Source organism: Dendrobates tinctorius, unplaced genomic scaffold (assembly GCF_039654945.1).
Source record: "Dendrobates tinctorius isolate UK_male_01 unplaced genomic scaffold, ASM3965494v1 ptg000165l, whole genome shotgun sequence".
NCBI lineage: Eukaryota > Metazoa > Chordata > Amphibia > Anura > Dendrobatidae > Dendrobates > Dendrobates tinctorius.
Window position 1 is genome coordinate 16,559,612 of NW_027361832.1, and position 144,179 is coordinate 16,703,790.

The following is a 144,179-nucleotide window of genomic DNA, read 5'->3' on the forward strand; positions in this document are numbered from 1 at the left end:
CCTTTCTTTCAGAGGTGAGCAAAACTGTGGAGGAAAATGCTTTTAAGCACTCTTAAAAAGATGGACACCACTACATCATAAGCCAGACAGTGTCCACCATTCCTCCATCTGCCTCATTATAGGCAATCTTCTGCCAGGGCTTCTCTCTGAATCATGTATTTTAGAGTGTAGCATAAATGTGAGATGAGCTTTAATGCAATCTTTGGAAGGGTAAAAGAACAAATCAACAGAAGGAAAATAATTGATTTTATTTATCTTTTACGATGTTCCTTGAGAGGTATATGTGTAGACGACTTTGTTGAAGTCAGTGCAATTACAGCGATACCAGATTTATAGCATTTTTTCTGTTTGGCTGCTATCAGACACTAAAAGATGCTTTTTTATGGAAAAAATTTTTTGGCATTCCTATATTCTGAGAGGTATAATTTTTCGATATTTCTGACTATAGAGATTTGATGACTTGTTTTTTGCAGGACAAGTTGATATTTTTATTGGTACCATTTTCAGGCACATAGCAGTTTTTGATTGCTTTCTATTCAGTTTTATGGGAGTCAGAATGAACAAAAAACAGCAATTCAGGATTTTTTTTATGCTGTTCACCATATGGTAAAATTGATAAGTCAACTTAGTTCTTCAGGTCAGTCTGATTATAGCAATACCATATCTTTATAATGTTTTGCTGATTTTACACAATAGAAATAATTTTACAGAAAATAAACTGTATTTGCATCACAATATTATGAGAGCTATTACTTTTTAATTCTACACTGAGAAAGCTGTATGGCAGTTATTTTTTTCTGGGACAAGTTGTTTTCAGCTATTCCAGTATGTTTGAACTTTTGATCGCATTTTATTCCACTTTTTTTGTGGTATAATGAAAAAACTTTTTTTTACATCTATTTTATAAAACATTTTTACAGTATTCACTTAAGGGGTTAATCAGTGTGACAGTTTCATAGGTCAGCATGTAGAAGAAAAAAACAGTATATACTCCAGGGTATTCAATTCAAAAATTAGTGTTTATTCCGCCTTCAAATGTACAACATTTTGACCCAATGTAGGTCTTTATCAAGTACTGGGGGAAAGTAAAACAACCACAAACTATTCTTTATATAAACAGTAAAATGATTAAAATTGATGGTGTCGGCCCTTTAAAGAACAATGAGGGTGAAATCATAGAGAGCGATGTGGGAAAAGCAAATGTTTTAAATACTTTTTTCTCAACAGTGTTCACACAGGAAAAGGATTTGCCAGGGGAAATGCAGAGTAATAATGTAAACTCCCCATTAAGTATTACCTGGCTAAGGCTAGCTTCACACTAGCGTTTATACGATGCAGCACACGACGCCGCTAAGTTCCTCCCCCTGCCGGCTCCCTGCCCGCCCCATCCGGTCATCGCCGCCTACTATCGCACATGGACGCTTGCGATCTGCGCACCCTATCTTTAGCATTGAGTAAATTGGAGAATTGGGCTGAAAAATGGCAAATGAGGTTTAACACAGATAAGTGTAAGGTTATGCACATGGGAAGGAGAAACAGATGATACAATTACTTACTAAATGGGAAACTGCTGGGGAAATCAGACATGGAAAAAGACTTAGGCATCTTAGTCAATAAGAAGCTAAATTGGAGTGCCCAGCGTCAGGCAGCTGCCATCAAAGCAAATAGGGTCATGGGATGCATTAGAAGAGGTCTGGGGACACGAGATGAAAATATAATTCTCCCTCTGTACAAATCACTCGTCAGACCACACTTGGAGTATTGTGTGCAATTTTGGATGCTGGTGCTCAAGAAAGACATTACTGAACTTGAAAGGGTTCAAAGGCGGGCTACTAAAATGATAAATGGAGTTGGTTCACTATAATACCCAGAAAGGTTATCAAAATTAGGTCTATTTACTCTAGAAAAGAGAAGACTTAGGGGAGACCTAATATACAGTTGTGGCCAAAAGTATTGACACCCCTGCAATTCTGTCAGATAATACTCAGTTTCTTCCTGAAAATGATTGCAAACACAAATTCTTTGGTATTACCTTCATTTAATTTGTCTTAAATGAAAAAACACAAAAAGAATTGTCCTAAAGCCAAATTGGATATAATTCCACACCAAACATAAAAAAGAGGGTGGACAAAAGTATTGGCACTGTTCGAAAAATCATGTGATGCTTCTCTAATTTGTGTAATTAACAGCATCTGTAACTTACCTGTGGCACCTAACAGGTGTTGGCAATAACTAAATCACACTTGCAGCCAGTTGACATGGATTAAAGTTGACTCAACCTCTGTCCTGTGTCCTTGTGTGTACCACATTGAGCATGGAGAAAAGAAAGAAGACCAAAGAACTGTCTGAGGACTTGAGAAACCAAATTGTGAGGAAGCATGAGCAATCTCAAGGCTACAAGTCCATCTCCAAAGACCTGAATGTTCCTGTGTCTACCGTGCGCAGTGTCATCAAGAAGTTTAAAGCCCATGGCACTGTGGCTAACCTCCCTAGATGTGGACGGAAAAGAAAAATTGACAAGAGATTTCAACGCAAGATTGTGCGGACGTTGGATAAAGAACCTCGACTAACATCCAAATAAGTTCAAGCTGCCCTGCAGTCCGAGGGTACAACAGTGTCAACCTGTAATATCCGTCGGCATCTGAATGAAAAGGGACTGTATGGTAGGAGACCAAGGAAGACCTCACTTCTTACCCCGAGACATAAAAAAGCCAGGCTGGAGTTTGCCAAAACTTACCTGAAAAAGCCTAAAATGTTTTGGAAGAATGTTCTTTGGTCAGATGAGACAAAAGTAGAGCTTTTTGGTCAAAGGCATCAACATAGAATTTACAGGAGAAAAAAAGAGGCATTCAAAGAAAAGAACACGGTCCCTACAGTCAAACATGGTGGAGGTTCCCTGATGTTTTGGGATTGCTTTTTTGCCTCTGGCAGTGGACTGCTTGACCGTGTGCATGGCATTATGAAGTCTGAAGACTACCAACAAATTTTGCAGCATAATGTAGGGCCCAGTGTGAGAAAGCTGGGTCTCCCTCAGAGGTCATGGGTCTTCCAGCAGGAAAATGACCCAAAACACACTTCAAAAAGCACTAGAAAATGGTTTGAGAGAAAGCACTGGAGACTTCTAAGGTGGCCAGCAATGACTCCAGACCTGAATCCCATAGAACACCTGTGGAGAGATCTAAAAATGGCAGTTTGGAGAAGGCACCCTTCAAATATCAGGGACCTGGAGCAGTTTGCCAAAGAAGAATGGTCTAAAGTTCCAGCAGAGCATTGTAAGAAACTCATTGATGGTTACCGGAAGCGGTTGGTCGCAGTTATTTTGGCTAAAGGTTGTGCAACCAAGTATTAGGCTGAGGGTGCCAATACTTTTGTCTGGCCCATTTTTGGAGTTTTGTGTGAAATGATCAATGTTTTGCTTTTTGCTTCATTCTCTTTTGTGTTTTTTCATTTAAGACAAATTAAATGAAGATAATAATACCAAAGAATTTGTGTTTGCAATCATTTTCAGGAAGAAACTGAGTATTATCTGACAGAATTGAAGGGGTGTCAATACTTTTGGCCACAACTGTATATGTACAAGTATATCAGAGGGCAATACAGAGATCTCTCCAATGAACTGTTTGTACCAAGGACTGTGACAAGAACAAGGGGGCATTCTCTTCGTTTGGAGGAAAGACAATTTCTGCACCAGCATAGAAGAGGGTTCTTCACGGTAAGAGCAGTGAGGCTCTGGAATTCTCTTCCTGAGGAAGTGGTGATGGCCAACTCACTGAATGAATTTAGGAAAGGAATGAATGCTTTTCTTGTGAGTAACAGTATAGAAGGTTACGAATAACATAATATTATAAGTAGATGGCTGACCCAGCTTAGGGGAAGGAATTTTTTTCCCTATGGAGAAAATTGGCTTCTTGGGTTTTTTGCCTTCCCCAGGATCAACAATGCAGAACAGCTGCACTAAAAATAGGCTGAACTAGATGGACATAAGGTCTTCCTTCAGCCTTCAAAACTATGTTACTATGTTACTTGGGAAGAGCGAGGCTGAATGCCATATTTGTTGCATCTTATGGATGTGCCATTTCTGGGGTGGCTGAGAGATGATGTTTTTAGTCTGCAAGAGGGCAAAATTCATGGGCCCTTCCTAGGTGGCTATTAATATCAGCCCACAGCTGTCTGCCTAGCCTTTGCTGGTTATTAAATATAGGGGGACCCTATGTCATTTATTGCGGGTCCCACATTTTAATAACCAGGAAAATCTACGTATACAGCTGTGAACTGATATTAGTAGCCTGGTAATCTATATGAATATTGTCTCTTTCTCAGAATATTAACATCAGCCCCCAGCCGTCGGCTTTCCCTCAGCTGTTTATGAAAATTACGGGTGATCCCACTATGGTTTTTTTTTGTTTTTTTATTTATTTATTAACAAGTACAGTAAAATAAACATTCAGGGTATCTTAGTTTACAGCCTTCAGGTGTTCCAGCAGCTGGAAACTTTAGTAACCTTAAAATGTCCCTCAAAGTTTCATACGAGGTTTCCAGGCCTTGCAGCTGTCGTGCCAGACTGTTGAATACGGAGTCCCGAGTGTCAGATTCGCAGCTGTTCATCTGTTGGGCACTGGCCTTGCAAAGCAAGCTGGTATGAACTCAGGTGACCATACTGTTCTTGTTGACAATTAAAAAAGTAATTCAAAAGAAAACGTGTGGGGGTCCCCAGTAATTTTTATAATCAGCGGAGGGAAAACCGATGGCTGGGGATGATGTTAATATTCTGGGAAAGAGACAATATTCATAAAGGTTTCCAGCCTTTTAAGTTCACCTCACAGCTGTAAACTTAGCCTTTCCTTGTATTTTTGATAACCAGCAAGGCAAAACTGACAGCTGCGGGCTGCAGCTGTCAGCTTCAGCACGTCTAGTTAGCAAGAATAGAGGGGTCCCCATGCTGTATTTTTTAATTATTTAAATAAATAAAAAAACGGCCTAGGGTCCCCTGCATTTTTGACAACCAACCTTGCTAAAGCAGACAGCTGGGGGCTGGTATTCTAAGGCTGGTAAGGGGCCATGGATATTGGCCTCCCAGCCTAAAAATTGCAGCCCGCAGCCTCCCCAGAAATGGATAGGTGCTCTCCATTACTAAGTCATGGGCTTGATATCACCGGACAATTTAAAGGTGACATCAACCAAATACGAACCCCACTTGCCACCGCTACAAGGCAAGTGAGAAGCTGGGCAAAGCACCAGAATTGGCGCATGTAATAGTGGGTTGCTGTTTTTAAATTGGGGGGCCAATATCCATGGCCCCTCACCAGCCTGAGAATACCAGCCCCCAGCTGTCAGCTTTACCTTGGCTGTTGTCAAAAATGGGGAGGACCCCATGCCATTTTTTTAAATTACAGTGTGGGGACCCCTGTATTTTTGATAAAACCAACGGTACTAATACTGACAGCTGAGGGTTCCAGCTTGCAGCTGAGTTTTGCCTGGATGGTTATCAAAACTACAGTAGAACCCACCTCAATTTTTTAATATTATTTATAGCACAACTAGCTGAAGAGCCCGGCGCTTCCCGGGCATAGGAAGTAACTGTGGTTAATTATAACAAATTATAATTATCCTCCATCCCATAGTCCCATGCCCATATACCCATCATACATATTCTCCATCCCATAGTCCCATGCCAATATACCCATTATACATATTCACCATCCCATAGTCGAGTGCCCATATACCCATCACACATCCTCCATCTCATAGTCCCATGCCCATATACCCATCATACATATCTTCCATCCCATAGTCCCGTGCCCATATACCTATCACACATATCCACCATTCCATGGTCCAGTACACATATACCCATCATGCATATCCACCATCCCATAGTCGAGGGCCCATATACCCATCACACATCCTCTATCCCATAGTCCCATGCCCATATACCCATCATACATATCTTCCATCCCATAGTCCCGTGCCCATATACCTATCATACATATCCACCATCCCATAGTCCCATGCCCATATACCGTTCATACATATCCTCCATCACATAGTCCAGTGCCCATATACCCATCACACATCCTCCATCCCATAGTCAACCATTATGACATCATAATGAGCAGCGGGGCTTGCAACCTATGATGACATCGGCGTCGCCATGGCAACCATTATGACATCATAATGAGGGGCGGGGCTTGATACACACACACACTTTTTCCCCCTTATGTAGATAGGGGCAAAATTGTTTGGTGAATTGGAATGCGCGGGGTTAAAATTTCGCCTCACAACATAGCCTAGGACACTCTCGTGGTCCAGACGTGTGACTGTGCCAAATTTTGTGGCTGTAGCTGTGACGGTGCGGATGCCAATCCCAGACATGCACACATACATACATACATACACACACCTGAGCTTTATATATTAGATTGATGGGTCAATTAATTCAATTTTGCCTAGTGTCTGCCCCTAATTTTAGCTGTTTTGGCAGCTTTTTGGCCCCCTAAAGATCCTTTCTATATGTTTGGTTTTACCTCTCATTGAAGTCAATGGGGTTTTTGTATGTTTGGAATGATCTGGGTCTGCTGGCACAGGAAAGAGACAGAGAAAGGAAGCTTGATTCTCCATTGGAAAGAAGGATTAGCACGGAACGGGAGGAGAATAAGAGAACAAGGACCAGGGTTAGAGGAGAACCCTTTTCAAGTTCTAAGCACAAGGCTGGGGTTTAGTCTCCAATGTTGTACGGGATACTAATGGTCCTGCAGCAGACACCGGAGGAATAGAAGTAGTGACCACTTTAGTCCCACACAAGACTTGGGGGCACAACAGCAACTGGATAGTGAGCCGGGACTTAGTAGCAAGGAGTCCCCGAAGCAGGCTACAGCTGTCTGCCGTACAAGTAGAGGTCATAGGAACATCTGAGAGGAGGAACTCCAGTGTAACTCAGTACTGAGAGTACTTCACTCAAAGGCGCTATAAGAGGAGACGTTCAGGAAAGGCACATATGTTGGCGGAGTGTTGGAAAGGAGTACTTCATCTTGTCTGGAAGTTGGCTGAGCTCCTGACCCTGAGGACACGGCACGGATGCGGGCACCTGTACCTGCAACAGACTGAGTAAAGCTTTGGAACTACATGCCGTGGTGTCCTCCACTTATTCCTGCGCCAACCTGCCCAGCACTGCTACATCCCTTGCACCTGATACTACACCAACTATGTGTCACTTTACCTACACTGCCCTGGGACTACAGCCCTGCCTGTGGAGGGCTATAATATCACTGCTGCACCACACCATCTGGCCCAGAAGATCTGTCTGCAGCGTTGGCTTACATCTCTATTGCCGAACACCACAGGTGGCGTCACGAATCACTTATAAACTTTTCACCACCATAAGCACACTGAAACACCCCCCCCCCTTTGAAATGGAGCCCCAGGGCCACGGACCGGGTCACCGCTGCCGTGACGACCCCCAGTTGAGAAGATCTACCGGCCCAGTACCGAGTACCCCACGGCCCTGGTGAGTGAGGGCGCTCAACTTTAACACCAGCAAGAACCCAATAACAATGGTAGTAACCATGATATAACCCATTTTCTCCACTATGCTAAGTTAAGCAGACCATTGAGAAAATAAAGCAGCATTAACCATAAAATACCCAAGGTGATCCAAACAAAAGAGTGCATTTTCTCAGTCCGCACCCTGTCTTATATCTGGCTACTAAAACTTCAAATATACCAGCTTTGACCCAAGTCATTGCCACCGGCTTAGAGACATCAAGAACCCTGTTGAATGAGCCACAGCATTCACCAAACCAACCAAATTGTTCTCCATAAAATGAGAGGACCATATCCTTGAACGATCGCCAGACAATAATTTTTCTACCAACCGCAAGGTCCCAAAAACAATCACGGAAACCAAGATATATAACCAATTTTCCTTACTGGGTTAAGCCAAGCAGACCATTGAGAAAAGAAATACCCAAGGAAACTGAAACAAAAGTGGGCATTTTTCCTATTCTGCACCTTATCTGATATTCACCCCCCCCCCAATCTTGCCTCTCCTTTTCTACTTCTCTCCCTACCCTACTCATGTGGATCTGCTTTCATGACTTTCAGGCTGGACTACGGTCTTTATGTAGGAAAAGATGACTCTGTTATGTTTAAAGCAGGGCGTCCGGGGCAGTACCTGACACAGAGATTCAAAGACCACCACAGGCAGAAATCATGTATCTCATCCTTCAGACCTAGCACTAGGCATAACATATCACAGTTACTAATTTTGCCTGGAGTATTCCTATTAGGAACATGCACAATATTCCGTTTCTGTATCACCCATTCATTTAAATGGGGAGCGATCATACACTACTCACCACACATAAAGAATGGACTCTGGTCTTCAGTAGGACAACCTCTTTGACATTCAATAATGACTTTGCTTGTAATTTAATAGCTCGCATCATATACAGTACTATGAAAAAGTTTTAGACAGAAGTCGAAAAATATTGCAAAGAATTAATTCCTGGAGCACTTCGCAAAGAGAACACATGAGTGTAGGAAGGTGGGACCCTCCAATCCTGGAGTTTTAGTATCTATATTTATATTGATTGTATTAGATAAGACTGGGTGTTTCCCTTTTTAGAAACAGGAGTCCTTTTGACACAAAAAAATAAGGTGTGTACTTTATTTTATTGGGCTATGTTGCTTAGGTTATGTGCTAATAAATAAGGGTGTATCCAATACCCAAAAGTCATGATTTTTAAAATAGAAGTGTTAATAGCTTATTTTTATTAATTAAAAAAATGCAAAGTGTTGGAAGGTGACTGTATGGAACATTCTGGCCTTACACTGCGATATTATAAGTTTGTAACCTTATCGTGTGGAATCTTTCAATAAAAAGAGTTTAAAAAAAATGCAAAGTGAATGAAGAAAAGTGAAACCTAAATCAGATCAATATTTGGTGTGATCGCCTCTTTGCCTTCAAAACAGCATCAATTCTTCATCATTATCACCTGTATTATAATCGGTTACTCATACATATGATTAGAATCCTACAAAATCCCTCATTTTCCGCAAGTGTACCTAGAAGAAGAATTGATGCTGTTTTGAAGACAAAGGGCGGTCACACCAAATAATATGATTTAGATTTCCATTTTTTTCATTCACTTTGAATTTTGCTAATTGACAAAAATGAACAATTAATACTTCTAGTTTTAAATGCGTTCTTACTTTACAGAATTTTTTTCCACACCTCTTTAAACCTTGTGCACAGTTTGCATATTTACAGGTCATTTAAATACACAAATCTTAACATGAGAATTTCCTCAAATTTCTGGAAATGGACAAAGATCGCTGTGCCTATTTTCTTTCAGTTTTTGCACAATAATCCTGGCAAACGATTCTCCTTGCAAGTCACAGGTGTCGATAAGTTTCCTGACTTTTCCACTTCTTGTACTCTTCGATTTTATCAGTTCGTAATCTTCCGTGAAAATAATCGAATGTGAAATGAGAGCGTCCAGGCACTGGTTCAGACAGGCGTCCGTCATTTGTTTTACGATTTGATCTCGCTTCTGTTGGACCCACACTAATGCTGCTGACTCCTGTTCAGGATCTATTAGGACACATTATTACAAGGATGAGGGCATAAAAATCTGTCTATATACTATATAATGTAAAAAAAAACCGAACAAACAAACAAAAAAAACACATTATAGACTGTGACTCTTGTGGAGGGACAAACCATCAGGCCAAACTTATTTCTGCTTATTACTGTTCTTGTTTTATATTCATTTTTAGCACTTAATATTGAGCAGAATTACCAGTATAATTCCTAGCTCCTACTGTTAATACATGTTGCAACAGGGTTAAATCAAAGCCAAATAATTTGATTTTTTTCGAAAGATTATAAAAAATTAAATCATACTTCTCCTGTTATTCAGCCCTTATTCGTTGATCAATAGCTCCAAACACAATATGATGTCCCCCAAAGTCCCCTACACAGTGCAATTTCCCTACACGGCACCTCACACAGTATGATTTTGCCCCAAAACTCCTCACACAGTATGGTGTGCCCACAAAACTTATCACACAAAATGATATCCCCTAACACAGTATGATATCCGCACAAAGCCCTCTCACATAGTCTGACATCACTCTAAGCTTTATGATGTCCACACAAAACCTCTATCGATATCATGTCTCCCCACATAACCCCCCACGCAGTATGATGTCCGAAAGCAATGATGTCTCTACAAAGCTCCCTCTCCATATTAATGGCCCCACAAACCCCTCACAGTATGATGTTCCCAAGCAATGATGTCTCTACAAAGCTCCCTCACCATATTAATGGCCCCACAAACCCCTCACAGTATGATGTTCCCAAGCAATGATGTCTCTACAAAGCTCCCTCTCCATATTAATGGCCCCACAAACCCCTCACAGTATGATGTTTCCAAGCAATGATGTCTCTACAAAGCTCCCTCTCCATATTAATGGCCCCACAAACCCCTCACAGTATGATGTTCCCAAGCAATGATGTCTCTACAAAGCTCCCTCTCCATATTAATGGCCCCACAAACCCCTCACAGAATGATGTTCCCAAGCAATGATGTCTCTACAAAACTCCCTATGCATTTTGATGTCCCCACAAATCTCCTCACAGTATGATGTCCCCAAACAGTCGCCTAAGCAGTATGATGTCTTTACAAAGTCTCCCATGCAGTATGATGTTTCAAGACAGCGCCCAAGCAATATGATGCCTTTGTAAAGCCTCCCACATAGCATGGTATCCCAACACAACCAACCATGCAGTATGATGTCCCCACACAGTACTATAACGTTCCCACACAGCCCCCCACAAAGTATGATGTCCCACAGTTTCCTCACAAGTACTGATTATTATGTTAAATTAACAAAATTACTAAACTAACACCCTTTCCAAGCTGCTTTGATCTGCACTATGTACTGAGGCTCCACATACCAGTCGCAATGTAGTGATGTCATTGTGCCTGCTGCACTCTCAGGAGCACAAGTTCAATGGTGGAAGAAGAATCTGACAACTCTCGATTCCATCATTGTATCATTGGTATCTGCATCCTGAGGTTAATTAAAATAATAGATCAGTTTCTGAGAATAGCTTGAATTCAAAGCAGCTGTCTGTAGATAGATCTGGTTAGGTTAAATATACTAAGCTTTGATGCAGTGCTGTGTGTAAGGGTCATACATTGACTTATAGGGTAGACGGCATTAGACAGATAGGGTTATTCCTCATAGAGGACAGCTAGTTTATATGCAAAAAATACTATGGGCAGTTCATGAATCTACAGGGGTGTGTGAGTATAAAAGTTGAACGTTACAGTCCCATGTCTTATGTCTACCCACTAACTATATGATCTTTCTAGTGACTAAGAGATGATCATTTTTTGCCTTGTGTAGTTGCAGTGGTTGCTGTTAACCCAGTTGGATAAAGATCGGGCAACACTCTGATTCCAATAGACAGTGAACACATTTTTTTTCTGATACCCCACTACTTAAATAAATAAATCTTTATTAAAAATTATAAAAATATCGCTGAAAGGAACCATACTGTAAACCTGGTAAAGTACAGTCTGCAGCAAACATCCAACTCTTTTACTGTCCTGAGGACCTTTATAGAGCATAGACCTGGACCTTAGATGGAGGTCAGGTGCACATGCTACCCTGAACACGCCTGTCTTCTGCCCCTCGCCATGCCGCCTCAGTAAAAAGTAGTTTAGCTCCCCGCCATGCACCTGTGAATAAAGTTTGTACATCTCAGTGCTCACAGAGTGCAGTTGTATCCTTACGTTTGTCTATTGTGTAGTCATGGCAGTTTGCACCTCTTCACACTTGCTTTATTATGTTACAAGGTCCTGGTCAGCTTTTTGTTTTTCTTGTAGTATTCTATGGAAGGTGTGACTGCCTTCATGTTTGACTGAGCTCCTCTTCCCATGAGCCTAAGGCCCCCTTCACACATCTATTTTTCATGTAGTCTGTTTTTTAAGGACCGCAAATACGGACACGAACACACCCATTGTATTCAATAATGGTGCGCATGTTAGGCGTCGGATTCCTGAGACTGCACAACAGGAATCCAGAGCTGTACATCCAGCGGTCTCCCATTCCCCTCCCACCGCTCAGGAACCTGCTCAGCAATCTCAGCGATCCAGGCGTTCTGCTCAGACCCGCTCTCTGAGTTGGATGTTGCTGCCACCTCTGGTCCAGCAATGGTAGCGCAACCTGCTTTGCAGGGAACCGCTCCAGAGGCTAAGCCCTCTCGCCGTGCTACTGGGCATGCCCGCAAGACGACCTCTCAGTGGAGAGCAGGGGTCACATGCTCAGGTCCTGCTTCGGATCTGATTGGTCCTTCTCAGAAGACTGGAAGGTCCCTGAAGCGCATGGCTATAAAAAGCCCGCATGGCAGCTCGGCCATGCGCTAGTGTAGACCTTATTTGCTATGTGTGTATGGTGACGGATGCATGTGTCTGGTGACTGACTCATTGGAAACCCCTACCCTCTGATATTACGAATGTGGACAGAGTGTATGTTTTAGTCAGTGCCAGGTAGTGGCAAGCTATCACCACTGTGCTTACCGCACCTTACATTAGCGTCCGACGCTGTCCGGTTCCCCGGCACTGTCGTTAAGCGGCTGTACCTTCCGCCGCGCTGCACTCTGCAGCACCTCTTGGCGTTCGCGGCTGCGACGCCACACGCCGGCTGGCCCTGTGAAGTAACAGATCCGGCGTCTACGCCTTATTTTACTCTAGGGCGTCTCTGTCCCTAAAACAGAGTCTGTCCTAGCACCTCGGGTGACGTCAACCCGAGCGCAGTACTCCGCCTCCTAGCGAGTCTGACATTATCCTGCAGCGGTCTTTACATCTACCGCACGGTGGACCCCGGGCGGCGAACGCACCTCCTATTATTTATATTTGGTGCGTTCCGCCGTCCCTAACAGCGCACATCTCAGTTTTTTTACTTGGACCATGTGTCCATGTGAAACACCCTCAGACAAACATGTCCATTTTTAACCGGCATCACGGACGAAATGCGTGCCACACACGTGTACACTGATGAAACACGGATGACATCAGTGTGTCATCAATGTGCCATGTACCGGCGCCTGGGAAAAGCCGAACATTTTGCGTTGTTACCAGGGTGCTGAAGGCAACTCTTATCATTGTCGCCTGCTCTCCCTGCGATCAGCGAGAGCAGGCAACTCTGATGATAGTTGTAGTCAGTGGCTGGCGTATGTGTGTATCGCTAGCTACAACTGTCATCATTGTTGCCTGGTCTCCCTGCGATCAGAGAGAGCAGGCAATGCTGAATGAAGTGGAGTACTATACAATTTATAAAAATTGTATATCAAAGTTTATTTATTAAATACACAATATTATAAAATTATTTTTTAAAGTTTACAACAAGGACAGACAACCTAGTAACAAGGACAGACAACCTAGTATAGAAACCTAGGTCATGGGTCTAACAAGCAACTTATGTATAGTCACAGTGGATAGCAGTTAATCAAACTCAACATAGATGTAAAAAAGTCATAATCTATTTGATTTACGACCTATACTCCAAACATATTCAATGTTCTTATAACTGCCATCCCATAGAAATTTCAGGCTAATAATAAGTATTTGGTATATTATTTATCCCATTTTCCAATAAAAAAATCCACTGACAAGACAGTTTTTTCACCATTACAAGTAGTGGAAATAAACAGGGTACAAATAATCATTTAGGGTGCTGCTTACTCATATTATGAGTTGATGTCCCCAGGACCTGGCTCAATCCCAGATGCGCGTTTCGCGGTAGCTTTTTCAACAGGGACCCAGGTTTTTATACTAGGTTGTCTGTCCGGAGAGGGAGAGGGACGAAGGAGCTTACCACGCTGAAGATATGTAGCTGGAAATTTGGCCCGGAGTTCCTCCTGAGGGTGCCATTTCCCCTGGTGATCACAGGAAGGAAGACGAAAAAATGGGGAAAGATTCTGTCACAACCATCCAGGGATAAAACTGATTTTTTATTCCAACGTGGGTAAACCATTAAAAGGTACGAGGCCTCTCCTTTTAATGTTTTAACCACGTTTGAATAAAGAATCCGTTTTATCCCTGGATGATTGTGCCAGAATCTTTCCCCATTTTTTCGTCTAGCTTGTCTGTCCTTGTTGTAAAGATTTAAAAATAATTTTACAATATTGTGTATTAATTAAATAAACTTTGATATATACAGTAATTATTATAAATTGCATAGTACTCCATTTTTTCTTGGGTATAATATAGGAGTTTACACTCGCTATATATCCATTGAAAACTATATGGGGGCACATAAATTGGCTTCAATAAAAATATGTTCCCAGCCATTTGGTATAAAATAATTTTCTGTGAGTTTAATATTGCCAATGCTAATGATAGTTGTAAGCAGTGGCTGGCGTGTCTATCGGTAATTAAATAAATTTTTTAAAAAATGTGGGCTTCCACATATTTTTCATAACAAGGAGAGGGACAGCTGGGAGCTGGTATTAATAATCTGGGAAAGGGTCTATTAGCCCTAAAAGTTCCCAGGCTATTAATAACAGCTCACAGCTGTTTGCTTAGCCTTTACTGGTTAGTTTACCTGGCACAACCTCATTTTTGCATCATGATGCAAATCAATTACATAATCATAATGTCTAAACCTACCCTTAAAGTGGTTTTCACAATTATTTTTTTCTGTTCGTTGGCTCGTGCAGCATTAAATCTAGAAAATGAGCAGTTCCTCACCTCCGCTGCAACGGTGTTAGACTAAACCATAAAATGAATTGCTTTTAATTTTTTAGCAAAATTAAGTTCAGCTGATTGGTTCGGTTCTCCTCACAGTCCCAGTTTCCAATGTGGCCAATAAATAAAATGATTTATTGTGTAGTTTAACATCTACTTACACATAGGATGAGGAAACTCTGTTTCATCTCTTGGTTTACTTTCATAACTTGGATTCAATTTCATTCTTTCTTTTTCTACAAAATAAAGCAGTAAAAACTTTTCTCATCTTAATATATATATACACATAATGTGTGTATATATTTTTTCTTTTTCCTGTTTTTTTCCTACTTATAGGATCATATTAGCATTTTAATAACAGTGGAAGTCCTATTTTGGAGCTTTCATGTTACACAACGGTTCCGTAATGATATATGTTCCTCACTTTAACCTGTTAAGCAAGCAGTTATTTTAATCCAAGAGGGGCTTTCTGATTTTGGAAACCCCCTGTCCCGGACACGAGAATGAGAAAGGACAACAAAGACCAGGGGCGAGAAGGAAGTGTGTATATATATATATATATATATATATATATATACATATACATACACACACAGCCCTGGCAAACATTAAGGCTTATTTAACAAATGAAAGTATAAAAAACCCTGCTAAGGGGTTCACAATCCTCTTGCAATAGGACAAGCTGGATGGCAAAACAAGTGCTAGTAATATCCCAAAAGTAATAGAAATGAAAAAATAACTTTTAACCATGCCAAAGGAGTTGAAAAGAAAAGTCTTGAGTGAGGAAAAGAAGGGCTCAATTCTGGCTTTACCAGCAGAGGGATACTGCAAGCTTCATGTTGCCTCCATCCTCAAAATTTCTAAGACGGAAGTCCATTACAACAGGGTCAAGCAGCAGACATTGGGGACAACAAAGCTACAGACCGGCAGAGGGCGAAAACGACTCTCCACTAACCGAGATGACCATCATCTTATTCGAATGTAACTCAGCAACAGCAGGATGACATCAAGTGACCTACAAAAGGAATGGCAAATGGCAGCTGGGGTGAAGTGCATGGCAAGAACAGTTTGTAACAGGCTCCTAGAGGCAGGGTTCAAGTCATGTAACGGTAGAAATTAGCCTTTCATCAATGAGAAGCAAATGAGAGCCAGGCTGAAGCTCGTTAAAGACCATAAGGATTGGACCATAGAGGACTGGAGTAAGGTAATCTTCTCTGTTGAGTCTAGTTTTCAGCTTTTACCAACACCTGGTTGTCTAATGGTTAGACGGAGACCTGGAGAGGCGTACAAGGCACAGTGTCTTGCACCCACTGTGAAATTTGGTGGAGGATCGGTGATGATCTGAGGATGCTTCAGCAAGGCTGGAATTGGGCAGGTCAATCTTTGCGAACGATATATGAATCAAGCCGCATACAAGGTTATCCTGGAAAAACAGTTAATTCCTTCTGCGCAGACAATGTTCCCCAACTCTGAGGACCGTTTTTTCCAGCAGGACAATGCGCCATGCCATACAGTTAGGTCAATCAATGTGTGGATGAAGGACCACCACATCAAATCCCTGTCATGGCCAGCCCAATCTCCAGACCTGAACCCCATTGAAAACCTCTGGAATGTAATCAAGAGGAAGATGGATAGTATAGTCACAAGCCATCAAACAAAGAACTGCTTAAATTTTTGTACCAGGAGTGGCATAAGGTCACCCAAAAGCAGTGTGAGAGACTGGTGGAAAGCATGCCAAGACACATGAAAGCTGTGATTAAAAATCAAGGTTATTCCACAAAATATTGATTTCTGAACTCTTCCTGAGGTAAAACATCAGTATTGTTGTTTCTAAATGATTATGAAATTGTTTTCTTAGCATTGTTTGAGGTCTGCAAGCACTGCATTTTTTTGTTCGAAGACATATTGTCGGTAGTTTATAGAATAAAAGAGCAATTTACATTTTGCTCAAAAATATACCTATAAGGAGAAAAATTAGACAAACTGAAAATGTTGCAGTGGTCTCTTAATTTTTGCCAGAGCTGTATATGTATATATATATATATATATATATATATATATATATATATATATATATATATATATATATACACATACACACAGTATATACACACAGTATATAGTCAGGACAGTGGAAAAGCTGCCAGTGTCCCGCCTTGTCGACTAGTCTCTCATGCGGCCTGGTCCCCGGAGGCTATTAAACTATGTTATTCTCTGAAACATTGCAGCGTTTCAGAGTTGAATGTACAGTATATTGCTAAAATCATACAGCCATTGTCTGATCGATGCCGCCAGTGGATCGGGAAGCATGTATCAGCAGTCAAGTTCCCTTTAAAAGACACTGCATCTGATGGAGGAGGGTTTCTGAAACTGGAAAACCCCTTTAAGCACACAAACGATTTTATTGTCTATTCTTAGTCATATCTGTATATTTTTTCCCTTTAATGAGTTTATTCTCTCTGACTAATCACTTAGATTCCTTAGTCTATAGCGACCATGGCTTTTAAGGGATACACTGCAGGGATTGGAGTACTCCTTGATTACTGCAAACATGCGCTCCGTTACACACCATATAACAGAGCTATTCTTCTCATGAACCACTGTGGGACGATATCTCCCACTTACAGCAGCAAATTGTCAACTGTGCCTCTTTGAGTAGGCATAGATAAGCGCCAAGGTTTCCACCATTTTCTTGGCCTGACCGAGCGATATGGTTCAAACCTTACTGTTAACTACCAATGAATTTGTTTGAACCCTTGTACTAAAAGTTAATAATGTAATGACATCGCTGATATTACTGGTGCACAATGATACCTGTAGTGACCCACGGCAGGTGACCCTCATCCAGGAAGGGGTGCGAGCCACGTCTGATTCCAGAGTCTGAGATTGGGGAACACTGTATAGGTACTTAAAAAAAAACAATAAAAAAATGGTTGTAAATGTCTATGGTACATTGGACCTTGATTTAAAAAAGGATTTTCTATTACATACTTACTATCTAAATTTGAGGAGTTTGAGGATAAGGAATTAAAGCCAGGATAAACCGGGCTGGGCGTCTAATGGAATGAAAAGACAAAAGTAAACTTATGTGAAAAACAGTCTGCATTGTAAAAGATCAAGGATTTTTTAACAGTTTTTGACATATGATAGAACATAATAATACAGTTGAGTGTGATTGCGTGGCACAGGCTCAGGAGTTGTGCTTGCTTCACGCACTGCTGGTGCCATCCATTACACATTCAGCATTTTTCGATCACTGCTGTTTAGCCTATGAAATACCGCTGTCAATTTCTGACAGTGGCAACTAAACGCTGGAAACCTGCCCAGGCTCCTATCAGCCCACCACAACTGATTAGTAGGTGCTGATCCATTGCCAAGGCAGTTGTGGGCCTGCTGAAGGCATCCATGTCTGCCATTTTGGTACTCTTTTGAAGCTCATCCAAAGGCTGGGCTTCATACTGCTGCAATATAGAACAAGCAAGCAAATAATCGAAGGGTCAAGTCTCCTCTGGGAACTAAAAATAGGCCATAAAATGAAAAAAAAAGTTTTTAAAATACTTTGAATGAAAAAAACATAACAATCAATTGCTTCCTACTTTAAAAATAAAGATATTAAAAAAATAAAAGAACACGTAGTATTTCAGCACACGCAAAATTCTGACCTACCAAGTCATAAAATAATGTAACTCGTGAACAACGTAAAGCAAAAAAAGATTGAAACTCCATAACTTTTTTTTTTGGCCACACACCTCCTGTAAAAAAAGCAATTAAAGGGTTTTAAAACATTGTATTTATCCAAAAATTATATCAATAATGATGTCAGCTTGCTGCTTAAAAAAACAAAACCTCATGCCCATCCATTGACCAAAAAATGAAAGTTAAAGATCTCGACATCAATTTTTTTTTTTTTTAAACAAATTTCTGAATTTTTTTGCTACACTTAAAAATTAAACAAACAGCATAAGCTTTGATATCATCAAGATCACAATGACCTGAGGATTGATGTTGCCAGGTCAATTTTACTGTAGAAGTGAAACCCAAAAATCTGTAATGGAATTCACCTTTGTTTCACCATTTCTCCAACCTCATTCCGCAAGAAACAAGCCCTCATACGGTTGTGTTGAATGACAAGTAAATAGTTTACAACTCTTAGAAACAAAAGCGCAAAAAAGAAAAATTGCCGTGGAGGGAAGGGGTTAAATTGTAGCATAAATCTATGCACCAAGTTTATTGAAAGGTATATGGTTTTTCATATATTTAACATGTTATACTCTATTATTTTAGGACAGACGTAAATAGAAATAACAGTTTAAATAAATCTGAGCCCATTGTACTATCCTTATGTTTTCGACTAAGTTTAGAAGACTGTATTTTTGGTCCGAGACTGAGTGCTGCTCATGAAAAAAACTGATATCGCACAAACATCACTAGGATCAATGTCCTTTAATTGGGCTGTTCGGGTAATTTTCTTAGGCCGGGGTCACACTAACCGACGCAAAATACAGTCAGTATTTTACATGCGTAATACGGATGAATGGCCCCTAAACAGTGCTCCGTATGTCATCCGTAATCAAGGTGTGGTCGCGTATTTTGCGCATGTAAGCATCCGTATGTAATCCGTATGGCATCCGTATGGCGAGATTTTCTCGCAGGCTGGCAAAATGGACATATAATGGAGCCTTATGACAGGTTTTATACCAGAAACCAAAGAATAGATATAGACACATAGAATGCGTGTATATATATATATATATATATATATATATATATGTATTCTATGTGTCTAGATCTATTCTTTCGTTTCTTTATTAAACCTGTCAGTGTGAGTTTACTGTATAGCGCACTGAATTGCCGGCTTTGCTAAAAGACACCGGGTGCGTATTTCTCGCAAGTCACATGCGTGGTCCGTGTGTAATCCGTATTTTTTGCGCACCCATAGACTTGCATTGGCGTACTACGGGCGTAGTACGCTGACAATCGCAGCATGCTGCGATTGGCACGGACCGTAGAATACACCCAAGAAATATACGGCTGTTGGGAGCTGCCCCATAGAGAATCATTGGTCCGTGTGTAATGCGTGCTTTCAGCGCCTCTCACTCGGCCGTATTCCTCGCCAGTGTGACCCCGGCCTTACAGACCGAATCTGCGTCTAAAAAATGTCAGCATGCATTCGTTTCTCCATGTGAGTGCACAAAAAAATCTCGAAGCCCCCACTTATCCTCCGATATTTACAGATACCACCATGCAGGTCTTAACAGAGGAAACTATATTTATTTTTGTAAATATTAAAAGGGTATTCCCAACTCCAAGATCATATCCCAATATGTAGTAGGTGTAATGATAACCCATCTCTTCAAGAAAGTTTACAGCTTGCAATGACCCCGCTGCCTCCTCACCACTACCGGAGCTAGCGCCTCTCCAACACCGGAGCTGCTGCAACCCCCCAACCTACTGTCTCCTTCCTCAGCATCCTGTAGAATGTAAGCCCAAAAGGGTAGGGTCCGCTCCCCACTGTATCAGTCTGTTATTGTTATTATTGTTAGTTTGTTTACTGTAAGTGATACCTGTAATTTGTATGCAACCCCTTCTCATGTACAGCACCATGGAATCAATGGTGCTATATAAATAAATAATAAGAAGAACAACAAATACTTCAAACTAGAAATGCAGTATAGTTCTTATGATTACCCATGTTGCTTACCCCATGTGCAGGGCATTACAGTAGCTTAGGTACTAATAAATAACTGTCACTATATGAGCAGTTGTAACCATGGATACCTAAGCTACTGCAATGCACTATCCATGGAGTAAGCAACATGGCAATTCAGAAGAACTATACTACATTTTTAATTGGAAGTATTTGCTAATATTCTTATTACACCTACTACATATTGGGATAGGACCTTGGAGATGGGAATACCGCTTTAATAGCCGCAGATGTAAAATATAGATGCCACAGATAAGGATGGCATATGGATCACCATACAGTTAAAAAAAAGTCCAATTTTTTTTCTTTTTACTGGTTGAAACTTGATCAATTTTTGATATATGCTGGCGCGAACTTAGCCTCACTGTGATTACACTTTCCTCCATCCAGACTGTCATTCGCTCTATAAGGCTACTTTCACACATCCGTCTTTTTTAATCCGGCATGATGCGGCGAAAAGTGTGAAAACCGGATCCGGAACTGGATCCGGTTTTGTCACATAGAAAGTAATGATCGCCGCATCGTGCCAGATGTACATGCGGCCCCGGTTCTTTCCGGATACGGCAAAAATGCGCAGTCCGGCTTCTGCAAAAAACGTTCCCTGCAACGTTTTTTGGCAGCGCCGGAACGGCTTTTTAAAGTGCGCATGCCCGGACACTGTGTGATTTAACCCCACAGGTGCCCGGCAAGAGCAAGACTCTCTCTCTCTCCATACCTTTCTTTGTCTGACTACTCATTCCCCTGCTCTCTCCAGATGGCTCTCATCGCTGCGGCTCCCGTCTCTACAGCGTGGCTCCCGTATCTACAGCGCGGCTCTCGTCGCCCGATGCTGCGGCTCCTTTAAATTTTATCCAGGCCGCATCCGGCGACGCATCCACATCCGGTGTCACCGCTACAGGCCGGTTCCGGCGGCACGGCTTTTCGCCGCACGCCGCCGAAACCCTATACCGGATGTGTGAAAGAGGCCTTAGTCTGCCAAAACTTGACTTTCATTGTGTCGTGTGATTTTGTAAAAAAAAAAATTATATTTAGTTTATTGTGTTGAAAGAAAGTGCTTTCCAGGAAGTAATAAAAATGAAGAAGTACATCTCTGAAAGTGAAGCAAAATACATAGAGGAATATTAAATATACATTTGTGGTTTTCTTTGCGTTCATTGCACCGCAGTACGGACGACTCCTTCATTTGTGTTTGGAGTCCCAAAATAGTGCAATCTTTTTAAGGGTGTCATTGACTGTTTTGGGGTGTTTCCAGTGTTCTTTATTTCCAGTGTGTTTATTAGTATTTCTACTTCAAAATCTACACATTATATACAAAAGGACCCGATTTATCAGTTCAAATTCTTTAAAGTCACGTTTCCTTTTGTGTCTTCTGGTATTCATTGACAATTATTGAGCCAAATTCTTCAAAAAGGCGGACATGGGTCATGAAATTTGAGAAAAATAAAAAAAAGCTTTTTTTTTGTCTTTTTTTTCCACCTTTTTCAAGCAAAAGGTTAAGTTAAAATCTTGAAAAATTTGCACACAAAAATCACTTTAGGGGGACAAGAATTTTTGCTACTTCTTAAAAAGTCACAAGCAATTAATTGGCTGCAAACATCTTGAAAACAAAAAACATTCCCATATTGGAAAAAAAAAAGGCACAAATTAAAAAAAGAAGAATTTGACACAAATCAAAATAGGCAAAAATGACCAAAAACTACACAAAAAAACCCCCACACAACTTCAATGAATTGGATCCAAAGTGTTTTATGGGGAGTAATTTCTATGTTTAATTTTTAGTCATTTTTTAGATATGGTGCTTTCTTTCTCATATTTTTCTTTTCCTCACGGGCTTCTCTATAGGACTTAATATACACACGTGTTCAAAATTGTTGGCACCCCTCGTTTAATGACAGAAAAACCCACAATGGTCGCAGAAATAACTTACATACATACATAGTAAGGGCAGTTTCACACGTCAGTGTCTCCGGTAGGTGTAGTGACAGTTTTCTCACGTACCGGAGACACTGACACACGTAGACACATTCTAATGAATGTGTCTATGCACATATCAGCGTGTTTTCACGGACCGTGTGTCCGTGTGCAAAACACGCTGACATGTCCGTTTTTATGCAACAGCACGGGTCACACGGACCCATACAAGTCAATGGGTCCGTGTAAACACGTACCGCACACGGATGCTGTCCGTGTGCGATCCGTGTGCGCTTTTAAAAGTCAAAGGGATAACATTAAAAATAATTTTTCAAAAACACTGACACGGACAGCATACGGACAAACGGACAGCACACGGATGGTACACACGGACATACGGATAGCACATGGATGTCACACGGATGACCTCCGTATGCACACAGACACACGGATAGCTCCGGTACCGGTTTTTCCGGCACCGGAATTATCTGGACGTGTGAAACTGCCCTCACATAGTAACATAGAATCTGACAAAAGTAATAATAAATCAAAAATCTATGAAAATGAACAAATGAAAGTCAGACATTGCTTGTCTACCATGCTTCCATGGAATTAAAAAAAAAAATAAAACTCATGAAATAGGCCTGGACAGAAATGATGGTACCCCTGAAAATAATGTGACAAAAGGAACATGATAAATCAAGGTGTGTCCACTAATTAGCATCACAGGTGTCTACAATCTTGGAATCAGTGATTGGCCTGTATAGAGGCTACAGATACTCACTGTGCTGTTTGGTGACATGGTGTGTATCACACTCAACATGGACCAGAGGAAGCGAAGGAAAGAGTTGTCTCAGGAGATCAGAGAGAACATTATAGTCAAACATGTTAAGGCTGTGTACCCACGTAAGCGGGTTTTTTTTCGCGTTTTGAAGCATTTTTCCCAGTAAAAACACTTCAAAATCGCATGCAAGAAGCATCCCATTCATTTTAAAGAATTCCGCACTTTTTCTGCACATTGATACGTTTTTTACCGCGAAAAAAAACGCATCGAGGTAAAAAAACGCAGCATACTCATTAATCTTGCGGAAAAATCCGCATTTCTAGCTATTTTCTATGAGACTGGGGACGCTCGTAAAAAAATGCATAAAAAACGTGCGGGAAAATGCGCAAAAAATGCGCAGAAAAAAAGCGTGCGTTTTCTGGGAAGGAGTCCGGTTTTCATGCAGAAATTTTCTGCATACGTGGGTACATAGCCTAAAGGTAAAAGTTATAAGACCATCTCCAAGCAGCTTGATGTTCCTGTGACTACAGTTGCACATATTATTCAGAAATGTACGCTCCATTGGACTGTAGCCAACCTCCCTGGACGTGGCCGCAGGAGGAAAATTGATAACAAATCAAAGAGACGGATACTACGAATGGTAACAAAAGAGCCCAGAAAAACGTCTAAACAGATTAGAGGTGAACTTCAAGCTCAAGGAACACCAGTGTCAGATCGCACCATCTGTCATTTTATGAGCCAAAGCGGACTTCATGGGAGACAACCAAGGAGGACACCATCGTTGAAAAAAAATCATAAAAAAGCCAGACTGGAATTTGCCAAACTACATGTTGACAAGCCACAAAGCCTTTGGGAGAATGTCCAATGGACAGATGAGACAAAAATTGAACTTTTTGGCAAGGCACATCAGCTCTATGGTCACAGATGGAAAAATGAAGCATATCAAGAAAAGAGCACTGTCCCTACTGTGAAACATGGAGGAGGCTCTGTTATGTTCTGGGGCTGCTTTGCTGCATCTAGCACAGGGAGTCTAGAATCTGTACAATGAAATCTCAAGGCTATCAAGGGATTCTAGAGAGAAATGTGCTGCCCAGTGTCAGAAAGCTTAGTCTCAGTCAAAGGTCATGGGTCTTGCAACAGGATAATGACCCCAAACACGCAGCTAAAAACATCCAAGAATGGCTAAGAGGAAAACAGATTGGACTATTCTGAAGTGGCCTTCTATGAGCCCTGACCTTAGTCCTATTGAGTATCTTTGGAAAGAGCAGAAAAGGCAACCTTCAAACACGAGACAGTTACAGGAATCGTTTGATTGCAGTGATTGCCTCAAAAGCTTGTGCAACAAAATATTAAGATATGGTACCATCAATTCTGTCCAGGCCTATTTCATGAGTTAAACCACCATATTTTTGTACATTCTGATGTTTTTTTTGGGGTGCAAAAAACAAATTGAAGCGACCATCAAAAAGGTTTATATTAAAACATTGAAATTTTTTATTAATTCATTCAAAAATTTAAATTTCAGGAACAAAGGTGACTGGAAAAGTGGAGGCTGTTCACAAAAGGTCCTCATCGTAATATCTATGTGGAAAAACACATTAAATACTACCACCGGTTCATCACAACATATCTCTGCTTGAATTGATGATTTCCATAAATTATCGAAAAAAACAGTGATGTAAACCATAACAATATAAAGTGCCAAGAATATGTGCAAAAAATCCTCCAGAGAATAAAGCCACCGTAAATTATCAAATTAACCACAAGGTGGTGCTGTTGCTTACTCACATCAAGCTGATATTGAAAAAAATTTTTGAAAAGATTTTTTGTACGTTTTTAAATTCCTAAAAAGAAAAGAAGAAAGCACTACTCCAAGTAACATCTGAATAATCACCTTTTCTATCCACCACTAATGATATATAATAGAGCTGTGCCTAAAACTTATGGCATATATATGAGTGCCAACATATTGCACAGCTAAAATGAAAGAAATGACCTCAGGATACAATAAGGCTAATAATACATTAGTAAACAATCCAAACATGGAATGAACTTTACCCAGATGTTGCAATATTCTAAAGAGTGCTGCTGACCGGACCTGGAGACCTCCTGCCCCGACGCACGCTTTTCGTCCAGCTTCTTCGGGGCAGGAGGTCTCCATGTCCGGTCAGCGGCACTCTTTAGAGGTAACATCTAGGTAAAGTTCATTCCACGTTTGGATTGTTTACTAACCAATTTGTACTCACCAATTTGAGCCGAAAGACAAGATTATAGAAATATCCGCTGCTGCAGATCCACCGGTCCACTCGTGACCAACCAGAGATAAAAAAGTGGGTAAATGTGGATTAAATCTGCGCTGCTGAATGATTCAGGATCCAGACCATGTAGCCATTAAATTGTGGATTTATTCTCAACGCGTTTCAAAGTACAAGACTTCTTCATCAGGCGCACCACAATCCTGAGAATAATTCCACAATTTAATGGCTTCATGGTCTGGATCCTGAATCATTCAGCAGCACAGATTTAATTCTCATTTACCCACTTTTTTTAGGATAAAAACCAACACATTTTAATGCTGGATCTCACACTATGGCCGAGGTCAGACTTGCGAGAGCTATGCGTGATACTCGCGTATCAATACCCGGCACTGCCACCGGCACTCAGGACTGGAGTGTGCGGCTGCATAGAAATATATGCAGCCCCACACTCCGGTCCCGAGTGTCGGCGGCAGTGCCGGGTATGGATGCGAGAGACTCGTGCGAGTTTCTCATATAGCTCACGCAAGTCTGACCCCGACCCATAAGGCATAATTGCGACTGTTAAAGGAGTTTTCCCCCAAAGTTCATTTTAATTAATAGATCTTGGAATAAAAATAATTTCCACAAATGGATGTGCTAAGAAAAAAATGTTCCTAGTCCAAGATAATCTTATAAATGTAGCCCTGTTGTAAACTGTGTAATGGCTGTGTCTGACCCTGCAGGAGCATGGTCTGATCATATACATACATACAAAGAGTGAGGAAAATAGGTAAGTATTTGATACACTGCCAATTTCGCAGGTTTTTCCACCTACAAAGAATGGAGAGGTCTACAATTTTTATTGTAGGTGCACTTCAACTGTGAGAGACAGAATTTAAAAATAAAAAACAGAAAATCACATTGTATGAGTGTTAACATAATTAAATTGCATTTTATTGCATGAAATAAGTATTTGATCATCAACCAGCCAGCAAGAATTCTGTCTCTCACAGACCTTTTTAGTTTTTCTTTATGAAGCCCTCCTACTCTGCACTCATTACCTGTATTAATTGTGCCTGTTTGAACTCGCTACTTGTATAAAAGACACCTGCCCACGCACTCAATCACACTCCAACCTTTCCACCATGGCCAAGACCAAAGAGCTGTCTAAGGACACCAGGGACAAAATTGTAGACCTGCACAAGGCTGGGATGGGCTACAGGACAATAGGCAAGCAGCTTGGTTAGAAAGCAACAACTGTTGGCACGATTATTAGAAAATGGAAGAAACACAAAATGACTGTAAATCTTCCTTGGTCTGGGCTCCATAGAATGTCTCACCTTGTGGGGTAAGGATAATTCTGAGAAAGGTCAAGAATCAGCCCAAAATTATACGGGAGGACCTGGTCAATGACCTGAAGAGAACTGGAACCACAGTCCCAAACATTACCATTAATAACACACTACGCTGTCATGAATAAAAATCCTGCAGGTCCTGCAGATTTTGGCCAACAACCTCCTACCCTCAGTAAAAGCATTGAAGATGGGTTGTGACTGGGTCCTCCATCATGACAATACCCAAAACACACTGCCAGGGCAACTAAGCAGTGGCTCTTTATGAAGCATTTCAAGGTCCTGGAGTGGCTTATCCAGTCTCCAGACCTGAACCCAATAGAACATCTTTGGAGGGAGCTGAAACTCAATGTTGACCTGAAAGCTAAAAGATCTGGAGAAGATCTCTGTGGAGGAGTGGGCCAAAATCCCTGCTGCAGTGTGTGCAAATTTGGTCAAGAACTACAGGTAATGTCTGACCTTTGTAACTGCAAAACAAATGTTTCTGTACCAAATATTAAGTTCTGTTTTTCTACTGTATCAAATATTTATTTCATACAATAAAATTAAAATGAATTATGTAAAAATCATACAATGTGATTTTCTGTTTTTTATTTTTACATTCTGTCTCTCATAGTTGAAGTGTACCTACGATAAAAATTACAGACCTCTCCATTCTTTGTAGGTGGGAGAATTTGCAAAATCAGCAGTGTGTCAAATACTTATTTTCCCCACTGTACATACAAAATCACATTATTGTCAGGACATTGTCTGTTTACACAGGACGTTGTGCTCCCAATAACAAGTGAATTTTAAGCTTGCTTAACCCCTTTCTGACTGCTGACGGGATAGTACGTCAGCGGTCAGACTCCCCTGCTTTGAGGTGGGCTCCGGCGGTGAGCCCACCTCAAAGCCGCGACATGTCAGCTGTTATAAACAGCTGACATGTGTCCGCAATAGACGCGAGCAGAATCGCCGTCAGCCCACGCCTTTTAATTAGTTAAATCCCGCTGACAGCGGGTATTTAACTAGAGCTTCCGGCCGCCGGGCCGGAAGTGAGCTCATCATCGACCCCCGTCACGTGATCGGGGGTCGGCAACGTATTGCCTGGAAAACCAGAGGTCTCATAGAGACCGCTATGGTTGTTGTAGGTAGATCGCTTTGAGTGCCGCCCAGTGGCCGTGCTCAAAGCACAGCAGGAAATCTGCTACATTTGGACGATCTGCTCATCGCCCATATGTAGCAGAGCCGATCGGGTTGTGTATGCTGCCAAAAGTAAAAAAAAAATTTTTAAAAATAAAAAACCTAAAAGTTCAAATCACCCCCTTTTCACCCCAATCAAAATAAAACTATTAAAAAAAATCCCACATACACATATTAGGTATCGCCGGGTTCAGAATTGCCCAATCTATCAATAAAAAAAGCATTAACCTGATCGCTAAACGGCGTAGCGAGAAAAAAATTAGAAACGCCAGAATTAGTTTTTTTTGGTCGCCCCGACATTGCATTAACATGCAGTAACGGGCGATAAAAAGAACGTATCTCCACATAAGTGATATAATTAAAAATTTCACCTCGGCCCGCAAAAAATAAGCCCTCACCCAACCCCAGATCACGAAAACTGGAGACGCTACGGGTCTCGGAAAATTGCGCAATTTTTTTTTTTTTAGCAAACGTTGGAATTTTTTTTCACCGCTTAGATAAAAGAGAACATACACATGTGTGGTGTCTATGAACTCGTAATGACCTGGAGAATTATAATGGCAGGTCAGTTCTAGCATTTAGTAAACCTAGTAAAAAAGCCAAACAAAAAACAAGTGTGGGATTGCACTTTTTTTTGCAATTTCACCGCACTTGGAATTTTTTTTCCCGTTTTCAAGTACACGACATGCTAAAACCAATGATGTCGTTCAAAAGTACAACTCGTCCCGCAAAAAAATAAGCCCTCACATGGCCATATTGACGGAAAAATAAAAAAGTTATTGCTCTGGGAAGGAGGGGAATGAAAAACGAAAACTGGGAAAAAAGTTCCGGTCATTAAGGGGTTAAAAAAAATCATCGCACCTACCGGACTAGCATCTTACTCATTCTTTGAGTGTTTGCCGATCTGTGGAGATTACAGTTAGTAAAGAATGAGAATCTATAGGCACATACATTCCCTGATTATTAGCCCCTCTAAATGGGCCTTACTGGGGTGTTCCCATCTTCAAGATTCTATCCCGTTATGTAGTAGGCGCAATAATAATTATATTAACAAATACCTCCAAATAAAAATCTAGAATAGTTCTGATTCGTCATGTCACTTACCCATGTACAGGGCATTGCAGCAGGTATCCTTAGTTACAACCACTATCAATTACCGGATTTTGTCGAGATCTCAATCTGCGCATGCGCAGCCTCTGGCGGCCATTTTCCCAGAGTCCACCTGACTGAAAACAATAGCAAGTGGACTCACCTTCTAGCTCCTGCCGCCGCCAGCTTCCTGCAGCAGCAACCAGGCCTCTTGCGACCCTGCTCCACTGCAGCTGTCACCCCCGGTAAGCTACATTTGGATTATAAGATGCACCCCCATTTTCTCCAAAAATTTTCTGGAAAAAAGTACCTTTTATGATCTGAAAAATGCGGTAACTAACTGTCACTATATGAGTGGGTGTAGCCATGGATGCCTGAGCTACTGCAATGCCCTGCATATGGGGTAAGCAACCTAGCTAAGTAAAGTAAATATTTTAGATTTATATTTGGAGGTAATTGCTAAAATAATTGTGGTTTGTCCTGAGGAAGAATTTTCTTACACTTTGAAACACATTGACAATAAACCACATTCATTTATCCTGGTTCTTGATTCCGTCTCTGGAATTCCTATTGGCATTCTTGGCAGCGCAGAACAAAATCCCGTTTTTCCTTCCTATTGTATCGTGGACAGCCTTGAGTATGTTGTGGTTTCACAACCCAACCAGGTGGGCAATTCCCTGTACGGTGGCATCCTTGTCACTCGGATAAGACACTATTGTGCCATTGTTTTTGTCAGCTCCTCCACATTTCATTACACATGATCGTAAAAAGATGCATGCTATCACTTACCATACAACTGCCCTGTGAGAAGATTACTGGAGGTATATATTCGTCCATGGGCTGTCTTGATGTTGAGCTACAGGAGATATTGTTTCTTGACTGGAAAGACAGATATCACCATGTTGACATAAAATAGTAATTTGCATTTATTGAACTCAGAATCTTAGTATCAGTAGAAAAATCTATGATAAGTTATTCCAGTCAAGGTGATACATGAACAATATGATAGTTTGGATCCATCAGCTGAGACCTTGATGATCAAGAAAAATTATGACTGAAAATGTATAGTGCACAGGCGAGACCACCACTCTATTCATTTTCATGGGTCCATCGGAGATTGAGTGAACATGACAGTGAATGGAGTGGTGGTCTCGCATGCCCACTACCATTCTATTCAGAGAGGAACCAGGAACACTCATTGGGGGTCCCAGTGATCAGACCCCACCAATTAATTTCCAAGAACTGTAAACTGTTTAAAATAACAATAATCACGGCTCTTTGATCCCCTCTTGATCGAGAGTAGATGCTGCAGCCTATCCATCATTGGCATTTGTAAGCAGCAACAATGATGTTCTGTTGTTCCACGTGACCACTGTCGCGGATCAGTGGCCTCAGCAGTCACATGTAACATATAGAATGAAACCTGCTTGCTGAGACCATTAATGGTGGCAGCTGTCATGTATGTCCATCATTGCTGATGGCTGGTAACAAAGACTGGACGGGGAACCCTGAGAACATCTGTGCTGGAACATCAGAGCCTTGGAGAGGTGACAACCCCATCAATACTGTAAGCTAACAAACTTTGTGTATAGGATGATTTTGACAGAAGTACTAGAGCCATTCTGGACCACAAGACAAAAACCATATACTAAACACAATGCACATGGCTGGAGCTGGAGAGGTGGTGTAGGACTATGTCAGTGTATTACATCATCTAGCGGTAGACAGTGGTAACTTGCTTTTTTTATTTGCAGTATCCCCTCCAGCATCGAAATGTCATCATATTTTCTAATCACTGGCTCAAGATCCAGTAGACATTCTGAAAGCAAGTCAAACAAGAAAAAGTGTTAATAATAATAATAATAATAATAAAATGGTAGCTAGAAATGACTTATGTCAAAGTAAAAATGACCCCAGTCTTTCCTTAACTTCTAAAACGCTTCCTTATTTGCCAATAGTCCTGATTAATCCTTACAGCAAATTTTGCCAATTTGCTTTATGACAGCCTACATAAAAGCTGAGGCTGTGCAAAGCAGATCTATGGGGGCCAGTCCTTATCATAGGTCACTCTGCTGAGTATACACCCTATAATTTGATCAATACTTACATCAGTGTCCGTTAACCAGTGGCTAAGAGCTATATGTGACTTTCTACACCCCCATGTGCAACAAGCTTTTGGCAGTGGTGGGCGATGCATTAGCTTCATTGAGGATATAGTATTCTTGGTTAAAATCCTATCTCATGTCAGTTAACACTAGGGTAAGGCTAGTTTCATACAAGCGTATGGCCGATGTGCGGAGGGCTGCGGGCTTCCTCCGTGAAGCTCTGACTCCTGCCACGCCTCCTCCGGTCAGCTCCACCTCTGTCGGCATGCGGCCTGCGTATTCTATCTTTGGCATTAGGTACGCAGGCCGTGCCGATGTATGCGGATGCCTCCGCATGTATCTTTTTGACGGTGCGGAAAGCGCACCAAAATGCAACATGCTGCGTTTGGCACAGGTCGCCGCACCGTCAAAAAGTCGCATGCGAAGGCATCTGCATTAATCGGCATGGCCTGCGTACCTAATGATAAAGATAGGGTACGCAGGCCGCATGCCGACAGAGGCAAGGCAGAACAGAGTAGGCGCGGCTGGGGGTGGAGCTTCACGGAGGAAGCCCGCAGCCCTCCGCACCTCGGCCATACACTAGTATGAAACTAGCCTTAGAGACATCTTTCTGGGTTTGAGAACTTGTAAACCCTTGTTTTACAAAAAAAAAATACCATTTATTTTTACAATAATCTCTGAAGGCAGATTCACAGGGAGATCTATGTCCCGCCCAGAGATCTTAACAACTAATTTAGATAATAAGAAAAACATGGAAATATATAGAAGGACACTGTGCTGAAGCTATAATAGACAAAATGGAATGCGTTCCCACAATCATCAAAATACGATATGTGGTAGCATGCAGTGAATGAAAGTGCTAAGTAATCTAAATGTATATGCTATAGAGTGCACTAAGGAACCGTTGCTGTTATGCAGTAATAACCAGATGGCTGTATGCTACCCTTTTATAAAAATTACAGACAATGCTGTGAGAAAGTTCTAGGGGGTTGACTGGTTAATAACCATGGTGCAGACCATAGAACTGAAAATGTATACTGGTAAATGCACTGAGAAAATAGTTGATAGTATACTGCTAAGAGGGTGCGTGGAATGCAGGGGAAGGGAGTGGACCTGTTTTTCAGGAGCTCCTGCATCTCCCCTAATTTAAGCTACTTAAAACTGCTAAATCGTTGGAATTTGGATTAAGAAAGAAGAAGAACATGCCCAGGAAAAGATATAAGAAGAAAAAAACAGCTCCATCTGAGGAAAATCCACGGACTAGTCGAGGAAGCACCGGGAAGGCCTCTCACATAGGCCTTCACCATGTCGGAAGTAAACAAGGCAAGTCTCCACTTCAAGCGGCTGATCCACGCGGCATGGGAGCGGAGGTGGGTCCATCTGGGGTCCAGCTGACCTCTCGGACATCAGCGGTGAGGTCCCCTGGGTTGAGCGCGGTCCCGGCTTCAGCTATTATTGATCTGAAGAGAAGCCGGGAGTTCGAGGCGGGAGCCGCGGCTGCGGAGGAGTGACGGTGATGCATCTCTGAATCCGACGCTGCATAAGCCCGCCGGACCGTCTTCCTTCAGCAAGTACAGCAAAGACTCTCTTCTGCACATCATGGGGAGGAATCTGGCCTTATCTGGAGTACAGCCAGCCTGTCAGACATCGGCGGGGGTATCCTCTGGGTTCAGCGCGGCTTCGGCTTCAACTGATGAAGATCAGAAGATATGTCGGGAGAATGCAGTGGGTGCCGCGGCCGCGTGGATGCGGGGGAAGACTAGCAGGGAGGCTCCTGATGTGCTGCCTTATGGATCTTTAGGACTGCCATCCTCCAGCCAGTACTCTAATAGCAATTTAAGATATGATGTGGCTGAGTTTGTGCCACCACAGCGGGCATAGATGTCAGCCAACAGTTGATGAAAGAACCGATGGTGGAGGAGAAATCTCTGCAGCGGCATGGCAGGACAGGAGGATTTCTTGATAGTAATGAGGAGATATTACAACCTCAAGCTCATCTGAGCCCTGGAGTGCTGGAGGAGAAATTTCTTACTACTTTCAATCCCGTTAAGGAGGAAAACGATCTGAGAGTCATTTCTTCTCAACAGCCAGATGGAGCGGTAAGTAAAAAACCGCTATCAGACTATAGTGGGGTGCAGCCCTCTACCGAATCTTGTTTATCCTTAGATCAACAAAATAATGAAAGGGACATTTCACTTGCAGACTCTACTATCAGCACTAATGAAGGACTGCAAACAAATAGGTCCACAACTTTATCTGATGTAACACAGGAGGGACTAGCATTAGTTCCATCAAATAAGGAGGAAGCTTTCAGTCATTCTATAGATGACAGCTCCTTTAATTCAAAGGCTGGTACTCCTGAGCCTATTTCAGAAACCTATAATTATTTACAAAAGAGCTACTGGAATGAGATGGAGGAAAATGAGCGACTGATTACTGTTAATTTGAAAATTCAACTCTACTATTATTATAATGCTGTAAAAACATTACTGTTATGTCGAAAATTTTTTAATAAAGTTTGTTTGAAAATGGAAATTTACATCAAAACCCTTCTTCTACTCACATCGCTAAAGGGGTCATAGAACAAACCGACCAATCAGTTGCACCAGATGCACTTTTTGAAATTGGGGAGGAATTGGAAAGTTCATCCCTGGAAGAATCTATTGAAGGGTCAGTCTCTGTTAATAATTCAGCAAGTGACATTTCTGATTATGTGGACTCCGATGAAATTTCTTCTCTTTACTCCTTTTCTTCAGAGAATTCTATTTGCAAGGCCCAAACTGATGGACCTAGTATGGTTCAAGACAAAGCTGGTGTGGGTTTCGGAGTACCTATTGTTAATACGTTGTCACTGGATAATATCCCAGCTTCAGACGATTATCCTACTGAAAGTTTTCTGATCAATATATGTAAAGTTTTTTTGAAATCGTTGGACACTTGGGGTAAATCTACCAATGATGAGGGTAATGCAGGACTATTGCTTGAATTTAAGCATAAAAGAAAAGTCCCTCAATTAGCAGACAAAGTCAAAGCTTCAGAGAGCTTGATCAAGAAGCTCTTTAAAGACATATTATCATCAATGACCGGTGATAATCACATAAACTCTGATAATATACCCAACAGTTCTTTTCAAGAATCGAAATCTGTATCCGGAAATCAGGAAATCTCATGCTCTAAGGATGCTTTAGATCTACAGGAACTCTCAAATTCTCTGAGAAATATTCAGAAAGATATTATCTCTTTCAGATACTCTGTCCAACTATGAAGATTTAAAAAGGAAAAACAATGTGAAGGTCAGAGGTGTCCCTGAAACAATCCTTTCATCTTAACTGAAAGACTATATCTCTTCAATGGTGTGCTATCTATTTCTGGAAACTAAAGGGAAGAATTTAATTGAAAAAGCATTCAGGATCAGAAGACCCTCCTCCTTGCCGACTAATTTAACTAATGACGTAATTGTTTCATTCTACCCTAATTGGGGAAGAAATGCTCTTCTTGGTGTTTCTAACGAGTCAGCTTTCCTCTCGTCACCATACAAGAACTTAGTGTTCTTTAAGGATTTATCCAGAGAAACAATGCAAAAACGCAGGTCATTCTACCAGACTACAAAAGAACGTCAACGTGCTGGTATTAAATATAATTGGTCACAGTCTTCCACCTTGCTCGTTAAATTTGCCTCCAAATTGACTGTTATTCCATCTCTGGTGGAGGGTATGGACTTTTTAAAAAAGGCTGGTATAGTTCCTCACTTGTCTCCTCCTGACGCTTCACCTCCACCTGCACAGGATCCTCGTCCTGCTCACACTAGGAGGCTATGGACTACAGATGATACCCGTTCTCTACATAATCGTGGATTCTCAAAGTCGATTAATACTAGTAACTGGAAAAGCGATTATAATAAGTAATTGATCTATATTCCACTAGTATAGTTTGAGGAAAAAAACAAACTTTCCCTCCATTTGGTCTTTGGTGTAATCGGACCGATTGCGACAAGTCTACATATAATTTATATTTTGAGTATACTTTTGGCTTTTTATATAAACATTTGTCAGTAAAGCAATGTATTAAGCAATAGTAATACCTTTTTTTGCAGGTGTTGTATTAATATATGTATGCTTGTCTTTATTTCTCATAGGGGTTTAATTAACTCCTAAACATACTGATGAGAAACAATACTGTTAGTTTCTATAATTTATATTGTAATGTAACCTCTACTTTATCATATTACTGTAGAATCAATACTGTTAAATTTGAAAATTTTAATAAAGTTATTTGGAAAATGGTATGCTGCTAGATGCACTGATATAATAGTTGACATATAGCAATATCCAGATAGTTGTATACTATAAGACCAGCCGGCACCTGTATAACAATGGCAAACAATGCTGTAGAAGGTAAAAATCTTACTGGTGGTATGCCGTAGTGCAGGAAGCATAAATGCACACGTGGATACACTGCTCTGTAGGTCCCGCTGCAAGAATTTGACGTGGAAGAGGGAGGATGAGGTCCGGGGAGCATCCCGCCTTTAGAAAAAACACCTCCACAACCTCTAGAAGTCAAGGCAGGTGGCGTGCTTCGGCCATGAGGCGCCGCCGGGCAGTAGCGGTGTTTGCAGCAGGCGTGGTCTGGGTGACGTCACTGAGAGCTGGGAGATGGAAGCTGAAAGGGGCCAATCGCCAACGTGTTTCTAAGGTACTCGGACCTTCTTCATCAGGGCTGTTGACCCTAGCTACACCCAGCACATTATATAGAGAGATCTGAGCCCTCCCACTATAGCCCGCCATTGACTGTGCATTAGACCAAGAATATGCAGTGGTAGAGATGTAAATGAATGAAAAACTGTCCCTAAAATGCCGGATGGAGAACTGTGAATATAATTTATGAATTTTTAACATATATTAAATGACATCATGAAAAGGCATATAGCTCTAACTCATGATTAAGGCTCCAGGGGGCTAGGCAGTCCACGGTGAAAATTCACTTGGATTCGACCCGCGACATTTATTTTAGGTAGTCGCCGCCACTGATGTTTTTACGGACGATCTGGACTCCGCAAAAGTATACCTCTTTCCCTGATTTGTTGTGGTAATCCCTAAAGTGCCTAGAAAGAGGGCGCCCAATGAAACCCTTCTCAATGTTATTGAGGTGTTCCTTGACCCAGTCCATAAGTCTGCGTTTAGTGCGACCTATGTAGATTTTATTGCATGGACATTTGATTAAGTAGATTATCCCTGTTGAAAAATAGGACATGTGGTCCTTGATCCAAAATTGCTGAGTGCTATCGGAATCATGAATTTTGTCTTGTTTTTTTAAAAGTTGTGCGAATGCAGCAGGAGCATGTACCAGATGGTGTGAAGCCAGAGATTATGTGGGGTGGAAACTTTGGCTTCTGTCTTTTTAGTTGTAGGTGCTATCAGATTACCGTACCTATTGTTTGAGCCTTTCTGAAAAACAAATTTCGGGTGCACGGGTAAGTATTCGGCTATCACTTTTTCTGATTGGAGGGTGGCCCAGTGTTTCTGAACAATTTTTATAAATTGTTTGCAACCATAATGGTACTGGGTAATGATGGGTAAACTGTAAATTTGTTCCGGCAGGTTGTTTCAATCCGATGAGTCAGATTGGATTTCTCTGGAATAAGACATTGGATTGTAGATATCAAGGTATCATTTTATTCAGCTTCCTATGACCTGCATGCCATATACAGATGGCTTAGGGGGGTGGATCCCACTGACAGATTCCCTTTACATACTCTATAATGGTTATGAGAGATTTTGAGAAACTGTTATCTTTTCATTGATTTTGTTTCCTCAATGTTCTCTAAAAGTGTTAATATAAGCAGCACATCTTCTCCAAAAAAGACATTCATGTGATTATTTTACTCACTTAGAAAAGCAGGTCTATCATTGGGATCATTGGCCCATCCGGACTCCATTAATGACACAAATACGTCCCTGTCGGGAATATCAAAGGGTAGATATTCCTCACTAATGTCTGGTCTACTTCCTTTTGACACACTGAACATTATCTGCATTGGATTTATAGCACCTGTTAAAATAAATCAAAGTTGTATTTTTTTAATCCCATAATCTAATCATCAGTCATATAAAACAGAACAACAGTAACAATAAAAACACCATAATGTATGCAGCAGCAATATCCATAGCTATTACAGTGGGGAAAAAAGCATTTAGCAAGCCACCAATTGTGCAAGTTCTCTCACTTAAAAAGATGAGAGAGTCTGTAATTGACATCATAGGTAGACCTTTACAACTATGAGAGTCAAAATGAGAAAACAAATCCAGACAATCATCTTCTCTGATTCAGCAAGATTTATTTTTCAAATTAAGGTGGAAAATAAGCATTTGGTCACCTAAAAACATGCAAGATTTCTGGCTCTCACAGACCTGTAACTTCTTCTTTAAAGAGGCTCCTCTGTCCTTTTTTCCCTACTGTGTATATCATATGGTGAGTATATTTCTATATATATGATGCAAAATTACAGTCTTAAAGGGGTTGTCTGGAGTTAATCTGTGTGACTGCAGACTCTTGAATACCCCAGCTCACACATTTTTGAGCCGAGAATGCCGGTGATGTATGAGACATGCTTATTCCAGAAGCCATCTAGTGGGCATGGCCTCGCTCTATACAAGTGTATTGAGCGAGGCCGTGCCCACAGAGCAGCCGTGTCCACGAGACAGTCGCACCCATGGGCACTCACCCATCACCTTTCAAGGAAATCTGACACTAGGTTTTTGCCACCCTAATTTGAGAGCAACATAATGTAGAGACAGAAACCCTGATTCCAGCGATGTGTCTGGGCTGCTTACTATCTTTTGATAACAGCACAGTTTTATCAGCAGGAAATTATCACTAGAGGACTAGTAAAGACCCGCTGCCATATCGGTCAACCCCGCCTCCACTACAGATTGCTCGGGTTATGCACATGTACACACAAAGCTTCTAATCAGTGGTGTGTGCAGGTTTTAGGGTCTGTGCACACGTTGCGGATTTGTGTGCGGATCCGCGGCGTATTTGGCCCTGCGGATCCGCTGCAGATTCTCATGCAGTGTACAGTACCATTGTCATGATCCATGCTGGATCATGACAGATAAAATGCACTAGTAACATTTTTTTTTTCTTGCACTGTGGTGGTTTCAGTTCTAGTTTTGCCCCCGGTGGCCGTTAGGGTCATTGCACTTGATGTTTTCTTTGCTTTGCCTTTTGCCCCCGGTGGTCACTGGGATTATAGCAGCCCTTAGCCCCTGATCATTTGACCATTCCCTTTTCCTATATAGGGTCACATGGTCTATGAGCAGGTGTTGGTGATAGCGTCTTTTTGAGATTCCAACCACGGTGAAGGGAGCAGCTGGCTGAGGTGTTAAGCCACTGCAGAAACCTGGTGAAGTTAGCAGCTGGCTTGAAGGTTGGAGCCACTGCTGAAACTGTGTTGAACTCTGGCTGTCCGGTGTCCACAGCAGAGTGAGATGGTGAAGGTGGCAGCTGGCTCTGAGGTGTCGAGCCACTGCGAAATGTTAATCCGGTCATGCACTCTGTTGCCTGGTGCTGCAGCAGAGCAAGATAAGTCTTTTTGGTGTTTCCCCTGTTTGTATTTTTCCCTGGTGTGTATTAGTACATCGGTGGGGCCAGTGCCTGCACCACCCAGCTCCCTAGCAAGGGATAGGTGTAGGGTGTGCTAGGGTGACAGGTATCCTGATCGGCGCCCGGTGCGGATCTGGCCTAGGGAACGTTAGGAGTGTGAGGGACACTGACTCAGGGGAGTGCAGGAGGTCTCCACGTCCCTGTTCCCTATCGCAAGGTCCACCGTTGTAACTGTTTCCCCTTCCCCCGTGTCTTGTTGTTTTAGTTACCGGCCTGGGGGCCGTGTCACACAGGACAGTTTCACGTGCCGTGTCTTGTTGTTTCAGTTACCGGCCTGCTGGTCGCATCACACAGGACGGGTCCACGTGACAACCATTTTAGGCTATGGAAAATAAAAACCGCTGTCAATTCTTTGTGCGGATTCTGCAGCGTTTTTACACCCATTCCATTATAGGAATCCGCAGGTGTAAAAATGAAGGGCAAATCCGCAGAAAATCCGCAGTGAGTACACAGGTAAAACGCAAGTCATTTGACCTGCGGATTCTGCGTAAAAATCTGCACACAAATCCGCAACGTGTGCACATGCCCTTAGAGATCTCAGCATTTAGAGAACTGGTAGATCGTTGATTTTTTTCAATACTGCAGCAAGCAGCCCAGTTAGTCACACATTGCTATAATCAGGGTTTCTGCCCCTATAACATCTTCTCAGATGCGGTAGCAAAACCTGTTGACAGATTGCCTTCAATGAATCGGAACTATTAAGAACATACTGAATACTATCAAGTAGCTGTGCATTAATGTTACAAAGCAAGGTGTGCAGTTCTCTTTGGTCGTTACCTTCATACGGTTGTCTTCTGGAGAGAACTTCCCACATAATAATGGCATAGCTAAAATATAAAGCAGACGAGGCGCTCAGTTATTTCTAGTCATCACATTCGAACACATCAAAGCATTGCACATTTCTAAGGCCAGATGTTTAGAAACATAACATGTGACTTATATGACAGACACAACATGGCAGGTAACTTGATTGCAGCCATTTTTTAATGTTTTACTGTATGTATCTGCCAATTAAATGACATCAATTTATGTCTCTCAGATCTGAGAGTCATGTCTCCTAACAGATCCCACCATGGCGCTCATAGACAATAATGCAGTAAGCAGTGGGAGGTGAGCATGGAAGGATAACTCAACCCATTAAGGAAAAATTTGTTCTGAACAGGGTGCAGCTATAAGTGATGCCCAAAGGTCCTTATTCCAGGTAGGAAGATATCAGTGTTATGATAATGGCAGGTTGCGGCCATCTTACAGATTTTATATTAGTGTCCAGGATCTTTAAAGTGGATCTGTCATTACATTTCACAATACAAACCACATACTAAATCAATCTTAGACCTGATGAAGCTGCTGTATTTACTTTGATAATCCATGTTAGACTGGCTGTAAAATCCTTTATGAAAGTCAATCTCTGCCCACTTAGCCTGATTTTCAGCTTCTCAGTGTCCTTCCTTACTGCTGCTGGAGGATACTGGACGGTGATGTGTGGTGTAACTCTGCCCATAGCCTAGTCAATCAGAGGGGGGCCTGCAACTGGGTCACGTCTCGGTGATGCAAAAGATTCTGAAATTTGACGTGATATCAGCAGATGTTAGCGGCAGCAGCAGCCGAGGTCACGTGATGTGGACTGAGCGGTATGGCAGCGGTATGCATTTACAAAAAGACTTATTTACAAAGTTTAAATCGTCAGGAGGCATTATAAAATGTAGTGGACAACCCCCTAGCGCAATGGTTATCGATAATGGCTTCCATACTTGGGATAAGGTGGTGGGATGCAAAGAATGGTATTGCACATAAGTAGGAAAGAAAAATGGCCGCGTAGGGCCATGTTATATATATATACTGCTCTGCCAAAAAGTAAGAGACCACTTTCAAATGTTCACTTTGTCTGATTTTTCTCTTTATAGGTATTTTTGAGTAAAATGTAAATTGCTCTTTTAGGCTGTGTGCCCACGATGCGATTTTTAAGCGTTTCTGCCGCGATTTTCGGCGCGAAAATGCTGCAGAAACGTTTAAAAATCATGTACAGAACGCCCCCCATGCATTCCTATGGCATTCCGCACATGCTGTGCTAATGCTGCGCTTTTTTCCGCGGCGGGATCGCATCGCGGAAAAAATCGCAGCATGATCATTCTTTTGTGCTGAATCGCAAAGAATTGCCGCGATTCCGCACCCATAGGAATGCATGAGAATCGCTTACTTCCCGCATGTGGCTATTCCCACCATGCGGGAAGTTAAGCGTCTCATGTGCGGTTGGTACCCACGGTGTGGAGGAGAGGAGACTGTCCTCCAGGCCCTGGGTACCATACCCCTGTAAAAAAAAGAATAAAAAATAAAAAATCGGGGTATATTTACCTTTCGATGTCCAGCGCTGCATTCCCGGGCCTCAGCGTTCCCAGTAATGCCTTGTGGCACGGTCCTGTGATGACGTGGTCTCGCGAGATCGCTATAGTAACGCGAGACTACGTCATCACAGGTCTCGCAAGGCATTACTGGGAACGCTGTGGCCCGGGATGGCAGCGCGGGACGTCGGAAGGTAAATATACCCCGATTTTTTATTTTTTTATCATTTTTAACATTTTATCTTTTACTATTGATGCCGCATAGGCGGCCTCAATAGTAAAAAGCTGCTCACACTCGTCAAACACTATGTTTGACGAGTGTGACCAACCTGTCAATCACTTTCCAAGTGATGCTTCAAATCGCTTGGAAAGTGCTTGAGAAAATTGCGGCAAAATCGCGAACAGAATCGCGGTGAAATCGTGCGGAAAAAAATGCGCGATTTCTGGGAAGGAGTCCGGTTTTTAGTGTGCGTTTTAACACGCAATGTGGGCACATAGCCTTAGTCTATAAACTTCTGACCACATGTCTCTGAATTTCTAAGCAATAAATTTTGTGTTTTTTTCTGACAAAGAAAAATGTTCAAATTTAAAAAAAAAACAAAAAAAAACGTGCTTTCAGACCTCAAATAATGCTAAGAAAACAAGTTCATAATCATTTAGAAACAACAATACTAATGTTTTAACTCAGGAAGAGTTCAGAAATCAATATTTTGTGGAATAACCATGATTTTTAGTCACAGCTTTCATGTGTCTTGGCATGCTTTCCACCAGTCTTTCACACTGCTTTTGGTGCAAATATTTAAGCAGTTCGTCTTTGTTTGATGGCTTGTGACTATCATCTTCCTCTTGATTCCATTCCAGAGGTTTTCAAGGGGGGTCAGGTCTGGAGAATGGGCTGCCCATGACAGGGATTTGATGTGGTGGTCTCTTAATTTTTGCCAGAGCTGTATATATTGTTGTGCAGCCAGATTGGTGCAGTGCGACAGATAGGCAGGGACCACAGAAAAGTTCAAAGGAAATGTCTTTTATTGTCCAAAAACTCACACATAGGAGTACTGTCCTCTGGACTGCAGCCAGGTTTCCGCAAACACAGTCCAGAACACAAAACCCGTTGCCATGGACAATGCCACCGCCATGTCTTTTGGGTGCTTAGGTGAGGCCTGGAAATCCCTGGCTCTGTGTTAGCATCACAATGTCCTGGGTTGCACAGAGACACCTGCTCTGCAGCCTGCAAACTCCAAACTGACCCACCCAAGGCAAAACTTACAGAATTAAATGGAATCGTGGCCATAGAGCCACTTTTAAAACCCGGGCTGGAGAGAGGGATTCGCCCCACTACCAAACCAGCAAATCCCTCTAAAAATAAAAGCCCTTAACTGGTTTTCCTTAAAATCTGACTGAGTCAATGCTTGGACCCAACCCACTGTGATTCACGGGCATCCTGCTTTGAACACATGGCGCTGCAGCGGATTTAACAGGTCTCCATCTGCATCCTGAGTGATACATATTGACCCTCACATATGATCTCCCTCACTGCCTCACAATATATACACACTGTATATATAACTCCTTTGCCCCAAAGCCTCTTTTCACTTTCCTGACCAGGCCAAAGTTTCCAATTCTGACCAGTGTCACTATATATGGTAATAACTCTGGAACGCTTCAATGTATCCCAGTGATTCTGAGAATGTTCTTTCAAGACATATTGTACTTTATGTTAGGGGTATATTTTATTCAATATGTTTTGCGTTTATTTGTGAAAATCTTAGAATTTTGTTGAAAAGTTTGAATATTTAGCAATTTTAAAATTTTCAATTTTTATCCCCTGAAATCAGATAGCTATATCACACAAAATACTTAATAAAAAACATTTACCACATGTCTACTTTCCATCAGCATCATTTTTTTGAAAACATAGTTTTATTTTGTCACCAAGTTAGAAGGGTTAAATCTTTAAAAGCAGTTTTTCATTTTTCCAACAAAATTTACAAAACCAATTTTTTAGAGACAGCATCACATTTTAATTGTTTCTGCGGGGCATACGTGACAGAAAATACCAAAAAGGGACACCATATTAAAAACTGCACCCATTCAAGAATTTTATTAACCCAGTAAATGCTTCATCGGGACTTAAAGCAATGTGCAAGGAAGAAAAATTAAAATTTTAATTTTCCCCACAAAATGTTCCTTTGGCCCCTAATTTTTCATTTTTACAAGGGTAACAGGAGAGATGCACCATATAATTTTTTGTGCTTTTTAATCCTGAGTACACCGATACTCCATATGTGGTGGAAAACTATTGTTTGGGCACAGGGCAGGGCTCGGAAAGGAAGAAACGCCATTTGAATTTTGGAGCACAAAATTGTCCGGAATAGATAGCAGACATCATGTTGAATTTGCAGAGCCCCTGATGTGCCTAAACAGTGGAAAACCCCACAAGTGACCCCATTTTGGAAACTTCTCCCCTCAAGGAGTTTATCTAGAGGTGTGTAGTGCACCCTAAATCTGCAGGTGCTTCACAGAATTTTCTAACATTGAGCCGTGAGAATAAACAAAATGATTTTTTTCCCTCAAAAATACTGCTTTAGCCCGAAATTTTTCATTTTCACAAGGGTAACAGTAAAAAAAGAACTGTACAATTTGTTACACAATTCCTCCTGTGTACGGCAATACCACACCTGTGGTCAAAAACTACTTTAGAGGCACAGTACAAAGCTCTGAAGGGAAGGAGGGTCATTTTATAGTGCACATTTTGTTACTATGGTTTCCGGGTGCTGTGTCACATTGGCAAAGCCCCTGAGGTGCCAGAATAGCAGAACCCTCCCATAAGTGACCCATTTTACAAACTAAACCCCTCATTGAATTCATCTATGGGTGCAGTGATCATATTGATGTGGGGAGGAGGACCCCCATACAGTGATTGGGCTGGAACCAGGGGGACCGCCATCAGGGTTGTTGAAGAAACCACATCAGGGGGATTACAAAGGGAGACATGCGACTGAAGTTGTCAGGGCAACAGGGGGCGGGGCGAGGGTAAAAGGAGCAGGGGACGCGCTGAGGTGGCAGTTGGAAGAGAGCCTGACAGGAGAGAGAGAGCCGTGTGGCAGGGGGAGGACTGTGGCAACTGACGGTGTGGGGAAGAGAGACAGGCAGGAGACTGTCAAAGGAAAATTTGAGACTGTCCGAAGAGCGGCGCATAAGAGACTCTTCCCGGGAGTCCCTCCCCGGATACATACAGATAAATTGATGCCCGCTGATTCCCTCCGTGCTGTGACAGGACCGGGATCTCAGGCAACCGCTGCGACGAGACAGCAATCCGGTATAGTGGCCAGGACACTGCCCCCCTGTCTTCTCCCACAGCTGCGACCCCGTCATTACCGACATCAGGGGACGCCACCTCGCTATAGGCGGCCGCAGAGCCCCTGTCCCGCTTACTGAGGGGACACTGAGCAGAGTTTGTTAAGATTTTATGTTTTTGGACTGCGTCATGACCTGGCTGGGGGACGAGCGCCTTTAAACGGACGCCTGGGAGATTTATCCCCCCGAACAGTTTCTTCAGGGCCTATTGCGCCCCACCATTCCAGCTTCTTCAGGGCCCATTGCGCCCCACCGTTCAGTTTCTTCAGGGCCTGTTGCGCCCCAACGTTCCGGTTTCTTCAGGGCCCGTTGCGCCCCACCGTCCAGTCTCTTCAGGGCCTGCTGCGCCCCATCGTTCCGGTTCCTTCAGGGCCTGCTGCGCCCCACCGTTTTGGTTTCTTCAGGGCCGGACGAGCCCAAGTCCTTCCGTGAAATCTTGGATTACAAGGCAGCCACATCTGCAATCCCTGAGTGTTCGTGGACTCGAGCGACGCCCGGGAGGCTAAGTGTATTATAGAGTATAAGGACCCTTTTTGTTTTGAATGTTTGTTTTACGAGTCCCTGCGAGGACAAATAGGTGTTTCCCCTTTTGTTTCATCGAAGCAGTTTAGCCCTTGCGGCTTTAAACTTATAAAAGTATATTTCACCCCACATTCAGTCTCGTGTCTCGTCACTGCATCCTGTGAGCCTGCTCGAACCCTACATTGACACCATGGGTTTGGTCACAGAACCTTTTACCATTGTGAGGTGAAGAAAAAATAGTTACAGCTTGACTACAAAAATTATATTTTGTCCCAGATTTTACATTTTCACATGGGGGAATGGGTAAAAATGGCTCAAAAATTTGATACACAATTTCTGCTGAATGTGGCAATAACCCATATGTGGCTGTGCTGTACTGTACTGCTTAACCACTCGGCGAGATACGGGAGCGAAGAGGTGATATTTGACTCTTGGAGCACAGATTTTCCTAGAATAGTTTGTAGACTCCATATACAGAGCCCCTAAGTTCCAGAACAGCAGAATCACCCGTAAAGAAGTGAACCCATTTTGAAAGCTATACCCCTCTGAGAATTTATCTACAGGTGTAGTGAAGATTTTGACTCCATGGGTGTTTTCCAGAAACAAACAGCAATAGATACTGCTGAATGAATATTGCAAAACTGCCATTGTAGTGCCCAGTACATTGTAGTGGCCATAAATTGTGCCCAGCTCATGCTTCTGGAGACATGCACCCAGTAAATTAACCAGGTTCTCATCGTTTCAGGAATAACAAACATTTGGATGCTGTATGTGGTTTAGGCATGTTGTGTAGCTTAGAAGAATGGGGGTATTTGTGTATGGGAGCGCAGAATTTGCTGGAATTCTTTTGGGGGGGCGAGGAGCCATTTTGTTTTCCCAGAGACTTTGTGCTGCCAGTAAAGTGAAAGGCCCCTATATTATATATATATAAATTTATATTTAACAGATGACAGCCATGAGTGGCGACTTTCGTTTTTTGTGAATTGATATGTGTTGCATTGGTGACCTAACACCTTCATTGTTCAAGCCTCTGTGATGGGAGCAAGGCTGAACTTTGGGATCCTGAAAAACGCATCAAAAAAGGAGCAAAACCTGCTTTTTGTAAGCAGCTTCTTTACTGCCAAGAGAGCAGGGTTTGCCTGCAGAAAAAATGTAGCAAAAACGCAACGTGTGAACATAGCCTAATTCTTGGTGTCAGTATGATTAGGCTTGAGCCATACTAGCAATTTTAAAATTAGTCTGATTTTTGCAATGTTAGAGGAGTGCAGCGCAAGTGTCATGTGTTTTTCATGTGAGTACAATCCGATTTCTCTCGCTTAGAATCCAATTTACATCCGAATTCCGCTGCTATTGCTATCTGATTGCAATGAGATTTTAACATGCACTCTTATATAGAGCAATTCTCTATGTCATCTATGTCATTTACACACCATTTTCAAAGGAAATATTCTTCAAAACACACACTATATATATATATATATATATATATATATATACCGTATGTTCAATAAGTGCACTCAATACTTGGTCGGGGCTCCTTTTGCATGAATTACTGCATCAATGCAGCGTGGCATGGAGGCGATCAGCCTGTGACACTGCTGAGGTGTTATGGAAGCCCAGGTTGCCTTGACAGCAGCCTTCAGCTCGTCTGCATTGTTGGGTCTGGTGTCTCTCATCTTCCTCTTGACAAAATCGTCTATGGGGTTAAGGTCAGGTGAGTTTGCTGGCCAATCAAGCACAGTGATACTGTTGTTTGTAAACCAGGTATTGGTACTTTTGGCAGTGTGGACAAGTGCCAAGTCCTGTTGGACAATGAACTTTCCATTTCCAAAAAGCTTGTCGGCAGAAGGAAGCATGAAGTGCTCTAAAATTTCCTGGTAGATGGCTGCGCTGACTTTGGTCTTGATAAAACACAGTGGACCTACACCAGCAGATGACATGGCTCCCCAAACCATCACTGATTGTGGAAACTTCACACTAGACCTCATGCAGCTTGGATTGTCTGTCTCTCCACTCTTCCTCCAGACTCTGATTTCCATTTCCAAATGAAATGCAAAACTTACTTTCATATGAAAACAACACCTTGGACCACTGGGCAACAGTCCAGTTCTTTTTCTCCTTGGCCCAGGTAAGATGCTTCTGGCATTGTCTATTGGTCATGAGTGGCTTGACACAAGGAATGCGACACTTGTAGTCCATGTCCTGGATACGTCTGTGTGTGATGGTTCTTGAAGCAATGACTCCAGCAGCAGTCCACTCCTTGTGAATCTCCCCAAAATTTTTGAATGGCCTTTTTTTAACAATCCTTTCAAGGCTGCGGTTATCATGGTTGATTGTGCACCATTTTCTGCCACATTTTTTCATTCCACTTAACTTTCCATGAATATGCTTGGATACAGCACCCTGTGAACAGCCAGCTTCTATAGCAATGTCCTTTTGTGGCTTACCCTCCTTGTGGAGTGTGTCAATGACTACCTTCCGGACATCTGTCAAGTCAACAGTCTTCTGCATGATTGTGGAGTCTACTGAAACAGACTAATGGACCTTTTTAAATGCTTAGGAAGCCTTTGCAGGTCATTTTGTTGATTATTCTAATTTAATTAGATAATTACTTTTGGGTTTTCTTTGACTGTAAGCCATAATCATCAACATTAACAGAAATACACATGAAATAGATCACTCTGTTTGTAATGACTATATAATATGAGTTTCACTTTTTGTATTGAAGAACTGAAATAAATTTTTTGATGATATTCTAATTTTGTGAGAAGCACCTGTATGTGGCTACTTGCAGGCTGCTGTGAATTTTTTCTCATCAAGATTCCTTCATAGCCTTCGAAACGCACGTTGGGGTGGACGCAGGTGCTGCAGTGTCCATTGATTAACTCTCTGCATTAGCTAAGGTATTGTTGAATTTATTATTTATTCATCTGTATCAGTATGCCCTTTAGGTAATGTTGTTACTATGATTTTACACATTTATTAATACTTCCAACTGGTGGATATAAGAGCTATGTAGATGAGAATATATATTTTTTTGGTCAACATTTTTACCTAGTATATATACAGTGGGGAAAAAAAGTATTTAGTCAGTCAGCAATAGTGCAAGTTCCACCACTTAAAAAGATGAGAGGCGTCTGTAATTTACATCATAGGTAGACCTCAACTATGGGAGACAAACTGAGAAAAAAAAATCCAGAAAATCACATTGTCTGTTTTTTTTTCATTTTATTTGCATATTATGGTGGAAAATAAGTATTTGGTCAGAAACAAGCAATCAAGATTTCTGGCTCTCACAGACCTGTAACTTCTTCTTTAAGAGTCTCCTCTTTCCTCCACTCATTACCTGTAGTAATGGCACCTGTTTAAACTTGTTATCAGTATAAAAAGACACCTGTGCACACCCTCAAACAGTCTGACTCCAAACTCCACTATGGTGAAGACCAAAGAGCTGTCAAAGGACACCAGAAACAAAATTGTAGCCCTGCACCAGGCTGGGAAGACTGAATCTGCAATAGCCAACCAGCTTGGAGTGAAGAAATCAACTGTGGGAGCAATAATTAGAAAATGGAAGACATACAAGACCACTGATAATCTCCCTCGATCTGGTGCTCCACGCAAAATCCCACCCCGTGGGGTCAGAATGATCACAAGAACAGCGAGCAAAAATCCCAGAACCACGCGGGGGGACCTAGTGAATGAACTGCAGAGAGCTGGGACCAATGTAACAAGGCCTACCATAAGTAACACACTACGCCACCATGGACTCAGATCCTGCAGTGCCAGACGTGTCCCACTGCTTAAGCCTGTACATGTCCGGGCCCGTCTGAAGTTTGCTAGAGAGCATTTGGATGATCCAGAGGAGTTTTGGGAGAATGTCCTATGGTTTGATGAAACCAAACTGGAACTGTTTGGTAGAAACACAACTTGTCGTGTTTGGAGGAAAAAGAATACTGAGTTGCATCCATCAAACACCATACCTACTGTAAAGCATGGTGGTGGAAACATCATGCTTTGGGGCTGTTTCTCTGCAAAGGGGCCAGGACGACTGATCCGGGTACATGAAAGAATGAATGGGGCCATGTATCGTGAGATTTTGAGTGCAAACCTCCTTCCATCAGCAAGGGCATTGAAGATGAAACGTGGCTGGGTCTTTCAACATGACAATGATCCAAAGCACACCGCCAGGGCAATGAAGGAGTGGCTTCGTAAGAAGCATTTCAAGGTCCTGGAGTGGCCTAGCCAGTCTCCAGATCTCAACCCTATAGAAAACCTTTGGAGGGAGTTGAAAGTCCGTGTTGCCAAGCGAAAAGCCAAAAACATCACTGCTCTAGAGGAGATCTGCATGGAGGAATGGGCCAACATACCAACAACAGTGTGTGGCAACCTTGTGAAGACTTACAGAAAACGTTTGACCTCTGTCATTGCCAACAAAGGATATATCACAAAGTATTGAGATGAAATTTTGTTTCTGACCAAATACTTATTTTCCAACATAATATGCAAATAAAATGAAAAAAAGAACAGACAATGTGATTTTCTGGATTTTTTTTCTCACTTTGTCTCCCATAGTTGAGGTCTACCTATGATGTAAATTACAGACGCCTCTCATCTTTTTAAGTGGTGGAACTTGCACTATTGCTGACTGACTAAATACTTTTTTTCCCCACTGTATATGTAGATAGGCATATGGTCTTTATTCTATGTAAGTGATACTGTGTTTTTTCCTGCATATATTATACTAGCTATGAACTCGTTCCACGCCCGGATGGCGGGCATTTTTATTGGTATATGGTCTCCTATCCTGGTATGTGCTGCACCCCTCATCCCTATCCTGGTATGTATGGTACCCTCACCCCCCAATCCTGGTATGCATGGTACCCCCTTATCCATATACTGATTTTCATGGTTCCCTCACCCCCCAATCCTGGTATGCATGGCACCCCCCTCATCCCTATCGTGGTATACATGGCACCCCACTCATCCCTATCGTGGTATGCATGGTACCCCCTCATCCCTATCATGGTATGCATGGTGCCCTCACCCCACAATCCTGGTATGCATGGTCCTCTCACCCCCCAATCCTGGAATGCATGGTCCTCTCACCCCCCAATCCTGGTATGCATGGTCCCCTCACCCCCCTATCCTGGTATGCATGGTCCCCTCACCCCCCAATCCTGGTATGCATGGTCCTCTCACCCCCCAATCCTGGTATGCATGGTCCCCTCACCCCCCTATCCTGGTATGCATGGTCCCCTCACCCCCCCTATCCTGGTATGCATGGTCCTCTCACCCTCCAATCCTGGTATGCATGGTGCCCTCACCCACCTATCCTGGTATGCATGGTCCCCTCACCCAACTATCCTGGTATGCATGGTCCTCACCCCCCAATCCTGGCATGCATGGTCCTCTCACCCCCCTATCCTGGTATGCATGGTCCTCTCACCATCCAATCCTGGAATGCATGGTCCCCTCACCCCCTTATCCTGGTATGCATGGTCCTATCACCCCCAATCCTGGTATGCATGGTCCTATCACCCCCCAATCCTGGTATGCATGGAACTATCACCCCCAATCCTGGTATGTATGGTCCCCTCACCCCTGAATCCTGGTATGCATGGTCCCCTCACCCCCCAATCCTGGTATGCATGGTCCCCTCACCCCCCAATCCTGGTATGCATGGTCCCCTAACTCCCCAATCCTGGTATGCATGGTCCTCTCACCCCCCCAATCCTGGTATGCATGGTCCCCTCACCCCCCAATCCTGGTATACATGGTCCCCTCACCCCCCAATCCTGGTATGCATGGTCCCCTCACCCCCCAATCCTGGTATGCATGGTCCCCTCACCCCCTATCCTGGTATGCATGGTCCCCTTACCCCCCAATCCTGATTTGAATGGTCCCCCTCACCCCTATTAAACTACACACACACATTAAAAAAAAACAACATTTATACTTACCTTTCTTCCCCGTGTCCAGCGCTGTCCTGTTCTGGGCGTGTTGTGGTGCCGGACTGGGCGCCTGCGTAGTCCTCGCTTTCCGCCGCCATGTTCTTGAAGACACACTACAGTGTGTCTTCAAGAACATGGCGGCGGAAAGCGAGGACTGCGCAGGCGCCCAGTCCGGCACCACAACACACCCACTGCAGACATGAATCGGCGCCTGCGCAGTCCTTGCATTCCGTCGCCATGTTCTTGAAGACACACTGCAGTGTGTCTTCAAAATGGCGGCGGTAAGCGCGGACTGCGCAGACGCCGATTCATGTCTGCAGTGGGCTTGTAGTGGTGCCGGACTCGGCGCCTGCGCAGTCCTCACTTTCCGCCGCCATTTTCTTGAAGACACACTGCAATGTGTCTTCTACAAAATGGCGGTGGTACGCGCGGACTGCACAGGCACCGATTCCGGCGCCATAACCTGCCGTCTCCTGACGTCACATGAAGGCGGAAGAACCCGCAGCAACAGCAACATCGGCTCGGTAAGGTGTTGCAGAGATCGCGGTATGCGTTCAGTGCTTATGCATACCGCGATCTCTTGGGGGTCTGCGTCACTCTGTGGGGGGATGCATCACTCTGTCTGGAGCAAGACTGCGCAGGCGCGTCATGCTTGCGCAGTCTATAGAGGCTTCAGACAGAGTGACGCTTAGTTTACGGTACTTATGCACTTTGTTTGCTTCCCCATCCTACCTGTTCCTTGACTGATAATATTTGAATAAAGCATTTAAACATGTTAAAGGGATATTCTCAATTTATTGACTTGCATTCATTAGCTAAGAAGCATGAAAATAAGAAAGTTTGCAATTGACTTGCTTTTTATATACAGTCATATATTAAAGTTTGGGCACCCCTATTAATGTTAACCTTTTTTCTTTATAACAATTTTGGTTTTTGCAACAGCTATTTCAGTTTCATATATCTAATAACTGATGGACTCAGTTATATTTCTGGATTCAAATGAGGTTTATTGTACTAACAGAAAATGTGCAATCTGCATTTAAACAAAATTTGACCAGTGCAAAAGTATGGGCACCTCAAAATAAAAGTGACATTAATATTTCGTAGATCCTCCTTTTGCAAAAATAACAGCCTCTAGTCGCTTCCTGTAGCTATTAATGAGTTCCTGGATCCTGGATGAAGGTATTTGTGACCATTCCTGTTTACAAAACAATTCCAGTTCAGTTAAGTTTGATGGTCGCCGAGCATGGACAGCCCGCTTCAAATCATCCCACAGATGTTCAATGATATTCAGGTCTGGGGACTGGGATGGCCATTCCAGAACATTGTAATTGTTCCTCTGCATGAATGCCTGAGTAGATTTGGAGCGGTGTTTTGGATCATTGTCTTGCTAAAATATCCATCCCCTGCGTAACTTCATCTTCGTCACTGATTCTTGCACATTATTGTCAAGAATCTGCTGATACTGAGTTGAATCCATGCGACCCTCAACTTTAACAAGATTCCCGGTGCCGGCATTGGCCACACAGCCCCAAAGCATGATGGAACCTCCACCAAATTTTACTGTGGGTAGCAAGTGTTTTTCTTGGAATGCTGTGTTTTTTAGCCTCCATGCATAACGCTTTTTGTATGACCAAACAACTCAATCTTTGTTTCATAAGTCCACAGGACCTTCTTCCAAAATGTAACTGGCTTGTCCAAATGTGCTTTTGCATACCTCAGGCGACTCTGTTTGTGGCGTGCTTGCAGAAACGGCTTCTTTCGCATCACTCTCCCATACAGCTTCTCCTTGTGCAAAGTACGCTGTATTGTTGACCGATGCACAGTGACACCATCTGCAGCAAGATGATGCTGCCGGTCTTTGGAGGTGGTCTGTGGATTGTCCTTGACTGTTCTCACCATTCTTCTTCTCTGCCTTTCTGATATTTTTCTTGACCTGCCACTTCTGGGCTTAACAAGAACTTTACCTGTGTTCTTCTATTTCCTTACTATGTTCCTCACAGTGGAAACTGACAAGTTAAATCTCTGAGACAACTTTTTGTATCCTTCCCCTGAAAAGCTATGTTGAATAATCTTTGTTTTCAGATCATTTGAGAGTTGTTTTGAGGAGCCCATGATGCCACTCTTCATAGGAGAATCAAATAGGAGAACTACTTGCAAGTGGCCACCTTAAATACCTTTCCTCATGATTTGATACACCTGGCTATGAAGTTCAAAGCTCAATGAGGTTACAAAACCAATTTAGTGCTTCAGGAAGTCAGTAAAAAGTAGTTAGGAGTGTTCAAATCAAGAAAATGATAAGGGTGCCCATATTTTTGCACCGGTCAAATTTTGTTTAAATGCAGATTGCACATTTTCTGTTAGTACAATAAACCTCATTTGAATCCAGAAATATAACTGAGTCCATCAGTAATTAGATATATGAAACTGAAATAGCTGTTGCAAAAAACAAAATTGTTATAAAGAAAAAAGGTTAACATTAATAGGGGTGCCCAAACTTTAACATATGACTGTATGTTGTTATTCCCTTGCTGTGAAAGCTGTTATATAGCATAGTGTACAGCTGATTTCCATGAAGCTCAGCCACTTGCGCCTGGCCAAAACCTGGCCCAGATCCTGTTCAAAAGTTAGTAACTAAATTTCAGGAGGGATGTTTACTTCTATCATACTAGCCACCTCTCTCCAGCCAATTGATATCTATAAAGCAGTTAGTTTCCCACCTCCCTCTCCCTCTATCTCAGCTCCTGACAAGCTGCTGCTATCAATCTTGCAAAATCGCCCACCTTGCAGCTTTCAGAGCAGGCCTCTTAATCATACGTAGCTCTCCAAAGCTTTGTGCTTGTTCAAATGCCCTGTTCTCTCTAAATGTAAATATAGTGATAACAGTGTAGACAGACCAAACTACTGAATGTGTTACAGCAAACCTTGTGCTGAGCTTTATAGCTCTCCCAATACTACAGCTCTACAGAAGTGTCAGTCGAAGAGGAGAATCACCTTGCAATAAACAAGAAAGTAAGGAGACTGCATTGCTTTAAATTGCCTAAGAGACAACTTGAGAAAACCCCTTTAACTAAGAAAAATAGACTGTACTCCCAGTGTCCCATTGTCTGTTAGGTCGCAATCACACTAGGTATTTCTGTATACATTTTCATGTATTTCCGTCTGCTTTTTTGCTGTCCTCAGTTTCCCCTTAAAATCAATTTAGAAACTGTATCTGTGAGTCCACGAGTTGTTCTCGTTCTTCATTCATACCTGTACATATCGTGTTTAACACTTCCTCTGCTGTTTTTGCTGCTCAGCTCATACATCTCCGGGGGCATATAAATGATCGTTCCTCCTGGTGGATTCTGATCACTATATGATTGCGACAACATGCGCCATTTTGAGAGACCGAAATCAGCAATCTAAAGTCAGAGGAAAGAAAAAGAATATGGCTGGTAAAATGCTTAGCTATAATATTGGCGTGCACTTTATATTGCATAAATTATTTTTAGAATTTGAACGCTACCACAGTTAATACAGGAACGTATATGATGCTCTGTGGGAAGAGAGCCTGCTTTATTATTCCCTCCAGGACAACCATTTTAACTGGTTTCCCAATCTTTCTGAAATGTAAAAGTTTTTTTAAATTAATTTTTTGAAATTCCTTTTTATATGCAGCTCTCATGCAGTCCTGCCTGTCACCATGGTAACAGAGTATAAACAATAATCTGATCCAATCATTATATACTCCCTTTAATTTAATATTACATTATTGCTAACATAGGATGGTGAGTCAAAAAACATCTGCACTCTGGCTGTAGAATTTCTTATAATCAAATTTCAGAAAATACAAAAACATCATTTTTCTGCATAATCTTCATCCTCTTCAATGCACTTTGTCGAAGTGTTAACAAGCTTTCCTATTCCCTCATTAAAAAATATTAAGGGTTGAGTAGGGACTAGGGAGCCATGAATGCTGTCATCACCTCTTCATTAGAAGTGAATCTTTGTCCTCGGAAGGCTTTTTCAGGAGACATAATCCACAATCACTCATCTATCCAGAATCAGCTCACCATTCAGATGGGCGTCCGGCTCCTTCTTCATGGCTGACATTTGTGCAACCTTCCTTAAATTTCTTAATACATTGATATAAATTTCTTTGATACAAAACACTTTCTCCATACTTTGCACAAAGTTTCCAATAAATATCGGCACCAGACACCCTCAGACCACAAAAAAAAAAAAAACTACTGTATGCTGCTCTTCTTTTGTGCAAATCGCAAGTGGAGCAGCCATTGTTTCGTGCCCAGCAGTCACAAATAAACTGATATAACAGATTCAACCATGCACAACAGTGACTGCGGAAACAGTAACTTTGTTTGGAAAGCACTGATAAGACAGTGCAATGTATGGAACTTCTGTCTATAGTTCTACATGAGTTTTTTTTCTGTTTGAAGATGACTTTTATCTCCAGACATCCAAGACTACCAATTTGAGCAAGAATTCATATATACTAGAGATCCATTCATCACACACGCCATATGTTGGCTGAGATATATTGATGATATTTTCTGTATTTGGAAGAGTCCCCCAGATTGTCACCATACCTTCTTTTATTTTCTGAACTTCATTCGATCAGAGTTGCAATTTACAATCAATTTTGACACCAACAAATTTCATTCTTGGACACACTGTTACTCAAAGATGCGGGTGGCCTCCTCACCACGGACCTTTACTCCAAACTTACTGACTGCAACAACTTTCTAAACTATTCTAGCTGCAATCCAAAGTCAACGAAAAATAGCCTACCCCGCTCCTAATTCCATCACATGTCCAGGATAGTCACCAACAACACATGATTACTTACACGTCTCGACAAAATGTCTAAAAATCTGCAGAAAGTAAATACTCTGCACAACTACTAGCACAAGAGAATTCTAGAATTCTCAATGCCGATCAGCCATCTTCTCCCACACCCAAAGCAGAACTTATTCCCATTGTAGACACCCATCATCCTATGATGACCAAGTATAACACCATCAGGAACCACTGGCCCCTCTTGACTAAAGTATACCCACACATTGAGGTCTTTAAAACACCAGCTCTAATGTGTACTAAGAGACCACGCAACATTAGGGACCATCTCATTAAGACTGATATCGGGAGCTTCTCCAAACTATCTGCACATAGATTTCTTTGAGCTAGGAGAACAGGCACATTCCCCTGCTTGTGTTGTGCAGCTTGCTTTAACATCGATCAAGTCTAGTGAGATCATACACCCTCACACAGTTTTTTATATTTGTGACACAAACTTTGCAGTGTACGTCATAAAATGCCCCTGTGGTCTCCTCTACTTGGAGGAAACAACCCAACACGTCAGAGACATAATTACCAGTTATAAATTGACCATGAGGTGCAATAGGATCTGGTTACTCCTTTCTCATCACTTCTCTGCCACTAGACACAGTGTCCCAGCTCAGATTCCAGGCGGTGAAAGAAGTGTCCAGTCCTTGACGTTGTGGCGACCATATAAAGTTGCTTAAAGAAAGAGAATCATACTGGATCCATACTCTACAATCACTAGCCCCAAAGGGTCCGAATAGGGAGCAAGACCTACTTGTCCATTAACATATCGGTATTTTTGTGCAACGTATTCTTTGCGTTTTGTTTAGATACATATGTTGTGGGTAAGTTATTATGTTGACTAACACGTCTTTCAGCAATTGCCCGACCGCCCTCCCCTGATTCTCCACGCTACTGCGGCGCATGCCCAGTTCATCCACGCCTTGCTCTGAGTTAACCTTTACATCTCACTTCTGGTTCCTGAAAATTGGAAGTCCCTTTTAACCTGCCCCGTCCACATCTGGTGTCACACCAATCCTGGAGCATGTGCAGCACTGTTCACCTCTCCCCCTTGACTACAGGACACAGGTAATTGCCTTCAACCAGCACCAGTAGTGATTTCCACATGCACTGTATTCCATCACCTTTTTATTCTTTACTCTCTTTGCAAGTCTGCATCTTCATCCAAAATGTATAAGAACCTCCCAGAATTTTATCTCCTATCTCTACCATCTCAGCTTCCCTCATGATCCCTCTGCATTGTAAATGACTACTCCTATCCACACCCCCATCTCCCTCTGACTATCACACTTACCCTCCTCTACCTTCTGCACTTACTACCAGTACGACCATTCCTTTATTCTCAATACTCTAGCACCTTTCTCTTAATACTATAACGTCTAACATCTAATACCAATACCTCTATATCCCAATATCCCAGTTCTCATACCCTCCTCCCATACGACTGTCATTACTCCTTTTACTACATTATGTCTTCTATCTATTGTACTACTATCCCCCACTTACCCTCCTCGACCCTCTGCACTTACAACCATCACCATATTCTTTACCTTTCCTCCCCTCTTATTCTCATTACCCCAGCAGCCTCCTTTATTTCTTCATTACTATTATCTCTAATATCTAGTGCCAATATCTCTATACCCCACTATCCTAATTATCTATACCCTCCACTCCTTTTCCTTTCATATTTCCTGTCTTTCCATGGTACTTCTACCCCCATTTATAATTTGTTGTACTTCATTACAGTAAATCTGCTACATCGATGAGTACAATTTTATTTGGTCAACTCTATTACCACAAAGACTCGTGTAGTTTTATCTTTATGTGTATTCCACTTTTATATATTATTTTTTTCTTTTTTTCTGAATTTTGTAACTATTTGATCTATTCATTGTATTTACTGTACAGCACTCATTTTATTGTATTTCCACTTTTCCTATAGCAACAATGTCATAAAGACACAGGACGGGTCGACACGTCAAGCACTACCTGTCAAATTCTGTCCCCCAACCCAGCACTATGGTGAAATATTGTGTATCAATAAAAAACAGCGCTAAAAGAATGCAAGACGTAAAATCTTATCTCATTTTTGAAGCCCAGCTGAATGCAGTCTATCATTCTGTATAAGGAGTCATTCCAGTTATTGTTGGGACAGAGCTGCCTGGAGAGTTCTCTGAGGATCATTGAAAGACTAGAAAAATGTCCTCCACTAATCACTACTTTATATCTGTGATGTCTGTAGTTCTTAAAACCTCCAGAAATGTGTGGAATGATCATCATATTTTATTACGGGCCAACACGGTGGCTCAGTGGTTAGCACTGTTTCTTTGCAGCGATGGGGTCTTGGGTTTGAATCCCACCAATGACAACATCTGCAAGGAGTTTGCATGGGTTTCCTGTGTTTTCCTCCGACACAGGACATAATGTTGATTATGAGTCTCAATGGGGACAGTGCCGTTGTTATTTGTAAAGCGCTGTGGAAATTAATGGTGCTATATAAGCGAGGGAAATAAATAAATGATATAAGTAGCTCTTTTTTCCTAAGTGGATCTGTCACTAGATTTCACAATTGCATACAATTGGTGCACTTTCTCCTAAGTCACGCTTCTTATGTTTTAAGCCATGCCCCTTGTTTTCCCCTTGTTTTCTTGTTTTAAAACAGATAATAAATCAGCACAACACATCTGATGCTAGTTTTCGATTTAATAAATGTGAAAGATAAGAAAAATGAGTTATAGTATACTCACCCGGGGGACGGTGCGGTCTTGGTCTGATGGGTGTCGCGGTCCTGTGCCTCCCATCTTGTAGCGGTGACGTTCTCTCCTTTGCTTCCCGTCGCGGCTCCTGCGCAGGCATACTTTATGTGCCGTTGAGGGCAGAGTAAAGTACTGCAGTGCGCAGGTGCCAGACTTCTCTGACCTGGTCCGCGACGGGAAGCAAAGAAGAGGACGTCCTCGCTAGAAGATGGGAGGCGCCGGACCGGGCTGCAACACCCATCAGACCCGAACCGCCCCCGGGTGAGTATAATATAACTCGCTTTTCTTCTCTTTCAGGTTACATCGGGGGCTTATCTACAGCATTACAGAATGCTGTAGATAAGCCCCTGATGGCGGTGGCCTCAGTTGATAGCCGAAAAATGGGGAGACAGATTCCTTTTAAGATACGTTCACACAAGCGCATTCATCAGACAAGTGCTATGTGATGTTTTATCGGATAGCACTCAGACCAATGTTATACTCTGGGGCAGCGCAGATCTGCAACTTTTTTCTCATGATGAAAAATTCATGGCATGCAGGGCAAATCGGGTCATGGGCGCCCATACAAGTCTATTGGTGCTTGAAAAACATCGGACTACACTCGGATGTCTTCCAAGTGCAGTTCAGTTTCCGCAGACTCACACAGATGTTCTCCATCTTCGCCTCACCTGTACTGTAATTCTCTTATGCGAGAGAATCGGATCACACTAAGGAGACACTCAGATCAAACTCTGATCAGAGTTTGATCCGAGTGCCATTAGCATGAGAGAATATATGCTTGTGTGACTCCGGCCTTACACAGTTTATTTTTCTTGGAGTGTTCCTTTAAAATGCTGTTTGCAATTTTTACAGAACATGGAAACAAAAGGGCGATCCATTTAACTGATTCCCTAAAAGAATTAAACAATTAGAAATAGAAGTGCAAGATATATCCAGTAAGTGAACCGCTCAGCTGAGCACCTGCAGCTTCATGAGTAATCATAGATTGGTTGATCTGCTATTATCCATGCTATTCCGGGCCTCAGCTGTCATCATGCTCTGTGTGTGACTATGACTAATATTAAAGATAAAAGCAGTAGTTCCTCTGGTTTTCCAACAAACAGATAAAAATAAAATCTATCACCACTTACTCCTCTATAAGTAAAGGGAACCTGATAAAAACACTTTGTGAAACTGTGGGCATGGTTGGCTCAATGTTTTAACAAGGTTTTGTTGAATGATGAAAGAACATTGAATATAAAAAAAAAACTAACATATCAGAGAAATATATTTTTTCTCCACTAATGAGCCACTTCTCCTACTGCTATCTCCTGAACTCATCATTTAGGCTACAGTCACACTATCAGTATTTAGTCAGTATTTCACATCAGCATTTTTAAGCTAAAACCCGGAGTGGGTCAAACATGCAGAATTGGTGCACTTGTTTCTAGTATACCTTGTCCTCTGATTGTTCCTCACCTGGTTTTGGCTTACAAATGCTGAGAAAAAATACTGAACAAATACTGATAGTGTGGCCATAGCCTTAGGGTCCCGTTACACTAAAAGACGCACCAGCGATCCCGACAACGATACGACCTGGTCATGATCGCTGGTGTGTCGCTACATGATCGCTGGTGAGCTGTCAAACAGGCAGCTCTCACCAGCGATCAGGACAAGCGAGGACGCTGGTATCCAAGGTACACAGCGGGTAACTAAGTGAGCGCGGCGCTTAGTTACCCACTGTTTACCTTGGATACCAGCTCCCAGCATCTGCTTACAGTGCTGGGAGCTTGCTGATTGTTGGTCTCCCGCTGCCACACACAGTGATGCGTGCTGGCCAGCGGGAGACAACCATCAAACAATGGCTCAGGACGTTCCTGCACGATCAGCGATACCCGCGGGTGGGCCGGTCGCTGATGCGTACCACACACAGCGAGGTCGCTGGCGAGATCGCTGATGCGATTTGGTGACTCATCAGCGATCTCGCTAGCAATCTCACTTAGTGTGAAGTACCCCTAACTCTGAAATGCTGCTGAACTCTGTCTTGCTCAAGAGAAGACAGATGGCCTGCTCACTGAGGGATCTGATTACAGTTATCTACTGAAGTCTACAGAGCAGGAGGAGAGACGGAGACGAATGAGAAAGAGGCACATGTACATACAGATTGTGCAGCTTCTTTCTAGTAAGTGCTTTATTTCACACTAGTGCTGGATTCACAACTACACTGCTCAGTACTGCTATATAATATCCTACAAGCTAGAGAAACTAATTATGACTATGTGCTACATAGAGCAGTAGAGCAGAAATCCCTAATAACTCTGCAAACTGTCTATGGTAGATAATATAACTAGCCACTTCCTACTAGCTCAGAGAGAGATGAAAATTAGAAACATAGCCTGCAGGAGAAACACTGGTAAAAAAGCAGGATAACACACACACACATACACGCACCACACACACCGCATATTCTGTAATCGCCCACAATAACAGATAAGATAAGACTGCATATGCTTAGCGAGCATATTTGGAACTTATTTGTAAGTTTAGTGGCTTTTGTTGTCACTTATTCAATCAATAGAAATATGTTAAAAAGGCAGCTGAACTTACCTTCACATGGAATTCACTATCCAGTAAAATATTTGGGGTCTTTAAATCATGGTGCAGCAGCGGTGGAGTCATATTATGCAGAAAATTAACCCCCAATGCAATCTCGTACAGGATGCGGTATCTTAAGGGCCACACAATCTCTGTAGAGAGGTTGTCCTAAAAATAATGCAATTATAAGAAAAATGAGCAAAGGCATGTCAGTGCTTGAACTACTGTAAACTCATACTGTATTCTACGTCTTTACTCTTGGAATTGTTCTCTTACGTGTCAATCAAGAAAAGGCTGGCAACTTTTTCTCCTTCCGCTAGACCTATGGCAAAAATAATCACCACTTCTCATTTACAGGAGTTGTCCAGGACTATGAGATTGATGATCTATCCTGAAGATAGGCTACCAGTGTCAGATTGGTGCAGGTGTGACATTTGGTTCCTCAAACACTCCACTGTTAGCAAGTCCCGCAGCGGCTGGAAGTACACAATGCTTGGAGCTGGAACACAGTCCTGCACGCTGTTTAGTTACCATTCTCAGATACTATACTGAAGGAGTGAGGGTCCTGCTCGCAAGCTTACAATCTAGAAGAAAATAGGGGGACACAATAAGTAGAATGTGCTGTTACGGATGGTCCAGCCATCATTATAATTAATGAGGGGTTTCATATTAAGCTGCATGATCTGGTCTTCAGCCAGGATCTCTCCAACCACCCCCTTCACATGTCTGTTTTTATGTCTGTATGCGGTCCGTTTTTAAAGACCTTGAATACAGACATACACCCATTGTATTCAATGGTGGTGCATTTATGACAGTTTGTGTGAAAAACCTAAAGACGTGCTTTTTTTTGCGCAACACGGACAAAATTAATGTGGCACACGTGCACATGCTTTGTATTGTCAGCTGACATTACCAACCCCATAGTCATATTGCAAAAAAGACATAGCAAGAATAAAGTCCTTTCATTGAAATAAACACACATCACACTAATTTCCCATTTATTAATGTAAGAATGAAAATAATAAAAAAAACATATTCCTCACCTGTCTGACAAGAATCCATTTGTCCTATGCCGTAATCCATCTATACTACATATGAGTTACATGGATAAGCAGTGGCAAAACGCCAGGAGACACTGAGCTGACCTTGGGAATAGAGATGAGTGAACCTTTAAAGGTTCGGCTCGGATCAGCAAACATTCCAATGTTTGCCGAACATGTTCACCAAATGGTTCTGTTAACATACCCGAACTCCACTGAATTCAATGGGAGGTAAAACCAAATGCCAAAACAGCTAAAATTAGGGGCAGTCACCAGGAAAAGTGGCATCAATTGACCGATCAATTGCGCTATAAATAAATAATTTAAAAAAAATTGATGTGGGTTCCCCTGTATTTTTGATAACCAGCAAGGAAAAACTGATAGCTGTGGGCTGCATCCCTCGGCTGTCAGCAGTAGCAAGGCTGGTTATCAAGAATAGAGGGGTATCTATGGTGCTTTTTTAATTATTTAAATAAATCATTTATAAAATGGCATGGGCACTCACCCAGTTTTGACAACCAAGCTGACAGTTGGGGGCTGGTATTCTCAGGCTGGTAATGGGCCATGGATATTGCCCCCCAACCTAAAAATAGCAGCCCGCAGCCATCCCAGGAAAGGCACATCTATTAGATGCGCCAATTCTGGTGCTTTGCCCAGCTCTTCCCACTTGCCCTGTGACGGTGGCAAGTGGGGTTCATATTTGTGTTGTTGATGCCACCTTTCAATTGTCCAGTGACTTCAAGCCCATGGCTTAGTAATGGAGAGGTGTCTATAAGACGCCTACTGATTACTAATAATATCGTTATGTTGTAAATAAAACACTCAGAATAAAGACCTTTAATTGAAAGAATGACCCAGAGTACTTTAATGAATCTAAATTAAACCATACTCACATCATCACCCATTCCACTGAAGCCATGGTCTCATGTAATAAAACAAAAATTAAAGACAACCATATCCCTCACCTGTCCGTCATTCTGTACCATGCCTCTGTGAGATCACCACTGGCACAAAGAAAAAACATCTCACGGTGCAGCGCTGACCTCTCCGAGGTCACCACAGTTCAGGGTCCTGGCTGGAACGCAATCTCAGTGCCTGCAGTAATCTTGATCGTGTCACTGCTAGTCACTGATGCTGCCACCACAGCATCTCATTCCTCAGTGGTTCTCAGCTTGGACGGTCACATCAAGACACTGTCCAGGTAGAAAACTGTTTATTCCCAGACATGGATTACGGTGTGGAACAGAACAACAGACAGGTGAGGGACATGGTTCAACCATCAACCTAACTTTAGCCCCAACCCTAACCCTAACTTTAGCCCCAACCCTAACTATAGCCCTAACCCTAATCCTAACCCTAATGGGAAAATGGAAATAAATACACTTTATTTATTTTATTATTTTTCCCTAACTAAGCGGGTGATAAAGGGGGGTTTGATTTACTATTTATAGCATTTTTTTATAGCGGGCTTTTATGTTTGGCAGCTGTCACACACTAAAAGATGCTTTTTATTGCAAAAAATAGTTTTTGTATCACCACATTTTGAGAGCTATAATTTTTACATATTTTGGCCCATAGAATCATGCGAGGTCTTGTTTTTTGTGGGACGAGTTGACGTTTTTATTGGTACCATTTTTGGGAACATGAAATTTTTTTGAACGATTTTTATTCCGATTTTTGGGGGGCAGAATGAACAAAAACAAGCAATTCATGAACTTCTTTTGGGGGGGGCGTTTATATCGTTCCCTGTGTGGTAAAATTGATAAAGCAGTTTTATTCTTCGGGTCAGCACATTGACAGTGATACCTCATTTATATCTTTTTTATGTTTTGGCGCCTTTATACAATAAAAACTATTTTACAGAAAAATATTATTTTTACATCGCTTTACTCTGAGAGCTATAACTGTTATTTTTCTGGTGATGGAGCTGTATGGTGGCTTGTTTTTTGCGGGAAAAGATGACATTTTCAGCGGTACCACGTTTATTTACATCTGTCTTTTTCATTGCGTGTTATTCCTCTTTTTGTTCAACGGTATGATAAAGCTTTGTTTTTTTGCCTTTTTTAATGGTGTTTATTAAAAGGGTTAACTAGTGGGACAGTTTTTAGGTTGGGTTATTACAGACGCGGCGATACTACATATGTGTACTTTTATTGTTTAGATTTTTTTATTTAAATATTGATGGAATAAAAATAGATTTTTTTTATTTTTTCTTATTTTTTAAATATTTTTACAATTATTTAATTTTTTTTTATTTCATTCTATGTTTTACACTGTGTCTCACTATGGGACACTCATGTCAGCACTGCAGTTTCTGTGCAATGACCTCAGAAACTTCCTGACATGCAGTGCGCATGGCAGGAAGTCTGAGCTCTGGTAACCAGAATGCCCCTCTGCCTGCTCCTGGAATGCTGTGATCATGTTTGATCACAGTGATCTTTGGGCTAAAGTGCCGGGAGAGGTTCGTGACTGCTCCTGGCACTTAGTGCCAGGTGTCAGCTGTGAGAATCAGCTGACACTCGGCCGCGATCAGCCACGCTCCCCCCGTGAGTGCGGCTGATCGCGATGACGTACTATCCCGTCCATGGTCGTATGGGCTCGGGTCACCTGGACGGGATAGTACGTCAGATGCCGGAAAGGGGTTAAGGACCTGTTCAGTTTTGAAGTGACTCTGGCGGTCCTACGTATTGTAAAATCCCCAAAAGTGACACCATTTTAAAAAACGCACCCCACAATGTATCCAACATTGTTTTCGGCTAGTTCTTTAACTCTTCAGGTGCTTTTCAGGAATTAATGCAAAGTAGCATAACAGGAATGAAAATGTTTACTTTTACCACCTAAATTTTGATGACTTCTGAACAGGCCACTATAGCCGGCAATCTCCAAGTTCGTCATTAGGCAGTGAATTGCCACGGCATACATCAGGACCACACGATCATGATCTTAAGGTGCTAATGGGGTTAAAGAGGAAGTCCCCACATTCTGTTAACCATCACTGTGCCGTAGTGACTATTGACAGCAGCATTTAAGGGGTTAATGACCATAGACTGTGCCAACACTGATCGTGGCTGATGCAGCAAGTTGTCAGCTATAGTGTACAGCCAACAGCTGCTGGATTGTCACCCCCTGGGGGATGCTAGTCTCTTATATCGCAGGTCAGTAAAAAGACGTATTGGTTGTCACTAAGGGGTTAAGACACGCTTAAAAACATACAGGCTACATATTTGTCGATCGTTTGGGGTAGTGCTTTCCAGAGAACTGGCGCAACATGACAGATACCTTGGTGACGGAGGTGCGAGATTCGAATTATGGGAGATGTTAGTCTTACATCAGTTGCCGAATAGAGGGCACGGGAAGAATGAAAGACAGAAAAGAGGGATGAGGTATAGGGAAGTGCAGAATTGTGGAGAGCTCTGTAGGTGACAAAGATGAGTTTGTATTGTATTCTGTAGCGAATGGGTAAACAGTGCAATGACTGGCACAGGGAATAGGCATCGGTGAAACGGCCTGATAGCAACTGAGGTCGTATTTCTGCATTCAGGACAGCAGTGGCGTATCTAGGGGAGGGCAGCCGGGGCAGTTGCCCCGGGCGCAGCCAGCAGGGGGGCGCAGTCGGGCCGCCTAATGCAGCGGTCCGCAGTGTCCTCCCTGGCGGCTGCGTTCTGCCGCCCCCCGGCCTGAGAGTCGGCGGTTCTCTGTGTCGGCTGTCAAGCTGACAGCCGGTGCAGAGAAGGAGTGCGTGCTGGCTCCCAGGGAGCAATTGTACTGGCGTCTATACAGACGCCAGTACAAATGAATCTCTGACCGCCGGGCCAGAGCGACGTCAGCAGCGTGATCAGGTCATGTGATCACGCTGCTGACGTCACTCCCCGGTGCCCAGAGCAAACGCTGGTGGTAAGTGTGCTCCACTGTGGAGCTGAAGAACCACCGAAGATGGGAGATGAGGGGGAGTTAATGAGTGGAGATGGGGGGGATTTGTAGAGGGGATGGCGGTTAATGTGTGGTGGTATTTAGAGTGGGGATGGGGGTTAATGTGTGTGGGGGTTAATGAGTGGGGATGCCATTGGGTTAATGTGTGGGGGGGTTATTTAATGTGATGGGGGTTAATGAGTGGGGATTGGGTTAATGTGTGCGGGGGTTAATGAATGGGGATGGGGGTTAATGTGTGTGGGGGTTAATGAATGGGGATGGGGGTTAATGTGTGGGGGTATTTGGAGTGCAGATGGTTATTTAATGTGTGGGGGGATTTGGAGTGCAGATGGTTATTTAATGTGTGGGGGGATTTGTAGAGGGGATGGCGGTTAATGTGTGGGGGTATTTAGAGTGGGGATGGGGGTTAATGAGTGGGGATGGGGGTTAATGTGTGTGGGGGTTAATGAGTGGGGTGCCATGGGGTTAATGTGTGGGGGGATTTGGAGTGGAGATGGGGGTTATTTAATGTGATGGGGTTAATGAATGGGGATGGGGGTTAATGTATGGGGGCGTTAATGAGTGGGGTTGGGGTTAATGTGTGGGGGTATTTGGAGTGCTGATGGGGGTTAATGAGTGGGGATTGGGTTAATGTGTGGGGGGATTTGGAGTGGGGATGGGGGGGTTATTTAATGTGTGGGGGGATTTGGAATGGGGATGGGGTACTTAATGTATGTGGGGGATTGGGGATGGGGGGATTTAGTGTGTGGGGAGATTTGAGGACACAAAATAAAGAGTATGTATGAGGAAACAGTATGGGGGATTGGTGCAGACAGTATGGGGAGCGAATGGGTTAATGTATGTGGATGGACACAGTATGGGGAGTCAGGGATATGTGTGAGCAGACAGTATAGAGAGTGAGGGGGTAAATATATGAGGAGACAGTATGGGGGATTGGTGCAGACAGTATGGGGAGCGAATGGGTTAATGTATGTGGATGGACACAGTATGGGGAGTCGGGGATATGTGTGAGCAGACAGTATAGAGAGTGAGGGGGTAAATATATGAGGAGAGAGTATGGTGAACAGGTGGGATGCTAGAGGGGAATAGTGTGAGGCGACAGTATATTGCAGATATTTTTATTTGGGAGCATTATAATGACACTTCTATCTTTAAGGGCATCGTGTGGAGATTTGCTGCAGAAGACCGGAGAAGATGGAAGTCTGCAGAGACGAGATGTGGGTGAGAAAACTCATCATGGGGTTTGGACAAGAAGAAGAAAAGGAGAATGACTGCAGAGACGACGTCATCTATAAGGTACCTGGATGTAAATATTATTAGTGATACTAATTCTCATGTTTTTATTTGTTAGGAACATTATAGGGGTTGTCCAGGTTTGTGCTGAGTCTGCAGACATTCTATGTGACTGCAGACTTCTGAATTCTCACAGTGCTCACTGAACGCTGTCAGGATTCTCTCGTGCCGGTAATTTACATACATACGGTCACATGCTGACTAGACATGTGTGGCCTCACTCAATGAAAATGAACGGAGCGAGGCCGGGCACGTCTAGTCGGAATGTGGCCAGAAGTATATAAAACACATACCTGTGCTGACATGACGGTACATCAGCAAGGGAGAATCCTAAAAGTGTGCAGTGCATTCGTTGTGTGAATTCAGAAGCTGCAATGTCAGGATTCAGCTCTGCAGGTTCCAGTAGTCATCACATGGACACTTCACTCATATGAGATTTTCATACTTATGGTCCTGTGACAACAAGCTTCTCTTCCTGCTTCTCTCAGTTTTTTACTGAACATTGAGAGCATTAGGGAGAGCAGCTCGCAGGTACATGGCTAAGTGTGCAAGTCGCATATGTACTTGGGGGGGGGGGCGCCGAACCGAATTCTTGCCCCGGGTGCCAGAAAGCCTAGATACGCCTCTGCAGGACAGATTGGTGAGGAGAAAGTTTGGTTAGAGGGAGACTGATCAGAAGAGAGCTGCAGTAGTCCAGACAAGAGTGAATAAGGGCGATGATAAGAGTTTTTGCAGATTCAAAAATAAGAAAAAGTCAGATTCCGGATATGTTTTTAAGGTGCATGTGACACAAACGAGTGAATGATTGGCTATGGGGAATAAAGGAAAGTTCTGTGGCAAAAATGACCCCAAGACAGCATGCTTGTTGCTTTGGAGTCATGGTTGCACCACTCGACGAAATTGCAAAGTCGGGTATAGGTGGGTTAGTAGAGGGAGGAAACACAATGAGTTCAGTTTTGAAGAGATTCAGTTTCAGATACAAGGAGGACATGATGTTAGAAACAGCAGACAGACAATCCTTGGTATTTTGTATTAAAGTGGGGGTGATGTCAGGTGAAGAGGTGTATAGCTGGGTGTCATCAGCATAGAGATGATGCTGGAAACCAAACCTGCTGAGGGTTTGCTTTGTCCAATGGAGCAGTATATAAGAAGAAAAGGGACCTTGGATTAAGCCTTGGGGAATCCCGATAGTAAGGTGAAGATTAGAGGAAGGCAAGCAGCAAAAGACACAGTGAAGGAGCGGTCAGAGAGGTAGGAGAGAACCAGGAGAGAATAGTGTCATTGAGGCCAATAGAGTAGAACATGGTGAGGAGGGGCTGGTGGTCTACAGTGTCAAATGCTGCAGAGATATTCAGGAGAAATAGCAAGAAGTAGTGATCATTGGATTTTGCTGTTAGCAGGTCATTAGAGACTTTTGCAAGGGCAGTTTCAGAAGAATGTGAAGAGCAGAAACCAGATTGTAAACGATCAAGAAGATAGTTGTCTAAAAGACAGCAGATTAGATGGGAGTGGACCAAGTGTTCAAGGAGTTTAGAGATGAAAGGAAGATTAGAGACCAATCTGTAGTTAGAATTAGCAGCACACTTCTGGTCAAGGGATGGCTTTTTAAGTAGAGGGGCTATGATGGCATGTTTGAATGAAGAGGGAAAGATACTTGAAAAAAGAGAGGTTAAATATTTTAGTTAGGTGGGTAGTGACAGTGTCACGGGGATACAGCAACAGAGTGGGGTCAGTTGATCACAGCGTCTGGTGACATATATACCTGTGGTAGATAGAACGGCTTCACCATCCTATTAGCAGTTTTGGCTTTCTTTGCTTTGGTGTTGCAAGAGTTAAACTGCTTAGTTGTACTCCTTTAGCTCTCTGTCTTGGGTGGGTTGTATCAGCTGTTCTGAGTTTGTTACTCCCAGAAAATATAAGGACCTTCATCCTTCTTTCTGACCTTGCCAGTGATAGTCACCACTACCTGGTTTGGAGTTGAAGGAGAGAGATCAGTGTTTGGAGTAGGCAGTTGGAGAGTTTTTCAGGAGATTGCTGCATGGTGTTGGTTTACATACTTATCCTTATCCTCTCCAATTTGGTTTCTTCTATCTTATTCCTCCCCTGTTTCACACTCTGTTGTTTTGTGAGTGTATTTGTATTGGAGCGCCCTCTGGGGCCCGCAGAGTACTCTGTACCGGGCCGTTCACTCCTTAAAGGGGATGTCGCGGTGGCAGTGACCCTGTCTGTGGCCCCGGGCGTCCATGCAAAAATGGTGTAAATGAAATTAAAGAAAAAGGGGATTTTTAAAGAGGAAATGTTCATGAGGCAACCTGTGGTTTGTGGTCAGAGGGGACCACCGCTGCAATGCAGATCCTCTGGGACTAGTGGTGAGACAGCAGAGCTGGTATAGCTCCCTACAGGTGGAGCTGAGTCCCAGGGCAGATGTAGTATGTTCAAGATAATAATGATGAAGTACTTGGCAAGGGATGTAGCAGTGCTGAGTGGGTGTTGCAGGAAGAACTTGAGAGGACACAGTCAGGTGCAGTTTCCAAAGCTTTACTCACAGTTCTGCAGGTAAAGTGTCCAGGGAACTGGCTACAGATGATGCTGGAGTTCCAATTGCCTGAAAACAATTTGGGTTCCACCTTGCCAGGAGGATTTAGAGGACTTCCTGCTGAGCTCTCTGTTCCTGGCCTCTGCTGCATATAGCTAAGCTGCTGCCCTCTTCTCTGTGTCGTTTTCCAACCTATATAGCAGGCAGAGTGAGCCTATCAAGGGCATCGTCTCTTCTCACTGGCAACCCTGGCTCTTGTGTTACTGCTGTGCTGACAGGTGTCAGTGTGAAGAGAACTTGCAATTCTCTGTTCTCCAGATGCGACTGTCAGGCTTGGAGTCCCCAACTAGTCCAGGACTCTGGCATCCTCTTTTAACAGAGCTCTGCTCTGGGTGAGCTGTAGCATACAGCTCCTCTCCCACGAGCTTTTCTCCACACGTCCTCTCTCATCCCTGTCTCCAGACAGACTCTCCTAACTCCTCCCCAAGCCAGAATGTTCCAAGGAAGCTCTCCTGAAATAAGGTGTTAGAGCTCCCCCTTCTGGTCTGGAGTAGGAAAAGTGTTGCATGCTGTGTGTTACCTGGCAAGGGGTCTCCTCTTTGTTTCCAGGCATGGCATCACCCCCCCCTGTGAAGGAAGCAATGCCACTGTGGCAACCGGACTCCTGGGGTGCCACAGTATGATTGAAATTTTCTTTAATCCCTATCTGTTTATGCCTGTCCGGTTAATGTTTGCCTATACACTTAAACGTCACACCTCCCTTGGTGGGGGAGGGAATAGATTAGGGTAAGATAGGAGTATAGCAAGGCCACAGCATCTTCATCATCTGAGGTAATCCGGTGGACAGGGATAGCCTAGGACATCCCTGCTTTGAGGGATCGGTTAGGTGACCACAGTCCCTAGTCACTAAGTGACAGACAACTGGGAAGAGTGACTGAAGGAGAAGTGAGGAAAAAGGGTCACTTGTAGGTTGTAAGGTGAGAAGAAGCAAGGAGCCTGGTCACTTCTTCAGGGACAGGCTCAAAGATGAAAAGTGAACTTGAGATGTGGGAGGGAAGGGAATCCAGGCTCTGAGGAGACTGTGTAAAAATGTACTGACAGATAGGATTGATTCTTTTGTAGGAAATATGTGGCCAGATCGTCAGTGCTTAAGTTGGTGACAGGGGTCTGTACTTTAGGGTTCAGGAGGGAGTAGAAGATTTCAAAAAGTCATTTTGATTGTTGGCTAGACATGTGATGAGGGCGGTAAAGAGAGCAGAGCTATAAGTTTTGAGCATGAACTTATAGGGGATGAACTCTTCTGTTGAAAGTGATTTTCTACACAGACACTCAGCACACCTTTAGCAGCGCCGGAGAAAACGTGTTTGCAGCGCATGTCAGGGCTGCCGTCTGACTGGCGTTATACTTGTTATACCGCAACAATCAATGTCAATTGATGACCTATCTAGTTCAGGTTGGGCACGCATTGTAGTGTCTGTTTGCCATATGAACTGGGAATACGCAGTGCTCATGTCAAAGGTTTTAAAAGGCCCTCATTCACTGTTTAAGGACAAAGATTGCTCCTTTCTTATACACGTTCATCAGTTATCCATCTGTGTACCTTTTTTTTCTACTGTATGGAATTTGGTAGACTTCTTGTAAGTCTGTCACTGTATGTCTATTTATTGGCATCTGTCAAAATCACTCTACGTCAAGTGTAATCACGACAATCAGCGCACTGCAATGTTATGATGTCTTGGAGCCCTGTAAATGCCAGAGGCACCTGGGATGCTGGTCAAGGATGCTGGTTGAAGAACTGAAGACTGCCCTGGCCCTGCTGCCACGGAGGACACAGGACCAGGGCTATGTAAATCTTCATGGTCAGCTTTAGTTTCAGTCATATTATGTGAAATCCTTCTGATACATTCTTACCACAGACACTGCAAATCAGCCTAAGTCATCTAGTCTGTCATATCTTCAGTTATTTTTAAAGTGATTTTTAAAGTAATATATAGGATGCTCCATCTACAGACGGGCCATTGGTGATTACTTAGTAGTAAATAGTGCTTTCACATAATAGTCATAGTTTCTTAACAATAGCAGCTATGATGTTTTTGTTCAGAAATAAATCTTACAAAATCCAGATAGAACTTTATGGAATGGTAGCATTATTGTGGTCTTAAAATAGTTGCCCCTTAAAGTGTTATTTCTATATTATCTATTTGTGGCATATCCACTGAAACACGCATCTATCCTATACTGTGATGGGAGTACCCCTTTATAGGGGTGTTCGAAGACTAAAATATTGAAGACCTATCCCTAGAATAGGTCATCAGTATCCCATCACCCCTACAATTAGTTTATACCTGCTGTTGGAAGTTCACAGTGTACGGAGCTGGAACAGCACAGCTCTGTACACCTTATAGTGGCCACCACCAGGTACTGCAGCTCAGCTCCCTTTGAAGTAAATGGCAATGGCAACAAGTATCAGCTATAAGGCAGGGGTGGCAGCTGTCACACCCTCACCAATCTAAAATTGATGACTTACCCTAAAGATGGGTGATCAATATCTTAGTCCCTCACAACCCCTTAAGCTTTTAAATTATTCTGTTAGCTCACGCTAACCATAGTATTAAGAAAATTCCCCAGTGGTACTATTTATGGCACCGCCTGGTTTTCTTGTGAGTACCTTTTTGAATGTCCATTTAATGTAGGTAGAGCTGTTGAGATGGCCGCTTTTATCTGCGACCATGGTAGTTACAGCCCTGGTTGTACAGCACCATGGAATCAATGGTGCTATATAAATAAATAATAATAATTGCTTTGTAGTTTTCTTTCTCTTTGAGTGTCCTCCTCAAGTGTTTAGTGTAGGTGGTTATATTTGCTCTATAGCCAAGTCTCGTCGCATAGTACACAGGCGTCAGAGTAATTTCTGGTATTGTAAAGGAAAGCTAAAAATGGCCAGCTCAACAGCTCTGTCTACATTAAATGAATATTCAAAGAGGTACTTGTTGAGGAGAGCCTTAAGTTCAAATACTTAATTAACCTGAAGTGTATTATTTCACCTTACATGAGCTTTTTCAGATCAAAGTGTGACACTAAAGATGGCTGCCATCTCCTGCTTGCCTCATGCCATGTGCTTATGGAACTGGAATTTCTTGTTTGGCCAAACCACCATGTGCTCCATGGATCCACCCACGACGACGCCCACTGTGATGACCTCATGGACCAACCCAGCCTGATGACCTCATGGATCCGCCCGGACTAGCTCATTGCCCAACCTGCTAACCAATGGAATACATCCGAACACTCCCTTCTTAGAATTAACCGAGCCCACTCACAAGGGACATAAAAAACCTGTTTGAATCAATAAAGCTCTCTATCACTCTTGCGCTCTTGGAGCTGTGTCATACATTGATCAAGAGAGATTACATCCGACTATGTGTGGTGTGATTCTTTTAGTGACCACTGATCAATATCCATTGGGCCAGTGGCAGGCAACTATTGAACATTATCTATTGTTCAACCTAACAGTACTTACAAGAAAACCAGGGCATGCCATAAAAAGTACCGGTGAGGAATTTTAATACTATGTTTTGTGTTAGCTAACAGATTAATTTAAACGTTAAAGGGGTTTCAAGGGACTAAGATATTGATGACCCATTCTCATATTGCTTCATACAGTGAGGGGAATACATGGCAGTGACATAATGCGCTCCTGTCACTTGTATGCTGAAGTCAGCAGCCAGCTTCAGAAGAGGATTTATTTTTAATCACTGTGTACATAGTGGCCATTCTATTGCATGGATATCTATGGGATGTGCGTTATATTATATGGAGGACTATGGGCTGTACATTCTACTACATGGATGACTATAGGCTGTCCATTATATTATATGAAGGATATAGGGTGCATTATACTATATGAAGGACTAATGGATGCATTATACTACATAGAGGACTATGGAGGGTGCATTAAACTATATGGAGGACTATGGACTGTGCAGTATACTACATGGAGGACTATGGTCTGTGCATTATACTATATGGAGGACTATCGAGGGTGCATTATATTATATGGAGGACTATGGGGTGCATTATACTATATAGAGGACTATGAAGGGTGCATTATACTATATGATGGACTATGGGGTGTGCATTATACTGAATGGAAGACTATGGGGCACATTATACTATATGGAGAACTATTGGGTGTGCATTATACTATACGGAGAACTATTGTGTGTCCATTATACTATAGGGAAGACTGACTATTAGCTGTGCATTATACTATAATAGATGGTGGCCCGATTCTAACGCATTGGGTATTCTAGAGACTCTCCCTCGCCGCAGATCTCCCGACGGAGGCGTGCGTCGTTCGAATGCGCTGATTGGTCGCGGCCGGCCGCAACCAATCAGCGCTGCGGGATTTCCGTTACAGCCAGAAAGAATTGGACAATCATATAGTAAATGGTAGACTATGGGGAGTACATTATACTTCTGCTATGGGGCTCCATGACTTCTATGTACGCCCGAGGTGAGTATAATATTTTTTTTCCTTTTTAATTAAAGAAAGAAAACAGTGGAAGAATGGGGGACATATACCAGGATGGGGACATATATATACCAGGATGGGGCCCAGGATAAGGGACATATACCTACCAGGATGAGAGAAATATATATACCAGGAAGAGGGACATATACCAGGATGCATGTCATATATACCAGGATGAGGGACATATATACCAGGATTGAGAACATATAATCAGGATAGGAAGGATTTAATGTGTTTAACGGAAAAGCAGAGACCGACACACAACGTGATATAGTTTAAGTCAAGGTACGTATTGTAGTTGTAGTGAGAAATAAGTGAAAAGCCACAAAAACTATTGATTCACAAAAGCCCAAAGTATGGATATCGCAGCAATGCTTCTTATTAAAGGGAACCTGTCTCCAGTTTTGTCATATATGAACTATAATTATGACCTCAGCACCTGTGCTGCATTACATAAATGGTTATATAACCCACTGACTCCACCTGTATAGCTCCCTAAAACCTTTTGAAGTTCTCTGGCGCTGTATGTTACTCCAGCGCTGTATGTTAATGCTGTCGGTCAGGTAGGCGTCCTTTCTGTGCTCTCTATCCCTCCTCCTGGCTGCTACTCACCATCCTCTTGGTTTCATTGACATGGATGACACCTCCTGCAGCATCCATATTGCCATGCGAAATCTTGCGCCTGTGCAGAGAAATTGCAGCTTGCGCCTGTGCACTATGCTTTGTTCCATTGCTATTATGCTTTTGGCATTTCCTTCTTGGTGTTGCAATATCAATGTTGAGGAGTGTATATATTACAAAACTTCAGTAACGCATTATATAAAGAAAATTACGTTTTCCTATGAAGCCAAAACAGGCCTCCAGCTGCCATCACAACACACAGTAACCTCACGATCGCACTGCTGGGGAATCGTTGGGAGTTGGTTCACACATGCAAAGGTAATCAGCCCATTGAAATGCTACTGCCAAATGGTTAAACAGCAGCAACTGGATCTGCTGTTACAGGTAGATACCAGATGTATAACAAAGCCAGCATTGGCTGTATATAGTGCAGGCTCAACTCCTGAGCCTCCTCCATGCACTCGCATCCGACATAGGGAATTATTATGTCCTACATCAGGAATGGGGTGTATGAAATTAGAAAAACATGCCTTTTTTTCCTAAAATAGGGACACTCAGACCCATTTACGCTAATGGAGCTGTGCTGCAATACCAAAGTCAACCCATAGACTGAAGAGATGCTCTATCTAGAAGAAAACAGCCATATTTTTCCAATCTTATGCCGCTTTAAAAATAGGTTGTAAAAGTGATAAAATCTACAATAATCTTGTAAATTAAATAGAAATAACAATTAGTTAGTAGCAGGACCTCGCACGTGTACACCTACCTCATGTAACAGCTGGTTCAGTGATCCATTCGGCATGTACTCTGTCACAATCCCAATGTTATCTTCATTATAACAAATTCCCAAAATTGGAAGAATAAAGCTGAACCTGGCTTTATGTAAAATTTCTGCTTCTTTTAAGATTTTATTTCTTTCACTGCAGGACACAAACAGAACAAAAACAAAAACCCTATAAGAATACAAGTCAGGGAAACGTGTGTGTGGCCTTATCCATATGTTCTGGCCTCATGCATACTCACTAATGTTTACAGTGGATTGCAAAATTTGGGATGTTTAAGCCTTCACACCCAAGGCCATAAAAAACGACAGTTCCCAAAATTATCTCCGCAAAATTGTAACTGTTGACAAGTATGGGCTTATGGGTTTGCTGATGGATGTATCACTGTCCAAGCAGTAGTACCCCAATTTACAGCTGCAAGCAGGTATGTAATATGTCAATTCCCCCATTTAAAAAATCATATTGCGCTGGAAAGAGGAAAATACCTCCCTAATACCACGCATATATCATATACTATATATAATATATACTATATAATGTGCCCTTTTTCCCACGGATTTTAAGAAATGTTAAAGGGAATCTGTCACCTAATTTTTCGTATATAAGATGCGGCCACCGCCATCAGGGGCTTATCTACAGCATTCTGTAATGCTGTAGATAAGCCCCCAATGTAACCTGAAAGAGAAGAAAAATGAGTTATATTATACTCACCCAGGGGCGATCTGGGTCCGGTCCGGGTCTGATGGGCATCGTGGTCCTGTCCGGCGCCTCCCATCTTCTAGCGATGACGTTCTCTTCTTTGCTTCCCATCGCGGCGCAGGCGCACTGCTCTGCCCTGTTGTGGGCAGAGTAGAGTACTGCAGTGCGCAGGCACCGGGAAAGGTCAGAGAGGTCTGGCGCCTGCGCACTGTAGTACTCTGCTCTGCCCTCAACAGGGCAGAGCAGTGCGCCTGCACCGGAGCTGCGACGGGAAGCAAAGAAGAGGACATCATCGCTAGAAGATGGGAGGCGCCGGACCGCGACACTCATCGGACCTGGACCAGACCCGGACCGCCCCTGGGTGAGTATAATATACGGTAACTCGTTTTTCTTCTCTTTCAGGTTACATCGGGGGCTTATCTACAGCTTTACAGAATGCTGTAAGTAAGCTCCTGATGGCGGTGGCTGCATCTTAGGCCTCTTTCACACTTCAGTTATTTGCGTCAGTTAAGATCCGCCAAAAAGGCAGACAAGCGGATCCGTTCTCAACTGATGTGAACGGATGGCACAGGATCCGTTTTTAGACGGATCCTGAAAATGAGGAAATTTAAAGGAACCGCTGGCGGAGAGGGAGAGGGAGAGTTTTTTTTTGTCCGGCACCCAGACAGATTTTCGGGTTAATTCACTGTCTGGAGGATCCACCGGGCAAAAAAACGTTGCAAGCTCCGTTTGGAAATCTTTGAGCATGTTGACGGACACTAACATTGTGGCGGATCCTCAAAAAAACGGATGCAACGGATGGCAATCAGTCAGGATCTGCCAATAAAGAAAGTCAATGGGGAAAAAAACGGATCCGCAAAGAAAAATGGCGGATCCGTTTTTTCAAAATTGGCGGATCTTGACTGATTGTCAAAAACGGAAGTGTGAAAGAGGCCTTATATACGAAAAAATAGGTGACAGATTCCCATTAAAGTCCTAAATTAATTCATAACCCAGGCCTGACCCCTAAATAAAGATTCAGACCAAATTCAAAAATTAATTCAGACCCTATACCAAACCTCTAAAATGAATTCAGACAATCAGACCACAACCTCTATTCAGACATCAGATCAGACCACCACAATTAGTTGCGAAGCATCAGAGCACAATGCAGCAGCACTTGGACCTGAAGAAAACCCGTCCTGGGACTTGTAAGGTAAGTTACTGTGACAGCTTCTCAGGGTCACTTTTAGACAGAGAAAATGCCCATACTTTGCAAGTCTCAGCTCAGTTAGGGACGGGAAAATAGGGGTGAACAGGATTAAAGATGCTCACAGGAAAAACTGTAATAAGGATCTCATCAACATATCTGTATTTGCTGCCTCTGTCTTTTCCATTGTGGCCAATTGAAAATCATAATGTGGCGCCCCCAGGAGTATGGTCGCCACAATGGCATTACCTTCCTCCTAGGGAGAGTGATGTCATGCTTGGAAGCAATAAAGGGTCTCTCTGGCAGTTAACTACAACACACAACACAGCTCCCACTCCAGGCCAGCAGATGGAGCTCTGAACCCAAAACTGGGGGAAGAGCTGCTCTCTGGGGGCCAGGAAGGGAAAAATGAGGAGTTTGTGTGAGGAGGACAACGTGTGTGGACGTGGAGGAGAAGAGCTGGGGGATTGAGCAGAGAGTCCAGGCTCATTCCCAGCTATAGCGCATGATCTGGAGCCCGGTATCCAAGGCTGTACGGACACTGATGGTCCTGCAACAGAAACCGGAGGAAAAAGAAGCTCTAAATGCTCGATTCCCACATAAGACTCGGAGGCACAACAGCGACGTGTGAGCCAGAAGAGAAAGGCTACAGCTGTCTGCCATACGAGGGAGTTCCAAATGAGAACAAGCAAGTGGAACTTCAGTGTAACACAGTACTGCAAGTACCTAAAACTAAGCGCCAGGAAGGAGACTTCACAACCCATCTGATAGAGAGATTCCTAAGTTGCTTCCAGACTAGCCAGCTCCTGTGCCATCTGTAATCTGGACCCTGGACTGCATTTGCCAAGCAAAGTAAAGGTAAAGAAACTGCACCCTGTTGTGTCCTTGCCTTCTTCCTACAAACTCTCCGGCACTGCTACATCCCGGTGCCTAACACTACACCCTCTTTCCTCAACACCTAGCCTCTCATCTACTCTGCCCTGGGACTACAGCCCTGCCTGTGGAGGGCTACACCATCACTGCTGCACCCCACCATCTGTCCCAGAGGATCTGTCCGCAGCGTCAGCTTAACATCCTCATTGCCGAACACCACAGGTGGCACCACAAATCATTAACTCATAAACTTTATTCCATCACTTAAACCCTTTTACATGGGCGCCCAGGGCCACGGACCGGGTCACCGCTGCTGTGACATTCCCCTCTGAGAGACCGGCCCGGTACCGAGTACCCCACTGCCCTGGGAGGGTGACCCAATAACATATACAGCAACTTTTTTTGGTGGCTGTGGAAGAAATGCTGCAGAGTAAGAATGCTTTTTAAAAGAGAAGTGTTAATAGTTTATTTTTATTAATTAAAAAAAGGAAAATTTGTCACAACTCTTGTATCTGTTTTATGTCTCACAATTGAAGAGAACAAGGAAGACTAAGCATTGATATTATCAAATATCAATATGCCAATCAATTAAATATTGATTTGATTCAGATTTCTTTATTCATTCACTTTGCATTTTAATTGATAAAATAAAGCTATTAACACTTCTATTTTTGAAATTATTTTCAATTTGCAGCATCTTTTTCACACCTTCCTTGAACTTTTGCAATGCACTGTAATAATTTAATAAGAATAGTTCTATACTATGATGAATTATGGAGGCACTGTGAGAGTGTGAGTGCTGGACTCTTTGGCAAACATATATTTGCCTTTGTAGAGGTTTCACGGTCAAGACACTTCTCAAACACAGATTCTTAAAAATGTGCAGAGTTTACAATATAGAGGAGTTTCACTTGACAATATTTCAGGACTAGAATTTTCAGAAAACACATAAGCAGTCACTTCCACTCTGTGGTTTGTGGTGCTCCTGGGCTTTTGACACCACCTGTACTCTGACTCACTGTCACAGCTCTCGCTCCAGGTCTCAATGAGGCCACTCTCACACTTGCACTTGCAATCAACTCAAGGCATTCTCATTCACTGGCATCCCGCAATAGTTCCATTTGGCCTTTGTGTAAGGGGTTACAAGGACTATTCTACACCCCTAACCCCTTAAGCATGTATGTGTATATATATTTATGTTTGTTATATATCTTCTTGCTGCACAGTGTATATTATAGGGATAGTGCAGTTAGTGCTAAAGCCACTAGATGGAGGTACAGAGTCCTTAGTCTAGTCACCCTGTAAATAGTTAACATAGGAGGGGTTAGTTGGGGAGTAAAGTAGCAGGATTTCCTGGTTTAGTTCAGTGGGGGGCGAGGACGCCCATAGGGCATCGGTGGCCTCTGGCCCGGGCAAGATTGACACTCCGCAATGTTGATTAGAAGAGAGTGGCCAGCCATCCAGAGACAGCATGCCAGCTAGTGAAGATATAGCTGAAGTGGTAGGGGATCGAGTTCCCCAGAAGCAGGAGACAGTTTCCCAGTAAGAAGACTGCAGTACAGTGCGTGGCAGGACAGATGGGCGGATCACTCAGTATGTGGAGATTGCTAACATTGGTGGACTCCCTTGGTGTCGGGACGAAACGGACGAGGGACCCCTTTGCATACTGTGAGCTTACATAATGAGGATGCAGGGAAAATGTACAGTGCAGTACGACCCGATCTTCAGACAGGGAGAGAGGAGAAGGGAATGATGCAGTATTGTGTAACATGGAAACTTGTTGTGAGCTCTCTTGATCCGACTTTAGAGGCAAGGCTCCCTCTGGTGGATACTGCTGGTAGTGTTGCTGTGTTGCTGGTCAACATGATGTTAACCCAACAGCTGCAGAAGATAATTGGAGGAGTGGTGGTAGTGACTGGGACTACATAAGCGAGCAGACTTCTTTCGGTGACTGCTGGTGATACTCCTTTCTTTGCTGAGGATTTCTGTCTGCTGCCTGATCCTGCATTTTTTCAGCTAAGTGTCATTTGCTAAACCCTTTCAATCTGTTTTTGCCTTGCGGTCAGGAGTCAGCTTGCTCCCCATGGGGCTGCTGGCTTCAGCCCTGTATTTTTGTATCTTGTGTTTGTTTGCTCAGTCCCCTGCTGTATTAGCCTGCTGCTTGCTGCCAGTTCACACCTGAGTGCTGATATAGTGGGGGCGAGGTTTTTCAAACCTCAGTATTTTTGTACATCAGTCGTGTTGGAATTATTAGGGTTTTTGCGTGATTGCAGACAGTGCCTTTTCTGTCCTGTCCTATCTAGTCAGTGTGGGTCCCATCATTTGCTCAGTCTATTTTCCTATTTTCTGTCTGTGTTTGTGCTTCATCTTGTCTCACCGACAATATATGGTTGGGGGCTGTCTATTCCTTTGGGGATCTGCTCCGGGGCAGTTTAGATTTCACCTTTTTGTCTTTAGGCTTAGTTAGTCCTCCGGCTGTGACGAGGCGTCTAGGGCAACGTAGGAACGCTCCATGGCTACTGCTAGTTGTGTTGTTAAGATCAGGGGTCTGCAATCCGCTGAGCGACCGACCTCTCTGGTGTTCTGGTGGCATAGCCTATTGCGCTCTCCTGCTCGGTGACCCATTCATAACAGAAACTGTTGTTGATGATGAAATGTATCTGGATGTGCTGCAAAGATCTAAAAGTAAAGTTTTGCATTTTGCGTTAAATGTGGACTGTGTCTCTGATCATTCAGCTGTGGTCAGTGGTGACCCCACGAAAAGGAGGGTGGACCTCAACGGCGCCAGGAATGGAGAGGCAAGTGAACTACAAGAGAAATGTAGTGTTTCTGTGAAGGGAGGCCAGGGCTCAGGTGCCCCGGTCTCCTTGGTCATGACTACGACCCTGGCCGACCTTTACATTTACCCACATGTCACTTAGTCTAAAGATGGTCCTCTCCTGGAATCTTATCTTTTAGACCTTAGGCCAAAAACCTGGCTATCATCCTAAAGGCCTTCACCAAATTTGTCACTCTAAACTTTGAATTCAGTACAATAGTCCCTGGACTGAAATTAAACTACCTTTCACTCTGGGGACTCTAGCCTGCATCTATGTACTGTCATCACTGTGGTAGTTCGTTAACAAACTAATTACTGGAACAGCTTCAATGATGATGCTAAACTGTTTCTGTAACCTGACGCTTTAAATCCCTGAAATTAAACCCTTGAGATTTTTCATTATCAATGTAACATTCCAACACTAAATATTCTAAGAATTACACTACAGAAAATCAAACACTTATAGATTCTCATTACAGAGTAACTAAACTTTTTTTATTATTTTTTATTTTAATGCTAGATGTGTAATTTGCATGACCATTTTAAAAGGGTTAATTACTATATTTTTCTGCCTTAATGCACAAAACAGATGCTGAACTATGCGATAACAACTGCTTAGATCTGTGCATCAAGGTAGCAAAATATGGTTACAATATGCATACTGAATGTGACGATTCTCCGGGAGTGGAAGGTCATGTGACTGCAAGTATTCCCTGCCACATTCCGACTATATGGGTGCGGCCTCACTCAGTGCAAGTTTATTGAGCAAGGCTGGATATAGTCTAGTCGGAATGTGGCTGGAAGTATACATATCGCATACTTGCGCTCACTTGACTACCCGTTCCCGATGCTGGCACCGGAGAATCCTCACAGCGCGCATTGCACGAGATGTGAGGATTCACAAGTCAGCAGTCACATGGAGTGACTTCAGACTTGTAACTTTGTACCAGATAATCCCTTCAAGGAAAGTGCCACTGACTGCAACATGCCCTCCCTTATTTTTTCTATGATTGATCTGATATTGATCGTTGCCCCTTTTATAGCCTCATTCCTCAATCTCCCTTTTTTTTTTCACATTTTGTTGGTACAATCCTGTACTATCCCTCATTATGGTCCCTTCCCTTCCCCTTATAAGCTGGATTGGAGCTTTGCTCTTCAGGTCTTGTTTAGAGGTGCTCATCTTGTCCCCCCTTCCCTTTTGGAGATGGTTTGGCTGTGTACGCTGACTTGCCTGTTGGAGTTGGACAGTCGGCATTTTAACTACATGCCGCTTTACTTTATCACTTTCAGAAAATAAGTGCCTCCTTTGTTATCGATAAGACAGTAATTGAAACTGTGTCCAACCTTCACCCAACAAGTTTGTGAGAGCAGTCTTTATTGTCCCGTGAGTTTGTTGGGAGTCGGAGCAAATTTGGGTATATTTTTCTGGGGTCTCTGCATTCAGGCACATCATGCACCACATGTGCTCTGAGGTTGCATTTCAGATAATTTTAAAGAATACCTCTCCCTTAGTAATTCATGGTGAAAACATGGGACAACTGCCACCAAAATTCCAGATAGAATCAATGGTGTTTACAGGAACCATAGTAAGTATTTTGTCTGCTAGCGTGAACATATTTTGCATCTTTAGCGGATTGAAAATGTAACTATTTCTGTCACGCCTGAGCAAGGAAATGCCAGGCGTCTGGCACAAAAGAGAGAAGGAAAAGTAAAGGGGCTTTGATGATAAGGAAAGGGGAGGAGACCCCTAAACCCTCACCTGAGACTGAATCCTGCGCTGCCTATTGTGCCTAGACGGGTCCTTCCCCCCCCCCCATGTGCGATCATGTGCCTAAGGCTACTTTCACACATCCGGTGTCAGGGGTCCGGCGGCATGCGGCGAAAAGCCGGTCCGCCGGATCCGGCCTGCAGCGGTGACACCGGATGTAGATGCGGCGCCTTATGCGGCGTGGAGGACATTTAAAGGAGCCGCAGCACCGGGGGACGGGAGAGCTGGTATGGAGAGGAGCCACAGCACCGGAGGACGGGAGAGCCGGTATGGAGAGGAGCCGCAGCACCGGGGGACGGGAGAGCCGGTATGGAGAGGAGCCGCAGCACCGGGGGACAGGAGAGCCGGTATGGAGAGGAGCTGCAGCACCGGGGGACGGGAGAGCCGGTATGGAGAGGAGCTGCAGCACCGGGGGACGGGAGAGCCGGTATGGAGAGGAGCCGCAGCACGGGATAGAGAGGGAGAGAGAGAGAGAGGGAGAGAGAGACTCGCCGGGCACTTGTGGGGTTAAATCTCACAGTGCCCGGGCATGCGCTGTTCAAAAAGCCGGTCCGGCGCTGCACAAAAACGTTGCAGGCAACGTTTTTTACAGACGCCGGACGGCGCATGTTTGCCGTATCCGGCACAAATCAGAGGCGCCGCATGTCCATCCGGCACGATGCGGCGATCATTAAATTCTATGTGAAAAAACCGGATCCAATTCCGGATCCGTTTTTCACTATTTTCGCCGCATCGTGCCGGATTTACAAAAACGGATGTGTGAAAGTAGCCTAAGCCCTGGCTGGCCCTAACTATTGAGTAGGGCAGCGAGACACTGCTCTCAACCAAAGTAAGAATTCACATTGAGGGAGACAAACAGGGAGAAATCAAACAACATCTGGACAGCACAGAAAACCTAGATCTTGCACAGGAGAGAGCTAGGAGTGACCTTAAATAATGGAAGGGAGTTCTAGCTGCTGTCCCGGTCCTGGTGTATCGCTGCACTGGCGAGTGGTGATAATACGTCAATAGTCTATGTCACCATTCTTGCCTATCGCTAAGTTGAGGTTGAGGGCTCAGGTCAGTGACTGGATAGAGCGATGACGTGCGTTGTCGATGTGCTGCAGCCAAAACACCAGGACTGGAGAGTTACCTGTTGCGTTTGCTATTTTAAGAGTTTTCCAGAGTTTGTTGCCCACTTTCCTAAAAGCGAACAACCCCTTTAAACCTGTACAGTATAACCCATTGAAAACAATGATTGGATTACAGTAAATGTGAAGCAGATTAGCCGGCTCTGTCATGTTTTTGGTTCATGTCTCTAGATACACAAAGGCCCAGTGTGCTTATTGTGTCACTCTTCATAACTACCTGTTTTTCAACCGCATTCATACTCATGTTTCCTTGTAAGATCCTGCTATACTTATGTAATAACAGGCAAAACACGCATTATGTTTAAGAGATTGCTGTAGGTACCGTACCATACAATAGTATTAATTGTACTGTTTGTCACAAAGAAAACAAAAAGCTAGAATGAAATATAAGTCACATGGAGAATAATGGAGCAGATTTAAGGAAGGATTTACACAAATTATATGGCCTTTCAAAATCTGGCGTTTGTGTTTAGCACCATATTTATGAAGCTTTGAATAACTTTTCTGACATATATGAATGTGTTAGAAATAGTCAGTTATTCAAAGTCATGTGGAGAGACTGGACTTGCTTTGATGACTATGGCAGATTTATAAATTAATCTTTTGCATTGCACTCGATGGAGAGTATGGGTTCATCGCTCATGTGGGGCACCAAAATTTCTGTGTCTTCCCTTACATACTCCGCAGAGGAATGTACAGTATCATAGTTATGTCAAGTGACAGGGGGGGTAAAAAAAACAAACTAACAAAACATGAGAAAAAGTAGTATTACATGAAAAGTGGTGGAACTTGAAGAACTGGCTCAGCTTGGTAGAACTTTAGCATATTTTCAGTTTACCGTAATTTGGTAAAGTATCTGCAGGATAAAGGTATTCTGCAGGAAAAGTAATCTGGTACCTGAAGTTTTATATGGACGCTAATGGCCTAGAACCGGGTAATCATATATCTGGAGAGATTATAATTAGGGAATTCCTTCTACAACTACGAGTACCAGCCTAACCCAAAGGGAGTGAGTCAAGCTGCAAAAGACCTCAACAATATATTCTATGCAATGGCCAGACTGTCCGACCTTAAAAAAGTCAACTACAAGAAACCAAAAGAAAATCAGATCAACGTATGGTTTGACAGAGAATGTAAAGCCGTACAGAAGACCCTGAGAACAGCCTCAAACAAGAAACACAGAGACCCCAACCACCCGGGTCTAAGGGAAGCCTATGAAACCATACAAAGGCAGTACAAAACCATCCTCAGGAGGAAGAAGCAGAGTAAAGGGCATGTCACACTAAGAGATATCGCTAGCAATATCGCTATAACTTGTGACGTTATAGCGATATTGCTAGCGATATCGCTGTGTGTGATACTTACCTACGACCGGCTCCCCCCGCTGATTATCGCTGATCGCGCGAGAACGTTCAGGACTGTTTCTCGTCGTCAGCTTCCTGCGGCGCTTCCTGCTGTGACGACGAGCGACGCGTGGAGCCGGGCGGGAGGACGCAGGATCGCCTGGTGTGACAGGTAAGTAGCGACCCCCGTCCCCAGCGATGTCGCTAGTGAGATCTGCCTGTGTGGCAGCTCACTAGCGACCACTTAGCGATGTACCAGCGATCCTGACAGCGTCATATCGCTGGTCGGGATCGCTGGTACATCGCTAAGTGTGACAGTACCCTTACATCTCCACCAAACTTAACCAACTCCAAGATGCCCTCCAAGACAACTCCTTCTGGGAACTATGGAACCACATGGGCACAAAAGACCAAAAAAACAACATCCATATCCAAAATGGCAACATCTGGCTCCAGTACTTCAGAGACCTCTATAGAGACATTCCAAAGGAAGAACTAAGCCAAGAACAGGAAAGCATAATGGCAAAACTAAGAGCAATGGAAGAAAAAGTAAAGAACTTCTAAAACCCCGTGGATACACCTACTACATTACAGGAAGTAGCAGAGAGAATCTCTTCCATAAGATGTAGAAAAGCCTGGATGGCCTGGTTGGAATCCTACCAGAAATGGTGAAGTACAGCCCACCAGAAATACAGGCCGCAATGGTTAAACTCTTCAATATTGTGCTAAGTGCCGGCTACTTCCCTCGTACCTGGCCTCATCACACCCATCCACAAGAATGGGGACAGGTATGACCCAGCCAACTACAGAGGAATATGTGTCAGCAGCAACCTGGGAAAACTGTTCAACAGCATCCTGAACAAGAGGATCCTCAGTTTCCTCACCGAGCACAACGTCCTCAGCAAGAGCCAAGCAGGGTTCATGCCAAACCACCGCACTACCGACCACATCTACACCCTGCACAGCCTCATTCAGAGACACGTCCACAATACAAAGAACGGGAAGATATACGCCTGTTTCGTGTATTTTAAAAAGGCCTTTGAATCGGTGTGGCACCCAAGCTTATTCCTGAAACTGCTGGAGAGCGGAATAGGAGGAAAGACCTACGATGTTATCAAAAGCTCCTACACCGAGAACCTCTGCTGTGTGAGTGTGAACGGCAGAAGAACGGCCTATTTCCACCAGAGCCGGGGAGTCAGACAAGGCTGCAGCCTAAGCCCAACGCTCTTCAACATTTACATCAACGAGCTGGCTACCGCTCTGGAATCTTCCACAGCAACAGGTCTCACCCTCCACGATTCGCAGGTGAAATTCCTGCTGTATGCAGATGACCTGCTGCTTCTGTCACCAACCGAGAAAGGCCTCCAAGACAACCTGAAAATCTTAGAGAAATTCAGCTCCACCTGGGCACTACCGGTCAACCTAAAGAAAACCAACATCATGGTGTTCCAGAAGAGAAAGAGAAAATCAGACCAGCACCCTTCATTTGTCCTCAACAACTGCGCCCTTACAGGAACGGACAAATATACCTACCTAGGCCTAGAGATTCACCGGTCAGGGAGCTTCAAACAAGCCATAGAGACCCTGAAAGACAAAGCATGCAAAACCTTCTATGCCATCTGAAGGAAACTCTACCATCTGAAGCCACCAGTGAGGGTCTGGTTAAAAATCTCCGACTTTATCATCGCCCCAATCCTCCTGTATGGCAGCGAAGTCTGGGGTCCTCACACCTACCCAGACTGGTCAAGGTGGGATTCCAGCCCAACAGAAATATTCCACCTGGAATTCTGCAAGCATACCATCTCCAAGTCCATCGGAGTACCTCCAACAATGCTTGCCAGGCCGAGCTGGGCAGATTCCCTCTACACCTAACGGTTCTAAAGAGGGCACTGTCATTCCGGGCTCACCTACGTAGGAGCAATCCAAGCTCCCATCACCATATAGCCCTGACACATGTAGGTGAAACAGAAAAACCAGGATCCTCGGAACAGCCCACCCAAACCCAACCTGACCAGAACACCAATCACAACAACCTGACAAAAGCCGGAATCAGGAAGATGGTAGACGAAGGCCTGGAGAGGTACGTAGGTGACTGGAAGAACGACATCATCAGCTCACAGAAACTGACCATGTACCGGAGTCTACAGAGAGACTACAGACTGGCCCCATACCTGGAGAAACTCCCGGACCCCAGAGACCGCAAGATCCTGAGCCGTTATAGACTCAGTGCCCACAGTCTAGCCATCGAATCCGGTCGACACAGGCAGAGCTACAAGCCCAGGGAGGAAAGACTGTGCCAATACTGTGACCAGGAGGCCCTGGAGGATGAGACCCACTTCCTGCTACACTGCCCCAAATACTCAGCAGTGAGGGACACTCACTTCAGGAGACTCTCACATCTCTTCCCGGATTTCATCACCATGAAGGAGGAGGAGAAAACATATATCCTGCGGGGGGGAAGAAGAGAGAGCAGTGGAGATAGCAGCGCAATATGCGAGCGAATGTCATAGACTGCGAGAAAGAAAACTATGATATGCCATGGACTTCTATGGCCCCCACCTTGGATCTGCCCCATCCCCCCATCCACCTTCCCTATGCCATGGACTTCTATAGCCCCATCCTGGATCTGCCCCATCCACCTTTCCTACAGCCCCTACCCAACATCCCTACAGTCCCTATCCCTACTCCCTTTTGTACACTTGCTTTGGCAAAACTAATGTGTATTTAGTCCTGCCAATAAAGCTTCTTTGAATTTGAATTGAGTGGAATGATACTGGTAGAACAGGAGAAATAATATTGAGACATAAGGAAGATGGGGGATATGATTCTGTGGGGGAGAAATGATACTGCTCAGCAGAAAAGTAATACAGAGGGAGTCAGATGATACAAGGAAGATAATAATGTGGATGAGATGAAACCTTGGGGAGGAAATTATACCTGGTATGGGAGAGTAGAGTCAAAAGAGGCGATATATGGTGAAAAGAGGTGAAGTCATACGTCATAGAGGAGAGAGAAGTGATACCTGGGGAGAAGACAGAGAGAAAACCTGATGAAAAGAGGGAGAAATGATACCTGGGGAGAAGAGAGAGAGAAAACCTGGGGAGAAGAGTGAGGTGAAAATAGGGAGAACGTGTTATATCGGGTGATGCCTTGGAAGGTTGATATCTCAGAAGTAAATAAACCTGGCAGAGGGGAGGTAGACTATACTTTGGACAGAGCGAGATAATAACCTTGTGGAAAAAAAGGATTGGTTGAAGATGGAAGAAGTTGAGATGGATTCAGGGGATTAACAATCCAACTGGGCCCATACAGAAGGGGGACCTGTGAACACCAGGACCGAAGTGTATTACGGCAGAGACCCAAGGAGTCCCTGCATTGCAGAACATGCTGCCACCCAATCAGAGGACAGCAGCTAACGTCTGTGTGCCGGTCATGAGCAACGCATGGCAGTGATGGCATGTGCTGCCTCTGCTGACATGCACTGAAGTCCACTGCAGTAGAGGATGCCATACAGTTAGGTCCATATATATTTGGACAGAGACAACATTTTTCTAATTTTGGTTCTAGACATTATCACAATGAATTTTAAATAAAACAATTCAGATGCAGTTGAAGTTCAGACTTTCAGCTTTCATTTGAGGGTATCCACATTAAAATTGGATGAAGGGTTTAGGAGTTTCGGCTCCTTAACATGTGCCACCCTGTTTTTAAAGGGACCAAAAGTAATTGGACAATTGACCCCAAGGCTATTTCATGGACAGGTGTGAGCAATCCCTTCGTTATGTCATTCTCAATTAAGCAGATAAAAGGCCTGGAGTTGATTTGAGGTGTGGTGCTTGCATTTGGAAGGTTTGGCTGTAAAGGAAACACGCGGTCAAAGGAGCTCTCCATGCAGGTGAAACAAGCCATCCTTAAGCTGCAAAACAGAAAAAACCCATCCGAGAAATTGCTATAACATTAGGAGTGGCAAAATCTACAGTTTGGTACATCCTGAGAAAGAAAGCACTGGTGAACTCATCAATGCAAAAAGACCTGGGCGCCCATGGAAGACAACAGTGGTGGATGATCGCAGAATAATCTCCATGGTGAAGAGAAACCCCTTCACAACAGCCAACCAAGTGAACAACACTCTCCAGGAAGTAGGCGTATCAATATCCAAATCTACCATAAAGAGAAGACTGCATGAAAGTAAATACAAAGTGTTCACTGCACGGTGCAAGCCACACATAAGCATCAAGAATCAAAGGCTAGACTGGACTTTGCTAAAAAACATCTAAAAAAGCCAGCACAGTTCTGGAAGAACATTCTTTGGACAGATGAAGTGGCACTTATGCACATGTAATCGAAGTACATGTATCAAAGTACTATTGGCAGTTATAACATGGATGAATGTGACACGCATCTCTATTCTCTTCATACGGGTAACCAGCTTTTCCAATCTCTGCTCTGAATCCACTCCTGTGTCTCCATTCAATGTCAGCAAGCAGTTAATCCTGAATGCTATCTCTGTGTTTTCAACTCTGCAAGCTTATATCTGGTAACCAGCTTTTCCAATCTCTGCTCTGAATCCACTCCTGTGTCTCCATTCAATGTCAGCAAGCAGTTAATCCTGAATGCTATCTGTGTTTTCAACTCTGCAAGCTTATATCTGGTAACCAGCTTTTCCAATCTCTGCTCTGAATCCACTCCTGTGTCTCCATTCAATGTCAGCAAGCAGTTAATCCCGAAAGCTATCTCTGTGTTTTCAACTCTGCAAGCTTATATCTGGTATATAGTTTTTTTCAACTTACTCTGCTTGTCCCCTTATGTTGTGAGGTCAAGAAACTTTTCAAAGTGCTTTATGATCAATGTAGTGCTGGACATGTGTTTATTTGACCACAACAATTTATTGGGTCCTGGTGTCTCAATTTAGTGTGATTGATTAACGAGAAGAGAGAGCCAACAAAAAAGAAAAAAAAAACAAAAAAAAAAACTTAGCCTTAACCTCCTATATATTCCGACCTAGCTAGGGGGAGCATTTATGCAGGGGTGGCATTTATGCACATGTAATCGAAGTACATGTATCAAAGTACTATTGGCAGTTATAACATGGCAGTTAGACATTTATATACATCTACTCCCTGTACATTAGGAGTACAACAAATATATACCATATGCATTTGTGTAATTTTAATCCTAGCCGCTGCATTCACACACATCCACCGCCCTGGCATTAACTCTCTACACTCCATCCATATTGGCCCCTCGCTTCTTTCCTCTCCTATGTATAGCACTCACGCTCTTTTCACGTTGTTAAATTGCACAGATCCAGTCAGTCCCACCATTCAACATCAGAGACGCTCTCACAAATCACTTAACCATCTGCTCACTCTTTCTATCCTCCTTCTCCTAGTCGCAGGAGACATTGCTCCCAACCCTGGTCCCGCATGTTATAGAAAGTCAAACCCCCCGACTGCTACACTTAGAAACCCCTCTAATCTGATTAATATTCCCTGCCTGCCGTCTGTCTCTCTTAATTGTGCACTTTGGAATTCTCGCTCAGTGTGTAACAAACTCTCCTTCATCCATGACTTCTTCCTTTCTAATTCTCTTAACCTCCTGGCTCTTACTGAAACCTGGATCCAGCAGTCAGACACTACCGCTGCTGCTGCTCTTTCATACGGGGGGCTACACTTCTCTCATACCCCAAGATCAGACAATAGAGCAGGTGGAGGCATTGGTCTGCTCCTATCAAAATGTACCTTTCAGGTTATCCCTCACTTGTCTTCCCTTCTTTTGAGGTCTATGCCGTCAGACTCTACACCCCCTTCTCCATGCGAGTGGCGGTGGTGTATCGTCCTCCCGGCCCCTCCCATCAGTTCCTGGATCATTTTGCCACTTGGCTTCCACATTTTCTCTCCTGTGACATCCCTACCCTCATCATGGGAGATTTCAACATCCCCATTGCTCTTCCCCTCTCACCATCTGCTACTCACCTTTTATCTCTAACCTCCTCATTTGGCCTTTCGCAGCTTATTAATTCTCCAACGCATGACGACGGAAACTCCCTTGACTTGGTCTTCTCTCGGCTTTGTGCAGTGGATGATTTTGCAAACTCCCCTCTCCCGTTCTCTGACCACAATCTTCTTTCATTCTCTATAAAGAACTGCCAGGCTGCTCAGGTCACCCCTACTGTCCAGACTTATAGAAACATACAGGCCATTACCACCCAGAAACTTATGAAGAACTTGCAGTCTTCGTTGGCCCCTATCTCCTCCCTCTCATGTCCTGATTCTGCATGGAAGCATTACAATGAAACACTTCAAAGTGCCCTGGATGAATTTGCACCCCCTATAAATAGAACACCACAACGCAGACGGCGACAACCCTGGCACATGGTGCAAACACGTTTCCTGCAGCGGTGCTCGAGGTGCGCCGAACGTCTGTGGAGAAAATCCAATCTACATGAAGATTTCATCCATTATAAGTTTATGCTTCGAACATACAACACTGCCCTTCACCTCTCCAAACAAACCTATTTCAACACCCTCATCACCTCACTGTCAAATAACCCGAAACGTCTCTTTGACACTTTTCATTCTCTACTCAATCCAAGAGTACAGGCCCCAACCACGGAGCTCAGAGCTGACGATCTGGCCAATTACTTCAAAGAAAAAATTGACCAGATTCGACAGGAAATTATCTCCCAATCACCTCATACCATGCACTGTCCTCCCTCCCCCACCGCATCTAGCTCACTCTCTGATTTTGAACCAGTCACAGAAGAAGAAGTAAGCAGGCTCCTTGCATCTTCTCGCCCAACTACTTGCACCAGTGACCCATTTCCGTCACATCTCCTCCAGTCCCTTTCCCCTGCTGTCACCCCTCACCTAACTAAAATATTTAACCTCTCTCTCTCTCTTCTGGTATTTTTCCCTCCTCATTTAAGCATGCCATCATACATCCACTACTTAAACCATCCCTCGACCAAAACTGTGACGCTAACTATAGACCTGTCTCTAATCTTCCCTTCATCTCTAAACTCCTGGAATGCCTGGTCCACTCCCGTCTTATCCGCTATCTCTCAGAAAACTCTGTTCTCGACCCTCTCCAATCCGGTTTCCGCTCTTTACACTCCACTGAAACTGCCCTCACTAAAGTCTCTAATGATCTGCTAACAGCTAAATCAAATGGTCATTACTCCATGCTAATTCTCTTGGATCTCTCTGCAGCATTCAACACTGTGGATCATCAGCTCCTCCTCACTATGCTCCGTTCCATTGGCCTCAAGGATACCATTCTCTCCTGGTTCTCCTCCTATCTCTCTGACCGCTCCTTTACTGTATCTTTTGCCAGTTCCTCCTCCTCTCACCTTCCCCTTACAGTTGGGGTCCCCCAAGGATCGGTTCTAGGCCCCCTCCTCTTCTCCTTGTACACTGCCCCTATTGGTCAAACAATCAGTAGATTCGGGTTCCAGTACCATCTCTATGCTGATGACACCCAATTATACGCTTCTTCTCCTGACATCACGCCTGCCTTTCTAGAAAACACCGGCGATTGTCTAAACGCTGTGTCTAATATCATGTCCTCACTATATCTGAAACTGAACCTGTCAAAAACTGAACTCCTGGTGTTTCCTCCCTCTACTAATGTACTTATACCCGACATTGCTATTTCTGTGTGTGGCTCCACTATTACTCCCCAGCAACATGCCCGCTGTCTTGGGGTCATACTTGATTCCGAGCTTTCCTTTGCCCCCCACATTCGATCACTGGCTCGCTCTTGTCATCTGCACCTCAAAAACATTTCTAGAATTCGACCTTTTCTTACTTTTGACTCTGCAAAAACTCTTACTGTTTCTCTTATTCATTCTCGTCTCGACTATTGTAACTCTTCTAATCGGTCTCCCTTTTACCAAACTCTCCCCTCTCCAATCTGTCTTGAATGCTGCAGCCAGGATCATATTCCTCACCAATAGTTACACCGATGCCTCTATCTTGTGCCAGTCATCACACTGGCTACCCATCCACTCCAGAATTCAGTATAAATTTATTACCCTCACCCACAAAGCTCTCCATGGCTCAGCACCTCCCTACATCTCCTCCCTTGTTTCAGTATACCACCCTACCCGTGCCCTCCGTTCTGCTGATGACCTGAGGTTAGCATCCTCAATAGTCAGAACCTCCCACTCCCGTCTCCAAGACTTTACACGTGCCACGCCAATTCTTTGGAATGCACTTCCCAGGTCAATACGATTAGTCCCCAATCCCCACAATTTTAAGCGTGCCCTGAAAACACATTTATTCAGACTGGCCTATCGCCTCAACACATTAACCTAATCTATCCCTGTGTGGCACAGCCAAAAGTTTTACCATAACCAGATTCCCTGCATCATGTTCCCACATGCTTTATGCATCCATTAGCCCTCTGCGTCTGTACTGTTACACACTTAACATTATGGCTGGTCCATACAATCAGGGCAACTGTTTCCACCCACCTTTCGTGTCTACCTCTTTCCTCATGGACTGTAAGCTTGCGAGCAGGGCCCTCTTTCCTCTTGGTATTTGTTATAATCTACTGTATGTGATTATTGTTATGCTGTAATGTCTATTGTCTGTACAAATCCCCTCTGAAATGTAAAGTGCTGCGGAATATGTCGGCGCTATAAAAATAAAATTTATTATTATTATTATTATTATTATTATTATTATTATAAGATCAACCTCTACCAGAATGATGGAAAGAGAAAAGTATGGCGAAGGCGTGGTACAGCTCATGATCCAAAGCATACCACATCATGTGTAAAACACGGTGGAGGCAGTGTGATGGCTTGGGCATGCATGGCTGCCAGTGGCACTGGGTCACTAGCGTTTACTGATGATGTGACACAGGACAGAAGCAGCCGAATGAATTCTGAGGTATTCAGAGCCATACTGGTGCTCAGATCCAGCCAAATGCAGCCAAACTGATTGGTCGTCGTTTCATACTACAGATGGACAATGACCCTAAACATAAAGCCAAAGCAACCCAGGAGTTTATTAAAGCAAAGAAGTAGAATATTCTTGAATGGCCAAGTCAGTCACCTGATCTCAACCCAATTGAGCATGCATTTCACTTGTTAAAGACTAAACTTCAGACAGAAAGGCCCACAAACAAACAGCAACTGAAAACCACCGCAGTGAAGGCCTGGCAGAGCATCAAAAAGGAGGAAACACAGCGTCTGGTGATGTCCATGAGTTCAAGACTTCAGGCAGTCATTGCCAACAAAGGGTTTTCAACAAAGTACTAGAAATGAACATTGTATTTACAATGATTTAATCTGTCGAATTACTTTTGGTCCCTTTAAAAACAGGGTGGCACATGTTAAGGAGCTGAAACTCCTAAACCCTTCATCCAATTTTAATGTGGATACCCTCAAATGAAAGCTGAAAGTCTCAACTTCAACTGTTTATGAATTGTTTTGTTTAAAATTCATTGTGGTAATGTCTAGAACCAAAATTAGAAAAATGTTGTCTCTGTCCAAATATATATGGACCTAACTGTACGTCTTGGGAACGGAGGAAGGTAAAAAGAATTGCTTTTTTTAATTTAATGTATTGGAAAAGAGAAGCAGAACATTATACCAGGACATTATACCAGGAAGGGGCCAAGGATGGGGAGCATGATAAAAGAAAGGGGACCAGAATGGGAGACATTATACAGGATGCGGGCACTATACCAAAGTATAGCCAAGGATAGAGAAGATTACACCAGGAAGCGACCCAGGATGGGGATCATTATACCAGAATGGGGCACAGGATGCAGGTCATTTTACCAAGAAGGGGCCCATGGTGGGGGACAGGAAGAGGTCCAGGACAAGAGCTATTATAAAAGGAATGGGCACAGGATGGGGACATTATACCAGGAAGGGGCCTAGGCTGAAAAACATTATTACAAGATGGGGCCACAAGAGTGGAGATTATTACAGGAAACAGCCAGGATGGGAACATTATTACATGGGGAGGTAAATACACGTTATTATAGGATCTAGAATGCCAGGAATTTTGCACTGAGGACCATTGGACTTTAGTTACACCACCAGATGGATTGATAAATAGGATGGAGGTAATCATAATTAGATGATAGTCAGGAGAGAAAAAAATGATTCTTAAAGGATCCGGATGATCTTTTGTAGGTGGATTAGCAAGAAAGGGACAGAGCATAGAGACTCTAACTGCTGCATCAGACTACACTGAATTTGCTTGTAGTCCATTGCCATGGAGACATAATGCCCTGTATGGACATCGGAGAAATTTGAAAAAAAAAAAAAGTATGAACAATAAGAAAACTATTTTCAAAGTAGCTTAATGGGAAACCATCTTAAGCTGTCTATATGGACATTTAGGTAACAAAGTGTAAGGGTATGTGCACACGCTGCGGTTTTGCTGCGGTTTTGCTGCGGTTTTGGCCCTGCAGAACTGCAGCAGTTCCGCAGACATGGTACTTTACCATGTTAGCCTATGGGTTTTCAAAACCGCAGTGCTCACGCTGTGGTTTTTTACCTGCGGAAAAGCTGCATTTTTTTTTCCGCAGCATGTCAATTATTTCTGCGGATTCTGCTGCGGTTTGCCACCTATTCCATTGTCCAGGTGTCAAACCGCAGGGCAAAACCGCAGGCCAAACCGCAGCAAAACCGCAGGTCACTTTACCTGCGGTTTTACCTGCGGTTCCGCGGGAAAAAACCTGCAGGTGAATCTGCAGTGTGTGCACATACCCTAATAAAATGATACCTTGATATTTGAGATCTGATGTCCTATTCCAGAGACATCCACGTTTGTCTTATATGCGAATGAGCTGTTAAGATCTATGGGTGGGACATGAATCTCTCAGCCACAAGTGCTTCTTTTAAATGATAGAGGGCATTACCAGTGTGAGACGTGTAAAGATACATTTTACTGTAGAGCTGTTTGTGATTACAACTAACACAGTACAGCAGAACTAAGCTTTGCCGGAGCACAGATATCAAGGTATGATTTGATTCTACTTTTTATCACCTACATGCCCATATAGATGGCTTAGAAGGATTGATCCGACTGAGAGATTCGCTTGAAAGGGATATTCAGACAGCTGAACATGATAGGGGAACTTGAAGACAGATTCCTTGGACGTGTTTATATAAATAAGGGATAACTTTCAGTTGTTACAATACCACTTTAATTCTTAATTTTAAATGCATTGGCACAGTAAAAAAAACACTGATTGTAAGGTAGACATAGTTTTAGTTTTTTTTTCTTCTATGACGGTCGTGTAGGTGACAGGAGCACCCTAAGTAATCATTGACAGGGTGCCATGTAACTAAGGGACAGCCCTACAGTCTGCACTTTTGCTTTACCAGGATCAGCTTTATCTTGGATTATGTCTTGCAGAGCTTCTTCTGTTGAAACCCGTCTTTGTAGTACCATATAGTGCCCTAATTCTACAGACATACAGTGCAGAAATAAGACTGCTTCACTGTTAGTTTGCCCAAGGTGCCATAAGGTCAGGGCCGGCCCAAACGTATAGGCGAACTAGGCGGCCGCCTAGGGCGCTGACCCAAAGGGGACGCCAGAGAAAAAATAGAAAAAATTATAAAAAATCTTTTCAAAAGGCAAAAAGTTTTAGGGATGGAAAGAAAAGTTTACATATTTAAGGGCAAATATGACGCAAGAGAGGTTGGTTGGGTTGGCAACAATTTCGATAGAATCTGAAGTTGCTAAACAAATTAATCTCGGTGACTTAGTGTCATCCTTTTAAAAAAAAAAAGGCAAGGAAACAAAAATTTTAATTACCTATGGTCGTTTTTGTTTTGTGTTATTGATTACTTTGTATATATTTGTCCTATACAACTTCTCAGAAGATAAAAGAGTTAGGAGAGAGTTAATTAATCATTGTTGTTGTGGTTTATTTTGCTCCTAAATTTATATCCCAAGTTTTCATCTACTGCCAAGAATAGTAGGGGCGCAACAAAATAGTTTCGCCTAGGGCGCCGTAATCTCTCGGGCCGACCCTGCATAAGGTGCCCAAATGACATTGTTAACCACTTTATTAACACTGCCCAAGGCCAGGCCTGCTAGTAACCACAGGTTAATGTTTCTATCACATGCACAGCATTGTGTAGTCAACAAGAGAGGAAGTGACTGACAGATGAGGAAGAGAACATGGACAGGGTTACAGGGAGTCTATATAGCACAGTAGTGAGGGTCATGGGCGGGCACCTGTGCAGTGAATGCAGCTGCACTACACTACCTACACTAGAAAAACAGAGTACACACGTCCAAGATTGTAAAAATATCAAGAAGACTTTATTAATAAAAATATCCACATAAATGACAAAATGCTGTAGTGTACAGACTCAGAGACACAAAGCGTACTCCAAAAGCTCATGTGTGAAGGTCACAAAAAACACTGTTGTAGCACTAGCCGCATGGGCATTGGCAAACAAACCTCACCTAGGATTTACATAAAAAAGAGGGAAATGGCCTCATAACAAGTAAATCACAAAAAGGTGCATAGTGCATATAATGTGCAAAGGAGGGATTTCAAGTGAAATGCCAAGAAGCCATTGAATCACTGTCACTCTCATACAGATCATAGTGATAGAAACCCTGGTAAGGAAATGTATGTCTTACCCGTAATTAACTACCAGTGTATGTGTCCTAGTGCAGCCCCAACGCGCGTTTCACGTAGGCTTCCTCGGGGGGCTATGTTTGTGTGTGTTAAGTGAGCGTCTTTATACCCGTGTAGCAGCTGTATGTGATAATCAGCACCATTACCGGCGCATGCGTAATGACTCATGGGCCCATATAGCGGATCTCCCCCGGCCGCACACGTGACATGGGAGGAGGAGGGAAGTCCCTCGTGACGTCAGTACCGCATCACAGCCAGTAGCTGGGAAGAGATGCACCATGGGTCCTGCCGCACAAGGCATGCGCACAAGCTGAAACCGCCATCTTGAATAGGGGCAAAGATAGGGGCACATGTAATGCAGCAAAAGTATATAAAAATAAAGTGGAAACACGCAATGTATGATACAACAAAGGTAATCTAAAGGGCATAAGATATATAAAAATATAATATACCACAAAAATAAGATAAAAATGATATATTAATATTTAAAAAGTGCAAAAAGAAGAAAATAATATACAATACTCCATAATATATATTATGGTACACTAAAGAAGAACAATCATAATTAATATATAAAATAAGCATATGAACATGGTGAATTATGATGAGCTCTTGTATTGCAATGGGGCACATACTGTTCTTATACAGAGGCCTCTTCCTGCCAGCGTCTGCCCTTGGTGGGGGAGACAGGCCGCAGTGACACCGCAGTATGATCCGGAAACAATCTTACCACAACCACGTCACCAAGCAGTGGCATAATTGCAAGAGACTATGCCTTGGCCTAGGTATTTAGGCAAATGAATACATCCTTTGGACCATGGTAAGCCTAACTTAAGCCTAACTTTGGCCAAACTAGTAAGTGTCTGAACTACTGTAAAAATGCCATCATGATGCTGCCGGGGCTGCCATCCATCCAGAAATTCCAGGACGGTCTGTAAAACTAGAGCACTGTTCTGACTTGTGCGTGAAGAATAAAATTAAGGAGGCGGCGATTCTCTTGAAGCTGAAGAAACTTCCAGATTATTTTGACTGTGATTATCATTATTGTACAGTTTACAGTGAATGCAGATAATGTCTACATACCAGAATTAGGGGCTGGAGGCATGGATCACTGAGAATCCTAACGATTTATTGTGGTTTTCCAGTGTGTCCGTAAAATATATTGTCTGTCCGTGAGTTTTTGATAAGTCGTGCGATAAAAATGTCAAATCAAGTTGGCAGCACTGATGCTTGTCATTTACTGATGGTGTCTCCTAAAGTTCAGCACTGGGAATTTTAGTTTGACAAGTTGGGGAACCCACTGATTTAGAGACTGAAGAAATGTAGCTCAAACTCACCTGTCCACTAGATGGCGCTCTGCCGGAAAGAACTTTACCGCGACCCTCGTCCTCCATTCAGAATGTAAGGCGCTGTGAACGGTCCCGTACGCTCCCTTGTTGATAAACTTGAGTTCGAGCAGCTTGTGATAGGGTATGACCTGTAAGGTGCTGCTGATACAAGTAGTCCCTGTGTAGAAGTTCTCCCCAGATGAGCCGGTCTCCTGACTGCTGCCAGTGCTGCTGCCGCTACTCATCATCCTGTGAAGCGGTGGTCGTATTTCTCCCGACCAGTCTGCCAGAGACGTGCAGCACTCGTGTAGATGGGCGCTTCTTCCTGGAAGATCTTAGCTCCCTCCTTCTCCAGCTTTCATTTGGTAGGTGAAAGTGAAAGAGAATCCGCAGTTCCTGTTGTACGATGGTCGAATACTGAACAAACCACTTGTGAGAAGATAACACATTCCCCATATTCCCCACGGCCGTGTACGATGGCGGCGGACTGTCAGGTATTCCCCTGTCACTGCTGAGAACTTCCCAGATTGTGACAGAAGTCTCAATCACAACATGGTGGGCATTCCCCCAACAGTGATCATAGCAGTTATGTCTCATCCTTCAACCTATCTATGTGTCTATCGAAAAGAGAAGCCGTGCTCCGAAACAGATTATTGTAGCGCAATGAGGAAACCATCTGTGAGGAGAAAGAGACGGATTGTCTTAATATTGTTTTTCCATGTAACAAATGGTGTCGCGCTGTCATATAACTAGTTACATCTATTAACCAGTCATATAAAACTGATTAGGCCGGTTTCACACATCAGTTTTTCAGGTCAATTGAAATCCGCCAAAATGGCGGAAAACGGATCTGTGGCCGACAAAACACCAACGGGAGCCACCGGACCGTTGGTGCGCTGGGATCCGCCGATATGGTAATGTTAAAGGAACCGCACCTAGAAAAAAAAATAATACCGGCGATGTAGCGGGCTCCGGGAGCCGGCATGTGGATCTCGCGGGAGCTGGCATGTGGATCTCGCAAGAGCTGGCATGTGGATCTCACGGGAGCGTGCAAGTGTATCTCGCGGGAGCGGGCATGTGGATCTCACGGGAGCGTGCAAGTGTATCTCGCGGGAGCGGGCATGTGGATCTCGCGGGAGCGGGCATGTGGAACTCGCGGGAGCGGGCATGTGGATCTCACGGGAGCGGGCAAGTGTATCTCGCGGGAGCGGGCAAGTGTATCTTGCGGGAGCTGGCATGTGGATCTTGCGGGAGCGGGCATGTGGATCTCGTGGGAGCGGGCATGTGGATCTCGTGGGAGCGGGCATGTGGATCTCGCGGGAGCGGGCATGTGGAACTAGGAGCGGGCATGTGGATCTCATGGGAGCGGGCATGTGGATCTCGCGGGAGCGGGCATGTGGAACTAGGAGCGGGCATGTGGATCTCGCGGGAGCGGGCATGTGGATCTCGCGGGAGAGGGCATGTGGAACTAGGAGCGGGCATGTGGATCTCGTGGGAGCGGGCATGTGGATCTCGCGGGAGCGGGCATGTGGATCTCGCGGGAGCGGGCATTGTGGATCTCACGGGAGCGGTCATTGTGGATCTCGCGGGAGCGGTAAGGCGAGAGAGAGAGAGAATCTTCTGCCGGTATTTAGGGTTAAATCTCCTGGAAAAGCCAAAATGCGGATCCGACTGTGAAAAAAACGTTGCAGTGCCCGTCAAGTGATGTCAGCGGACGCCAAAATTTTGGCGGATCCGCAAAATATCGGATCCAACGGATCCGTCAAGATCCTCCGATAATGCAAGTCTATGGGGGGGAAAATGGATCCGCCAAGAAAAATTGCGGATCCGTTTTTTTTGCAAATCGGCGGATCTTGACTGATGCTGACAAACTGATGTGTGAAACAGGCCTTACACAACTTAGGCCACGTTCACACATTCAGTATTTGGTCAGTATTTTACCTCAGTATTTGTAAGCCAAAGCCAGGAGTGGGTGATAAATCCAGAAGTGGTGACGGGTTTCTATTATACTTTACCTCTGATTATTCCTCTCCTGGTTTTGGCTTACAGATGCTGAATATTATTATGCTTTTGCTTACATAGCGCCATCATATTCCGCAGCCCTTTACAGACGTTATCATCACTGTCCCCGGCTCACAATCTACATTCCCTGTCAGTATGTCTTTGGAATGTGGGAAGAAAGCCATGCAAACACAGGGAGAATAAAAACTCCTTGCAGATGTTGATCTTGGTGGGATTTGAGCCCAGGAGCCCAGCGCTGCAGTACTAACTACTGAGCCAATGATGTAAAATACTGTCCAAATACTGAACGTGTGAACATGGCCTAACAGTAAAGGCTCGTGAAAACATCCGTATTTTTGGCCGAGGTGTGATCCAACAAAACATTGGATTGCACTCAGACCAATGTTACTCTATGGGCTGTCTATATGTCCATTTTTTTTTTCCAGAAAGAGCCAGTCCAAGGAAAATAATTGCTGCCTGCCTGAGTTTGCATCAAATATTTGAATTTTTTGGACAAGTCGATAGTCGGGAACAATCATTCCTATAAAAGCTCAATCCCCGATTATCAGCTTGACAAGATGGGAGATAAACGCTACTGTTAGTACCGCTTAGACATTGTGGGCCCCAAGATTGATTTTCGTTGGTGGTCCAAAATGATTCCAGTCTGACGCTGATCAGCTGTGCGATTTTAGAGATGAAGCAGGGTTGACTGCATTGCAGTCCTTGGTGTTGCTACTTTAAAGCAATAGTCCTTTTCAGGGCCAATTCAAATAGATTTTATTCTCTAATAATACTTCTCTTTTCGGCAATTCGCTTAGGGTTTTTCCTCATTGTCAGATTACTCAGGGCATCAGTCTCTAATTAAACTGTCTAAGACCTTTAATAGTGTTCCACTGTCTCTTTTTGACCTGGAGTGTGTCTCCCTCGTTTCTGCTCCTTGGTTGCCAAAGGATCTATAATCTCCTCCGCTAGCGTTGTCAGGTAGGAATTTTTCTACTAATTGTTTGACTACGGCCTTCTGGTATTGCATCATTTAACTAGCCCTCTCCAACACAGGAATGAGAGATGGAAAATTCTCCTTGTAGTGTAGGTCAAGAAGGGTGACCAAAATTTATGACTGATGGCCCTCCAAAATGTATGACTGAAGGCCACTTGATGGCCCTCCAAAAATTTAAAAAGGACCAGAAAAATAATAAACCATAAACTGTATACCTTTTTAGGGGTGGGAAGGGGTGCATGGGAATAAACAGGAAAAAAATTGAAAGAATCTATTTAAATTGTCCCTGAAAGGATGTTTACTTGTACATGACAGCATCAAGGACTGTAACACAATCAACCCTGACTAGATACCTGTAATACGCTATCCCTACTCCACCAGATAACCCTAAACGAATTCCAGATAATTGCAGTATTATTAGAGAATAGAATCTATTTGAATTGTCCCTGAATAGGACTGTTGGTTTAATGTCTGAGGAGGGGTGAGGGCTAGGAATCGTCACAAGGCACCAAGAGCAAAGGTCCCGCCCTCCAATTTAGGGGTTCAAGTGTAGCATGTTGGTGTTTTCTATTATAAACAATGATGATGAGGTTATTTAGTTCATCCGCTGGAGGTCAACTTTGAGTAACAGACAGAAAACTCTGGAAACAGGAAATAAAGACTCAAAGTTTTTTCCCTGGATGATGAGGAGAAAGGAGCCTATTTTGAGAGACTGAGAGGACTCCAGCTCCTGAAGCCTTCTTGTTTGGACAGTGTGATTCAGAGATAGCAGCTCCTGTGAGTAAACTGAAAAGTGTGACCGGTCACTGACTGTGTAGTTAGCTAGGGATAGCTAGATAGAAGTCACAGCCTATTCAAGGACACTCTTGTTATTAAGGATTGCATATGAACTGAGAAAGACTGTGTGTATTCCTGTGTATCAAGATTCTGGCTGTGAAATATTACTGGAACTAATTGGGAATTTAATTTGCATTTGTATCAAAAGATTTGGTGACCTGGAAAGCTGTTATAATCCAGTGGCTGGAATTCTGTATAACAAGTTCAGTTGTTTTCTGTTAAGCATATTCTGTGAAGGTTACGCTCTGCGTGCTCACTCATAAGACAGTGCACTGTGTTTAGCCTGTGCTGGTTTAAGTGAGTCATTGGGTAGAAATATATATATATTTTTAAAGGGGAAACCGGGTACCCGTGACCTATTATAATTTAGGCGGGTGTAAGATTATATACGTGAGAGGACCACTTGTCACAGTCACAGTAGAACCCCGTATAGGTCCATCACAGTTAAGGGAGGGGGTGGCATAGTCCTGGGATAGTCTGTCTCCTGTCCGTGAAGCTGGCACTTGGAATCTCTCAGGCTGCATAATTTGTTTTGTGTGGTCCTTGGCTGTTGTGGCCCATACTTTGTTGAAAGATAGAATCCTGTTATTCTTTGCATTGGTTCTAAAGAAAAGTTGGTTTAATTTTATATTGTGTTCTGAGTCGTTCATAGCAACGCTGTATTTCAATCCCAAACAACGACTGTCATATCGGCTGTCACACAAGTAAGGTAAAATATTAAAATATTGGATGATGATGTCATTGGTTCATTTCGATGAGCGGTGGTGAGGAGGTTCTTGGAGCTGGTGCCAAAATTGTGGTGGGGGGTTGATCATCTGATGAATGGTAACTTCTCGTTGATATTCAGATTTTGGTTAGCTGCCTGGCAGATTTTGGGATTCTATAGGGTCGGGTCCCTGGGAGTCGGTGTTATGGAAAAGGTTTTCGGACAACAAAGGTGCCACCAAACCTGTGGTCACAGCTGGAGGTAATGCTGGATGGTTAATTATTATTTATTGGTTTCCGCCAGGTTTTGGAGCTCCAAGAACTTCCTTACTAAAAGTTATTCATTGTAATGTTTTGTTTAATAAAAAGCTGATTTGGCCAATTTATCCAAAGAAAAAGGTGTTCCGAGTGTTCATTGGAGGGGAGGTGGTTTCCTTGGGAGCCGAGCGGTGTTGTAAAAGGGTGAGGTTGGTATAAAAGGGGAACAATTGGAAGGAAGCCTCTACAATACCGCAGTGATGTGTATGTATGTGAGAGTGTGTGTGGTCTTGGCGTGATGATGTTTTTCTTTGTGGTTCCGTATACATGGTGAAGTGTGTATCCATGGATGTGGTGATGAGTACATTATGAGTGCATTTTTGTGTATGTGAATCCGTGCACGTAGTGATGTGTGTAGGAAGTGTGCATAGTGATGTCTGTGTGTGTACAAGTACGTAGCAACATGAATATGTGTGATTTTATGTAGTGATGTGTGTGATCGTGTGCAGTATATGAGTGTCCATGTGGTGACCCATAGCTCCCAACCAGGGTGGATAAAAATCAATGTTTTTTTTAAAAAAATCAAAAAAATCGGATTTTTTTGATTTAAATCGGATTTTTTTTATTTAAATCGGATTTTTTTCAATAAACTGCTTTTTGAGGAAAATATTTTACCATCCAAAGGTTCTTCCATCATGAGATAAAGCTGAGTTGTTTAACTCAGTAGAATAAAGGCTGCATATGTGTAACATTCACAATGCCATGCTCTTCCAGAGGTTTCTGTAGGATTAGTGGGCAGTTTCTCTCCTATATTATCATAGACGCTCGCTTTACTTACGCAGTTCTCAAAACTGAATTTGACTCCGCAGAGGTCCCAGCCTCTTCTTCACGGCAAAAATGTTACAACATGAACAGAGTTGAGAAAAAGACCTTAATCCTATTGTTCTACAAACCTATGAATACAGAATCAACCCCTTCAGTGCCAAGTCCAAGAAGTTAGACAATATGTTTCTGATTGTTTGGAGTGGAATAGATCTGCACAACACAAGAAGAATGTGAATCTAAGTGTGAGGAGGAGGAAGGGCAAGCAGACAAGAAAATGAAAGTGAAACTTTGAGCACAATACTGCAGCATAGCCACAGACAGACAAGTCTGGATCTGTTTGTGTGTACGATCTGAGGTTTATTACATTCTTTCCTTATAATGGCAGCAGGCCGTAAAAGAGACCCAGTTTGGGAATATTTTAATGAAGCTCCTTCGTCTATCGGTAAGGCAGGCATGCGTGCAAAATGCAAACGATGCAACAAAGAGATGCAAGGCCTGGTGGCGCGAATGAGGCAACATCATGAGAAGTGCGGTGATGAAGATGACCAAAGAAACACTTCTGAACAGGCAGGATCTTCAGGTTGGTAAACATTTTTATTGAATCCTATTTCTAAAGACTGAACTGTCATGTGTGAGAAAAATTATATTTCTTATTATTACTGCATGTTACTGTCATTTGGTACAGTTATGAAGAAAAACAAATATTCCTTTTGGGGCAGGGGCAGTGATGTGTTGTGTACAATATGCAGAAATTGTATAAACAATAAAATAGCAGCATTGACTTTTTTTGTTTAGGGGAATTCATGGATTCTGGAAACTATCCACCTCCAAGATCACCATCATCCTGTTCTACAGTTTCAGAGTTATCCATCCAGGATAGTGCTTCATTAGCAGCAGCAGCATCATCATCAGACATCCACAGCCACATATCACCATCACCCAAAAGGAAGAAAAAACCTTTACCTCCTGGAACCACCATAGATAGGTTTGTGATAAGAACTAGCAGATTAGAAAAAGAGTTGATTGATGAAAAAATTGCCCAGTTTATTTATGCAACGAACTCTTCTTTCCGTCTGACTGAGAACCCACATTTCATTAATATGGTTCAGTCACTGAGACCAGGATACAGTCCACCCAGCAGAGCTGATGTTGCAGGGAAACTGCTGGATCAAGTGTATGACAGAGAAATGGAGCAATGTGCAACAGCTCTGGAGGGTAAAATTGTTAACCTAAGTATTGATGGGTGGAGTAATGTCCACAATGATCCTATTGTATGTGCTTGTATAACAACAGAAGAAGGTAAAGTCTTCCTTGCACAAACAACTGATACGTCAGGAAATGCACACACAGCAGAATACTTACAAGAAGTGGCAGTAAAAGCTATAACGACATGTGAACAAAAATTCAAATGTCTAGTACGCAGTTTGGTCACTGACAATGCTGCAAACGTATCCAAGATGAGAAGAGATTTAGAAGAGCAGGGAGGGAATACAAAGCTGCTAATAACATATGGTTGCAGTGCTCATTTGCTGCACCTCTTAGCCAAAGACTTAAGTGTTCCAGAAATAAAGGCTAATGTTGTTGAAATTGCTAAATACTTCCGTAATAATCATTTTGCTGCAGCAGCTCTGAAAAGGATGGGTGGAACCAAGCTAACGCTCCCACAAGATGTTAGATGGAACTCTGTGGTGGACTGTTTTGAGCAGTATATCAAAAACTGGCCTATTCTGATGACACTTTGTGAAGAAAATCGAGATAAACTAGATGGCACTGTCACGGCCAAAATCCTCAACATTGGGCTTAAGAGAAATGTTGAACATATGCTGAGCTTCCTGAAACCCATCTCTCAAGCTTTAAACAAAATTCAGAAAAATAGCTGTTTTATTGCGGATGCTGTTGAAATTTGGAAGGAACTGAGTGAACACTTAAAAACAGAACTACACATGGACAGAATTAAATTACAAGCAGTAAACAAACGAATGGGACAAGCACTGACTCCAGCTCATTTTTTGGCAAATATTGTCAATATCCAATATCAGGGTCAAAACCTAAGTGCTGAGGAAGAGGAGTTAGCTATGACATGGGTATCCAGCAATCATCCATCTTTAATGCCAACTATAATAAACTTCAGAGCTAAGGGGGAACCATTCAAGAAATATATGTTTGCTGAAGATATTTTAAGGAAGGTCACACCAGTAAACTGGTGGAAGTCACTTAAGCGCTTGGATTTAGAGACTGTTCAAGTAATGATTTCACTTTTAACAGCAGTAGCTTCTTCTGCAGGCGTTGAAAGAATATTCTCTTCCTTTGGACTCATTCATTCTAAATTGAGAAATCGGTTGGGACCCAATAAAGCAGGAAAGCTTGTTTTTCTTTTCCAGATTATGAATAGGAACAAAGAAGAAGATGATGATGAAGATGACGACAAGTGAGCTACAGACGACAGCAGGGACAGTAGTATTTAAGTTTTTCATGTGTCGGCTGGGCTGACAGTCTAAGTTTCTTAAAATATATATATATTTTGTTTAGCCAAATTAGTTAACAAACATGGATGTTTGTTTAAGCAAATAACTTATGCTGTAATGTTGTTATTGTTTCAGTTGAATAAATCTATTTAAATTGTTATTAAGGTCAGGATTATTTTTCTCCTTCCTAAGTACAACAGAACAGTGGTGTCCAAATATGAATGATTAACCCATTAAACTGGGGAGAAAAAAGTAATATAAAAAGTGATTCTAAAAATCTTCATCTACTTGCATGTTAAAGTAGCAAGAACTAGTTTAGGTAGAAACTTTGATTTAAATCACTGATTTAAATCAAGCCTTACTGACTAGTGATTTAAATCATGATTTAAATCAGTTAGATTTAAATCAAATCCACCCTGCTCCCAACTGTCCCAGATTTAGCAAGACTGTCCCGATTTGAGGGCTCAGTTCCGCGTCCTGTCACGTCAGGGCACTTTCACCTGTCTATGAGGTGTCTTCATCACTCTGTAGCTCATCCCCGTCGGAGGTTGGGGCTGCTTCTCTCTGCTCAGTGCATAAATTAAATTATACATTCACTGCTTCTTCTTCCTGTGTTTGGTATTCGACCTCCGTCTCTAATTTCGCAAGCTGACGCTTTACCAATGAGCAACTGCTGCAGATGTCCTCAGCACACAACGCAATAACAATCTCTTATTATTGCGTGTTTGCTACTTTCCTTTTATGTGTTGCCTACTGTGTAACCAGACCGGAACCAACGGGGCTGTCACCAAGGTTCCTAGGGGACTATTTCCGGGGGACACAATGAGAGGATGCATGGGAGACAGTTCTAGAAGGAGTGGGGGCGGAGCTAATATTAAAGGAGCTGAAGACGCCAGCAGGGAGCACTCGACAGAGCAGGGGAGAAGGAGGCCTAGGCGGCGCTGGAGAGCCAGAGCCAGCAGGAGTGAGCGACGACCAGAAAGAACAGAGGGAGACTCACCACTGCCAGGGAGGAAACAGCCCTGAGCGGCCCAGCAGAGGGACGCCGACCAAACGACCACGCCCCCCGCTCCCGTCACTTCAGCCCACGGCTGCTGCCTGCCCGCTGCCACCTGTAGCCGCCGCTGCCCAATTCCAGCCCATGGCTGCTGCCTGCCTGCTGCCACCTGCGGCCGCATCTGCCTGACAGTCCGCGACTGCGGCCTGCCCGCTGCCATCGGCGGCCGCCGCTGCCTGACTTCAGCCCACGGTTGTGGCCTGCCCGCTGCCACTCGTGGCCGCCACTGCCCAATTCCATCCCGCGGTTGCGGCCTGCCCGCGGCCGCCGCTGCCCGACTCCAGCCCGCAATTGCAGCCTGCCCGCTGCCACCTGTGGCCACAGCTAGCCGGTCCCAGACTGTGGCTGAGGCCTACATGCCCCGGGTCCCAACCATCATCGTCCCGTCACCGCCGGGAGGCGCCACGCAGAGGAACTCTACAGGGGCCTGTTGTGCCCTCGCTCCACTGACACCGATCACCACTCTGCCGGACCTCAGAGGAGGATAAGTGGCACGTTGTAGTTGTACATTCGTAGTTTCTGGACCCGTAGTTGACCATACCACGGCCTCATAGTTAATGGTTCTAACCGGGTAGTTATTATAGTGATATCTGTGTATTGTTGTTCTGATCCCTGCGAGGATAATGGTTGTAAGTGGGTCGCCCTACCAGGGCTGTTGGGTACTCGGTACCGGGTCGGTCTCAGAGGGGAATGTCACAGCAGTGGTGACCTGGTCTGTGGCCCTGGGCGCCCATGTAAAAGGGGTTGAGTTGGGAATAAAGTTTATAAGTGATTCGTGACACCACCTGTGGTGTTCAGCAAGGGAGGTGTTAAGCCGACGCTGCAAGCAGATCCTCTGGGACAGATGGTGTGGTGCAGCAATGATGTTGTAGCCCTCCACAGGTATGGCTGTTGGTCCCAGGGCAGTGTAGCTGAATTTATAGGAAGAGGGTGCAGTGTTTGGCACAGAGATGTAGCAGTGCTGAGGATGTTGCAGGAAGGAGGCAAGGACACAACAGGGTGCAGTTTCTTTACCTTTACTTGGCAAGCGCAGTCCAGGGTCCTGGTTACAGATGGCACTGGAGCAGGTTAGCATGGAAGCAACTCAGGGATCTCTCTATCAGATGGGTTGTGTAGTCTCCCTAGAGCTGGCTTGAGGTACATGCAGTACAGTGTTACACTGAAGTTCCTCCTTCTTATCTTCTCTTAGAACTACCTCATATGGCAGACAGCTGTAGCCCTCTATCTCTCTTGGCTCACCCGTCGCTGTTGTGCCTCTGAGTCTTAGTTGGGAATAGAGCATTTACAGCTTCCTATTCCACTGGTTTCTGTTGCAGAACCTTCAGTATCCATACAACCGTGGAGACCAGGCTCCAGATCATGCGCTTTCACTGTGAGAGAGCTCTCTATCCTCAGCTCAACCTCCAGCTTCTCTCCACAAGTCTACACACGTTGCCCTCCTCACACTAACTCCTCATTTCCCTTCCTGGCCCTCAGAGAGCACTCCTCCCCCAATTCTGGTTCAGAGCTCCCTCTGCTGGCCTGGAGTGGGAACTGTGTTGCATGACATGGTTAACTGTTAGAGAGACCCTTCATTGCCTCCAAGCCTGACATCACCCTCCCTGGAGGAAGGCAATGCCACTGTGGCGACCATACTCCTGGGGGCACCACATTCCCCCCTAGTGCAAGCCGGTACTTCTGGACTGATAAAAGAAAAAGATGAAAAACATATAAACATGTAAACAATATGAAGGTTACAAGATTAAAGAAAAAAGAAAAATTTACAAAAACAACATGCTCCAAAAATAGTCCTATGATGATAAGTCCAAGCATCAATGTCCATGGTCCATTCCTGGGCAAATGGTGAACTATGTACAAGTTAGTTTTGACCACACAAGTCCTGTGGTCCAATTTCCATGAAAACATGAAACAAGAACTTCAAAAAGGCTTTTTACAGGTTATCTGTAGGCACAAAGCTTGAGAACAGTTACATATATACATGTACAGGTTAACATTACTTTAACTTATTTATATGCGGAATCTGATGGGTGGTATACTTTGTGTAGTATGGGTAGACCTGCGTAACACTGGTGTGATTGGGGATCTTACTGGTTGCCTGATGCTAACTACTGGTGTAGTGTGTGATGTACTGGGTACACTAATGGTGGTTCTGCGTAGCACAGGGATACTAGATTTCCTAGGACCACTTCTACTCACTGTGGGCATGACAGATTCACCACTGGCAGGGCGAGGGTTCTCTGGCTCCACTGCTGGTGTGGCATCTGCTGCCTGATTTTCCTGATTTTCAGGATTTTCTTGAGTCACTTCTTCTTGTACTACCAGTTAGGGAAATGTCAACACTGGCACCACTATAGCATCATTTACTTTAGTCCAATTTGCAGGGAATTCTCCAAGTATAGTGTTGACCTTTTCTTCTTCTAGGGGTTGGATGTTATTTTGTTCTTCCATTCTTTCTCTTAACTGGTCAGGGCATAATTTCAAATGATCCCTTGATACTGCTGCTGAGGTTTCTCCTCCATCTTTACTAATAAGGCACACCTTGGTATTGTCAAAATTTGAGGGTAGAATGGTGTAGTGTTCAGCTTCCCATTGGTCATCCAATTTATGCAGTCTTCTTTTCCTCTTGAGGACTTGTTCTCCTGGTGACAAGGGGACTGCAGGTGCATGCTGATTGTAGTTCCTTTCTTGTTTTTGTCTTGCCTGAGCTAGACTCTTCTCTACACACTCTTGTACTCTTCTGTACTGTTGCTGTCGTTCTGTATCCCAGTCAGCATCTGGTGATGTTACTTCAGGTGTCAGGACTCCCATATCCAAATCAATAGGCAGTTTACCAGGCCTCGCTCTCATTAGGTAGGCTGGAGTGCAATTGGTGGAATTCACAGGAATGTGGTTGTAGAGGTCTACCAGATCTGGCAACTTTCCTGGCCACAGATTCCTCTCCTCCAAAGGCAAGGTCTTCAGTAGGTCAATCACTACCTGGTTCATCTTTTCACACATGCCATTGGTCTGTGGATGGTACGGTGTTGTCCTGATCTTCTTGCAACCGTACAAGTTACAGAATTCCTGGAACACTTCTGCCTCAAAAGCTGGACCTTGATCTGTAAGCACTCACTCAGGATATCCATGTGGTCTACAGAAGTGTTGCTGAAAGGCTCTGGCTGCTGTCCTGGCTGTTTGATCTTTGACAGGCACAACTACAAGGAATCTTGAGTAGTGATACACGATGGTAAGAGCAAAGATGTAGCCTGAACGGCTTGGGACCAGCTTCACATGGTCTAGGGTGACCAACTCAAGTGGCTGTTTGGTTATTATTGGCTGTAGAGGAGCTCTCTGGCTGTTTTGATCCTTTCTGCGCAGGTTACATTGTCCACTCTCTCGGCACCACTTTTCAATGGCTTTCCTCATACCAGCCCAGTAGAGCCTCTCCCGGAGCAATGCTTCCAACTTCTTTCATCCGAAGTGGCCAGCTCCATTGTGGTATGCTTCCAGGACCATTGATGCCTCTCTCTTTGGGACTACCACTTGCCAGACCAACTCATGATTGCGGGCATTGATACTCCTCTGACACAGCTTTCCTTCATAAATGAACAGCTGGCCTCTCTCCTTCCACAACTGCTGGGTTTCTTCAGGAGCATCCGACTCTGGGCGTGAGTCAGCTTGTGACAGTAGCTCCTTCACCAGGCGGACTGCGGGGTCGCTATCCTGCGTTTCTGCCCAGTCATGATGGGGCAATGGATTTAGGGTGACCTCTTTCAAGTCAGACCGCCTGTTTCTCACTCCTTGAGCACGTTGGGCCGCAATTGGCCGGTGGAAGGGAGGTAACTCTATTTCTTCAAGAGCCTCAGGGTCTTCTCCTGCATCTGGCAGATTAGGCATTCTGGACAGCGCATCAGCAATGGCATTCTTGTGCCCTTCTCGGTACTTGATGGTAAACTCATAGACAGCAGAGCCATCCATCGCTGCTCCAGTGCACCTAGTTTTGCAGTTTCCAAGTGAGTCAACGGGTTGTTGTCTGTGAAGATGGTAAACTTGGCTGAAGCTAGGTAATGCTTAAATCTTTCAGTCACAGCCCAGATTATGGCGAGGAACTCCAGCTTGAAGGAACTGTAGTTGTCAGGGTTCCTTTCAGTGGGACGAAGCTTCCTGCTGGCATAGGAGATCACCCTTTCTTTGCCATTCTGTACCTGTGACAGTACTGCTCCAAGTCCCACGTTGCTGGCATCAGTATACAACACAAAGGGTTGGCCATAATCTGGGTAGGCCAGAACTTCATCTCCTGTGAGAGCCATCTTCAGTCGAGTGAAGGATCTCTCTAACTCCTCAGTCCATTCAAATTTGGAACTTTTCTGTTTGGCTTTCTTGGACTGCTCCACCAGAAGATTTTGCATAGGAGTGGCTATTTCAGTGAAGCCTTTGATGAACCTTCGGTAGTAGCCTACCAGCCCAAGGAATTGACGTACTTCATGGAGGTTGCTGGGCTTCTGCTAGTCCCCGATGACTGTGACTTTGTCAGGATCCGGTGCCACACCTTCTGCACTCACTACTTGACCGAGGTACTGAACCTTGGGCTTCAGGAGATGGCATTTGGAAGGCTTCACCTTCAGGCCAAAGTTGGACAAGGCTTCAAACACCTCAGCCAGGTGCTTCAGATGGTCTTCATAAGTCTTGGAGAAAGCAATGACATCATCAAGGTACAACAGGACCATCTCGAAGTTCTTGTGTCCCAAGCAGCATTCCATCAGCCGTTGAAATGTTCCTGGGGCGGTGCAGAGCCCGAATGGCATATAGTTGAACTCACAGAGACCCATTGGGGTGGTAAATGCTGTTTTCTCCTTGTCCGCCTCTGCCACGGGAACCTGCCAATACCCACTGAGATCTAAGGTGGAAAAATAGTTAGCAGTTTTAAGTGCAGCTAATGATTCCTCAATTCTGGGTAATGGGTAGGCATCCTTATGTGTAATGCTGTTAATTTTCCTGTAATCAACACACATTCTCATGGTACCATCCTTTTTCTTTACAAAACTATTGGAGCTGCCCAGGGGCTACAACTGTCTCTGATAACCCCCGCTTCCTTCGTCTCTCTCAACATACCTTTGGCACATTGGAATTGTGTTGGGGGTATAGGCCGGTATCTTTCTTTTATGGGTAGATGATCTCCAGTGGGGATATGATGTTGAACCCCTTTTACCTTCCCAAAATCTAGAGGGTGTTTACTGAATACCCGCTCATATTCCTGGGTCACCCTGTAAACCCCATTTTTCTGGTGTGAAGGTGTGGAGTCAGTCCCCACCTGCAGTTGCTGACACCACTCCTCCAGCTGCTTTACAGAGCCATTGTCCTCCACCTGGTCGGATGAGACCAAGGGCTCTGCTGCCTGCATTGCATTGTTACTGACAGTGAGCAGCTTAGCAACTGTGGCATACCGAGGTGTTGTGGCCTCCTCCTCCCCACAATTCAAAAGGCGTACAGATACTCTCCCTTTACGTACATCAACTACCCCTCTGGCTGTCAGGAAAGTGGGCCTGCTATCAGAGTACACTGGCTCTACCAATGCCTGGTAATCTTTTCCTCTGAGGCCTATGGCTGCCCGACACCAAATCAACTTTTCACATCTGGAGGGTATTGCAGTGGGAAAAGCATCACTCTGACGCTGCCAATTTCTCTGCCAGAGAGTTCTACCTGCTGTCTTTGCATCAGGGCCTTGATCTCCTTCTGCAGGACTCGTTGTTCACTGGAACCAGCAGTCTCAACCACCTGTTGCAACAAGACAATAACCTCGGAAAGACAATTTTCAATTACATTTGTACCAAGAGTCATCATGGGATTACATTCGCGTCGATCAATATCCACATCTATCAGACCTTGAGATTTTAACTCCACCCTCCCCACTTTAACAGTAATTTCTTTACATCCCACTTGTGGTAAAGACTGACCATTACTGGCAACTACTGTTAGTTTATCAGTTGGGTCACGGGTGAGTTCAGAGTCAGCCCAATACCGCTTGTAGAGGATATAGGGCATAGTGGTCACCTGGGAGCCAGTGTCCAGCAAAGCGTTCATGGGGATGCCGTCAATCACCACTGGAAGGATTGGTCTCCCTCCAACATACTTGGCTCGCCAGTTCCTTGGGCCTTGTGGCCCTACTCCTGGGGGTTGGCCCTCTGCCCCAGGGGTTACTCGTTTAAAGGACAGAATCTTGCGAGGTGGCCTGCTTTGTGGCAGTGACGACAGATGGGACGTCCGTCCTGGTCATAGCGATCATTGTTCCTCCCTCGGAGTGGTGGGGTTCTCCTCTTTCGGAGCCACGGGACGTCCTCTGGACTGGAAGCAAGCTGGATCTTTTCCTTGAAGGACACCTGCAGGGACTGCACGGTTTTAGTAAGTGCAGCCATCCCTTTGGTCAACTCCTGGACTTGAAGACACAGCTCTTCTGTGGGATCTTTATCCAGAGTCTGTGCATCAGCCTCCACAGGGATGGAAGGGAAAGATGTTGCTTCCTGGTGGTAGGTGATCGCTGGGCACCTAGGGGGCGCTGGACGGCTGACAGTTCATGCAGCACCCGGATAGCCCTGTCCTTGAAGTCTGCAAAATCCAGGTCAGGGTTCTGCAGGGCTACAATGCGCAGATGTGCTCTGTGGGTACTGGATAGGAGTCCTTCAATAAACTGCTCCTTTAACAGTCTGTCTCCGTCCTGCACACTGTCTGGATCCATCTGCTTTATGGCTCGCAGTGCCTCCTGCAGGTTAAGAGCATAGTCCCGTATACTGTCATGTGCTCTCTGCTTACATCCAAAGAATCTCATCTTTATTTCAGCTGCTGTGCGAGTGTCAAAAGTGCTCCTTAGCCTGGCTAGAATCTTTTTAACCGTCTCTTTATCGGTGTCCTGCCAGGCTTTTACTTCTCTCTGTGCTGCACCTGTTAGCTGCCCAATCAGGATGTTCACCTTCTGGCTTACAGATAGAGAATACACCACAAACAAACTGCACAGTCTCTCTTTAAATTCACTCAGGGTATGGGACTCACCTGAGTACTGCGGTAGCCAGGCCGCTCCCTGTATCAAGGGCATAGACAGCGGCATTATGGGGACCGCTGCGGTGGATGCTACCGGAGCCGCAGCCGCGTTGGGCACTGCATCTTGCGACGCTGAGGGGCTGGCGGGGGCGTCCGCCGCCGCATTGGTGCTTGCCTCAGACATTCTCCTTCCCCCCTAGTTAGCGGTTGCCAGGCCCCGGGGTTGAGCGGCTTACCGGCTGTAGGCCTCAGCTCCTCCCCTTCTCACGCACTGTCCTCTCTTCCCACGCGGTACTTCACTTCCTCGTGCTCTTCGTCAGGCTCCGCCCATGATGGCCCGCCTCTTTTTCTTCCCGCGCGCGCCAAACAGCGGGATAATGGCGGCAATGGCGCCAATTTCGCACACAGTCTATAGCACACAACAGTCTCTGGCACACAGGACCCAGGGGGTACCGGGCTCCGTAATCCTGTTCGTGACGCCAAAATGGGTCGCCCTCCCAGGGCTGTGGGGTACTCGGTACCGGGCCGGTCTCTCAGAGGGGAATGTCACAGCAGCAGTGACCCGGTCCCTGGCCCTGGGCGCCCATGTAAAAGGGGTTGAGTTGGGAATAAAGTTTATAAGTGATTCGTGACGCCACCTGTGGTGTTCGGCAAGGGAGGTGTTACGCCGACGCTGCAAGCAGATCCTCTGGGACAGATGGTGTGGTGCAGCAATGATGTTGTAGCCCTCCACAGGTAGGGCTGTTGGTCCCAGGGCAGTGTAGCTGAATGTTTAGGAAGAGGGTGCAGTGTTTGGCACAGAGATGTAGCAGTGCTGAGGATGTTGCAGGAAGGAGGCAAGGACACAACAGGGTGCAGTTTCTTTACTTTTACTTGGCAAACGCAGTCCAGGGTCCTGGTTACAGATGGCACAGGAGCAGGCTAGCCTGGAAGCAACTCAGGGATCTCTCTATCAGATGGGTTGTGTAGTCTCCTTCCTAGCGCTGGCTTGAGGTACATGCAGTAGTTTGTTACACTGAATTTCCTCCTTCTTATCTTCTCTTAGAACTACTTCGTATGGCAGACAGCTGTAGCCCTCTGTCTATCTTGGCTCACTCGTCGCTGTTGTGCCTCCGAGTCTTAGTTGGGAATAGAGCATTTACAGCTTCCTATTCCTCTGGTTTCTGTTGCAGGACCTTCAGTATCTATACAACCGTGGAGACCAGGCTCCAGATCATGCTTTTACTGTGAGGGAGCTCTCTATCCACAGCTCAACCTACAGCTTCTCTCCACACGTCTACACACGTTGCCCTCCTCACACTAACTCCTCATTTCCCTTCCTGGCCCTCAGAGAGCACTCCTCCCCCAATTCTGGTTCAGAGCCCCCTCTGCTGGCCTGGAGTGGGAACTGTGTTGCATGACATGGTTAACTGTTAGAGAGACCCTTCATTGCCTCCAAGCCTGACATCACCCTCCCTGGAGGAAGGCAATGCCACTGTGGCGACCATACTCCTGGGGGGCGCCACATAAGCTTTCTGGTTACTCAAGATAGCCCTAAAGGGGACATATATACATATCTATATAAAAGTTACATTTCAATCTTTGGCTCCCGTCTCGTCACTGCATCCTGCGTGCCTGCGATTACTACATGTGTACTGTATGTGGTGATGTGTGTGTATGTGGTGACTTTTGTGTGTGTGGTGTTGAGGTTACCCCTTACAAGGAGAGCTGATTTCGGTTGAGATATAAACTATCTCCAATCTGCCATTATTGGTTCAAATTAAAATGAAATAAATTAAATACGATGCATTGGAGCCAAGAAAATACGCACAGCCAGTGTCTGTCCCTGTACAATTCTTGTCTGGTTCTCAGATACCCAGTCACAAGTCATTATTACAAACACAGAGATAAGGACAGTGGGAATGGCTTAGAGAGAAGATATATCAGTTGGGAATAACGAAGTCATAAATTATGGATTCTGCCAAAGTTCCTATCTCACTGGTTCTAACTAGCTTACTATACTTTCAGAAACAAAGAGGAATGTTTAAGACACAGGCACCTCTATATCAGAGACAACACCGTGTGTTCTTGCTTTTATGAATAACTCTTATCGAGCTAATACTAAAATACAAAATTATCAAAGATATATAGTTAGATTTAAATGTCTAAAATAATAATCAAAGCAAAGTATAAATATTTACCATAACAGTGGTGATGTGTGTATGTGGTGACTTGTGTGTATGTGGTGATGGTGTGACCATGGTGATGTCTATCTGTGTAAGCGGTAACATGTAGTAGCAATCTCTGCTTCCCTGACAATACACACAGTAAACTGGGTAGATGCACCCCAGCTTCATTGGTGTACTTCGTATGCCCAGTGACACAGGAATCAGTCAGCCATTAGGGCCAACTCTGCAAATCTCACATCTGGCGGTGTCCTACATCACTGCTGCCTGCCTGGGAATTCACATTGCGCCGTCACTTTGTATCTGTACCTGTATCCTTCTTGTTTGGTTATGTAACACATTAGGTTACAGCTGTTGGGTTTTATGAAATATTAGGTTTTATGAAATGGGTTCTGAGCAGCCGCAACTCAGATGCACACTACACATGCCAAATGGTATGTGAGACATTAGCTTAAAGCCACAGTCACACGTTCAGTATTTGGTGGGTTTTTTACCTCAGTATTTGTAAGCCAAAACCAGGAGAGGAACAATCAGAGTAAAAGTATAATAGAAACACTGTTCTGTTCTCAGTAAATGAACAGGAATTCTTCTAGCTTATACAGGCAGCTAAACCGCTATACCGGGGGTCCAAATAGGAGACTGTAGGTTGAATCTGTGCTGTATTGAACGTAGTTGTATATTGATGCGGTGAAAGTACAAACAAAAACATATTTATATACACTGAGTCAGTACAGGGTAGATCAGGGATACATATCATACATTAAAAATCAACGTCTGCACTACTAGATGAGCAGGGGAGAACTAACTGAGCAGGTTGATCTGGGACAGAAATTAGAGGGAGCATGTTTACATACCAGCGATGCTGTCACAAGGGGAGGAGAGGAATGAAATGCTTCCAGGATGCAGGCTGAGGGGAAAATGGAGAACTGGAGGGAAGATGGGGGCTGGACTAACCATAATCCTTTGCAAAACTAACCAGGGTGCCTTGAAACCTTCCCAGAATACATTGTGAACGGAGGGAAATAGAAAATGAAACTAAAACACATAATAAGACTGTGGTTATGACTCTGGTCACTAGATGGAGCCAAAAACACTGAAAACATTAAATGTAAGGAGGAAACTGAACATTCTGGATATTCACTAGTAATATTATCAGATAGACAATCAAAGATTATTAATTAAATGTCAGAGACAGAACAAACACGTCACCATGGCTGTATTTAGGACCCACTTCTGGTTTTGGTTTACAAATACCGATGTAAAGTACTGACCAAATAGTGATAGTTTGAACGTGGCCTAAGGATTGGCCACCACTTCTGGACCATTGCTTTGTGTTTGCCCCTTCACCCTGGCTAAATTTTGCCAGCCAGCCCCTGCCCAAACAGATCCCATACTGGACAGAGGGGCCCTTTTTCATCCGTGTGCATCTGTTTCACAACTGATCCATTTTGAAAATGAATTACATCAGTCTGTTCCTAGACGTGGAAGTAAGTCTGAAAAAAGTTATGGTCCCATCAAGAAAATAAACACCATGTGGCTGGTGGGCACAGACACATTGGCTAATTGTGCACGTCAGTAAGTGTAATTCATATGGCAGTAATGCAGTTTATAATTCACATATTGCATACATCTTGGTGTGACTAATGTGCTCCTGTATTTCTTGCATATTGTATATAACTTGTAATTTATTCGTAGGTGTACGGTACAGTTTGCTATTCTTCCTTTATAGAATATATTATCGTGAACCCTTTTAAATCATTAGAAACCAAAAATCACAAAAATATGGCTAATTTCTTTCACAATCAGCTCCACACTGTACATGGTTTATGTTTGGAATTGAAACTGAGGTTTATTGAAGTGATTTAAACTTAGCTACAACACCAGACACAGATGTGGTGTCTCTTTTCGGAGAAAGTAGTGGTGTTTTTTTTTAATACTGGACAACTCATTTAAAACACAGTTACTGTACATCTACATAATGTATAAGTAAAGAAGTTTTACAATATTATCCATGCAGAGCCACCTGGTGGCTGTTTACCAAAACAACACTACGCTTTCCAGTACTGTTTTTTATTTTTTATTTTTTTTTTTAGAAAATGCAAATTGTTTTTTTTTTTTATCCACATGCCGGAATAAGGTACATTAGTTATTTTCTTTAAAGAAGCACTACATATTCCATTACTGACAGTTGGTGCTCATAAGGTTCTATGAAGAACTGTAACTGCTCTTTCAGGTGAACTTGTGATAGGATGTCTGTGTTTCCCTCTAGTTCTTCCCCTCTCCATAGAATGTTATGAGCACCAACTGTCAACTCCTATCTCAGTAATGAGAAAGTCTGTCCTCACTGAATACAGATTTTATTCATCATTTGAAAGTGAAAGATCAATCTAGGAGGTGAAATAATTACATTACTCAGATAAGTTTTATCAAAATATTGCTTATTTTATGTATGTTATTACTTTATTAAATAAAAATGGAAACACCGATTACTCTGTAAGTATTGTGCCTGCTATCGTCTGAATGCTAAGAGGCTAGCGAAATTATGCAACAGTGGAATGTTAATTTTTATAAACTGGAGTCTCTTCTTTCCTGATGTCAGCAAGGGTTCACAAGTTGTACATTAGCTCGAAGCATGCGGACGTCTGGGAAGTGTCACACACACACAGAATGGAACAGTTTTCACTTGTGTTTAGGGTCTTTGATCTTCCACAATGAGACACTTACTATACCTCTGCTGAATCACACCAGTTCTGTCAGGACTCTGGACTTTCCATGTGTAATAATAAAATCCCATTCATTCATTTATATTTTTCTCCACTTATTTTCTATTATGACTCCTGCCCGGTTACCTATATAACTCATCAATGTTCTTGTATCTGGTGCCATCTAGTGGAATTTTTAAGAATACAGTTTGGTGCAATTTGTAAAAATAATCTAGATTTTTTTATAGTAAAACACAAGATATCCTTTGTCAGCTATTCAGGATTGCCCACCTACTGAGCCTCAACATCCAGGATCAATCAACTACGAGCCTCAGTGCTCAGGATCAAGCACCCAAGAGCCTCAATACTCAAGATCACCCACCGTAAAGTCTCAGCACCCAGGAAGGTTCACCCACAAGCCTCAGTGCCCAGGATCACCTGACCAAGAACCCCAGTACACAGAATCACCCCTCTATGAGCCTTATTGTACCTGATCATCTCTTTCAGTCAATACTTAGGTCCTTAGCACTGTCCAGGATGCTCCACAGACACAGTCAGGATCCTGGGAATCTGATGCCATTTGAAGCAACAAAGCAATATTTCTTTGGGATCTTAGTGTACCCAAAGGGGGTCATGACTAGAAATATGCATTAGACTGCATTCAATTGCTGTAGAAACCTTTACATGTCAATAACACCTAAAAAAATTATTGTGACTTTTGCTAGTACTAGTGATGGCCCTTTGTGGAAAGGCAGGAAATAGAGGATGCAATGATGAGCAGGAGGCAGAACAATAGTTAATGGGTTTATTACAGGGAAATACTCCACACAGGGAGGTAATGGGTTAATTATGGGTAAACATGTATATTATGTCTGAATAAGAACAATGGTTCAAGAAACAGGTAACTTATCAGTCTGCCATTGTCCAGGCTGTGAAGACTTGCAATCCCACGGCTGCGTCCACATAAGTGACGCGTAAAATCACTGGCGTGGTCCTGAAGATAGTTGAGGAACTGGCTCCTGATGAAGGCAGCGTATCCTGGCTCTCCTAAGCTTGGTCCTGCGTTCCCGAGTTGCTGAACATGCGATGTCACAGTCTGTGGAATCACGGAAGCGTGCCTCCGTTCATCAGTGGCAGTGGGGGGTGAAACTGCCCGGCTCTGTGTGAAGCACCCGGTCAGTCTTAGGCCGCGAGCCCATGGCAATCAGCGGGATGGTGAGAGGAGGCTTCTCGGTGTCAGGGGTGAGCGGATACACAGTCAGTGTGCACATACACTGGGGAAATACCGTGCGAACCTGAGGTGTCGCGTCGCTGACAGGAGAGTGAACCAACCTTCTGCTGCGCACTCTGTGTTCCTGCCAAGTCCCCTGCTTTCCCGTGTGCCATCCCTTTTATTTTTGACATGCCCTCTTCAGTCGAATGCAAAGGTCTGTCCAGGTCAAAAAGCTTTCCACCCGGCAACAATGATGACAGCCCCAACATTTCCAGAACCCCGGCGCAAGAGAGGTACCAATGGCCCAGCCCACCTTCCTACACCTTCATGGCACTATGGGCTGACCACACAGACTGGGTCCCCTTGAGACTAGGACTGACACAGCTATTGTTCCTCCCCGGTGTAATTCATTCACCCACAGGGGGTTTTAGTTTTACGCTTTCATTTTTTCTTTCCTTTCTTCCAAGAGTCATCATTTTTATTTATTTTTCTGTCTCTATAGCCATATGAGGGTTTGCTTTTCTTAAGAGACGAGTTGCACTTTTGAATGCAAGCACTCGTTTTATCACGTGATGCACTGGAATGGGAAAGAAAATTCCAAATGCATTAATATTGCAAAAAATGGGGCAATTCCACATGAGTTTTTTTTTTTTATTTATCATGTTCATTATATGATAAAACTGACCGAGCAATTTGATTCCCCAGGTCAGTACGAGTTACAGATATCAAACATATGTAATTTTTTTTTACCTAAGTACTGAAAAAAAATCTGAAATTTGTAAGAATTTTTTTTTCGAGACCTGTCATGTTTTCATTCTTCAGGATTTGGAGCTGTGTAAGGGCTTATTTTTTGCAGCTGATATTTTTACTGATATCATTTTGGGGGTAGATACGATGTTTTAATCGCCTGTTATTGCATTTTACTGCAATGTTACAGCAACCAAAAATATGTAATTCTGGCATTTTGATTTTTTTTCTCGTTAGGCCGATTGGATAAATTTACTTTATATTTTGATAGATTTTACTTCCATGAAATCTGTAAACGTGCAAAGAGTGGCAACTGTAGGCAAGTGTCATGAGTCCAAGACACCTCGGCACATTACAGAAAACAAGGGCCTGCTTCCAGTTTGGGTGTTGCTGCTGTGGCTGTGGCCATTTCTTGACTCCTCTGGCCAGCAGCGCTTAATATGGCCTTGGTTCCTTGCGACCTCACGAACAGGAGACCACAACGGTGTATTAAAGCAAATTAAATTTTGCTGTCCGTTTCATTTATCAACAAAGTACAGCAGGAGATGCAGACACCTTTCAATGTGTGACAGAAGCTGCACTGTTGATTTAGAATCATCTATAAACTACAGGAGTTACAATGGTTAGAGCAGACAGGGAGTGGTTAACTCCGCCCCATGGGATACTGGGAAAGTTGATCTTGTGTCCGGGACATCCAAGAGTAAAGTGTGTGCTAGAGAGTCTCCTGTCAGACTGAAATTAGGCAAACTGTATAGACCTGTTCAGTCAGGACAGCCAGAAGCAACTTTATTACCGCATGATACACGTGAGAGAGTTACAGCACTGGACTCATCCCCCTCCCCAACCTCACTGCATGAACAAGGTACAGTTCTGCTTAGGTTAAAACCCCCGTCACACACAGTGATCTTTCTAGCGAGATCGCTGCTGAGTCACAAGTTTTGTGATGCAACAGCGATCTCACCTGCGAGATCGCTGTGTGTGACACTTATCAGCGACTGGCCCCCCTGCTGGGTATTGCTGATCGTGCTCGAATGGCCTGGCCATTTTTTTAATCATTGGTCTCCCGCTGGCCAGCATGCATAGCGGCATGTGGAAGGCGGGAGATCAGCGATCTGGAGCCTGGTAACCAAGGTAAACATCGGGTTTCTAAGCACCGCATGGTGCTTAGAAACCCGATGTGTACGTTAGATACCAGCGCGCTGGTGCAAGGAGCTGGTGACAAAGGTAAACATCGGGTTTCTAAGTGCCACTCGGCGCTTAGAAACCCGATGCTTACCTTGGTTACCAGCTCCCTGCGCCAGCACGCTGGTATCTTAACGTACACTGCGGGTAACTAAGCGACATGCGTCACTTGTTACCCGCGTGTCGCTGTCCTGATCGCTGCTGAGATCTGTCTGTTTGGCAGATCATCAGCGATCATGTAGCAACACACCAGCGATCCTGACAAGTTCATATCGTTGTCGGGATCGCTGGTGAGTCGCTATGTGTGACGGGGCCCTAAGACACTGTGTGTGAAGAGAAGGTATCTGTAAAGAGACTCTGCTGATGAAGCATTGCATGAAGAGAAGTGATTCTATGTGATGAAAAGAAGCTTGAATAATGATCAACTCCAGCTCAGAACTGTGTCATAGCTGTGTGCCTGTAAACTGTTACCTCCCCTCTACTGTGAAGAATTATAATAGTGGTCGCCCTGAGTAACATTTCCCCAGGACTGCAAAAGAATTCAAGCTGCCTTTGTATCGCCTTCATATACTGAGTGGCGTGAATGCAACATTTGAGTTACAGAACAGTGGCATGCGTCCAACAAACATTTTCAGCAGCACAGTTAGTGAAAACTTCTCATTAGCAGAGACTTTCAAGCTTCCTAGACAGCTATGACTCTTCAGCTGCTCCTTCCTATTTTCTCCATCTTCAGTCTACTTTCATGAACCATGTAATCGAAACGTCTGTGGCTGACTCCTTTACTGTATGTGTCCCCAGCCTTGCTCACTTGTCTCTTCTTAAACCCACAGTTCTCAAGATTTGGCTGACACTTCACAGTCCCGGAGACCCGTAGAGACTCTCACAAGTTGCTGAGCCAAAAGCTTCCTTCCCCAACTCGCCTGCTAAGAGTATTCAAACACAAAACTATAAATTACATTTTTATACATTTAACCACTAGGAGGTGAAAGAGGAGAGGAACGCCATTCTTACCACCCTTATAAATGGAGCAATACCAAATATGGGTATTTTTTTATCTTTTTAATTATTTTATTTTTCATGGGGTAAAAGGAAGGTGATTTGAACTTTTGTGGGTTTTTTCATATTTTTAAAAACTTTTTTTCACACTTTTTATTGTATTTAATAGTCCCTTTAGGGGACTTGAGGCTGCGATTGTATGATTGCTTGTGCTAGTTATTTCAGTGCTTCTGCACTGCTATTTATAGCTAAAATCATGATCTTCCATGAAAGCTTTCTCAGTAGGACTGTAATGACAAGTACGGGTGTCATCAGCAGACCCCTGACTGTCATGGCAACCCACCTTCGCCTCTTGATCACGTCATGGGTGCACTGATGGGAGTGTGGAAATATGTATCCCCCCTTCTGTCAGAGATTAATAGAGGGATTTAGCAGATTAAAAGCTGATGGCAAAGCTCCGTTCCACCAGTGGCTGTTAAAGGGAATCTGTCACCTATTTTTTTGGCATATAAGATGCGGCCACCACCATCAGGGGCTTATGTATAGCATTCTGTAATGCTGTAGATAAGCCCCCAATGCAACCTGAAAGAGAAGAAAAACGAGTTAGATTATACTCACCAGAGATCGGTCCGGCCCGGGTCTGATGGGTGTCGCAGTCCGGGTCCAGCGCCTCCCATCTTCTAGCAATGACGTCCTCTTCTTTGCTTCCCATCGCGGCTCTGGCACGGGCGTACTGCTCTGCCCTGTTGAGGGCAGAGCAGAGTACTGCAGTGCGCAGGCGCCACACCTCTCTGACCTTTCCCGGCGCCTGCACAGCCCGCTTAAAATGTAGGGACATGATTTTTGATGTACCTCTACGTCTAAAGTTGTGAAAGGGTTAAAAAGATAGCATAATTGCACCAACAGATAGCATAATTGTCATTTTAATTTTTATCTCCTAAATCCATAGTACACATGAAAATAAGTACGGTAACTTTGTAATATATCTTATCAGAAAAATCTGATTCTTTCTATGCCGAGATTGCTCTACTTCTACTCTCAATTCATATTTAAAATCTGTGTTCAATGAAGACAGATTTTTCCATTACTGAGATAGGAGGTGGCAGTTGGTGCTTTTAAAATTCTATGGCGAGAAAGTCACAGTTTTCTACTAAACTTTATGAGCACCAACCATCTCCTATCTCAGCCATAAGAAAATTTGAATCCACTTAAGACAGGTTTTATCCATAAACTGAGATTTTTAGAATGAAAGAGCAGCCAAGGAGAAATAAGTAGGTTAAGATATAATAGAAAATTTCCTATTTTTGCATTTACTATTGATTTAAGACAAACAAACTCCCCTGATTTTCTACAAGTTTGTACTCTAGGACACCTCAAAACATATCTGTCACGACAGAACATCAGACAAGACTATCGTTTGCCCATGAATACCAATGCAAGTATCAGGAATATCGATCTTTGGTAAAAAACAAAACGAAGACAAAATTGACTAGAAAAACTTAGAGCAATACAAAAAACTAAAAAACTTGGTGATGACCATAATATGGTTAGACACTACTGCATAACTGCCATCCATCCCAGATCGAGCATGATAGTCCCGTTTTGGATGAGCTGTCCTGCGGTCCTGGGATATCAGACCATTGTCCCGACTTTCACTCTCTCATACTGTGATGTGTCGTCTCCTGCAGGATTCACTGTGTGCTCATTGCTCTACAGTTCCTCCTCCTCTGCCTCAGGGAAAAGGGGCCCCCATCTCTGTGCTCTGTACATACATCATTTAAAGAGCTAATTTTCACTTTTCTTGAAGTCTGATCTTCCCAGGTTTTGAAACCCCCAACCTGTATCATTGCAAGCAGCAGCAAAAGCTATAAACCTATAAGGTAATAGGAGAATTGTCCTTACTTTAATGTGCATGGTATGCATGGTATTCTGCTTGCTTACAGAGAGCGGGTATTGGTACATATACAGGGTGGGCCATTTATATGGCTACACCTAAATAAAATGGGAATGGTTGGTGATATCAGCTTCCTGACTGTGGCACATTAGTATATGGGAGGGGGGAAACTTTTCAAGATGGGTGGTGGCCATTTTGACAATTCAACACAATGGGCAGCTGTGACGGCCGTCTGTGAATCTGGGCTGCAGTGGGGACAGCACCCCGAGTAACCCCGAGACCCTTAACCCCTATACAGGGATCTGGAATTGTAGCAAGGCCCAGGAGGTAGCTGTCTAGAGTAGCAGTGGACCAGAGCAGGACGGCCACCAAGGGGTCAAAACTAAAACCCGTAATCAAGGTCAGGATGCAGGAGTCTGAGACCAGGGCGCCGCAGAGGCACGAAATCAGCAGACAGAGGGAGAGTCAAAAGTCCAGGCCAGGGTCAGTAAAACCAGGAGGGCAGCGAGGTACAGAATCAGCAGGCAGAAGGAGAGTCAGGAATCCAAGCAAAGGTCAGCGTCAAAAAGTCGGAAGAGAGGCGGAGGTACAAAAACGGCAGGCAATAGAATGGTCAAGAATCCAGGCTGAGGTCAGAGTATACACTATAGAAATTCACACAGTAACACGCAGGGGAACCAAGAATATATCCGGCGGCTTGCAAGACCAGTCCCCAGGTATTTGAGGGATCAGGTCCTCCCTCACAGGTTCCCGGCCCGATGATGTAACCAGGACCGCCCCCGGACCAGGCCAGATGGACATGCAGTAAGCCCTACATGACTGACAGAGGGGCGGAGCCTGCGCCCACCAGATGCCTGCGCAGGAGCCCCCTCTCTGCCACCACCCTCACCCTGGAGTGAACCACGGCGCCTCCCAGTGGCTGAGGCAGGAATAGCCGTCCCTGAGTCCGACGGCGACGTGACGGTCCGGCGCCCCCGAGTGGCCGAGACCGGAACTGCAGGCCCTGAGTCTGGCAGTGACGTGACAGCAGCACTTTGAACACATTTTATAAGTGGTCATAAACTTGTAAATAACTCATGAAAAAATAAAATTATGATAAAACCAAGCACACCATTGTTTTTCTTGTGAAATTCTCAATAAGTTTGATGTGTCACATGACCCTCTCCCCAATGGAAAAAATAAAGTTGGATCCAAAATGGCCGCCTTCAGAATGGCCGCCATGGTCACCACCCATCTTGAAAAATTTTTTCCTCCCATGTACTAAAGTGCCACAAACAGGAAGTTTATATCAACATTTTATTTAGGTGTATCCATATATATGGCCCACCCCGTAGGTACATCATGCTAGTGCATTTCTATCTACCTGTATTTTAGATGTAAGATAACAGTCAGAGATTTTTTTTCTTCTTTTACAATTACTAAAAAATAATTAAAAACAAATACAATAATGACATTTGAATACACTTAAAAAAATAAAGATCACAAATCAGCCAATAATAGACACAACTGGTATCCCAGCAATCATAACAAACAGTACAATACAGTGAATATATTATTTATAGTGATAAGTAAATGGCACAAAAATTATTGATTTTTTTATCCTTTAAACCAATAAAAATGTATCAAAAACATAACATTAAGGACAAGCTCACATGTATCGTAAATGCTGTAATTTTTTTCTGCTGCTTTTTGTCTGGACGTTTTCTGCAGGTGTCCACACCAAACTGCTCAATGAAAACCTTCTCTCATAATTGTGTTTTTGCTGTGTTTTTTATGCCTTTTGATAAAGCTGCATTAAATATGTATAAAAAATGCTTCAAATAAGGAGGTTTGATGCGCTTTAGGTGCATATTTGAAGCTGCATTTTTAAAGCTGCATTTTTAATGCTTTTTTATAGTGCAGAAAAGCTTTGATTCTGATCTTAATACAGAGCGGCCTTTGTTTTAGTCCCCCTTCACATGTCCTTGTTTCTGGTACATGAGGCATCCATTTCACACGTACCGGAGACACGTACACACGCACACCTATCATAACCTATGGGGCTGCGCACATGTCCGTGTTTTCACACGGATGTGTGTCTGTGTGAACCACACATGTGTCAGTGTGACCAACATATATGTTTTTTTCTAGCAGCACAGATGACTATGCGTACCGCACATATGCACACGGATAATACATTATTTACAGAAATTACAGATGATTAGGTGTTAAAGATGTGCAAAGTTAGATATAGATAGATGGATAGATAGATAATCAATAAGATGTATAATTAGTGCCTTGCATGTGTTGGTTACTATACATGTATTAAGCTAATAAATAAATGAAAAAAATCATGTGGGGTTGCCCTCTGTTTTATAAAACCAGCAAAGGTAAAGCAGACAGCTGAGAGCTGATATTAGGCGTGGACAGTCCATGGTTATTGTACCCTTCCCAGCCTAATTAGACCAGCCTGCAGTCACCCCAGAAGTGGCGAATCACATTAGGTGCGCCAATTCTGGCGCTTTGCCTCTGTTCTTTCTGATTGACTTGGTGCATTGGCAATCAGGAAAATGGTAAATGGGTTGATGTCAGCTGTGACTTGTCAAATATCACAGCCGGAATCATGCCCTGGGGTTAATAATAGAAAGTCTATCAGACACCCCCATTACTAACCCAGTAAACAAAAAATAAAAACATTCCATAAATTCCTGAATGATTTAGATGAAGAGATAAAATTTACAATGGCCTCTTCAGAAACGGAGATTCAATTTTTAGTTCTTAGGCTACTTTCACACATCCGGTGTGTGGGGTCCGGCGGCGTGCGGTGAAAAGCCGAGCCGGCGGATCCGGCCTGCAGTGGTGACACCGGATGTGTATGCGGCGTCTGATATGGCTCAGACATGATTTAAAGGAGCCGCAGGAGGAACATATACACCGGTGGACGAGAGAGGCAGCCGCTGAGAGAGACAGCTGCTGAAAGGGAGGGGAGAGGGGGGTGGAGAGAGAGACGTGGGGTTAACACACTCTCTTGCCGGGCACTTATGGGGTTAACCCCACAGAGAGATCTCTCTCTCACCCAGACACTGTGAGTGTTAACCCCACAAGTGCCCGGCGAGAGAGATCTCTCACAAGTGTCCGGGCGAGAGAGAGAGATCTCTCTCTCGCCGGGCACTTGTGGGGTTAACATTCACAGAGTCCGGGCATGCGCTGTGGAAAAAGTCGGTCCGGCGCTGACAAAAAACGTTGCAGAGAACGTTTTTTGCAGATGCCGGACGGCTAAATTTTGCCGTGTCCGGCAACAACCGGACACGACGCATAACCATCCGGCAAGATGCGGCGACCATGAAGTTTATGGGACAAAATCGGATCCGGTGCTGGATCCGGTTATTAAAAATTTCGCCGCATCGTGACGGATTACAAAAGCCAGATGTGTGAAAGAGGCCTTACTAAAGTATGAAAATAAACTGTCTGCAGGAATTAACCCCTTCCTGACATCAGACGTACTATCCCGTCCATGGGACCCGGGCCCCTATGCCCATGGACGGGATAGTACGTCTAGCGCGATCAGCGGCGCCCACGTGGTGAGCGCAGCTGATCGCGGCCGGGTGTCAGCTGATTATCACAGCTGACACCCGGCACTATGTGTCAGGGGCGGTCACGGACCGCCCCCGACACGTTAACCCCTTGCACACCGCGATCAAACATGATCGCGGTGTACCGGGAGTTAAAGGGAAGCATCGGCAGGGAGGGGGCTCCCTCCGTGCTTCCCTGAGCCCCCCACGGCAGCGCAATGTGCAGCGCTGCTGCGGGGGACTCCTTTCCTCCAGGCCCCCGGATCCAAGATGGCGACGGGGGCCTTCGGGGGCCTGGAGGAAGCTGGCTTCCTCAGTGCCTGCAAAGCGCAGGCATGAGGAAGCCTTGTGCACTGCCTGTGACAGATTGCTGATCTGTCACAGTGATCTGTGATGTGACAGATCAGCGATCTGTCACAGGACAGTGATGTCCCACTTGGGACTATGTAATAAAGTAAAAAAAAAATAAAAAAAAAGTGTAAAAATAATTTTAAAAAAATCGCCAAATAAATTAGTAAAAAAAAAAAAAAATATTCCCCAATAAATTCATTTTTTGAAAATAAAAAAAAAACAAAACAATAAAAGTACACATATTAGGTATTGCCGCATCCGTAACGACCCGCCCTATAAAACTGTCCCATTAGTTAACCCCTTTAGCGAACCCCTAAAAAATTAAAAATAAAAAACGAAGCAAAAAATAATGATTTATTATCATACCGCCAAACAAAAAGTGTAATAACGCGCGATCAAAAAGACGCATATAAATATCCATGGTACCGCTGAAAACGTCATCTTGTCCCGCAAAAAACTAGCCACCACACAGCATCATCAGCAAAAAAATAAAAAAGTTATAGCTCGCAGAATAAAGCGATGCAAAAATAATTATTTTTTATATAAAATAGTTTTCATTGCATAAAAGCGCCAAAACATAAAAAAACGACCTAAGTGAGGTATCGCTATAACCGTACTGACCCGAAGAATAAAACTGCTTTATCAATTTTACCGCACGCGGAACGGTGTAAACGCACTCCCCCAAAAGAAATTCATGAAACGCTGGTTTTTGTTCATTCTGCGTCCCAAAAATCGGAATAAAAAGCGATCAAAAAATGTCACGTGCCCGAAAATGGTACCAATAAAAACGTCAACTCGTCCCGCAAAAAATAAGACCTCACATGACTCGGTGGGTCAAAATACGGAAAAATTATAGCTCTCAATATGTGGTGATGCAAAAACTATTTTTACAATAAAAAGCGTCTTTTAGCGTGCGACAGCTGCCAAAAATAAAAACCACCATAAATAGTAAATCAAACCCCCCCCGTTATCACCCCCTTAGTTAGGGAAAAATTATAAAATTAAAAAAATGTATTTATTTCCATTTTTCCATTAGGGCTAGGGTTAGGGTTAGGGCTAGGGTTAGGGCTAGGGTTAGGGTTAGGGTTAGGGCTAGGGCTAGGGTTAGGGCTTGGGTTAGGGCTGAGATTAGGGTTAGAGGTGTGTTGGGGTTCGGGTTGGAGTTAGAATTGGGGGTTTCCACTGTTTGGGCACATCAGGGGCTCTCCAAATGCAACATTGCGTCTGATCTCAATTCCAGCCAATTCTGAGTTGAAAAAGTCCTATGGTGCTCCTTCCCTTCCAAGCTCTGCCATGCGCCCAAACAGTGTTTTACCCCCACATGTAGGGTATCAGCATACTCAGGACAAATTGCAAAACAATTTTTGGGGTCCAATTTCTCCTGTTACCCTTAGGAAAATAAAAAATTGGGGGCAAAAATATCATTTTTGTGGAAAAAAATGATTTTTTTATTTTCACGTCCGAGCGTTATAAACTTCTGTGAAGCACTTGGGGGTTCAAAGTGCTCACCACACATCTAGATAAGTTCCGTGGGGGGGTCTAGTGTCCAAAATGGGGTCACTTGTTGGGAGTTTCAATAGTTTAGGTACATCAGGGGCTCTCCAAACGCACATGACAATCGCAGACCATTCCATCAAAGTCTGCATTCCAAAACGTCACTACTTCCCTTCCAAGACCCGACGTGTGCCCATACAGTAGTTTTCTCCCACATATGGGGTGTCAGCGTACTCAGGACAAATTGGACAACAACTTTTGCGGTCCAATTTCTCCTGTTACCCTTGGGAAAATAAAAAAATTGGGGACTAATTGATCATGTTTGTGGAAAAAATACGATTTTTTTATTTTCATGCCCGGGCATTATAAACTTCTGTGAAGCCCTTGGGGGTTCAAAGTGCTCACCACACATCTAGATAAGTTCCTTAGGGGTTCTCGTTTCCAGAATGGGGTCATTTATGGGTGTTTCCACTGTTTAGGTACATTAGGGGCTCTCCAAAGGCAACATGACACCCGCAGACCATTCCATCAAAGTCTGCATTCCAAAACGTCACTACTTCCCTTCCGAGCCCTGACGTGTGTCCATACAGTAGTTTTCTCCCACATATGGGGTGTCAGCGTACTCAGGACAAATTGGACAACAACTTTTGGGTTTCAATTTCTCCTGTTACCCTTGGGAAAATAAAAAAATTGGGGACTAATTGATCATGTTTGTGGAAAAAATACAATTTTTTTTATTTTCATGCCCTGGCATTATAAACTTCTGTGAAGCCCTTGGGGGTTCAAAATGCTCACCTCACATCTAGATAAGTTCCTTAGGGGGTCTAGTTTTCAAAATGGGGTCATTTGTGGGGGGTTTCCACTGTTTAGGTACATTAGGGGCTCTCCAAAGGCAACATGACACCCGCAGACCATTCCATCAATGTCTGCATTCCAAAACATCACTACTTCCCTTCCGAGCCCTGATGTGTGTCCATACAGTAGTTTTCTCCCACATATGGGGTGTCAGCTTACTCAGGACAAATTGGACAACAACTTTTGGGGTTCAATTTCTCCTGTTACCCTTGGGAAAATAAAAAAATTGGAGAATAATTGATCATGTTTGTGGAAAAAATACGAATTTTTTATTTTCACGCCCGGGCGTTATAAACTTCTGTGAAGCACTGGGGGGTTCAAAGTGCTCACCACACATCTAGATAAGTTCCTTGGGGGGGTCTAGTTTCCAAAATGGTGTCATTTGTGGGGGGTTTCCACTGTTTAGGTACATCAGGGGTTTTCCAATCGCGACATGGTGTCCGATCTCAATTCCAGCCAAAAACGTCAAATGGCGCTGCTTCCCTTCCGAGCTCTGCCATGCGCCCAAATAGTGGTTTACCCCCACATGTGGGGTATCAGCGTACTCAGGACAAATTGCACAATAACTTTTATGGTGCTGTTACCCTTGGAAAAATAAGAATTGAGGGTGAAAAGATCATTTTTGTGGAAAAAATATGATTATTTAATTGTACGGCTTTATGTTATAAACTTCTGTGAAGCCCTTGGGGGTTCAAAGTTCTCACCACACATCTAGCTAAGTTCCTTAGGGGGTCTAGTTTCCAAAATGGTGTCATTTGTGGGGGGTTTCCACTGTTTTGGTACATGAGGGGTTTTCCAATCGCGACATGATGTCCGATCTCAATTCCAGCCAAAAACGTCAAATGGCGCTGCTTCCCTTCCGAGCTCTGCCATGCGCCCAAATAGTGGTTTACCCCCACATGTGGGGTATTAGCATACTCAGGACAAATTGCACAATAACTTTTAGGGTCCTGTTACCCTTGGGAAAATAAAAATTGGGGTGAAAAGATCATTTTTGTGGAAAAAATATGATTTTTTAATTGTACCGCTGTACGTTATAAACTTCTGTAAAGCCCTTGTGGGTTCAAAGTTCTCACCACATATCTAGATAAGTTCCTTGGGGGGTCTAGTTTCCAAAATGGGGTCACTTGTAGGGGGTTTCCACTGTTTAGGTACATCAGGGACTCTCCAAACGTGACATGGCGTCCGATCTGAATTCCAGCCAATTTTGCATTGAAAAAGTCAAACGGCGCTCCTTCCATTCTGAGCTCTGCCATGCGCCGAAACAGTTGTTCCCCCCCACAAATCAGGTATCAGCGTACTCAGGACAAATTGCACAATAACTATTGCAGTCCAATTTCTCCTGTTACCCTTGGTAAAATAAAAAAATTGAACCTGAAGTATTTTTTTTGTGAAAAAAAGTTAGATGTTCATTTTTTTTTAAATATTCAAAAAAATTCCTGTGACGCACCTAAAGGGTTAATAAACTTCTTGAATGTGGTTTTGAGCACCTTAAGGGGTGCAGTTTTTAGAATGGTGTCACTTTTGGGTATTTTCTATCATATAGACCCCTCAAAGTGGCTTCAAATGTGATGTGGTCCTAAAAATAAAATGGTGTTGTAAAAATGAGAAATCGCTGGTCAACTTAGTTTTAACCCTTATAACTTCCTAACAAAAAAAAATTTTGGTTCCAAAATTGTGCTGATGTAAAGTAAACATGTGGGAAATGTTAGTTATCAAGTTTTTTGTGTGCCGTATCTCTGTGATTTAAGGGCATAAAAATTCAAAGTTGGAAAATTGTGAAATTTTCAAAATTTTTGCCAAATTTCCATTTTTTTCACAAATAAACGCAAGTTATTTGAATGAAATTTTACCACTAACATGAAGTACAATATGTCACGAGAAAACATTGTCAGAATCACCGGGATCCATAGAAGCGTTCCAGAGTTATGACCTCATAAAGGTACAGTGGTCAGAATTGTAAAAATTGGCCCGGTCATGAACGTGCAAACCACCCTTGGGGGAGAAGGGGTTAAACCTACAGATAAAAACAGTTTTTTGAGTTATGAAAGCCACCATCCACGGAAGATGATAGGATCTTCACCATGCAGACTATACTTATGGTTAAAACAAATAGTGAGTGATGATGATGAGACATTGAAAACTTCCCTTGACTACATGACAAATAAATTTAGGCAGATAAATTACCCCAAGCAGTTACAAAAAAAATAGGAGAATACGGTGGTGGTGATGGAATGTGATTGCATCCTAAATAATAAATCAAATGAGAAAAAAAAATAATAGCATTCCAATGATCACAACCTTTGATTTGGATATTAAAATTACTTTTAACACATTTGGAGAAATGTCCAAAAACTTCTCTTGTTCTGATACAGATATCCCTAAAAAACAAAAAGGGGTTAGTTGACTCGGTTACTCTAGAGCATAGGCTCCTGGCTTTGAGCATTGAAATGTGATCCATTCCACTGCGATATCCTCAGAATACTCTGGTGCATGTGCAGTAAATACTCTTTTCTCCTTTTCTAAGATGACGCTGGAAACCTCAGAGCATGTCTGCGCATGTGCGAGAAAACACTTTTTCTTTCTTTTTCCTGACATGTGCAATGAATGTAGTAATATGCCGATATTGGCAAACTCTTTAAATGTAAATGGGGTGAGTCAGTAGCTGGCGCTGACATAAACCCCTGGGGTAAGTGTGGCACCCCAGGAGTTTGGTTGCCACAATGGCCTTGCCTCCTTCCAGGGGGACGTGATGCCATGCCTGGAAGCAAAGAAGGAATCCCTTTATCAGGTAGTTCCAGCATACAACACAGTTCCTGCTCCAGGCCAGCAGAGGGAGCTCTAAACCCAATTTCTGGGGATCTGCTCTCTGGTCAGAGGCAGGAAGTTAGTGGTGAGTTAGTGCCTGAGCAGGATGAAGGGAGGATGTGCAGAGAGGAGCTGGGGACAGGAGCCATAGCAGAGCTATTCCGCAGGCTTGAGCACCAGAAGTCCGAGGCTACGTGGGTACTAAATGTCCGCCAGCAGAATCCGGAGGACAGAAGACCGCAAATCCTCTGCCCCCAACTGAGAGTCAACTACACAGCAGCACGTGTGAGCCGGAGACACCATATAGGAGCGATCTCTGAAGGAGGCTACAGCTGCCTGTCATGTGAGTGGAGCTCTACCTGAGTAGCAGACAGAGAGAGGAACTTGAGCAGAGTTCACAACAGGAAGTACCTCAGAGAATAGCACTAGAGAGGAGACCTCACAACCCACCTGAATAAGGAGATTCCCAATTTGCTTTCAGGCTGATCGACTCCTTAATCATCTGTAACCTGAGCCCTGGATTGTACCTACACAGCTTAGTAAAAGGTAAAGGAAACTTCACTCTGTTGTGTCCTTTGAATTCTTTCTACACCTTCTCAGCACTGCTACATCTCTTGCCAAATACTACACCGCTCAAAAAAATAAAGGGAACACTTAAACAACAGAATATAACTCCAAGTAAATCAAACGTCTATGAAATCAAACTATCCACTTAGTAAGCAACACTGACAATCAATTTCACATGCTGTTGTGCAAATGGAATAGACAACATATGGACATTATTGGCAGTTATCAAGACACTCAATAAAGGAGTGGTTCTGCAGGTGGGGACCACAGACCACATCTCATTACCAATGTCTTCTGGCTGATGTTTTGGTCACTTTTGAATGTTGGTTGTGCTTTCACACTTGTGGCAGCATGAGACGGACTCTACAACCAACACAAGTGGCTCAGGTAGTGCAGCTCATCCAGGATGGCACATCAATGCGAGCTGTGGCAAGAAGGTTTGCTGTATCTGTCAGCGTAGTGTCCAGAGGCTGGAGGCACTACCAGGAGACAGTCCAGTACACCAGGAGACGTGGAGGAGGCCGTAGGAGGGCAACAACCCGTCAGCAGGACCGGTACCTCAGCCTTTGTGCAAGGAGGAACAGGAACAGCACTGCCAGAGGCCAGCAAAATGACCTTCAGCAGGCCACAAATGTGCATGTATCGGCACAAACGGTTAGAAACCGACTACATGAGGATGGTCTGAGTGCCCGACGTCCATAGATGGGGGCTATGCTCACAGCCCAACACAGTACGGCCGTCCATAGAAATGCCATCCCACACCATTACTGACCCACTGCCAAACCGGTCCTGCTGAAGGATGTTGTAAGCAGATCGCTCTCCACGGCATCACCAGACTCTGTCACATTTGTTACATGTGCTCAGTGTGAACCTGTAATGCCGCTGTGTTTGTACTTTGCTTCCCCGATGATACTCTGCATGTCTCTGCATTATCCATTGGCTCCTTTCCCCCTAACTAGCAGGGATACTGTTCTCTGTTACCTTTATGAATGCTGCTCAGTTCCCTGCTCCACTGCGTAGCCGTACATGCATGTGTGGCTCCGCTGCTCTGCATGACCACCCTCTGGTGTGGTCCCTGGCTGCCACTGTGGCAAGCTATCCGTGGATTAAAAGGTCCTCTGCACTGTGTATGGCTTGCCAGGTGTGTTCAGGCTTGCAGCTCTCGCCAGGTGTCCTTTACAATGGTGATTAGTGTCTGGCTGTGCTTAGGGTGCGTGTGGCCACACCTTCCCTGCTTTTATGAGGAATGGGTGTGTGCTACAATTGCTGCTCCAGCCTATTGCTGTGAGGCAGCTCCTATATAAAATTTCCCTGCCCTGTGGGTCATTGCCAGAGCTTCACATTGAGTTCCTGAACCTAGCCATGTGAGTTTGTGTGTTCAGCTCCTGCTCTGATTATGATCAGTTCTGGGGGAGCTGATGCTCTTTGACTCTGTCTAAATAGTGTCTTGTTTCTCCGCTTACTCTGGGGGCATATACCCAGACCACCTTTCCTGGAGGCATATCCAGGCCCGTCCATGTTGTGTCTGGTTCCTGAATCCATATTAGTAGAAATAAGGGTGCACCACTATATAACAAACATGATGGGAGGTGCAAAACCAGTAGCAAAATGTACAGTCATGAAAAAGGGAGAGAAAGCGCTACCGAAGGTATGCACACAACACCATAGTATGAGAGAACAAAGTGAACACAGCTTTTATTGGCACACAATATAAACAAGTGCAGATTAAAACATAATTAAAACATGGGCTCGGTAATAGGTACCTGCCAAGGCATGGAGAGGAAAATTACCAATACATGTAATGATCAATGTCACAATGATCAATGACAATATTAATGAAATCTACAATAATACAATTCACATATGGTAAACCTAACAATAATGTCTATAGGGAAGAGAAATTGAATACAATAATCAATAAAGTAGCGCTAGCAATCATGTACAGTAAGTAATGGCTCACAACATGATATAAGAGTAGAATAAATCATGCATGAGGACCCATATAGATGTAAAAGGGGGGCTGCAAAGGATCAAAGATAATCAAAGGTGGAATTAAATATTCTGAATTAATATAGGGGCCAAAGGACATGTGACAAGACCCGTGAGGTATATAAAATAATAAACCTCATCCCCAGGAGCAAAGTAATCCAATGTAACTCCCAGGAATCCCCAGACATGAAATCTAATACAAACCCAAATGAGGGGAGCGGTTTACCAAAAAGAACCCATCCATGCACAGATGTATAAAGCAGGACCCATGAAGGAGCCCAGGAGAGTGGCCAATCCTAACAGTGAAACATGGTGGTGGCAGTATCATTCCATGGGGGTGTTTTTCAGCTGCAGGGACAGAACGACTGGTTGCAATTGAAGGAAACATGAATGTGGTCAAGTGCAGAGATATCTTGGATGAAAACCTCTTCCAGAATGCTCTGGACCTCAGACCTGACCGAAGGTTCACCTTCCAACAAGACAATGACCCTAAGAACACAGCTAAAATAACAAAAGAGTGGTTTCAGAACAACTCTGTGACCATTCTTGACTGGCCCAGCCAGAGCCCTAACCTAAACCTTATTGAGCATCTCTGGAGAGACCTGAAAATGGCTGTCCACCAATGTTCACCATTCAACCTGACGGAAGTGGAGAAGATCTTCAAGGAAGAATGGCAGAGGACCCCAAATCCAGGTATGAAAAACTTGTGGCATCATTCCCAAGAAGACTCATGGCTGTAAATGGGTGCTTATACTCAATACTGAGCAAAGGGTCTGAATACTTATGACCATGTGATATTTCAGTTTTTCTTTTTTCACAAATTTACAAAAATTTCTGCATTTCTTTTTTTTCAGTCAAGATGGGGTGCAGAGTATACATTAAGGAGAAAAAAATGAACTTTTTTTGAAATTCCCAAAAGGCTGCAATGAAACAAAGAGTGAAAAATTTAATGGGATCTGAATACTTTCCGTACCCACTGTAGCATGTAATAGTTATGGCTGCTACAACTATGAATGAATGAAAAAAAAAATAATTCCATAGATCCCTATCACATCGGATACAGTGGGACAGTTCCGGATTTGGGTCTGCGCTCTGTAGTCTGTTAAATGTCACTCACTGCCAACATCTCCTCCTGCCAGGGTAGAAAAAAGTGGTAAATGTGTGGCTTGGGGGTGAGCCAAAAATAAGCCAATGTGCACATGCCCCTTTATTTGTCCACCTATCTGTATTTAAAGTGAACCAGTCCGTAAGTTTTTGCTACTTAGGCCGGGGTCACACTAACCGACGCAAAATACGGTCCGTATTTTACATGCGTAATACGGATGAATGACCCCTAAACAGTGCTCCGTATGTTATCCATAAGCAAGGTGTGGTCGCGTATTTTGCGCATGTCAGCATCCGTATGTAATCCGTATGGCATCCGTATGCCGAGATTTTCTCGCCGGCTTGCAAAATGGACATATAATGGAGCCCTATGACAGGGTTTCTAACAGAAACGAAAGAATAGATATAGACACATAGAATACATATATATATATATATATATATATATATATATATATACACACAGTCATATGTTAAAGTTTGGGCACCCCTATTAATGTTAACCTTTTTTCTATATAACAATTTTGTTTTTTGCAACAGCTATTTCAGTTTCATATATCTAATAACTGATGGAGTCAGTTATATTTCTGGATTCAAATGAGGTTTATTGTACTAACAGAAAATGTGCAATCTGCATTTAAACAAAATTTGACCGGTGCAAAAGTATGGGCACCTCAACATAAAAGTGATATTAATATTTCGTAGATCCTCCTTTTGCAAAAATAACAGCCTCTAGTCGCTTCCTGTAGCTATTAATGAGTTCCTGGATCCTGGATGAAGGTATTTGTGACCATTCCTGTTTACAAAACAATTCCAGTTCAGTTAAGTTTGATGGTCGCCGAGCATGGACAGCCCGCTTCAAATCATCCCACAGATGTTCAAAGATATTCAGGTCTGGGGACTGGGATGGCCATTCCAGAACATTGCAATTGTTCCTCTGCATGAATGCCTGAGTAGATTTGGAGCGGTGTTTTGGATCATTGTCTTGCTGAAATATCCATCCCCTGCGTAACTTCAACTTCATCACTGATTCTTGCACATTATTGTCAAGAATCTGCTGATACTGAGTTGAATCAACTTTAACAAGATTCCCGGTGCCGGCATTGGCCACACAGCCCCAAAGCATGATGAAACCTCCACCAAATTTTCTGTGGGTAGCAAGTGTTTTTCTTGGAATGCTGTGATTTTTAGCCTCCATGCATAACGCCTTTTTGTATGACCAAACAACTCCATCTTTGTTTCATCAGTCCACAGGACCTTCTTCCAAAATGTAACTGGCTTGTCCAAATGTGCTTTTGCATACCTCAGGCGACTCTGTTTGTGGCGTGCTTGCAGAAACGGCTTCTTTCGCATCACTCTCCCATACAGCCTCTCCTTGTGCAAAGTGCGCTGTATTGTTGACCGATGCACAGTGACACCATCTGCAGCAAGATGATGCTGCAGGTCTTTGGAGGTGGTCTATGGATTGTCCTTGACTGTTCTCACCATTCTTCTCTGCCTTTCTGATATTTTTCTTGGCCTGCCACTTCTGGGCTTAACAAGAACTGTACCTGTGTTCTTCCATTTCCTTACTATGTTCCTCACAGTGGAAACTGACAGGTTAAATCTCTGAGACAACTTTTTGTATCCTTCCCCTGAAAAGCTATGTTGAATAATCTTTGTTTTCAGATCATTTGAGAGTTGTTTTGAGGAGCCCATGATGCCACTCTTCATAGGAGAATCAAATAGGAGAACTACTTGCAAGTGGCCACCTTAAATACCTTTTCTCATGATTTGATACACCTGGCTATGAAGTTCAAAGCTCAATGAGGTTACAAAACCAATTTAGTGCTTCAGGAAGTCAGTAAAAAGTAGTTAGGAGTGTTCAAATCAAGAAAATGATAAGGGTGCCCATACTTTTGCACCGGTCAAATTTTGTCTAAATGCAGATTTCACATTTTCTGTTAGTACAATAAACCTCATTTGAATCCAGAAATATAACTGAGTCCATCAGTTATTAGATATATGAAACTGAAATAGCTGTTGCAAAAAACAAAATTGTTATAAAGAAAAAAGGTTAACATTAATAGGGGTGCCCAAACTTTAACATATGACTGTATATACATACGCATGTCATTGAGATATACAGTATATATATATATATATATATTTATATTTCATAGAGTTCTTCATAGCAGAATAGCTGCTAATTCAATTGCCGGCTTCTATCAAATCATTCCCCAACCCGACATGAAATGACACATGGTTTACATACAGTAAACCATTTCATTTCATGTTTTTTTTATATGTCCCTGACTAATAATTAGATGAGGGTTTGTGTGCAAAATTTGGGAGGTGTAGTTGTTATTTTAAGGGGTTAATTCGTTGTAAAAAAATGCGTGGGCTCCCGCTGTAGCGGCTATTCTGCTATTAAGAACTATAAATATATATATATATATATGTATTCTATGTGTATATATCTATTCTTTTGTTTCTTAATTAAACCTGTCAGTGTGAGTTTACTGTATAGCGCACTGAATTGCCGGCTTTTCTAAAAGACACCGGGTGCGTATTTCTCGCAAGTCACATGTGTGGTCCGTGTGTAATGCATATTTTTAGCGCATCCATAGACTTTCATTGGCGTACTACGGGCGTAGTACGCTGACAATCGCAGCATGCTGCGATTGGCGCGGACCGTAGAATACGGACGAGAAATATACGGCTGTTGGGAGCTGCCCCATAGAGAATCATTGGTCCATGTGTAATGCGTGCTTTTAGCGCCTCTCACTTGTCCGTATTCCTCTCTAGTGTGACCCCGGCCTTAATCTGAGAGCAGCATGAAGCAGCCTAAGAAACCCTGATCCAACAATGTATCACTTAGTTTAATGGGTGCAGTGGTTCTTAGGGTGTGTGCACACCCTGTGGATTCTGCTGCGGTTCCACAGCGGTTTTGGCCGCTGCAGATCCGGAGCAGTTTTTGCTGCGGTGTACAGTACCATAATATCCAATGGATATTAAAAACCGCAGTGCAGACGGTGCGGATTTTTCCGCGCGGTTTTCCTGCGGTTTCTAAACCGCAGAAAGAATTGACATGTCAATTCTTTCTGCGTATTCCGCTGCGGTTTGCCATCTCCTCCATTGTGGAGATGAAAAACCGCAGGGCAAAACCGCAGGCTAATCCGCAGGTAAAACCGCAGGTCTTTTGACCTGCAGATTTACCTGTGAATTTTACAAAATCCGCGCAACCAAATCCGCACCCTAATCTGCAGCATGTGCACATACCCTTACACAATCAGAGTCTTTAGGCTGGAGTCACACTAGCGAATAAATCGGAGGAATGCAATGCGATAAAAAATCGCATTGCATTCATCCCAATGTTATTCTATGGTGCTGCTCCCATCATCTGATTTTTTTTTCGGAAGGTTTCCTTGGACCGAGACAATCGCAGCATGCTGCGATTGTCATCGATTTTCAAATCGGACTCACCAATGAAAGTCTATGAGTGCAAGAAAAAATCGGATTACAAACGGACCAGATGTGTGAGTTGCGATAAAATTGCACCCGGTGTCCTTTACAAAAAGCCGGCAATTCATTTAGCAATACAGCAAAATCACACTGACAGGTTAAATAAAGAAACGAAAGAATAGATATAGACACATATATATATATATACACTCACTGGCCACTTTATTAGGTACACCATGCTAGTAAGGGGTTGGACCCCCTTTTGCCTTCAGAACTGCCTCAATTCTTCGTGGCAGAGATTCAACAAGGTGCTGGAAGCATTCCTCAGAGATTTTGGACCATATTGACATGATGGCATCACACAGTTGGCGCAGATTTGTCGGCTGCACATCCCTGATGCGAATCTCCCGTTCCACCACATCCCAAAGATGCTCTATTGGATTGAGATCTGGTGACTGAGGAGGCCATTTGAGTACAGTGAACTCATTGTCATGTTCAAGAAACCAATCTGAGATGATTCGAGCTTTATGACATGGCGCATTATCCTGCTGAAAGTAGCCATCAGATGCCTGTTCTTAGCTGAGAGGAGTGGTACCCAGTGTGGTCTTCTGCTGCTGTAGCCCATCTGCCTCAAAGTTCGACGCACTGTGCGTTCAGAGATGCTCTTCTGCCTACCTTGGTTGTAACGGGTGGCAATTTGAGTCACTGTTGCCTTTCTATCAGCTCGAACCAGTCTGCCCATTCTCCTCTGTCCTCTGGCATCAACATGGCATTTCCGGCCACAGAACTGCCGCTCACTGGATTTTTTTTCTTTTTCGGACCATTCTCTGTAAACCCTAGAGATGGTTGTGCGTGAAAATCCCAGTAGATCAGCAGTTTCTGAAATTCTCAGACCAGCCCTTCTGGCACCAACAATCTTGCCACGTTCAAAGGCACTCAAATCACCTTTCTTCCCCATACTGATGCTCGGTTTGAACTGCAGGAGATTGTCTTGACCATGTCTACATGCCTAAATGCACTGAGTTGCCGCCATGTGATTGGCTGATTAGAAATTAAGTCTTAACACACAGTTGGACAGGTGTACCTAATAAAGTGGCCAGTGAGTGTATATACACATATAAAGTATATATATATTTATAATTCAAACAGTTCTTCTTTGCTGAATAGCCGCTGAAACATTTGTCGGCTTTTGTAAAATCATTCCCCAACCCGACATGAAATGATACATGGTTTACATACAGTAAACCATTTCATTTCATGATTTTTTTATATGTCTATCACTAGTAATTAGATGAGGGTTTGTGTGGAAAATGTTGGAGTT

The 144,179-nt window shown here is 43.6% G+C and overlaps 1 protein-coding gene across 1 annotated transcript; it reads right to left on the bottom strand.

Moving 5' to 3' along the window:
* Window positions 1-8,651: 8,651 nt before the first annotated feature.
* Window positions 8,652-100,014, bottom strand: RIPK2 (receptor interacting serine/threonine kinase 2). Its single transcript, XM_073550534.1, has 12 exons — window positions 99,650-100,014; window positions 75,853-76,006; window positions 61,145-61,300; window positions 54,210-54,361; window positions 39,566-39,615; window positions 37,013-37,174; window positions 30,761-30,840; window positions 29,811-29,900; window positions 17,755-17,815; window positions 17,574-17,666; window positions 14,921-14,995; window positions 8,652-9,592 (listed from the first exon to the last, which is right to left on the bottom strand). Exons 1-12 carry the CDS (start codon window positions 99,886-99,888, stop codon window positions 9,306-9,308), a joined length of 1,599 nt encoding a protein of 532 aa, XP_073406635.1. The 5' UTR covers window positions 99,889-100,014; the 3' UTR covers window positions 8,652-9,305.
* Window positions 100,015-144,179: the final 44,165 nt, after the last annotated feature.

Coding starts and splice junctions, on each gene's coding strand:
- RIPK2 (XM_073550534.1), bottom strand. CDS start 99,888: ATGATGAGTAGCGGCAGCAGCACTGGCAGCAGTCAGGAGACCGGCTCA. Junction 37,175..39,565: donor CAGAAGACAACCGTATGAAG/GTAACGACCAAA, acceptor TTATTTTAACAG/GTGCTATAAATCCAATGCAG. Junction 9,593..14,920: donor AGAGTTTCCTCATCCTATGT/GTAAGTAGATGT, acceptor GTGTCCTAATAG/ATCCTGAACAGGAGTCAGCA.